The following is a 144,179-nucleotide window of genomic DNA, read 5'->3' on the forward strand; positions in this document are numbered from 1 at the left end:
GTCACAACCTTACTCCAGTCCAACCCTACTGTATTTTTGAGTACGCCAGTATTAGGTTAATTTTTGCGACTTTTGGAATCAAAAGTTACAAAACACAGTTCAAGACAAAGAGAAAGCTTGTATTTGACTTAACCCCTTACCGGCATCGGACGTACTATGCCGTCCGATGCCGGCTCCCCTGCTTTGATGCAGGGCTCCGCGGTGAGCCCGCATCAAAGCCGGGACATGTCAGCTGTTTTGAACAGCTGACATGTGCCCGTAATAGGCGCGGGCAGAATCGCGATCTGCCCGCACCTATTAACTAGTTAAATGCTGCTGTCAAACGCAGACAGCGGCATTTAACTACCGCTTCCGGCCGGGCAGCCGGAAATGACGTCATCGCCGACCCCCGTCACATGATCGGGGGTCGGCGATGCTTGTATATTGTAACCATAGAGGTCCTTGAGACCTCTATGGTTACTGATGACCGGTGGCTGTGAGCGCCACCCTGTGGTCGGCGCTCACAGCACACCTCCATTTCTGCTACATAGCAGCGATCAGCAGATCGCTGCTATGTAGCAGAGCCGATCGCGTTGTGCCTGCTTCTAGCCTCTCATGGAGGCTATTGAAGCATGGCAAAAGTTAAAAAAAAAAGTTTAAAAAAATGTGAAAAAAATAAAAAAAACATAAAAGTTTAAATCACCCCCCTTTCGCCCCAATCAAAATAAATCAATAAAAAAAATATCAAATCTACGCATATTTGGTATCGCCGCGCTCAGAATCGTCCGATCTATCAATTAAAAAAAAGTATTAACCTGATCGCTAAACAGCGTAGCGGGAAAAAAATTCGAAACGCCAGAATTACGTTTTTTGGTCGCCGCGACATTGCATTAAAATGCAATAACGGGCGATCAAAAGAACGTATCTGCACCGAAATGCTATCATTAAAAACGTCATCTCGGCACGCAAAAAATAAGCCCTCAACCAACCCCAGATCATGAAAAATGGAGACGCTACGAGTATCGGAAAATGGCGCAATTTTTTTTTTTTTTTTAGCAAAGTTTGGAATTTTTTTTCACCACTTAGATAAAAAATAACCTAGTCATGTTAGGTGTCTATGAACTCGTACTGACCTGGAGAATCATAATGGCAGGTCATTTTTAGCATTTAGTGAACCTAGCAAAAAAGCCAAACAAAAAACCAATGTGGGATTGCACTTTTTTTGCAATTTCACCGCACTTGGAATTTTTTTCCCGTTTTCTAGTACACGACATGCTAATACCAATGATGTCGTTCAAAAGTACAACTCGTCCCGCAAAAAATAAGCCCTCACATGGCCAAATTGACGGAAAAATAAAAAAGTTATGGCTCTGGGAAGGAGGGGAGTGAAAAACGAACACGGAAAAATGAAAAATCCCCTGGTCATGAAGGAGTTAATGCCAAATTCATAAATCTCGTGCACCATTTTGATGAATTTGGTACCAAAAAAAGCCACTAATACCATAAGACAAAAAAGGAAAGTGACATAACAAAAATGTACATGATGAATCGGGGCCACGATATTTAGTTTTACTTCATTATGCCTATAGGAACCAGAGACAGAGCAGATTCCAGAAGAAGAAATCACTGCTACAGTGGAGGAAGAGCCCGTCTCAGGAGAAGGCAGCGCAAGTACAGAGGAGGAGGAGGAAACCACCTAAAACACGCCTGGCCCCGCATTCACGCCAGGATCACCTCCTTCATAAATACTCTGTTTAGATAAGTATAGTTAAGTAAGTAGTATATAGTATAGAGTATAAGTGTATTTAAAAAAAAAAGTATTAGTATAGGTAAGAAACGATAAATATATTTAAGAAGAGATAACTGTAGGTATATATAGGCAAGAAAAGATAAGTGGCTAAGTAAGTATAGGTAAAGCATATGTTTAAAATTTTTAAAAAAATAGTATAGGTAAGTAAAGATAAACATATTTAAGAAAAGATAAGTGTAGCTAAATATAGGTAAAAAAAGATAAGTATAGATAAGAAAGTATAAGTATAGGTATTAAAATAAAAAAAAATAAAAAAGGCACGAAAGGATAAGTATAGGAAAAAAAATGATCAACATGGGTAAGGATTCAGGAGGTAATAGAAAAAAAGTCTACTGCTGCATGTCACAATATCTCAAAAGGCCATATGCCAATTCAATAGACCCATATAAATTACTCTGGACACTCCAGGAAATCATAACTCCTACAAAAGAACAAAGGAGTCCAACCCAAAAATAAATAAAATTAATATTTTATTAACAAATAAATAGTAATAGCCCATACAAGGGCAGACAAGAAAAGGAAACAAACACAAACTCATGTGTGGATGCACATGCGCAGTTACGCGCACCCTGTCCACCCTTGTATGGGCAGTGTCTGCATCAATCTTCTGCGCAGGCGCCGGCGAGGAAGATCAATGCAGACACTGCTCATACAAGGGCGGACAGATTTCGTGTAACTGTGCATGTGTGGGATTACAGCGCCGAACAGGTCAGTGTGACGCTGATGGGAGGGGGTACCATTATAATGAAATCAGGAGGCAGGGATTTCTTCCACGCACCGCAAGCCACGGAGTCTGGAAGAAATCATTCATATAAAAGATTATAAATTAATATATTCATATCTACACCGCAGCTATGAAGCATATAGGTAAGACTGGTTAAACCATTCTATTACCTCTATGCCCATAGTAATAGATCAAAATCGTCCAGGGGGTGACAGATTCCCTTTATGCATAGGTAAATATAGGTAAGTAAGGATAAGTGTATAGGTAAGAAAAGATAAGTATAGGTAAGTAAGGATAAGTATAGATAGAAAAGATAAATATATTTAAAATTCTGTAAAAATAAGAAAATAAAGTATAGATAAGTATATTTTAAAATTCAATTAAAAAATCTTACATAGTGTAGATATAAATATAAGATAGAAATATGCTTTAGATAGGTATAAATATCCCCTATAAGGGATTAGCCGATCGCCAGCACTTGGGGTCAGGAAGGAATTTTTCCCCACATCCTTTTTTATGCAGTAAACCCTATAAATGGCGCTGGATGATTAAATTAAACTAAATTTGATGATAAGAATAAAAATGAATAAACTCTATTCATTGTGTGTCTTCTTTATATTCTGCTGAGATTATTGTTATAATTTTGGGCTGCTGTAGTGAATGTTACAAATGGGAAGGAATTAAGGCTGAATGCCATTTTTTTGGGGGGAGTTGGGTCATGTGATCTCAGTGCCGATTCTTTCCCACCGTGACAGTGATATTAGGGCCGTGTGTCATGTGGCTTTCCCAGACTAATGTCACTGCCCCAATGTGCACCGGGGCATCAATCACAAGTAGTACATGGGATGGGGCGAACATCATCAGCGACTGCTCATTACCCCAAATGTTTTCCCGGCAGATCACAGATCATGTAGAGGACGTTGTAAGAAAGAGAAGAAAAGCACTACCGTAATGCCTGCACACCACGCAAGCATAATATGAAAAAAATAACAAGTTTTTTTGGTACACAATAACAAAAGAAAACAAAAACCATAAGTAAAATCATGCAGTGCGCCGGGCCTCTCTGACCTTTCCCGGCGCACTGCAGTACTTTTCTCTGCCCTCAACAGGACAAAGTACGCCTGCGCCGGAGCCACAGCGTGAATACAAGAAGAGGACGTCATCGTAAGAAGATGGGAGGCCCCGGACCAGACCGCGACACCCATCGGACCCGGACCGCAGCGGGACCGCCCCTGGGTGAGTATAATCTAACCTTTTTTTCTAGTCTTTCAGGTTACATCGGGGGCTTATCTACAGTATTACAGAATGCTGTAAATAAGCCTCTGATGCTGGTGGGCTTAGCTCACCTTCGATTTTGGGGGTGACAGGTTCCCTTTAAGAAGGGGTTTGTTCTAGTAGTGGACATCCCATTTAAGTTTGTCATGTAACAACTCTCACCATTATATCACAATTTGTTCAGTTCTGTTTTTGCCAAAGGCCTGTAGCTAAACCTAATGCAGCTGAAGGTTTGTGCACACGTCTTTTTCAGGAAGATTTTACCCGTAACCTGCCTGAAAAAGCAAGCACTCAAATATTAAAAAAAAAAAATAGTAAACCAATTTGGAACTTCTTTTAGCTGCCACTAATATGTAAAAAAAAAAATGGACGCCGGCGGCAAAAAAAAGAAAAGATGGTTCTAGCAAAACACCGCCGGTGTTTTCCTGAAGCATCTTCTGCCTTAAAAATAATGCTGCTGCCCCACCATCAGAAAGACTCCAAGGAGACACCGGCGGCTTTTTCGTGTATGTTCTATTAAGAGAGCGGGAAGCAGTGTCTGAACCCCAGATGTAGTTAAGGCTACGTTCACATTTGCGGCTTTGGACGCAGCGGCGTCGCCGCAAAACAACGCACGCGTCATGTTTCCCTATCTTTAACATTGGGGACGCATGTGCGTTCGTTTTCATGCGTTTCGGTGCGTTTTGCGACGCATGCGTCCTTTTGACGCACCTGGCAGTGCGTTGCAAACGCAACATGTTGCATTTTTTCTGCGTCCAAAATTTTTAAAAAAAACGCTTGCGTCGCACTTGCGTTGTATTTGCGTTGTTGAAACTTCAAATCCTCCATTGAAGTGTATTGGCAACGCAGAAGACGCAAGTACTTGCGTTGTTGTGCGTTGTAGGACGCATGCGTTCTTTACTTTAAAAATAGAGAAACTGAAAAGACCCTATATATTAAAAAAGGGTTGAACGCATGCGTTAAAAATGCAAGCGTTCTACTTGCGTCTTTCGTGCGTTGCGTCCACGACGCTGCGTCCAAAGCCGCAAATGTGAACGTAGCCTAATAGATGGAAAACCGCACAGCAAGGCGCTTCTTCATAGCTATTCTCTGAAAGGTTTTCTAGTCAGAAACTGCCTGAAAATGACTTTGCACATGCCTAACTAGAGGGGAAACTCCGGGTTTTTGAGGAGAGTTTCTGCTCAGTTCTAGCTTCAAAACCTTCTTTAAAAAAACCGTGGGCTATGTGCACACGAGTCCGGGAGTTTTTGTAGTAGAAACTTAAGAGGAAACTCTGCAAATCCTCCCCCAAATTGCCAAACTCCTCAGTTTCTGCTCCAAGAGTGCAGCAAAAAAAGACTCCAGTCCCGTCACCGTGTGCGCAAAGCTGAAGGCGGGAACCATTCCCGGACACACTGCGCAGCCGCAGACGCTCCTGCACGGCACTTCACTCCTCGCTCTTTCTTCTCCACCAACGCTATGGCCTCTCCCATACCAGGGACAGGGACGTAGCACGTGATCTGCACCACTATTGGCTACGACGCTAGCCAATGGGGCGTAAGAAAAGTGCCGGAGCCTGACGTATTAACGCTGGTGATTGGCAGACACAGCAGCCAATGGTATTGCTCGCTCAGTAAAGGACCACAGACTAGTCCTACAGCAACAAGCTGTGTGCGCTGCTCCGGAGACTTCTCCCGGGACCGGGGACAGCGCGGGACGGGGCCGCCCACACCGGAGACTGACGTCACGTTAAGTCCTGAGAAGTCCGTGTTTCTTCCCGCTGCTGAGTGGAGAGGATGGAGGAGATGCGGCCTAGCGGCGGCCCCGCGTCCCAGCCCTTCCCGACTCTCTTCCCTCCGGGACTGCACGCTATCTACGGAGAGTGCCGGAGGCTGTACCCGGAGCAGCTCAACCCCCTGCAGGTCACCGCCATCGTCAAGTACTGGTGAGTAGTGTGCGGCTCTGAGGCTGCTGGTACCTGTAGTGCGCAGGGAGCCCTGGAGACTGGTCACGTGATCCCCGGGCCTCACTCTGGGCTTGTGTCATTGGTGCCGCTGACCCTAGAAGTCTATGGAGGTGGGATTGTGGCGGTGCTGCCGGAGCCCCTCTATGCATTGACCAGGGTGTAAGCAGGCCCTGCTCCATTATCTGCAGTGGGTGCTCCACTCTCCCCAGCCGGCCAGTACTTTGTCTTGTTCGGACCCCGCTATTGCAGATTGGGGGTATTCTGTCTCCACCAACTGATAATTCGCCCCTCACCATTAGTCTCCAACCACCCGTTCATTTAGAGCTTGCAGCAGGGTGTCCTGATCGTGTGTATTGCACCCAGAGACCATCACTCAGTCCAGTAAGCCGCTGTTCTCTTGGAGAATCTCCATCCCACTCAATAGGACCACGGTCGCGGATGGGTAAATCCATCATGTTATTTCTGCGTATCCCATAGTATTAGACGCCACAAGCTGTCACATTTTCTGGGTCCTACAGATCAACTACAACTGGGCCAATCTCTGGAAACATAAGTCCGTTATTATGACGGAATGGTGAAGACTGCAGCCAATCAGTGGCTGCTGACTGACTGCAGTGGTCACATGATATAATTTTAATGTGAGCTTTGGGAAGACACAGCACAGATCTGGTGAATGAAACCAGGTGAGGAAGAAAGTGTGTGTTGGGGAAGGTGGCGGTGGTAAACAACCCCTTTAAATTGGCAGATTTGGGTCCTTTACCTCTATGTAGTGGAATTAGTGTAAGAAATGACTGCGGTGGATCTAGCATTCATCTGTAGGTCTCCTCGCTGTACACCTTTATACCCTCACTGTATATACCAAACACATTAGTGAACACTTCATTCATTACTCACGACCTGTAGGTTGTCCTCTTGGTATCTGAGAATTTTGCCCCAGGATACCTCTCTTTATTCAGATCTGTGAGCCCATCAGGTGAAATCCGAGCTTTTCCTCATTGATATTATTGGGACAAACTGCCCCCCTGGCCACTTATTTTGTGCCACTAACATCTACAGATGTCTCTAGAAATGTACTAAGAGGCTCTGTGCACTGGGGATGTGCTGGATAAAGTAATGATAATTGGGGCAGGGGGTTTTCATGACCAACACTATATCCAAAAGCTACACCCTGTAATGGCTGATAATAGGGAACAACAGTTTACTCAGCAGTAAGAAAAATAAAATCGAAGATATCACTTTCCACTATAAAGATGTTTTCAGGTACAGTGACTTGTTTTGATTGCCTTAGGTAATTATTATAGGACCTTTGGTGGCTGGAGTGGAGGAACTTTCTCTAAATATGCTTTTCTGAAATTCAGTATTTGTCCATATAAAGTGTATGGAAACCTTAGGTCAAGTACCAGCACCAACGGTTATTAAAATCACATCAAAGACCCCCATTTGACTGACTGTATACTGCACAATAACAGCACCACATGAGGACAGACTGTACTCCCTGGGGTGCAGGTACCACCTGTTGGGTTTTTCATTTCAAACACTGTTATGCTGCCTTCACTTTTTTTTGCCCTTAAGAACGCCATCGTTTTTAAAATCTGCGGCATTTGAAAGGGGAACCTGTTAAGTAAAATAATGTTATTAATCTGCAACCATGGAGTTAATCTGCAGTTTTAATAGCGTTCTGACACCGTGCAACATCATCATTAAGAGCACCGCTGCCTGGAGGAAATTAACGTTATTTCTCCCTTCTCCAGTTTCAGTCACCACTCTGTGTATAGAGAGAGCAGTGACTAACTGCGTTTCCTGCACTGACTAATGTCAGCATTAGGGCCAGCTTTCGGTCAGGGCCAGCAGCGTGGTTACAGAAACTGCTCTCTATACACAGAGCGGTGATGGAAATTGTGCCGCCACCATCGCTATGACTAAAAAAAAGTCAGCCTTGGCGAAGGAATAAAGGTGGTTTCCTTTCTGCAGCGGTGCTTTCAGTGCCGGCGCCGCACGGTGTCAGAACTCTTTATCAATTTGAAGGTTAATAGCATTATTTTACATGACAGGTTTCCTTTAATTTTCACACCCATAGAAAGTACAAAAACAACGCAAACGGGTAAACACATCACTCATGTAAACCGCAATTTAAAAAAAAGCCTTTCCTGGACGGCAGAGAAAAATGTATTTGTGAAAGACTGCAACGCAGGATAGTCCGGATCTTGAATAAGCAGCGACAATGAAGTTATAAAGAAATTCAAGCAGTCCTGCAGGCTCAGTTTGCCTGACTGAGACACCCTATTGACATTTGAATGAAATGAAACGCTATGGCAGGAGACCCAGGAGGACCCCACTGCTGAAAAACACAAAAATATCAAAAGTGCAGTTTGCTAAAATGTACATGAATAAGCCAAAATCCTTCTGGAAAAGCATCTAATGGACAGTTGAGACCAGGATAGATGTTTTTGGTAAAGCACATCATTATACTGTTTACCGAAAACTGAATGAGGCCTACAAAGAATATAAAACAGTACCTACAGTCAAATATGGTGGAGGTTCAGAGATGTTTTAGGGTTGATTTGCTGCCTTTGGCACTGGGTGGCTTGATTGTGTGCAAGAAATCATGACACTTGAAGATTACCAACAGATTTTGGGTCGCAATGTAGTGGCCAGTGTCATAAAGCTGGGTTTGTGTCCTAGTTCATGGGTCTTCCAGTGAGGACAATGCCCCCAGAAATGAATGGGTAAAAAAGTGCCAAGATATTCGGACATGACTGGAGCTGCATTTTAGTGACTGTTTGGGTATGTGCACATGATGCAGAAACGCTGCAGATCCGCACTGTGATGTACAGTACAGTTAATGGGGGGGGGGGAAGCTAGGCACATGGTGTGGAAAAATCAGTGTGGAATTGCTGCGGATTTCAAAGAAGTGCATGTCACTTCTTTTATGCGGATCTGCAGCGTTTCTGCACCCCTCCATGTTAGAATTCCGCCGTGGCAAAAACCGCAGAAAATCCGCAGCAATTCCACATAAAAACCGCAGTAAATCCGCGGTTGCGGATTCTGCCAGGAGCTGCGGATTTTGTGCAGAAAATTCTGCGCCTCTTTTCTTACGTGTGCACATAGCCTTTTTGTGGCAGCCCGTTGAAACCTGATCTTGTGATTGTATTGTGCTGTTAGTACATTTCAGTAGATGTCTGCTGTGCCAGTGATCAGAAACCAGGATCAGTCAATAACTTTCAGTTGCTGTGATCAATTATTTCACTTGCATAGCGCCATCATATTCTGCAGTGCCTTACAGACATTATCATCACTTTCCCCATTGGGGCTCACTATCCAAATTCTTTACCAGGTGTATCCACACAAGCTGGGAGAACATACAAACTCCTTGTATGAGACTAGAACTCGGTACTCCAGTGCTGCATTGGTAACCACTGAGCCTCCATGCATATTTAACAGTAACCGGTCAGAATGGTTTTAATGCTGAAACTAGTAGTATGACTATAAACCAGACCTGGGAAAAGTGCGGCCCGTGGGCCACATCCGGCCCTTTGGCTGTTTCAGTCCAGTTTGCGGAACAAGACAGTCAAGGGGCTAGAATACAGGCCCACGGGGTGCACCATGCCCAGACGCTCGCTGTCTACACTGGTGGAGGAGGAGGAGGAGGCCCCCGGCCACTTCCTCCACCAATCGGTGTGTGAAATAGCAGATGTAATGATGTCATTTCATCGCGTCAGCTGTGTACTACGGAATGTCAGCGCATCGGAGACACAGACGGGATCATAAGGAGAGCGCCGGGGGAACGGGACCTAAGTGACTATGTGGTGGTCCCTTTTATTTACCGTATTATTTATTTATTTTGACAGGCTCTCGCAAATCTTTCAAAAATCTTTGCATCCAGGCAAAAAAGCATCTATATTGCTCTGTTCATTCAGATGCGGCCAGTCTGAAAGCTCTTCGTCTGGCGCAATCAACAGTTTGTTTTGTGTGTGACAACTGTCGTTAAGGCTTATTGTGTAGCTCCTTTCTTGCGTATTATTGCAATAGATTAATGTGATATATTTGCTTTGCTGCGTAAAGTGTAATTAAACTTGATCGGCTCAAGTGTTTGAGAACCTGCAGTCTCCATAATGAATGTTGTTGTCAAGCATGGAGCTTACACAGCTACGTAGCAACAGGCTCTGTAAGATCAGACCACAATGCGTGGACTGATGGCGGCTCTTCCGATCCGAGCGCGACCGCTTCATAGAGATGTATGAAACAATCGTGCTCAGGTCAGGAGAGCCACCGCCAATCCACACATTGATCTTGGACCAATTTGCACCGGCATCTGAATGAGCCCTGAAAGTGACTAATTTGGTGCTATGATCTTATGGAGACAAACATGATTACTTATCTACTTTTCCTGTCTAGTTTTTTGTATAATTGGCTTTTCCACTCCCAGAATTTTGCACACATCAGACTTTCCAACGTGTGTAAAGGTACCTTCACACTGAACAACATTATAACGATAGCGATCCGTGACGTTGCAGCGTCCTGGATAGCGATATCGCTGTGTTTGACACGCAGCAGCGATCAGGATCCTGCTGTGACATCGCTGGCCGGAGCAGAAAGGCCAGAACTTTATTTCGTCGCTGGATCGCCCGCTGAATCGGCGTGTGTGACGCCGATCCAGCGATGTGTTCACTGGTAACCAGGGTAAATATCGGGTTACTAAGCGCAGGGCCGCGCTTAGTAACCCGATGTTTACCCTGGTTACCATTGTAAATGTAAAAAAAAAACCAAAACACTACATACTTACACTCCGGTGTCTGTCGCGTCCCCCGGCGTCCGCTTCCCTGCACTCCTCCTGCATCCTGTGTCAGCGCCGGCTGGCCGTAAAGCAGAGCACAGAGGTGACGTCACCGCTCTGCTCTACGGCCGGCGCTTACACAGGATGCAGGAGGAGTGCAGGGAAGTGGACGCCGGGGACGTGACAGGCACCGGAATGTATATGTTTTTTTGTTTGTTTTTTTTTACATTTACAATGGTAACCAGGGTAAACATCGGGTTACTAAGCGCGGCCCTGCGCTTAGTAACCCGATGTTTACCCTGGTTACCGGGGACCTCGGCATCGTTGGTCGCTGGAGAGCCGTCTGTGTGACAGCTCTCCAGCGACCACACAAGGACTTTCCAACGATCACGGCCAGGTCGTATCGCTGGTCGCGATTGTTGGAAAGTTGCTGAGTGTGACGGTACCTTTAGACTGTGCACCACCTTGACGAGGTGGGATGGCTTTTGTGCTATTTTTTGATAAAAAAACAGTATTACTAAAAAATTAAAATTTAAATGCGCTTTTGCTTTTTTACTTTGCTCACTTTTTCTCTTGTAGGTTTTAGGTGCTTTATGCTGTAGCATGATACAGTGGATAATATGCCTATATGCATGTGTTATTTAGTCATAGTGTTGGGAGAAAAATAAAATTATTTTCATCCAAATGGCCCCGACGGTGCCATTTTGATGAAAATTGCCCTTTTTTTTTTATTTATTTCTTCTCACAATATTATATGACAATAAATGAATATAGGCATATTATCCATTGTATCATGCTACAGCGCTGGCTGCATGATGAATGTTTAGTTTTATTCCCCCACCACACACACACACACACACACACACACACACACACACACACACACACACACACACACACACACACACACACACACACACACACACACACACACACACACTATTCAGTATGTAAAATAGGGTGCAGGTCAATGACCTGTCACACACACACACACACACACACACACACACACACACACACACACACACACACACACACACACTATTCAGTATGTAAAATAGGGTGCAGGTCAATGACCTGTCACACACACACACACACACACACACACACACACACACACACACACACACACACACACACACACACACACACACACACACACACACACACTATTCAGTATGTAAAATAGGGTGCAGGTCAATGACCTGTCTGAAGCCCACACACATTGAATACCTAATAAGAGCACCACATGATGACCCTCTCCCCCCCACAGGCCGCCCCAGAGTATGAGAATCTCTAACTGAAAAAATAAAAAATAAAGATTAAACAACAATAAGGCAGATTTCATCAACCAATTCTGAACACAATTCTGCTGACAGGTTCCCTTTAAGGACTATTTCCTACCAGCAAATAAGTTTTGTGTACATGTGCTAGCATGAAATACAGCTCATACCTTACTAGAAACTATGGGGAGGATTCATCAAGCCTTTTTCGCCAGAAAACTGGCTAATAAGTCGCACAATTATTACGCAGCAAACCATTCTCCCTGTGCAATTTTTTTTTTTTTTTTTTTTAATAAATTTAGAAAAAACAAATGCAAATCTTGTTTGAAATGTCACAACTAAAAAGTAGTTCTTTTGATCCTGGCGGCCTCATTTCTTAAAGATGGAGCCTAAAATTGTAAGATCAGAACATTGAGCTACCACATCGCTTAACCTGAGCTATCTGCCTCATGGCGTATAAAGCCGTCCGGTCAGGAGACCCTGTGGTCAGGCCTGGTGTTGAGATCTAAGCATGGGCCGTGTTTCACAGATATATGAAACCAGACTAACTTTTAAAAACTTCTGCTATTGTGTCTACAACTAAGATTATTAAAGTGACTTTTTTTCTTCTTCATACTTTTTGCAGGTTGGGTGGACCTGATCCATTGGACTATGTCAGCATGTATCGTAATCTGGGCAATCCCACCCTTAATGTTCCTGAGCACTGGCATTATGTCAGTTTTGGACTAAGCGATTTGTATGGAGATAACAGAGTACACGAGTAAGTGACTAGTGTTACTAATGGATTTTCTTCTTGCATTTCTAGAGAAGTACTAAAAAAAAAAAAAAAAAAAAAAAAAAAAAAAAAAGAAGAATTAAAAAATTTGTATATTACAATTTCGGAGCAGATAACTTTTCCCAAAATGGCAGGCTCAGGGCAGGGGCGCAAGAAGAGCAGATCAGACTGTCCTTGTATTACATGAATGGGTTATGTTTGCAAGGAAAATGTATGGCTAACCGCAGCTAATCAGTGTTTTTTTTTTGTTTTTTTAAACAAACTTCTGACAATCACTGGGGTGGCTTCTGTTTTAGGGTATGTGCACACGTTGCAGATTTGCCTGTGGCATTTTCTGCGCAGATTCTGCATCTCTTGGCAGAAAACGCAGGTAAAAATTTGTGCGTTTTTGATGCGAATTTTCATAAATGTTTTTTTTTTAATTTATTTTATTTTTTTTTACCCCTTCCCGACCCATGACGCCACGTAGGCGTCATGAAAGTCGGTGCCAATCCGACCCATGACGCCTATGTGGCGTCATGGAAAGATCGCGTCCCTGCAGATCCGGTGAAAGGGTTAACTCCCATTTCACCCGATCTGCAGGGACAGGGGGAGTGGTAGTTTAGCCCAGGGGGGGTGGCTTCATCCCCTCGTGGCTACGATCGCTCTGATTGGCTGTTGAAAGTGAAACTGCCAATCAGAGCGATTTGTAATATTTCACCTATTATAACGGGTGAAATATTACAATCCAGCCATGGCCGATGCTGAAATATCATCGGCCATGGCTGGAAATACTAATGTGCTCCCCCCCCCCCCCCCCGTGCTCTTGTCCGCTCCCCCCCGTGCTCCAATCACCCCCCCCCCCGTGCTCCAATCACCCCCCCCCCCCGTGCTCCAATCACCCCCCCTGCACTCCGATCCACCAAAGTGGATCCACCAAAGTTCCAAAGTGCATTTTGATCACTGAGATAGATTATATCTCAGTGATCAAAATAAAAAAAATAATAAATGACCCCCCCCTTTGTCACCCCCATAGGTAGGGACAATAAAGAAATTTTTTTTTTCCACTAATGTTAGAATAGGGGTAGGGTTAGGGCTAGGGTTAGGGCTAGGGCTAGGGTTAGGGGTAGGGTTAGGGCTAGGGTTAGGGTTTCGGTATGTGCACACGTATTCTGGTCCTCTGCGGATTTTTCCGCTGCGGATTTGATAAATCCGCAGTGCTAAACCGCTGCGGATTTATGGCGGATTTACCGCGTTTTTTTCTGCGCATTTCACTGCGGTTTTACAACTGCGATTTTCTATTGGAGCAGTTGTAAAACCGCTGCGGAATCCGCAGAAAGAAGTGACATGCTGCGGAATGTAAACCGCTGCGTTTCCGTGCAGTTTTTCCGCAGCATGTGTACAGCGATTTTTGTTTCCCGTAGGTTTACATTGAACTGTAAATTCATGGAAAACTGCTGCGGATCTGCAGCGTTTTCCGCAGCGTGTGCACATACCTTTAGAATTAGGCTATGTGTACACGGTGCGGATTTGGCTGCGGATTCGCAGCAGTGTTCCATCAGGTTTACAGTACCATGTAAACATATGAAAAACCAAATCCGCTGTGCCCATGGTGCGGAAAATACAGCGCGGAAACGCTGCGTTGTATTTTCCGCAGCATGTCAATTCTTTGTGCGGATTCCGCAGCGTTTTACACCTGTTCCTCAATAGGAATCCGCAGGTGAAATCCGCACAAAAAACACTGGAAATCCGCGGAAAATCCGCAGGTAAAACGCAGTGCCTTTTACCCGCGGATTTTTCAAAAATGGTGCGGAAATATCTCACACGAATCCGCAACGTGGGCACATAGCCTTAGGGTTAGGGTTGGAATTAGGGTTGTGATTAGGGTTATGGCTACAGTTGGGATTAGGGTTAGGGGTGTGTTGGGGTTAGTGTTGGAGTTAGAATTGAGGGGTTACCACTGTTTAGGCACATCAGGGGTCTCCAAACGCAACATGGCGCCACCATTGATTCCAGCCAATCTCGTATTCAAAAAGTCAAATGGTGCTCCCTCACTTCCGAGCCCTGACGTGTGCCCAAACAGTGGTTTACCCCCACATATGGGGTACCAGCATACTCAGGATAAACTGCGCAACAATTACTGGGGTCCAATTTCTCCTGTTACCCTTGTGAATCTAAAAAAATGCTTGCTAAAACATAATTTTTGAGGAAAGAAAAATGATTTTTTATTTTCACGGCTCTGCGTTGTAAACGTCTGTGAAGCACTTGGGGGTTCAAAGTGCTCACCACATATCTAGATAAGTTCCTTGGGGGGTCTAGTTTCTAAAATGGGGTCACTTGTGGGGGTTTCTACTGTTTAGGCACACCAGGGGCTCTGCAAACGCAACGTGACACCCGCAGACCATTCCATCAAAGTCTGCATTTCAAAACGTCACTTCTTCAATTCCAAGCCCCGGCATGTGCCCAAACAGTAGTTTACCCCCACATATGGGGTATCACCGTACTCAGGAGAAACTGGACAACAAATATTGGGGTCAAATTTCTCCTGTTACCCTTGGGAAAATTAAAAAATTCTGGGCTAAATAATTATTTTTGAGGAAAGAAAACGTATTTATTATTTTCACGGCTCTGCATTATAAACTTCTATAAGGCACTTGGGGGTTCAAAGTGCTCACCACACATCTAGATAAGTTCCTTTCGGGGTCTAGTTTCCAAAATGGGGTCACTTGTGGGGGGTTTCTACTGTTAAGCCACATCAGGGGCTCTGCAAACGCAACGTGACGCCCACAGAGCATTCCATCAAAGTCTGCATTTCAAAACGTCACTACTTCACTTCCGAGCCTCGGCATGTGCCCAAACAGTGGTTTACCCCCACATATGGGGTATCAACGTACTCAGGAGAAACTGGACAACAACTTTTGGGGTCCAATTTCTTCTGTAACCCTTGGGAAAATAAAAAATTGCAGGCTAAAAGATCATTTTTGAGAAAATAATTTTTTTTTTTCATTTTCATGGCTCTGCGTTATAAACTTCTGTGAAGCACTTGGGGGTTCAAAGTCCTCACCACACATCTAGATTAGTTCCTTTGGGGGTCTAGTTTCCAAAATGGTGTCATTTCTGGGGGATCTCCAATGTTTAGGCACACAGGGGCTCTCCAAACGTGACATGGTGTCCGCTAATGATTGGAGCTAATTTTCCATTTAAAAAGCCAAATGGCGTGCCATCCCTTCCGAGCCCTGCCGTGCGCCCAAACAGTGGTTTACCCCCACATATGGGGTATCGGCGTACTCAGGACAAACTGGACAACAATATTTGGGGTCCAATTTCTCCTATTATCCTTGCCAAAATAGGAAATTCCAGGCTAAAAAATCATTTTTGAGGAAAGAAAAATTATTTTTTATTTTCATGGCTCTGCGTTATAAACTTCTGTGAAGCACCTGGGGGTTTAAAGTGCTCAGTATGTATCTAGATAAGTTCCTTGGGGGGTCTAGTTTCCAAAATGGGGTCACTTGTGGGGGAGCTCCAATGAATAGGCACATAGGGGCTCTCCAAACGCGACATGGTGTCCGCTAACAATTGGAGCTAATTTTCCATTCAAAAAGTCAAATGGCGCTCCTTCCCTTCCGAGCCTTACCATGTGCCCAAACAGTGGTTTACCCCCACATGTGAGGTATTGGTGTACTCAGGAGAAATTGCCCAACACATTTTAGGATCCATTTTATCCTATTGCCCATGTGAAAATGAAAAAATTGAGGCTAAAAGAATTTTTTTGTGAAAAAAAAGTACTTTTTCATTTTTACGGATCAATTTGTGAAGCACCTGGGGGTTCAAAGTGCTCACTATGCATCTAGATAAGTTCCTTGGGGCGTCTAGTTTCCAAAATGGGGTCACTTGTGGGGGAGCTCCAATTTTTAGGCACACGGGGGCTCTCCAAATGTGACATGGTGTCCGCTAAAGAGTGGAGCCAATTTTTGATTCAAAAAGTCAAATGGCGCTCCTTCCCTTCCAAGCCCTGCCGTGCGCCCAAACAGTGGTTTACCCCCACATATGAGGTATCGGCGTACTCAGGACAAATTGGACAACAACTTTCGTGGTTCAGTTTCTCCTTTTACCATTGGGAAAATAAAAAAATTGTTGCTAAAAGATAATTTTTGTGACTAAAAAGTTAAATGTTCATTTTTTTCCTTCCATGTTGCTTCTGCTGCTGTGAAGCACCTGAAGGGTTAATAAACTTCTTGAATGTGGTTTTGAGTACCTTGAGGGGTGCAGTTTTTAGAATGGTGTCACTTTTGGGTATTTTCCGCCATATAGACCCCTCAAACTGACTTCAAATGTGAGGTGGTCCCTAAAAAAAATGGTTTTGTAAATTTCGTTGTAAAAATGACAAATCGCTGGTCAAATTTTAACCCTTATAACTTCCTAACAAAAAAAAATTTTGTTTCCAAAATTGTGCTGATGTAAAGTAAACATGTGGGAAATGTTATTTATTAACTATTTTGTGTCACATATCTCTCTGGTTTAACAGAATAAAAATTCAAAATGTGAAAATTGCGAAATTTTCAAAATTTTCGCCAAATTTCCGTTTTTATCACAAATAAACGCAGAATTTATTGACCTAAATTTACCACTAACATGAAGCCCAATATGTCACGAAAAAACAATCTCAGAACCGCTAGGATCCGTTTAAGCGTTCCTGAGTTATTACCTCATAAAGGGACACTGGTCAGAATTGCAAAAAACGGCAAGGTCTTTAAGGTCAAAATATGCTGGGTCATGAAGGGGTTAAAACCCCTTTACTCCCAAGGGTGGTTTGCACGTCGCTGACCGGGCCAATTTTTACAATTCTGACCACTGTCCCTTTATGAGGTTATAACTCTGGAACGCTTCAACGGATCCCGGTGATTCTGACATTGTTTTCTCGTGACATATTGTACTTTATGATAGTGGTAAAATTTCTCTGATATTACCTGCGTTTATTTGTGGAAAAAATGGAAATTTGTCGAAAATTTCGCAATTTTCCAACTTTGAATTTTTATGCAATTAAATCACAGAGATATGTCACACAAAATACTTAATAAGTAACATTTTCCCACATGTCTACTTTACATGAGCACAATTTTGGAACCAAATTTTTTTTTTTTTGTTAGGGAGTTATAAGGGTTAAAAGTTGACCAGCAATTTCTCATTTTTACAACACCACCATTTTTTTTTTTTTTTTTTTTTTTTAGGGACTACATCTCATTTGAAGTCATTTTGAGGGGTTTATATAATAGAAAATACCCAAGTGTGACACCATTCTAAAAACTGCACCCCTCAAGGTGCTCAAAACAACATTCAAGAAGTTTATTAACCCTTCAGGTGTTTCACAGGAATTTTTTGAATGTTTAAATAAAAATGAACATTTAACTTTTTTTCACAAAAAATTTACTTCAGCTCCAATTTGTTTTATTTTACCAAGGGTAACAGGAGAAAATGGACCCCAAACATTGTTGTCCAATTTGTCCTGAATACGCTGATACCCATATGTTGGGGTAAACTCCTATTTGGGCACATGGGAGAGCTCGGAAGGGAAGGAGCACTGTTTTACTTTTTCAACGCAGAATTGGCTGGAATTGAGATCGGACGCCATGTCGCGTTTGGAGACCCCTGATGTGCCTAAACAGTGGAAACCCCCAATTATAACTGAAACCCTAATCCAAAGACACCCCTAACCCTAATCCCAACGGTAACCCTAACCACACCTCTAAGCCTGACACACCCCTAACCCTAATCCCAACCCTATTCCCAACTGTAATTGTAATCCTAACTTTAGCCCTAGCCCTAACCGGAAAATAGAAATAAATACATTTTTTACATTTTTCCCTAACTAGGGGGTGTTGAAGGGAGGTTTTGATTTACTTTTATAGCGGGTTTTTTAGCGGATTTTTATGATTGGCAGCCGTCACACACTGAAAGACGCTTTTTATTGCAAAAAATATTTTTTTGTGTTGCCACATTTTGAGAGCTATAATTTTTCCTTATTTGAGTCCAGAGTCATGTGAGGTCTTGTTTTTTGCGGGACAAGTTGACGTTTTTATTGGTAACATTTTCGGGCACGTGACATTTTTTGATCGCTTTTTATTTCGATTTTTTTTTTTTTTTTTTTTTGAGGCAGAATGACCAAAAACCAGCTATTCATGAACTTCTTTTGGGGGAGGCGTTTATACCGTTCCGCTTTTGGTAAAATTGATAAAGCAGTTTTATTCTTCAGGTCAGTACGATTACAGCGATACCTCATTTATATCATTTTTTTTTTATGTTTTGGCGCTTTTATATGATAAACTATTTTATAGAAAAAATAATTATTTTTGCATCGCTTTATTCTCAGGACTATAACTCTTTAATTTTTTTGCTGATGATGCTGTATGGCGGCTCGTTTTTTGCGGGACAAGATGACGCTTTCAGCGGTACCATGGTTATTTATATCTTGTCTTTTTGATCACATGTTGTTCCACTTTTTGTTCGGCGGTATGATAATAAAGCGTTGTTTTTTGCCTCGTTTTTTTTTTCTTTTCTTACGGTGTTTACTGAAGGGGTTAACTAGTGGGCCAGTTTTATAGGTTGGGTCGTTACGGACGTGGCGATACTAAATATGTGTACTTATTGTTTTGTTTAGATAAAGAAATGTATTTATGGGAATAATATATATATTTTTTTCTTTATTTAGGAATTTATTTATTTTTTTACACATTTGGAATTTTTTTTTTTTTTACTTTGTCCCAGGGGGGGACATCACAGATCGCAGATATGACAGTTTGCACAGCATTCTGTCAGATCACCGATCTGTCTGAGAGCACTGCAGGCTTACCAAGCGCCTGCTCTGAGCAGGCACTTGGTAAGCCACCTCCCTCCCTGCAGGACCCGGATGCCGCAGCCATCTTGGATCCGGGCCTGCTACAGGGAGGGAGGTAATTAATACCACAATATCCAGATTTATGGTGTGACCCTAACTAAATGTCTAGTCACTGCGTACACCTCCATAAACATCTACATGAATACATGAGAAACAAAAGGAGTTTATTTTAAAAAGTACAAAAGTCTTTATTAAATAACAATACAAACAATAAACATGTCCCAAGACATAAAAACATACAGACAATATAGACGAATGTGAAAAATAGACACCAAAAATATGGCAAGTGCTGCAGGACTACAATTATAACATCATATCCCTGCCGTATGGGTAACTAGTGGTGATGAAATACCTAGCTCCCTCCAAAAATAGCCAGAACCTCCCTCTAGCTATACCATAGATCCCATAAAGTCAGTATGACATTGCCCTCTAAAGACACTGTGAATCCCTATGTGCAAATGCACTGTTAACCCATGAGGCTGTGTCCGGTGGGCAATGCTAAGGGAGGAAAGGGAGATGAGACAAAGGTAGAAATGAAAATAATCCTCAACGCAAGCAGCACCACACTCTGTACGTCCCCGACGCGCATTTCGCCGCCTCCCAGCTTGACTTTATCAAGGGGCTATTTTTATAGGCCTCCAGTGACACACTGACAGGAGACAATGGCTCCTGCAGTGTTATCACTGAGGGTTCAATGGGCCCTCACTATACGGCACTGCTGCGTGAGACTTTTTCCCACGCAGCGGTACCGTTAGTGACAGTATGAACTCTGCACTCACAGCGGCGGAGGGATACCGTGCAGAGGATTACCTCCTGTCACTGTATCATCGGTGCCCCAGGAGAGCAGTCGCATCTGCCGATGTCATAGCTCTCCACGGGAGATCGTCGTGGGATACTCATTATTAAATGGACTACATGGGAACAGGGAGTATACTGTTGGTTTACTTTATTTTATTTTTTTTTATACTTGAACACAGTAGCTGGATGATGGGACTACAGTCCTATCATCCGGCTAGCTGTCACTGTAGCCAACTCCGCAGCAAATCCGCAGATCTTTTTTTAAACCTGCGGATATCCCTGACACGATGGAAGTCAATAGGTGCAGAAACGCTGCAGATCCGCAAAATGAATTTACATGGTGCGGAAAATAAAACGCTGCAAATCCGTGTTTTTTTTGTTTTTTTTTCCCCTGCGGCATGTGCACAACAATTCTTAATTTCCCATTGACTAACGTTGCTTGTGCACGACACTGCAGATTTGATGCAATTCCACGCGTCTCAAAATGCTGTGGAAACGCATCAAAATCCGCAACCTGTGCACATAGCCTTACTAACTGTATAAACCCCATAGGGGCTTTTAATTCAAAACAGCCGTGCACCGGCACAAAAATTAGTGTGAAAATACAGTACATACGTCTGATCGGCATCCAATACTCCGGCATCTTACATGTAGCCTCAACATGATATCTCAGTCCTGGTACATCAGATTTGTACACATCGGGTATCTTTTTTATTTCTTGCACTTGGACCTCTGCAGCCATCCCACTAGCTTCAGCAGTAAAATCCTCCGGACAGATGACCCCCTTCATCCTGCTAGTCTATTGTATCATTGATGCTGATTATCAATGCCTTAAGGTACCGTCACACTTAGCGACGCTGCAGCGATACCGACAACGATCCGGATCGCTGCAGCGTCGCTGTTTGGTCGCTGGAGAGCTGTCACACAGACCGCTCTCCAGCGACCAACGATGCCGGTAGCCAGGGTAAACATCGGGTAACTAAGCGCAGGGCCGCGCTTAGTAATTCGATGTTTACCCTGGTTACCATCCTAAAAGTAAAAAAAAACCAAACACCACATACTTACCTACAGCTGTCTGTCCTCCAGCGCTGTGCTCTGCACTCCTCCTGTACTGGCTGTGAGCACAGCGGCCGGAAAGCAGAGCGGTGACGTCACCGCTCTTCTTTCCGGCTGACCGACGCTCACATCCCGTGCAGGAGGAGTGCAGAGCACAGCGCTGGAGGACAGACAGCGGTAGGTAAGTATGTAGTGTTTGTTTTTTTTTTTACTTTTAGGATGGTAACCAGGGTAAACATCGGGTTACTAAGCGCGGCCCTGCGCTTAGTTACCCGATGTTTACCCTGGTTACCAGTGAAGACATCGCTGAATCGGTGTCACACACGCCGATTCAGCGATGTCTGCGGGGAGTCCAGCGACCAAATAAAGTTCTGGACTTTCTTCCCCGACCAGCGACAGCACAGCAGGGGCCTGATCGCTGCTGCCTGTCACACTGGACGATATCGCTAGCGAGGACGCTGCAACGTCACGGATCGCTAGCGATATCGTCTAGTGTGACGGTACCTTTAGTTTTGTGTATTTTCCCTGTTTGTTCTCTATATGTGACATGTCCTCCAGGTTCCCTGCAGATGTGGTTTTAGCATTCAGCCTTCCCAGAAGCTGCAACTGAGGCTCTGCCAGGATGTGTATATTGTGTGAAGCTCGGGAGGGAGCTGTATGTGGGGGGCTGCTGTCTTCTCCGGGGTCTTTGTGAACAGCTTGAGGTCATATAAATGGTAGGCTCTCCAGGAAACCTGGCACTTCTCTGCTGTCAGCTGCCACACAAAGCTTCAGTGTCTCCTCCACGCGAATGTGATAAAAGATACAGGAAACTTTACTTGCTGCCAATAGTCAAAATGCAAAACAAGTAAAATGAGAGAATTATTTGGCTTCTCGTTAGTTCCTCATACACAGTCCTATCTGGGACTAAATGATTAGTGATTGTCGTCATTTAGCATAATGGACTTTTATGTGATTTTTATGCCTTTCCTTCACATAAATCATTGGCAGTCCTTTTCTCTTGCTTCTGATTTATGGTCGGTATAATTAACCCATTTTAAGACCATATTCCATTGTGCAAATTTTTGCCGAGTTCACTGCATACTTCACATATAAAAAAAAAAAAAAAAAAAAGTCCTGATAAAACCTGCATGCTTGTTCTACTGGATCTCAAATTTTATCAGGATGCTGTAGAAATAAGGGGCTATGGTGCTTCTGTGCTGCAACTACTTCGCTATTTTTATTTTATTTATTTTTAGTCCTATGGAAAGAAGGATTGGACTCGTTCAATTTTAACAAGGACCAACTTTTGTTCTGCAGGACGATGAGTTGCCTTCAGAAATGTCTGGCTGTGATGTGGGCTCCTCTCCAGTTTTTAAAAAAATGCATGCGCCCTCAAACCCAGGGATGTCGGCTAAGCTTTATACCTATAAAGACTGTGAGAGATCCTAAATTACGAGGATGGGATGTGTAAAAGGGGCCATCTGTGTTGTAGGAGGCTTGTCTTGTATTCAGTTATCTATTTGTCAGATCCCAGATTTTTATGTACTGGATACAAATACCCGACCTCATATATATTTTTTTTTTTTGGATTCCCCCAATGTCCAATGAAATGACTTTGTCGAATAAATCCGTTTGCCTGTATAAGAGCTGGTCTGTGTGGGGCTTCCTTTCTATGACCTCCTCGATCACGTTTTGTAGGTAAATATTTAGACGTTCTGTTAAGGGTGTCAGGAGGTGCAGGTCGCCCGCCGTGTCGGCTATTACATCAATGAGCCCTCCCTGGTAAATGAAGGCTTTATCTGAGTGCGGGAGGTCGACCTCCCCTGGAGAAATGCCTGGCATATGGAAACCTTTTCCTACAGTGTATTTGGTTTCAGATTGAGATTTGTTTGCGCTGGTTAACACCATCAATAATCAGCAGCGCCGGGGCCACCAACAGAGCGGGGATGGCTTTTATTCCACAGCACGCTCTAATCTCACAGGAGAAGACCTCGCTCTACCTCTCCCCCTGACAAAACCTTAATCTTAGCACATGTCACTAATGATTATATTATTATGTGTCGTAGCATGTTATACCATTCTGTGACACTGGTCTAGGACTGGAGAGGATTCGGCTGGCTGCAGAACTGCAGACTGCTTGTGGCCTCCGCGCCTTAGTAGATTAGGATTGACCGCAGTTACTTAGTTATTGTAGTATATGGTGGCCTGTACAAGTGATTGGGGTTTAGCTGATGTATCAGGATACTAGTGATACGGTTTCTGAAGGGGGTTTGCAGATGCCACCCCTCCCCCCTCAATTTGCAGATGATATAACTGCAGCACGTCTCGTGTCCTGTACATTTCACAGACGGCGAGTGCGGAGCCCCCATATACAGACTTGTGCAGCATTTTAATATATACATGCTGCTGTAGAGGATTGGAATGCAAGCGTTAATTATTCCTTAGGAATTAAGGAAGGTATATTAAAAAAAAAAATTAAATGTCTGAACTCCTTTTTTAAAGAATCTCTTTTGATCGTAATATTTGTTTTTTATATTCTAGATACACAGGACCTGATGGATCGAGTGGATTTGGCTTTGAACTTTCCTTTAGGCTAAAAAGAGAACAGGAGGAATCTGCGCCTCCAACGTGGCCAGCAGAGTTGATGCAGGGCCTAGCAAGATACGTCTTTCAGTCTGGTAAATATCAATTGTCCTCTGAGGTTTGAATCAATTGAGAAAAGTGCAATACAAATGCTAGTGGTTGTCACTGTCTAATACATGTGCGCTGGGGGTACCCAGAGGTTTGTGGAGGTCAGAACTGTTTTTGGGTCACTTTTAGGCTATGTGCACACATTCAGGAATTCATGCAGAAAATTCCTGAGAATTCCAGACATTTTCTGCATGAAATCCGCAAGAAAACCGCATGCGTTTTTGCCGCGGTTTTGATGCGTTTTTTCCGCGTTTTTTTCCGGACACTTCCCAATGCATTTTGGAGTGGGAAATCCGCAGAAAAACCGCAAAAAGATAGAGCATGTCCGGATTTTGTGCGGTATGCGTTTTTTTTGCGGAAAAAAACGCATCATGTGCACAAAACATCCGGAATTCATTCTAAATGATGGGATGCTTATTGTATGCGTTTTTTTTTTGCGGTTTTATAGCGTTTTTATCGGGAAAAACCGCAAAAAAAACGGAACGTGTGAACACAGCCTAACAGTAACGCATTAATTTTGCCTTTAACCCTCTCACCCTGAAGCTTGTTTCCACCTTCCTGACCAGACCAATTTTTTTTTATTTTATTTTTTTCAATTCTAACCACTGTCTCTTTGAGGTAATAATTCTGGAACGCTGCAGTGGATCCCACTGATTCTGAGATTTTTTCTTTTTTTTTTTTTCTTTCTGTGAGTTATTGTGCTACCAGTGACGGACCCGAAAACACTGCAGCCCGCATCCCAAGGTCCGTCACGCAAAGACGGCACATCGCTAGCGCACGCCCATTGTGGGGGTGCGCTAGCGATGCATCCGACATAGGAAGTAATGGCGGCGTTAACAGACTGCGTTACACCGCGTTATGCCGCAGTGTAACATAGTCCGTCTAACGGACGACCAATACGTAATGTGAACCTGGCCTTACAAAACCATTTTCTTTTACGCCTCATTGGGGGACACAGGACCATGGGTGTTATGCTGCTGCCACTAGGAGGACACTAAGTAATACAGAAAGAATAGCTCCTCCCCTGCAGTATACACCCTCCTGCTGGCTCCAAGTGAACCAGTTCTTGCTTAGTGTCTGTAGGAGGCACTTGTGTCTGCTTTCAGACCCCACCATTTTTATTTTTTTTCTATTTTTTTTCCCTTAACGGAGTGAATGGGGGCGACGGATTCTCTCTAGGTTCCGATCTTCCCTGAGCCATCAACAGGCAAGAAAGCGGAGCGTCCCTCCCCGTACCGTTTCCTGCAACGTTGGATGCCAGCCCTGAGCTCACTTTACGGGCGATGGTTCCTTCGCGTTCCGAATTCCCCCCCCCCCCCCCCTTCTCCATAGCAGGCGACCACATGGCGTAGCCCTCCATTTACCTCTCCTGGAGCCTGATGCATAGCCGGACATGATGTTTATGGAGTCCGTGCAGCCCCCCCACTGCATCACCACTGTTATAGCGGATGATGGAAGGCGGCAAAAGCTCTCCACCCCCTCCCTGACTATGGCCACTGTGGATTGAGCACCGGCCCACCGTATCTACCGTGAGTACACCTGCGGGGCCGCAATATAGAATTCTCCTCTCTTCCACCAAATTGCTTTTTCCTGTCTTCTCCTCCCAGGGCAAAGGCATCACAGTTCTTCCAGGCAATAAGCTCTCTAAAAGAAGATGGGGTTATTATCCCGGTCCCTCAAAGCGAAAGGTTTCAAGGTTTTTATTCAAACCTGTTAATTGTACCAAAGAAGGACGGTACAGTACGGCCCATACTGGACCTAAAACTGCTGAATAAGTTCGTCAGGGTACGATGGTTCCGAATGGAATCGTTTCGTTCTGTCATCGCCTCCATGAAAAAAAGGCGAGTTCCTGGCGTCCATAGACATCCAGGACGCATACCTCCACATTCCAATTTTCCCTTCTCACCAGAGGTTCCTTCGCTTTGCAGTTTAGGAACAACACTTCCAATTTGTTGCTTTGCTCTTCGGCCTCGCCACCGCTCCCAGGGTATTCACCAGGGTCATGGCGGCCGCCGTGGCCATCCTTCACAACCGAGGCGTGGTGGTGCTACCGTATCTAGACGATATCCTCATCAAAGGCCCCTCCTTCCGCGCCTGCGAGGAGGCTGTGAACATCACAATAGAATCTCTTTCTCGCCTGGGTTGGAAGATAAACTTCAAAAAATCTTCCTCAGTACCGGCTCAGCGAATTTCCTTTCTAGGAATGATACTGGATTCGTCCCAGGGGTTGGTGTTTCTTCTCCCGGAAAAGATCTCCGCCTTACAGCGGGAAGCTCAGAAGTTCTCTCAACCTCGTACTCACTCTCTGCGCTTCAGTATGAGAGTCCTCGGTAGGATGGTATTGGCCTTGGAGGTGGTTCCATTTACCCAATTACACCTCCACCCCTTACAGCATGCCCTCCTGGCTGTTTGGGACAGGAACCCGTTCTCCCTCGACCGTCGGTTCTTCCTTCCCCCACCGAGTCAGACAGTCTCTCAGGTGGTGGACATTAAAGTCCTCCCTGAATCGGGGGAAGTTTTTTCTTCCAGTTCATTGGCCAGTTGTGACGACAGATGCCAGTCTTCTAGGCTGGTGAGCGGTGTTCCTGCATCACACTGCTCAGGGTCGCTGGTCACTTCAGGAATCACGCCTTCCGATCAACATCTTAGAAATTCGGGCAATCAGGTTGGCTCTTCTCCAATTCCATCCCTTCCTGGCGGGTTGTCCCATCAGGATTCAGTCCAACAATGCCACTGCAATGGCATACATCAACCGACAAGGGGGAACCCGCAGCATGGCAGCCATGAACGAGGTAGGCTACATTCTCTGTTGGGATGAGGAAAACCGCTCAGTGATATCTGCGGTTCACATCCCTGGAGTGGACAATTGGGAGGCAGATTTGCTCAGTCGTCAAGGCCTCGACTCCGGGGAGTGGTCTCTCCATCCGGAGATCTTTCACCAGATCTGCTGTTGTTGGTGAACTCCAGATGTGGATCTGATGGCCTCACGGCTAAATTCCAAGGTTCCCGACTTCCTAGCTCAGTCCCTCGATCCAGATGCACTCGTACTCCCATGGCATCATTTTCAGCTTCCGTACATATTTCACCCGTTCCCCTTACTGCCGAGAGTCATCAAGAAGATCAGAGTGGAGGGAGTACCGGTAATCCTGATTGCGCCAGATTGGCCGCGCGTGGTACGCAGAACTAGTTCAACTAGTCGCCGATGTTCCCTGCGATTACCGAATCGCGCAGACCTGCTATCACAGGGCCCCATTTACCACCAGAACTCCGAGGCCCTGTGTTTGATGGCATGGCCGTTGAGTCCTGGGTTCTAACCCAGGCAGGTTTGTGTCCTGATGTCATCTCTACCATGATCAGCGCTAGAAAGCCTATGTCTATGCGCATTTATCATCGCACTTGGAAAACTTTATTTTCCTGGTGCAACGACCGGGGACGTTCTCCTCTTGAATTTTCCATTCCTTCCATCCTCAAATTTTTACAAATGGGTTTGGACTTGGGTCTCGCCCTCAGTTCTCTCAAGGGGCAGATTTCAGCCCTGTCCGTTCTGTTCCAACACAGGATTGCCAACAGATTACAAGTGAAGACGTTCATTCAGGGAGTCTCCCGTAGGGTGCTGCCCTATAAGATGCCGTTGGAACCATGGGACCTTAATCTGGTCCTCGGAGTCTTGCAAGAAGCTCCTTTCGAACCTCTACAGGAGGTTTCCCTGTCCTTTCTTTCATGGAAGGTTGCCTTTCTGGTCACGGTCACGTCCATTAGACGAGTCTCAGAGCTGGCGGCTCTGTCTTGTCAAGTTCAGTTCCTGAATTTATCAGGATAATGTGGTTTTCAGAACATCCCCCCGCCCTTTTTGCCCAAATTTGTCTCATCCTTTCATCTCAATCGGGAGATTGTCTTACCGTCTCTCTGTCCGGCACCAGTACATCGCATCGAAGGCCCTCAACACACTGGATTTAGTGAGAGCTCTCAAGAGAGGCATCTCGCGGACGGCGTTCTTCCGCAGGTCGGATGCCGTGTTTGTGCTCCCGGAAGGGCAAAGGAAGGGGTTTCCTGCTTCCAAGGCGACAATAGCCAAATGGATTCGTTCAGCTATTCAGGAGTCCTACCGAGTCAGAGGTCATTCTGTCCCAGCAGGGATTAAGGCTCATTCCCCTCGGTCAGTGGGTGCGTCTTGGGCCATCCGGCAGCACAAGTTTACAGAGCTGCGACCTGGTCCAGTCTGCATACGTTTACAACACATTACCATATTCATTCTCAGGCCTCGGCAGATGCGACCGTCGGCAGATGAATTTTGCAGGCGACTGTGCCGCATCTGTAACCTGTGGGTGCAAGGAGCAATTACAGTTGATTGTTCCCCACCGAGGGACTGCTTTAGGACGTCCCATGGTCCTGTCCCCCCAATGAGGCGTAGGAGAAACAGTGATTTTTGTGAACTCACCGTAAAATCCTTTTCTCCGAGCCAATCATTGGGGGACACAGCACCCATCCTGATAGCCTAACGGCTTTGGTTTTCTGTGGTGGCTTGGTTTTGACATGGTTCATTCTGGTTAAATGTTAACCTCCTACTGCTTTGTTACCGAACTGGTTCACTTTGAGCCAGCAGGAGGGTGTATACTGCAGGGGAGAAGCTATTCTTTCTGTGTTTTCTTAGTGTCCTCCTAGTGGCGGCAGCATAACACCCATGGTCCTGTGTACACACATCCCAGTTTTTTTTTTTTTTTTTTTTTTTTCTTCTTCTTAGGGACCACATAACAGAAAATTTCCAATAAACTGCCCCCCTCAAGGTGCACAAAACCACATTCAAGAAGTTTATCCCTTCAGGTTCTTCACGGGAATTAATGGAATGTGGACGGAAAAAATAAACCTTAACGTTTTCACACAAATTTTCCCTTTGACCCATTTTTCACTTTCAAAAGGGTAACAGAAAATTGACCATACAATTTGTTGTGCAATTTCTCCTGAGACTGCCCATACTCCATATGTGAGGGGAAAACCACTGTTTGGGTCACGGCTTAGGCTGGTTTCACATTTGCGTTTTTTTGCCGCTGTTTGTAACGCATATAAACGCATGCGTTCGATTTTCCTATATTTAACATTAAAAACGCACGTGTGGTTTTTTTTTTTGTACGCGTTTTGCCGCGTTTGACAACGCATGCGTCGTTTCGATGCTTGCGTCTTGGCGCGGAAATGCAACATGTAGTAATTTCTAGAGGCGTTTTTTTGCCGCAAAAAAACCGCATGCGTTCGATTGCGTCACAAAAAAAGTATTGCTGTCTATGTAAACGCATGCGTTTTTAACACATGCGTATGGTTGCGCTTTTGAACGCATGCGTTTCCATAGAGAAAAACAAGTCTAGACACTGATAAGCCACCCCCCACCATCAAGGTGATAAAGGGATCCAAACCCTAACCCTAAGGTACCTTCACACTAAACTATATCGCTAGCGATCCGTGACGTTGCAGCGTCCTGGCTAGCGATATCGTCCAGTGTAACAGGCAGCAGCGATCAGGCCCCTGCTGTGCTGTCGCTGGTCGGGGAAGAAAGTCCAGAACTTTATTTCGTCGCTGGACTTCCTGCTGACATCGCTGAATCGGCGTGTGTGACACCGATTCAGCGATGTCTTCGCTGGTAACCAGGGTAAACATCGGGTTACTAAGCGCAGGGCCGCGCTTAGTAACCCCATGTTTACCCTGGTTACCATCCTAAAAGTAAAAAAACAAACGATTCATACTTACCTACCGCTGTCTGTCCCCGGCGCTGTGCTTCTCTGCTCTGGCTGTGAGCACAGCGGCCGGAAAGCAGAGCGGTGACGTCACCGCTCTGCTTTCCGGCTGCCCAGCGCTCACAGCCAGAGCAGAGAAGCAGAGCGCCGAGGACAGACAGCGGTAGGTAAGTATGTAGCGTTTTTTTTTTTACTTTTAGGATGGTAACCAGGGTAAACATGGGGTTACTAAGCGCGGCCCTGTGCTTAGTAACCCGATGTTTACCCTGGTTACCGGCATCGTTGGTCGCTGGAGAGCTGTCTGTGTGACAGCTCTCCAGCGACCAAACAGCGACGCTGCAGCTATCCGGATCGTTGTCGGTATCGCTGCAGCGTCGCTTAGTGTGACGGTACCTCTAGCCCTAACCCTAAGCCACTATCAAGATGAATAAGGGATCCTAACACTAGCCCTAACCCTAATGGGAAAATGGAAATAAAAACATTTTTTTAATTTTTGCCTAACTAAGGAGTTGATGAAGGGGGTTTTATTTCTATTTATAAGGGGTTTTCTAGTGGATTTTTATGATTAGCAGCCGTCACACACTGAAAGACGCTTTTTATTCCAAAAAATATTTTTTGCGTTACCACATTTTGAGAGCTACAATTTTTCCATATTTTGGTCCACAGAGTCATGTCTTGTTTTTTGCGAGACATTTTTATTGGTAACCTTTTTGGGCACGTGACATTTTTGATTGCTTTATATTCCGATTTTTGTGAAGCAGAATGAACAAAAACCAGCTTGTGAAATTTCTCATCATGCGTACCAAAAGCGCAAACACAGGGAAAAACGCATGTAAACGCGGCGTTTTTTTTAACCGCATGCGAAAACGCATGCATCTAAAAAACGCAGCGTTTGTACGCGTTTACATGCGTTTTTTCCACCACTTGCGGATGCGTTTAAAACGCTGCAGATTTAAACGCAAATGTTAAACCAGCCTTAGAAGGGAAGGAGTGCCGCCGAATGTAAAATTTGCTAGCATAATTATCGGACGCCATGAATCGTTCGGAGAGCCCCTGACTTGTAAACAGTGGAACCCCCCCCCAATAATTTTCACCATTTTGGAAGCTAGACCCCTGAGGGGTCTTATCTAAATGTGTATTGAGCACCTTGATCCCCCAGGTGCTTCCACAGGTGTCGCAGAAATTCATACCATTGGACAGTGAAGAAAAAATAATTTACACCAAGATTGTGTGTTGGCCCCAAATTTTACATTTTCATACTGGGGAATGGGTGTAAAATTTCTGCTGAATGTAGAAATACCGTATCTATGACTGTACAGTACTGCTTAGCCAGATGGCGAGACTCTGGAGGGATGGAGCACTATTTGCCTCCTGGAGAGCAGATTTTCCTAGAGCCCCGAAGTGCTAGAAGAGTAGAATGTTACTTTTTTTTTTTTTTTTTTTCCCCTCAAGTGACCCCCATTTTGAGAATTTATGTACAGGTGTAGTGATGATTTTGACTCCGTGTGTGTTTTCCAGAAACAAGCAGCAGAAAATGTAACTAAGTGAAAATTGCAAACTGCCATTGAAGTGAGCAGGACCTGTATTCTTTGTTTTTAATACAGAAATGTATTTATTGGAATAATTTTCTTTGAAGGGTTTTTTTTTTTTAATTTATTTATTTTTTTAACCTTGTCCCAGGATGGGACATCACTGTATAGTAACAGATCAGGGAAGGAGGCGTGTTAGGCCATCTTGCGGCCCCGGGTTACCATGGAGACCATCAGCACCTCAATGTCACTATTGACAGCGGCATTAGAGGGGTTAAACGCCGACGATCGGTGCTAGCGAGGCGGGTTTGTTTTTTAGTAGTAGAATATATTACATTTCAGTGACAACTGGATACATTGTTTTTTTTTTTTGTTTCTTTAGAAAACACCTTCTGCAGTGGAGATCATGTATCATGGCACAGTCCACTGGACAACAGTGAGTCTCGAATTCAGCACATGCTTCTAACGGAGGACCCTCAGATGCGCCCAGTGCAGACACCATTTGGCTTTGTGTCCTTTCTACAGGTGAGCCATCATAGAAATACTCAGAGTATTGAAGGCGGTGGGATCTTTTCCTGGGGATCTGACTGCTGAAAAGGCTACTAAAGCCTTGAATGATAATTCTTACATAAGAATATATCACTATTATATAGAAGAGATTCCCTCCTTTTTTAATCTTTTTTTTTTTTTTTTTTTTTTTTTTTTTTGTGGGGGGGTGGTAAGGGGAGATGGCAACATAAGCAGTTCCTAGAATTTGCTTATGGCACTGTTCATTTGCATCAGGTATGATAAATCTTCTTTTCAATAGTATATGTAGAGTCTGTTCTGATGCAGTTGAGACATCCATAATATGATGTATGTGACCTATAATAACGTGCTTTGGTTTCTCTGGTAGATAGTTGGTGTTTGCACTGAAGAGCTGCATGCAGCCCAGCAGTGGAATGGACAAGGAATCCTGGAACTTCTCCGCACTCTGCCAATGTGAGTGTTTTGGGTTTTTTTTTTTGTTTTTTTTGTTTTGTTTTTTTTCCAGATGACTATGCAAATATATAACTTATTGTGAAGCTTGTTGAGCTATTCATAGAGAAGAATTAGTTCTTTATTTACTTTATTTTTTGTTAGGATGTTTAATGTTTGTAATATTTCTCTCTTCAGTGCCGGTGGACCATGGTTAATTACTGATATGCGAAGAGGGGAGACTATTTTTGAGATTGATCCTCATTTGCAAGTATGTCTACCTGATGATACCGAAAAAGGACTTTATAAGTATCGAAAGATTGAGAAATGCTGAGCCTAAGAATCTATTAGTTGTAGCAATTAGTCATTTAATTTGTAATTGCTTAGAGCTGTATTTCTGCACTGCATAGATATATAGGCACCGTCCCTGCTGTGCCAAACTGTATAGCTCAGTCCAAAAAGTGACAGTAGGTACTGCAGGTTCATTCACACATTGTAGGTTTGCTGTGATTTTAATTATTTAAAATTTTTTAACTTTAGCTTCATTTGCTTTTAACAACATTGATATGAAAACCAGAACATTCCAATAATCTACTATATAATCGTCTAATTTTGTCTGTAACGGAAATCCCACGTTGCTGATTCAGCGACAGGTGCAGTCTGTCCGTGAATTGGCGCGGAATATGAACATGGAAAAAATGGCGCTATAATAATAATAATTTAGTGCAGATCTGCAGCCTTTTTTTTCTGCAGCAGAAACGCTGCAGAACTGCACTGTGATTTACAGTACAGTGTAAATCAATGTGAAAAAAAAAAAGCTGTGCACATGGTGCAGAAAAATCTGCGCAGAAACGCTGCAGATTTCAAAGAAGTGCATGTCACTTTTTTTGTGCAGTTCTGCAGCGTTTCTGCACCCCTCCATGATAAAAATCTGCAGTGGTAAAATCTGCACAAACCCTCCCCTTCTTGGAGAGGCAGGCCTAGGCAGTCAGGGTCCAGACCGGGCAGGTCTCCCACACAATGACTTCCTGCAGTGTCCGGAGGGCACCCTCAAAGTAGGCGGCCGCCTGCTTTCCTTCTCCGATGCGTGGCTTTTGGTTGTTCACGACGAATGGGTCCGCGACCTAGTGTCCTCTGGATACAAGATAGAATTCTCCTCTTCCACCAAATCGTTTTTTCCTGTACCTCTCCTTCCAGAGCAAAGGCATCAGAGTTCTTCCAAACTATAAGGGTATGTGCACACGTCAGGATTTCTTGCAGAAATTTTCCTGACAAAAACCGGATATTTCTGCCAGAAATCCGCATGCGATTTTTACCGCGTTTTTGGTGCGTTTTTTATGCGTTTTTTTCCCCAAATGCATAGAATAGCGGGAAAAACGCAGAAAATCCGCAAAATGAATGAACATGCTGCTTTTTTTCGCTGAAAAACGCATCGTGCACAAAACATGCAGAATGCATTCTAAATGATAGGATGCATAATGTATGCGGTTTTAATGAGTTTTTATAGCGTTTTTACCACGAAAAAAAAAAACGCGAAAAAACCTGAATGTGTGCACATAGCCTAAGCTCTCTGAGAAAGGACAGAGTTATTATTCCCTGTCCCTCAAAGCGAAAGGTTTCAAGGTTTTTATTCAAACCTCTTCATTGTTCCAAAGCCCATACTGGACCTAAAACTGCTGAACAAGTTCGTCAGGGCGCGACGGTGCCATGGAAATAGGCGAGTTCCTGGCGTCTATAGACATCCAGGACGCGTACCTCCACATTCCTATTTTACCTGATCACCAAAGGTTTCTTCGCTTTACAGTTCAGGAAGATCACTTTCAATTTGTTGCTCTGCCCTTCGGCCTCGCCACCGCTCCCTGGGTATTCACTAAGGTCATGGCGGTCGCTGTGGCCATCTTTCATACCCGAGGCGTGATGGTCCTACAGTATCTAGACGATATCCACATCAAGGGCTCCTCTTTCCGCACCTGCCTTTCCGCAGGTCAGATGCCCTGGAAGGGCCGAGGAAAGGTCTAGCCGCTTCCAAGGCTACGATAGCCAAGTGGATTCGTTCAGCTATCCAGGAGTCGTACCAAGTTAGAGGTCACCCCGTCCCAGCAGAGATTAAAGCTCATTCTACTTGGTCAGTGGGTTCGTCTTGGGCTATCCGGCACCAGGCATCGGCAGCACAAGTCTGCAGAGCTGCGACTTGGTAATGTTTTGTAAACGTATGCAGGCTGGACAGTGTCCATTCTCAGGCCTCGGCAGATGCGTCCGTCGGCAGACAAATTTTGCAGGCGGCAGTGCCGCATCTGTAACTTGTTGATACAAGGAGCAACTCCAGTTGGTTGTTCCCCCACCCAGGGACTGCTTTAGGACGTCCCATGGTCCTGTGTCCCCCAACGAGGCGTAGGAGAAATAGGGATTTGTGTACTCACTGTAAAATCCTTTTTTCCGAGCCAATCATTGGGGGGCACAGCACCCACCCTGTTAGCCTATGGCTTTGGTTTTCTGTGTTGACTTGGTTTTGACATAGTTCATCTTTGTTAAATGTTAAGCTCCTGCTGCTTTGTTACCAAACTGGTTTACTTAGAGCCATCAGGAGGGTGTATACTACAGGGGAGGAGCTATTCTTTGTGTTCACTTGGTGTCCTCCTAGTGGCAGCAGCATAGCACCCATGGTCCTGTGTCCCCCAATGATTAGCTCGGAGAAAAGGATTTTACGGTGAGTACACAAAAATCCCTATTTTCTGGTGGAGGATACAGACAGGCTAGTTAAAGCTGTTAAGTTAACAATGGGAGTAAAATAGGAAAGATGGCTAAATCATTAGGATATGTGATGTTCGGAGAGTTAAAGCAGAGAAAGAGGTGCACCTTTTCCGGTTAATAGTAAGACCAGGCACTCATTGACAGAGTGGAGAAAACTGGTTCCTTGCACTCATCTTCAAAAAGGCGATTATCCTTTTGAGGAAAAGGCACTCTGATTTGGGATATGGTCCCTAGGATTGATGGAGCAGTATTAAAATCCTCAGAAGTTGGCCTTACCCTTTGAAGACTCTGGAGTGTTTTGCTATCCATCCGCTTTTTTTTTTTTTTTTTTTTTTAAATCTAAAGCGCACATGGGAAGCGGCAGCAGGAGGTCTGAAGCCAGCAATTGCCAGAACCTCTACTGCCCATTTCCTTATGATCTGGCTGCAATAAGTAGAGGATCATCTCAGAGATAAAACCCCAAGGGATAAAATTTTGGTCAATCTGCCTCTGTTACAGGGTGCCCCAGCACATCTTCTGCAGACTCGGTGAGGTTAGCGGCTAGGTCTGCAGATATCAGAGACCCCAAAAAACTTTGATTTGAGCATTATTCGGTGATGATTGTTAAATTAAAAAATAACCTTTTTAATAGATTTCAATATAAAATCTCAATAGAGGATCATGTATAATTTCTCGGTCCACACCCCATAAAATGACATGGGTAGCTTTTTTTTATATGAAAAAAAGGGGGAAGAAATACCCTAATCGGTTACTATAATGACCCTTCCTACCATCGGAAGTTGGCACCCTAAAACCTGCGCACTGGCGCCCCCGCTCAACGTAGACTCTCCCTTTCTATCCCTAGAAAACCCTATAAATAGATAAGGTGCACAGAAAATCACAATAGTACCATATGAAATAGAATAGTGCCCAACCTCTGATACACCATATGGTACGTGTAATATATCAGAGAGGGAGTTGGAAATACACCCACATCAAAAATAGATTGTAAAAAACGGATTTTTTTAAAATGGAATATATATCCTAAAAACTATCCGTTTTTTACAATCTATTTTTGATGTGGGTGTTTTGCTAAAAATATTGTTTCCATAAATACATTTCTTTATCTAAAAAACAAAAAGTACACATATTTAGTATCACCGCGTCCGTAACAACCTGACCTATAAAACTGTCCCACTAGTTAACCCCTTCAGTGATCACTGTAAAAAAAAAAAAAAAAAAAAAGCTAAAAACGTTTTATCATAACACGCGATCAAAAAGACGGATATAAATAACCATGGTACCACTGAAAAAGGAGATTTTTGAGTACTCACCGTAAAATCTTTTTCTCTGAGCCAATCATTGGGGACACAGGACCATGGGTCTTATGCTGCTGCCACTAGGAGGACACTAAGTAAACCCAGAAAGAACAGGTCCTTGTTGTGAATTCTGTGGCAGAGCTCCCTCCTGTGGTCACAAGTGGTACTTCGGCTGATTCTCTCTGGGAGCTTCCGTTGGTGGAGGAAAGTGGTACTGCGGCTTCTGAGTTTCCTTCCTCAGGTGATGTGGTGAAGTCGTTAGGTGCTGTTCTATTTAACTCCACCTAGTGCTTTGATCCTGGCCTCCAGTCAATGTTCTAGTATTGGACCTGTTTCCTCCTGGATCGTTCCTGTGGCCTACTGCTCTGCATAGCTAAGTTCCGCTTTGCTATTTTGTTTGCTGTTTTTTTCTGTCCAGCTTGTCTATTTGTTTTTTTCTTGCTTGCTGGAAGCTCTGGGACGCAGAGGGTGTAGCTCCGTGCCATTAGTTCAGTACAGAGGGTCTTTTTTCCCCCTTTGCGTGGTTTTTGTAGGGTTTTGTGTTGACCGCAAAGTTACCTTTCCTATCCTCGCTCTGTTCAGAAAGTCGGGCCTCACTTTGCTAAATCTATTTCATCTCTACGTTTGTCTTTTCATCTTAACTCAGTCATTATATGTGGGGGCTGCCTTTTCCTTTGGGGTATTTCTCTGAGGCAAGGTAGGCTTATTTTCTATCTTCAGGCTAGCTAGTTTCTCAGGCTGTGCCGAGTTGCATAGGGAGCGTTAGGCGCAATCCACGGCTGCCTCTAGTGTGGTTGGAGAGGATTAGGGATTGCGGTCAGCAGAGTTTCCACGTCTCAGAGCTCGTTCTATGTTTTTGGGTTATTGTCAGGTCACTGTGTGTGCTCTGACCTCTATGTCCATTGTGGTACTGAATTACCTTATCATAACAGGTCCTCCCCTGCAGTATACACCCTCCTGCTGGCTTTCAGTGAATCAGTTCAATAACAAAGCAGTAGGAGCTTTGTAGGAGTAAGAGTAGAACTGCAATTGCTACTTGCATCCACAAGTGACAGATGCGGCACAACCGCCTGCAAAATTCGTCTGCCGACGGTCGCACCTGCCGAGGCCTGAGAGTGAATATGGTAATGTTTTGTAAAGGTATGCAGGCTGGACCAAGTCGCAGCCTTACAAACTTGTGGTGCCAAAGCTTGGTGCCGGATGGTCCAAGATGCACCCACTGACCGAGTGGAGTGAGCCTTAATCCCTGCTGGGACAGGAAGACCTCTGACTCGGTAGGACTCCTGAATAGCCGAACGGATCCATTTGGCTATTGTCACCTTGGAAGCGGGAAACCCTTTCCTCGGTCCTTCCGGGAGCACGAATAGGGCATCTGACTTGCGGAAAGACGCTGTCCGCGAGATGAATCTCCTAAGAGCTCTCACTAAATCCAGTGTGTGAAGGGCCTTCTTGATGCGACGGACTGGTGCCGGACAGAGTGAGGGTAAAGACAATCTCCTCATTTAAGATGAAAAGAGGATACAACTTTCGGTAGAAAAGACGGGGATGTCCTCAAAGCCACCTTATCCCGATGAAAATTCAGGAACGGAACTTGAGGACAGCGCTGCCAGCTCGGAGACTCGTCTGATAGAGGTGACCGCAACTAGAAAAGCAACTTTCCATGAAAAGAGAAACAGGGAAACCTCCTGTAGAGGTTCGAAAGGAGCCTGTTGCAAAACTCCAAGGACCAGATTAAGATCCCATGGTTCCAACGGCATCCTATAGGGGGGCGCCCGATGGGAGACTCCCTGAATAAACGTCTTGACCTGTAATCTGTTGGCAATCCTGCGTTGGAAGAGAACAGACAGGGCTGAGATCTGCCCCCTGAGAGAACTAAGGGCGAGACCCAAGTCCAAGCCCGTTTGTAAGAACTAGAGAATGGAGGGGATGGAAAAATGTAGAGGAGAACGTTCTCGGTCACTACACCATGAAAAGAAGGTCTTCCAGGTGCGATGATAGACATGCATAGACGTAGGCTTTCTAGCGTTGATCATGGTAGTTATGACTTTTGGAGAGAAACCTGCCTGGGTTAGTGGTAAAAGGGGCCTTGAGATGGCAGATCTGCGCGATTCGGTAATCGCCAGAGAACGTCGGCAACTAGTTCCGCGTACCACGCCCAGTGCGGCCTATCTGGCACAATCAGGATTACCGGTACCCTCTCCGCTCTGATTTTCTTGATGACTCTCGGTGGGAGAGGAAGCGGGGGAAATATGTACGGAAGCCGAAAATGATGCCACGGGAGTACAAGAGCGTCTGCCCCGATGGCTGCCGGATCGTGGGACCGAGCCATGAAGTCGGGAACCTTGGAATTCAGCCGTGAGGCCATCAGATCCACGTCCGGGGTTCCCCAACAACCGCAGATCTGGTGGAAGATCTCCGGATGGAGAGACCACTCCCCAGAGTCGAGGCATTGCCGACTGAGGAAGTCTGCCTCCCAACTGTCCACTCCCGGGATGTGAACCACAGAGATCATTGAGCGGTTTTCCTCGGCCCATCGGAGGATGTGGCTTACCTCTGTCATGGTCGCCCCCTTGGCGGTTGATGTATGCCACTGCAGTGGCGTTGTCGGACTGAATCCTGATTGGGCGACCTGCTAGGAAGGGATGGAACTGGAGAAATGCCAGCCTGATCGCCCGGATTTCCAAGATGTTGATTGGAAGGCATGATTCCTGGGGGGGGGGGGGGGACCAGCGGCCCTGAGTAGTGTGATGAAGGAACACCGCTCCCCAGCCTAGAAGACTGGCGTCTGTCGTCACAACCAGCCAGTGTACTGGAAGAAAGACTTCCCTTGATTCAGGGAGGATTTCAATGTCCACCACCTGAGACTGTCTGACTCACTGGGGAAGGAGGAACTGACGGTCTAGGGAGAACGGGTTCCTGTCCCAAACAGCCAGGAGGGCATGCTGTAGAGGACTGAGGTGTAGTTGGGCAAATGGAACCGCCTCCATAGCTGCTACCATCCTGTCGAGGACTCTCATACTGAAGTGCAGAGAGTGAGAGCGAGGCTTAGAGAGCTTCTGAGCTTCTTGCTGTAAGACTGAGATCTTTTCCGGGGGGAGAAGAACCAACCCCCGGGACGAGTCAAGTATCATTCCTAGAAAGGAAATTCGCTGAGCCGGTTCTGGGGAAGATTTTTTGAAGTTTATCTTCCAACCCAGGCGAGAGAGGGTATCTATTGTGATGGCCACGGCTTCCTTGCAGGAGCGGAAAGAGGGGCCTTTGATTAGGATATCGTCTAAATATGGGAGCGCCACCACTCCTCGGGTGTGGAGTATGGCCACGGCAGCCGCCATGACCTTGGTGAATACCCTGGGAGCGGTGGGAGGCCGAAGGGCAGAGCAACGAATTGGAAGTGATCTTCCTGAACTGCCAAGCGAAGAAACCTTTCGTGAGAAGGTAAAATAGGAATGTGGAGGTATGCGTCCTGGATGTCTATAGACGCCAGGAACTCGCCTTTTTCCATGGAGGCGATGACAGAACGAAGCAATTCCATCCGGAACCGTCGTACCCTGACGAACCTGTTCAGCAGTTCTAGGTCCAGTATGGGCCGTACTGTACCGTCCTTCTTTGGAACAATGAAGAGGTTTGAATAAAAACCTTGAAACCTTTCGCTTTGAGGGACCGGAATAATGACTCCGTCTTTTTTGAAGAACTCTGATGCTTTTGCCCTGGGAGGAGAAGGCAGGAAAAAAACGATTTGGAGGATGAGATAATAGATCTATCCTGTATCCAGAGGACACTAGATTGCGGACCCACTCGTCGGGAATGACAGAGAGCGGCACTGGAGGAAAGCAGGCGGCTGCCTACTTTGATGGTGTCCCCCGGATACCGCAGGGAGTCATTGTGTGGAAGGTCTGCCTGTTCTGGCACCTCTGGATCCTGGCTGCCTTGGCCTGCCTCTCCATGAAGGGGAAGGCTTAAGAGGCCTGTGAACCTCCTGACCTCTGTCTCCACGTTGTGCCTGGCCGGAACCGAGAGATGTGGAAGTAGAGGACCAGTTTGAGATGTAACGAAAAAAATAGGGAACGAGCCTGTGGTTGCAGGTTCCGAAAGGGCGGAGAGGGTCTCTGTTGTGGAAGAAATTTACTCTTCTCTCCAGTGGCGTCAGAAATTAACTGGTCGAGATTTTCGCCAAAAAGGCGACCGCTCTGATATGGGAGAGAAGTCAATGACTTTTTGGAAGTAGAATCCGCACGCCAGTCCCTGAGCCATAAGGACCTCCAGATGGTGATAGCATTTGCTGCTGCTTGAGAAGCGCAGTCAGCGGCATCCAGGGACACGGTCACTACAAAATCTCCAGCTCTGGCTATCTGAGTAGCGAGGTCTGCTATCTCAGGGGGAAGATTGGTATCCAGTACTGCTGAAGACAAGACCTCAGCCCCGTGGGTCATAGGCTTAGCCACGCACATAGCGGCAAAAGATGGAAAGCGTGCTGCCGCTGAGGCTTCAAATGCTGAACGCGCCATATTGTCGATCTGACGATCAGTTGGATTTTTTTATAGAGGCGCCCTCCGAGGAGGATAAAACAGATTTCGTAGCCAGGCGTGATACCGGGGGAGATTGAGACCAATATTTTCTTAGATCCTGGGCAAAGGAATATTTGGACTCCATGGGCTTTTGCCCTGTGAATCGTTTATCTGGACGGATCCTGTGAGATTCAAAAATTTGCTTAAACTCAGGATGAGTGGCGAACACTCTGTGAGCTCGTTTGGTCCTCTTAAAGGACACGGCATGATCCGTTTTAGATAAGGGTTCCTCCAAGTCTCAAAGCCTTATTCACTGATTCAATTAGAGAGTCGAGAGTCTCCTGATTGTGATGAAGTTCCTGATCTAGGGACGTATCAGAATCGTCCTCAAACAGGTTCTCTACTAGCCCCAATGGAAGGGGAGCGAGAAATGAAGCTCTCAGAACCCGAAAACCGTTGATGGTCTGGGGATATGGCATGAGTCCTTTTCTTGGAAGCGTGTTAACTCCTTGGCAAGGTACGACCCCTAGAGTACGAGGGGTTCTGACCACGGAAGCGTCGTCCGTATTAGTGCCCTGGTTAGAGGAAGGGTCTCGGAACGAGTCTAACTCTTTTGCCAGGGATGCCATAGACTAGGAGGTAGCCCACTCAGGGGAACTAGGCTCACTGGGTTCAGTATCAGCAACAGATGGTTCCTGAGCCGTCACCGGTTCACAAGCTGTGCACAATGCAGTATTGTGACCCCAGTGAAATTATACCTTACAAGAGGTACATGCATTGAAAAATACAGTGTGGGTTTTCCCAGACTTTTTGTGTTGAGACATGGTAAAGCCTGGAGGAAAGCGCTTACAAGCAGGGGAAGGGGTAAGCTTGCCCAGGTCCTGTGTCTTGAGTCCCCAGGGCAGAACCGCAGTGTAGGCAGAGAAAAACGCTAGTCCTGAGGGCTGTGATAGGAAATGCTGGAGCAGTGCTTCAGCATCAGGGCTGTGGGTGTCCCAAGATGGCCGCCGAGACCAGGAAGTGGGAGCTCATCACAGGGAACGAGAAGCGCCAGGAAAAGTGTGTGGGACTAACTGCCGGTGGGCGTGGCCAAAAACTCTGGCCTGTATTGAGGGAATTTTTTTTTTTTTTTTGCAATTGCAGCCTGCAGCGCCGCGACCGCTATTGGCGCCATCATTAGCTGCACTCCTTTGTGGGGTTGCCACAATAAGGACCACCCACGGACACAGGCTTAAGGTGCGGACCTCCCATACCCCGAGGACCAGGACCCCCCAGCTTCGGCCCCCGCAGTGTACCCACGGTAGATGCGGTGGGTCGGTGCTCAATCCACCGTCGCCATAGTCAGGGAGGGGGTGGAGAGCTTCTGCCTCCATGCGGCATCCGCTATATCAGTGGTGATGCAGAGGGGGGCTGCACGGATATATATATCCTCTATATCTATCATGTCCAGCTATGCACCTGGCTCCAGGAGAGGTAGATGGAGGGCTACTCCATGTGGTCGCCTGCTATGGAGGGGGGAGATCGGAACGCAAAGGAACCGTCGCCCGTAATATGAGCTCAGGGCTGGCATCCAACGTTGCAGGAAAGGATACGGGAGAAACGCTCCACATACTAGCCTGTTGATGGTTCGGGGGAGATCGGAGCCTAGAAGGGATCCGTCGCCCCCATTCGCTCCGTTAAAGGGAAAAAATAGAACAAAAAAATATCAAAAATTAAAATAAAAACGATGGGGTCTGAAACAGACCCAAGTGCCTCCTATAGACACTAAGCAAGAACTGGTTCACTGAGAGCCAGCAGGAGGCTGTATACTGCAGGGGAGGAGCTATTATTTCTGTGTTGGTGTCCTCCTAGTGGCAGCAGCATAACACCCATGGTCCTGTGTCCCCCAATGAGGCATAGGAGAAACGTCATCTTGTCCCCCAAAAACGACCCGCCATACAGCATCATCAGCGAAAAAATAAGTTAGTCCTCAGAATAATGCGATGCAAAAATAATTATTTTTTCTCTAAAATAGTTTTTATCGTATAAAAGCGCCAAAACATAAAAAAAATATAAAATGAGGTATCGCTGTAATCATCCTGCCTCCATGAATAAAACTGCTCTATCAATTTTACCAAACGTGGAACGGTATTAACGCACCCCCCAAAAAGAAATTCATGAATAGCTGGTTTTTGGTCATTCTGCCTCACAAAAATCGGAATAAAAAGCGATCAAAAAAGTCACATGCCCGAAAATGGTACCAATAAAAACGTCAACTCGTCCCGCAAAAAACAAGACCTCACATGAATACAAGTTTGGCTGGAATCAATGGTGGCGCCATGTTGCGTTTGGAAACCCCTGATGTGCCTAAACAGTGGAAATCCCTCAATTCTACCTCCAACACTAAACCCAACACACCCCTCACCCTAATCCCAACTGTAGCCATAACCCTAATCACAACCCTAACCACAACCCTAATTCCAACCCTAACCCTAAGGCTATGTGCCCACGTTGCGGATTCGTGTGAGATTTTTCAGCACCATTTTTGAAAAATCCGTGGGTAAAAGGCACTGCGTTTTACATGCGGATTTCCAGTGTTTTTTGTGCGGATTTCACCTGCGGATTCCTATTGAGGAACAGGTGTAAAACACTGCGGAATCTGCACAAAGAATTGACATGCTGCGGAAAATACAACGCAGCGTTTCCGCGTGGTATTTTCCGCACCATGGGCACAGCGGATTTGGTTTTCCATAGGTTTACTTGGTACTATAAACCTGATGGAACACTGCTGCAAATCTACAGCGGCCAATCCGTTGCGGATCCGCAGCCAAATCTGCTGCAGATCTGCAGCCAAATCCGCACTGTGTGCACATAGCCTAATTCTAAAGGTATGTACACACGCTGCGGAAAACGCTGCGGATCTGCAGCAGTTTCCCATGAGTTTACAGTTCAATGTAAACCTATGGGAAACAAAAATCGCTGTACACATGCTGCGGAAAAACTGCACGGAAACGCAGGGGTTTACATTCCGCAGCATGTCACTTCTTTCTGCGGATTCCGCAGCGGTTTTACAACTGCTCCAATAGTAAACTGCAGTTGTAAAACCGCAGCGAAATGCGCAGAAAAACCGCGGTAAATCCACGATAAATCCGCAGCGGTTTAGCACTGCGGATTTATCAAATCCGCTGCGGAAAAATCCGCAGAGGACCAGAATACGTGTGCACATACCGAAACCCTAACCCTAGTTCTTAACCCAACCTTAGTGGAAGAAAAAGGAAATTTCTTTATTTTATTATTGTCCCTACCTATGGGGGAGACAGAGGGGGAGGGGTGTCATTTAGTATTTTTTTTTTTTTTTTTTTTATTTTGATCACTGTGTGGTTTTATCGCAGTGATCAAAATCCACTTGAAATGAATCTGCCGGCTGGCAGATTCGGCGGGCGCACTGCGCATGCCCCCGCCATTTTGGAAGATGGCGGCGCCCATGGAGAAGACGGACGGACCCCGGGAGGCTCGGTAAGTATGATGGGGTGGGGGGAGCACGGGGGGTGGGGGGGGGGTACGCATGTATGGAGGTGGTGTGAGAAGGGAAAATAAACGAACAGTGGGGAGAGAAAAAAAGTCCTGGGGAAAAAAGTGAGCACTGGTGTTAATCAGTGATGTGCGTTACTGATCAGTGCTTGTTGGCTGCAGGATGCACGCATAAGAAAAAAACTATTAAATATCGAGTTATCAAGTGCTGATTAGAGCTCGGTGACAGAAGGGGGCCTCGTGAAGGGGTTAACGAGAGGGAGATTGGGGTGTGTTAGTAAGAAGCAGGGGACCGAAACGGATCTGGAACGTTTTCTTTCAGCAGCAATGATGGCACAGTCTTCAAAAAGTCGGTGGACCACAAGGCTCATAAGATCTGCAGCAGAATGACAGTAACTGCTCTACAACGTTTCCAAGCCACAATGAGGTCACTGTGAGGTCATACCGCGTCTCTGCTCACAGATTTTTGCTATTAGCGTCATTGTTTGATCACGCCAATCAGTGCTGGTGGCTGCGGACTCTGGTCTCCTAGCACCAGCCTATGATCAAGTGCCTGAAACACTAAAGTAGCTGTGATTGGCTGTTCAATTCTGAACAGGTCATCACAGCGACCGTAGTTACGGGGCCAGTTCCCCCGGTGGTGACGAGTCCCGGCTCCCCGCTTTCAATCAGCCGACACCCTTAAGTCACGGTGGTCGCATGAGCAGCATGATGTATATACTTGATTAGTTGTGAACTCCTTCCCTTAGATTTGTCAAATGATTGTAAAGGGATTAAAGTAAACATCTGAAAACTTTTTCATTTAAAGAAGACCACCGTATTTTGACTATCAGATGCACTTCTTTCCTGAAAAATTTGGGGGGAGAGTATTATAGTCTGAATGTAGCTTAGTGGGGTGAGGGGTTGCTATGGTGGAGCGGGATCACAGGAGGCAGGGTCCTTTCCTTTGTAAGCCGGCGGCAGCAGAAGTGGGGTGATGATGCTGGCCCAGTGTCGGCGCTGAGCAGGGCGCATTGCTTTCCTGGTGGCCATTTTCCTGATCCGTGGGCCTACCCAGGCGGTGCTTGCGCAGCCGAGATCGCAATGTGCATATACACCGCCTCTGACAGCTATCTTCCTGAAGCCCTGGAAAGCAATGCACTTCGCTCTGCCTCATTACCGGCCCCGCAGCATCGCACCGCTGGGACGCCCCCTCCCCCACCCAGGGCCCACAGCATTGCCCCACCTCTGCCACTACTGGCCTCTTGCAGCAGGGACCATGCCTCCTGTGACCCCCCGATTCAACGTTACATGCTGAGGTGAGGCCGTAATGGCGCTGGCTGCTGCTTGGGAAAAGGAGCCCTCCAGTAAGAAATGCTGCACATCCGAGGTGGAGGACCTGCCATTAACCTCTTGTCTCATGTCTTTATTTCCCATAATGGAGGACATATGGGATGCAGTAGATTGCTTATAATTCCTCTAGGCCAAATCCAGATTTATACACAGAAATTTTTCAGCAGAGTGGATAATGGTTTATAAAAATCTAATGCACGTTCTGCAGATAGTCTCCATGTTGTAATGCTCCTGTGGTGTAGATCTTTAAATTGACAATGGTTTCTACAATCATTTCATCTTTGGATTTGACTAATATGAAATATCCATCACACAGACTTACTGCTGGTATTAACCCAAAAAATGGAGTGGGCGCCGACTAGTTTTATTTAACCTAGAAAGTTGCTGGCGAAAAAAAAAAATGAAACCAGATACTTAAACGGGTCTGGTTAATGTACTGCTATGGTGACTCCTATAAAACCACCCATAAGATGCACATGACTTCACAGGGGTTTACAGATTCCCAGGGCACAGGTGGGGCCTGGCATGAGCAATAGACGATGGCTGTCACGGTTGGGCTCCATGCATGGGGACTTGGTAGGGGGGCACCAGACATTTGGTAGGAATCTGAAGTATAGAAATGCAACTTACCAGAATAGGGGTTGCCCGGGTAAGTTCAATAAAATCTGGGATGGGTGGAATGCCTCCCATCTCACTTTGTGATCTAACCAATTGATAAGGATACAGTGTATTTGACCTTTTGTTCTGCAGATATTGCGCAATAGAGAGTATAATGTTACTGTAATAAGGCGAAGTAGTAGTAGCTTTGGAGGCTTAGTTTAGTTAGGTGTAGTTCGGTTGTAGTTTAGGAACTTTGTATACTGACAGTTTCATAATTTTATATATATGTCTTCTTTATATACATACAAATGATTGGTATATGTATGCTCTGGTGTCTTTTCCTTTCTTGTGAATGTAACCGTGCAAGTCGATAACAAAGACAAACATTTATACTGTATTTTATTTGTGATTAATAAATAAACGAATTTAAAAAAAAAAAAAGAAATGCAACTTGCCGTGCAAACAGCAAATTACTAACGTGATATGCCTCAGAGGCCAAAAACTGATTAACTAGTGTCAATACAGCCTTAATGTTGGAGCACAATGGACCGGGAAGGGCAGCGGCTGCTGGGGTGGGTGCACTGCTGCTTAGCAGCCACATACTTGTCTCTTTCAGCAGTTGACATAATGTTGGTGCTCAAGTGCAATAGCTTATCTTATGCAAGTGGCCAGGACTATTGAGAAACATATCTATTCATTTCCTAGTTAGATTATTTATTTGCAATGAATGTAATGTTTTACCCTAGTGATTGTCCTTCCCATTGTGTCAGTTGGATTAGAGAACAATATGGGCAATGCATTGGCATGTGTGAGACCTGGTTACAGTTAAAGGAACCTGTCCAGGATTGATTTTTATTTATTTATTTTTTTCTTCCTTAAATGGGCTATGTAAAAAATGGCACTTCAGTCCCCTGCCACGCTGCAGCACCAGTGTTTCCTGACAGTCTTCCAGTGACGACGTAATGTCCATCACTCACTTGGTGACATGTTGATCGCAGTGGTGCTGCATACATGTACTACACGTGACCGCCGAACCATTTCGAATCCTTTTTTTTTTTTTTTTTTTTAAAGAACAGCACCCCCCAAAATATCAATGCTCAATATATATACCGTATTTTTCGGACTATAAGAAGCACCTTGGTTTTAGAGGAGGAAATTTAGGACAAAAATTTGAAGCAAAAAATGTGGTCATTTTTTTGTGCCTAATATCCCCTATCCTGGTATATATGGGCACCCTCATCCCTATTCTGGTATGCATGGCCCACTCATCCCTATTCTGGTGTGCAGGGCCCACTCATCCCCATCCTGGTCTGCAGGACCCCCATCAGAAAACATTTTAAAAAAATAAATAAATTACTTACCTACCCGGCGCTACCTCGCAGTGTCCTTCTCCGGTGCCAGCAACTACTTTATGCTTGTGAGCAGCGCATGGCAGGGTTGTCATATGTCGCTCGCAAGCAGTGCACAGCTGCCAGAATTCTCTCCGGGACTGTGCGCGCAGAGAGCAGTGACTATTCGTTGCTCTTCAGTTGTGCGCAGTGTCAGCCAGAGCCTTTGCCAATACTTAAGAGAAATTTAATACTCAGAATATTAATTTCTCTTAAGTATTGGCACACGTGACCGCCGGCAGCAGCAGGAAGCCACTGGCGACTGACACTGCATGTTACTGAAGAGCAGCGAATAGTCACTGCTCTCTGCGCGCACAGTCCCGTTGAGTATTCTGGCAGCTGTGGTCTGCTTGCGAGCAGCACATGACGTCCCTGACATGTGCTGCTTACAAGCGTAAAGCAGTTGCTGGAACCGGAGCAGGGCGCTGCAAGGGAGTGCGGAGTAGGTAAGTGTAATGATTTTTTTTTTTTATGTTCTCTGATGGGGCCATTCATACCAAGATACTATTATTCCATGGCATGGAATGCAGTGAATATTCATTTCTCTTTAGCAGCGGGTACAGGAGTTGGCAGCAGCTGCCAACTCCTGCCTCTGTGACCCACTGCTCCACCGATGCCGTACCCCCACCTCATCACAGCCAGAGCCTGTACATCCAGACTATAAGACGTGCCCGCCCATTTTCCTCCACGTTTTTGTAGGGAAAAAAGTACGTCTTACAGTCTTAAAAATACGGTATGTGCGCTAAATTCTTTCCAAATTCACCCTCCCCTTATTGCCTCTTGTGCCCCAGGAGATCTCCGTTTGTCATAGTAGAGCATGTGGCCCATCAAGCAGGGGGGACATTGAGGCGATTAGTCCCCCACTACTGCTAACTTCACCTTGCTGTCTTGGTGTGATCGTAGTGCAGGGCTTGGCTGCTTCACATCATAGTACTGAAAAGTGTATATTGGACCCTTAATAATCAATGCAATGTTTGTCACAGTGTGCTTCTTAGGAAGGGCTGCTGTGCTCATGGCGTCTTCTGTAGCGGTGCTTGCATGACTGGATTCTCTTTTAAAGTTGTGCTTGTCACATTCATTTTTAAGCAGGAAAGAGTTGATAAAGGAATTGAGACAGAAGGCTCCAACCTCAGCGGTGTCAGCGCCAAATGTGCTTGGGATGATTTAAGCCGCCCACCAGATGATGAGGACGACAGCAGAAGTATTTGTATAGGAAACCAACCACGCAAGTTGTCCGGAAAAGGTTTGTCTGGATGAGATAAATGATTACCTTGACATATTTGCCCTACTGCTGATTACACTTACTGTTGTCCTGTAAATCTGTGCTCCTGTAAATTTCAGATACAGAACAGATCAGGGAGGCGTTGCGAAGAGGCCTAGAAATTAATAGTAAACCTATCCTACCTCCAATAAGCTCACAGAGACATAATGGCATGAACCACGACCGAGCGCCGTAAGTAGCCCACGGTGAACTGACTGCCTCAATAGCATTATCACCAGTGACCACGTCTGCATGGGGTGCTGCTAGCAAACCCCGCTCTGTGCTACGTATACGTTTCCACATCGCTTATCCGCTGTGGAACTCATGCAGCAAAGATTCCACAGCAGATATTAAGGTGCAGGTGAACTGGTCATTTCACCTTTGCATATTTCACATTCATCCAATGCAAAGACGTACGCATTATAAAAATGGCATGCTGTGGATCTGTGCTCGGCAGCAGTGGGGACGTTATGCCGTGGCTGCAACTTGTGCGTCTCGTGCACAATTCTGATACTTAAAAATGCATTGACTTGTCAAAAAGCAAATACAACATGACAGTGTACCATGAATGGTGTTTTAAACAAGGTATACGTGAAGCCCGGGCCAATAGAGTAGAGCTGTCAATTATTTACAGAATTAAAGGGAACCTGTCACCTGAATTTGGCGGGACAGGTTTGCGGTCATATGGGCGGGGTTTTCGGGTGTTTGATTCACCCTTTCCTTACCCGCTGGCCCAATTGCCTTGCGCAGGCGTGTTCTTCGGAGGACACAGCATGAACTTCAACCCAATATTGCAGCCAGCATGTAGCCAGCGGGTAAGGAAAAGGTCAGTCAAACTCCCGAAAACCCCGCCCATATGACCGTAAACCTGTCCCTCCAAAATCAGGTGACCGGTTCCCTTTAAAAGGGGAAATGGGGATGAGTGAGTGTGCTCGGATAAGGTGTTATCTGAGCATGCTGAAGTGCTAATCAAGTATTACTGCGTCCTCGAAAAATATGCTAGTCGCCGCGGCTGCATGTCCCGCAGCTGTTCGACAGCAGGCAGTCCCTGCATGTGTCGCGGCTGTTTAAGTGTCATTCCATATCAAGTGATCCAAATATGAATATTATTTTTTTTACCTGACGTCTTTAGATTTTTTTATTTCTTGTTTTTATGAAGTACAACTTGAGATAATTACAAATTAAAAGTTTTGAATTTTTTTCTTCATCAGTTAATTTTTTACAGATTTCTAAAGTTTTGAAAAAGCGCGAATTTTGGCCTGTATGGCTTTACATTTTTTTATCATATCTCGGGCTAGAATGAAGATAAAGAGGTGGGAGAGGCATCATTTTTCTCAGAACGGTACCAGCTTTCATTTGATATGTCACAAGACTGTGTTTCTTTATATTTTCTTCTGGAGAAATCAAATTCAGAATTTTGATGCACAGTTGTGAAAAAAAACAAATGTTTTAAAATTGTGAAAACATGCATGTGTGTTACTTGTGTTCTTGATTATATTTGTACAGGGATTCAACTTGGGACCTATCAAGTTTGTATTTTTTTTTTTTTTTTTTTTTTTAAGCCTTGAATCATTTTGATTTTATGTTTGTGTGAATTTCTTACTTTTTTCTTTTCAAATTACAACTTATTGATTTCAACATTTATATGTAACAATAAAGAAACACAAAAAACAAATACCGAAGTGCCAGAATAAATACATCTAAATCATCGTAACACAACTTGCCCAGCATTTTCAACCTGAATGTATTGAACAAGCCAAAAAAAATGTGATCATATCCTCAAGTGTGGTTTTCTAAATAGTCTCATCCTAATTAGATATTAAAAACAAGATTAAAAGAACCAATATTTTTGCCACCTATGTTTTCATGTAACAATTTTTTCTATTATGTCACTAAACATGTCATTTATGAAGTGTTTAAGAATAGTACAGTAGTTAAATCCTCGTTCTATAAAATATGAACTAATCAAACAATTACCGTATATACTCGAGTATAAGCCGAGAATTTCAGCCCATTTTTTTTTTTTAGGCTGAAATTGCCCCTCTTGGCTTATACTCTAGTCATTCCCAGGGGTCTGCAGGGGAGGGGGAGCGGCAGCTGTTTAATAATACTCACCTGCTCCTGGCACGGTGTCCCTGGTTCTCCGGCGTCGGCAGCTTCTTCCTGTATTGAGCGGTCACATGGTACCGCTCATTGCAGTAGTGAATATGGACTCGGCTCCACTCCCAAACAGAGCAAGATGGTGACAGTGGTGAGGATGAAGAAGTTGGATCATATTATATTGGAAAAGATAAAAATACTAAATGGAACAAGAAGCCATTCCAGAAAAATCGTAGGGAACCTTTAAACATTATTACTCACCTTCCTGCAGTAATAGGAACTGCACGTAATGCAAAAACTGCAGTTGAATGCTGGAACAGTATATTTACAGATGACATTCTGGACTCTATTGTCACATATACCAACCAATATATAGACATTATAAAGGACAAGTACATCTGCAACAGAACCATCAAGCCCACAGATGAAATAGAACTGCGTGCTTTTTTTGGATTACTATACCTTGCAGGAGCTTATAGGGCAAATAGACAAAGTTTGGAGGAACTTTGGGGTAAAGATGGGGATGGAGTTGAAAAATTTAGCCTTGTTATGTCCATAAACAGATTCAAGATTCTAATTCGTTGCCTTCGGTTTGACGACAGAACTACCCGAACCGAACGCAAAACACATGACCGACTTGCTCCAATTCGTGATATATTTCAAAGATTTGTTGTAAACAGTAAACAAAGTTATTACCCTGGAGAGAATCTCACTATTGACGAAATGCTCCCTGGTTTTCGTGGTAGATGTGCCTTTCGTCAATATATTCCATCAAAGCCAAACAAATATGGAATAAAAATGTATGCCCTTGTTGATGCCAGTAAGACCTACACTTACAACCTGGAAGTTTATGCAGGAAAACAACCAGAAGGTCCTTACTGTGTGAGCAAAAAACCCATTGATGTTGTAAAAAGACTGGCTGAACCCTTATTTGGATCGGGTCGCAATATTACAGCTGACAATTGGTTTACAAGTTGTGATCTGATTGATTATCTGAAAATTCAGAAGCTGTCATATGTGGGAACTGTAAGAAAAAACAAAAGGGAATTGCCGCCACAGTTTGTAAGTGTGAAAGAGAGACAACAGTACAGCAGTATGTTTGCATTCCATAATGGAAAGGCTTTAGTTTCCTATGTACCACATGCCAAAAAAATCGTACTTCTTCTATCAACACTTCATGATGATGCTGCCATCGATCCTGGGACTGGGGCAGAAAAAAAAACGGAGATAATTACATTTTACAATGCCACCAAAGGGGGTGTGGATACAGCAGATCAGATGTGCTCCACTTTCAACGTCAGCAGAAACATCAAACGCTGGCCAATGGTCATATTTTTTGCTATGTTGAATTTGGGTGGTATAAATTCACAAGTAATTTATCTTGAAAACAAGCTTGAACCACTCCGTAGACGATTGTATCTGAAAAAATTGGCCCATGAACTAGTACTTGGAGAGCTACGTAGGAGAAGCGTGAAAACAATTGGTATCCCCTCTCGCCTTCAAGTTCAGCTCAAAAGGTTCCGCCCAGAAGATGATGGTGAAAAGTCACCATCTGCACCACCTCACAAAAGAAGGAGATGCACCACCTGCCAAACGGAAAGCGGAACCAGAAGGCTTTCAAATTATGAATGTCTCAAATGTCATAAAGCAATTTGCCTGACACATGCAAAAATGGTGTGTAATTCTTGCTATTTGCTCTGCAAGTGTGACTTTTCTGGGGAAACCTCAGCATCTACTTCTGATTGAATATGTTTTTAATAGTACTTAAGGTACCTTAAAATTAAGTTTGTGTTCAAAAATTTTCTTTGTACATTTTTTTGAGAGAGTCGAACTGGGGACTATTTGGCGGGAGTTTTGAAAAGTTTGTATTTCATAGTTATTAGTTTTATGTTAAGTAAATGTTTTTTTTTTGCAACTGATTATGTGTAGTCTCTTTTATTACATCCCTATGAAGGTCACTGATCACTTTTAGAGCACTGAAATTGCAAACATTAGATATTATAGGTATTTTTCCAGCAGGCGCCTGACAGGCACATTGTATGTGAACTCGTTAGTCCGAATATTGTATGTGACGGAGGGTTAATATCTGATTTTTGAAACTTTTACAATGTCTGGTTTTCTTTGATACACAAAGGACGACGCTGGACCAGAAGGTGCAGAAAAGTCACTTCTACTTCTTCATTTTCACAATCTTTGGAGAGTACAGTAGCCGCCACCAGCGCCGATCATATTCACAGGTCACATAACCGGTTATGTTATCCATTGACGATCTTGTGCCGCCTTCTACCACTTCATGGACTTCACTGTCTTTATTTCCACTACATGGGATGACAGTCCGGTATTGCTGAGTCCCTGTGATGGGTTCTGCTTCCTGTAACCGAGGTTTTCACAGACTCTCCTCCTCTTCGTAGTCCTGGTTTGTACAATACATGAACTGGATGTTGAGAATATTTTTCCCCCTCCATTTGAGGAGTTGCCTGGGTGTTAGGCTATGTGCACACGTAGAATGGTCCTCGGCGGATTTTTCCGCAGCGGATTTGATTAATCCGCAGGGCAAAAACACTTCGTTTTTCCTGCGCATTTACCACGTTTTTTTGTGCGGATTCCACTGCGGTTTTTTATTATGGAGCAGGTGTAAAACCGCTGCGGAATCCGCACAAAGAAGTGACATGGTGCGGAATGTAAACAGCTGCGTTTCTGCGCGTTTTTTTTCCTGCAACATGGGCACAGCGTTTTCGGTTTCCCATAGGTTTACATTGTACTGTAAACTCATGGGAAACTGCTGTGGAACAGCAGCAAAATCTGCATCGTGTGCACAGAGCCTTAAGATTTGGTGTGAATATGGCCTCTGGAGGCTGGAGCTGCCGACCCGTCATCTGCTCTGTATTCACTGTCTACCCATGTTCATTCTTAGGCCATGTTCACACTATGCGGTTTTTACTGCGGAACTGCGGCGATTTTGCCGCTGCGGGTCCGCAGCTGTTTTCCATGCAGGGTACAGTACAATGTTACCCTATGGAAAACAGAAACCGCAGTGCACATGATGCGGAAAAACCCGAAAAAAACCCGCGCAGAATTGCTGCGGAAAAAAAGGACCATGTCACTTCTTTGTGCAGAATCGCAGCGATTCTGCACCCATAGAAGTGCATTGATCCGCTTACTTCCCGCATGGGGCTGTGCACACCATGCGGGAAGTAAGCGGATAATGTGCGGGTTATACCCGGGGTGGAGGAGAGGAGACTCTCCTCCAGGCCCCGGGAACCATATTTGTATTAAAAAAAAAAAAAAGAATTAAAATAAAAAATCATGTATACTCACCCTCGGAAGTCTCAGCGCTGCACGCGGCCGTCCGGTCTCAGGTTTGCTATGCGACCAGGACCTTCGGTGACGTCGCGGTCACATGACCGTGACGTCACCGAAGGTCCTGGTCGCACAGCATCTTTGGAACCGGACCGCCGCCTGCAGCGCCCAGGAGATCGGGACGTCGGAGGGTGAGTATATCATCATGATTTTATTATTTTTAACACTACTATTGATGCTGCATATTGCTGCATATGCAGCATCAATAGTAGGGGTAAAATCCCGCAGCGGAACCCGCAGGACAAACCGCGATAAATCTGCAGGGATAACCGCAGCGGGTTTGCCCTGTAGATTTATCAAATCCGCTGCGGGAGAACCCGCAGAATAAAGAGCAACGTGTGAATGTGGCCTTAGGCTGAGCCCTAACAAAGCTTCTCCTCTGTCCTCTCCTGCTTCTAAGCTGTAACAATACAGTAATATCTAAAAATCATGGATTATTTGGTAAATATAGACCAACACTGTTAGACCACAGGCTGAACAGATCTGAATTTGAGATTTTCGAATTGACACTGTAATAGTTTTATTTTTTAAAATATGATCCCATCACGATCCCAGCTTGTATTTTGGTACAGATGTGGCTAGGAGCATAGCAGGCACATGTGCAGTTTTTTTAAATTTTGAAATTAAACGTTTTTTTCGGAAATGCGTTTTAAAATTTTGCGTTCGCATGGGTAAAATATTATCAAGGATACCCTTGTGACGTATCTGGTGAAAGCCTGTACAGTTCTGAGTAGAATGGTGCTTATTTTGTTTCTCTATCTTTTTTTCTAGCCTGAGTTATGAGGAGAAATGTAAAGGCAGGTACAGTAACACCGAAATTCCCACTTTTTCCGAACTTTGAAAATCAATTTTAAAAAAATCTAGAATTTTTTCTTCACATTTTGCATTCTCTAACACACTATTACCAAATTACAAAATCTCAAAAGAATTAAAAAATAGAGGTAAAAATCATTGGTTCCCTTGACATGGAATGACCCTAACAGCCGAGAGACATTAAACTGCGGCGACTCTAGCATATTTTTCGAGCTCGCCGAAAATACTCGATTAAGATCCGAGCATGCTCAGATAACACCTTATCCGAGCACGCTCCATCATCTCAAGAAATATTAACTCTCTTCTATACTGGGCTCCTAATTGTTGTTGGTGGAGCCGAGTGAATATTATGGACCACATTCGCATGTGTTGTGCTTTGTTTCTGGGCTACTTACCACCACTGGTTATCGAGCTTAATCATGTGACAACTTGTATGGTTTAAGGGGGTGCAGTCAACTAATGCATGCTTTCAGATGTGTAGGTCATACAGATCCCCAGGGATAAAGAACAGCCGTGCTAGACAAGACGATCACATCAGTTTCTTCGTATGTATCACCCCTACAAGACACATGGAAAATAGTTGAATGATCCTCCTGAAAAGATGACCAAAGTTTAGGATCCTACCCTCTAACTCTCCCAATGTTTCCTGCCAACATGGGATTCACCTGAGGATCTCTAATTGTATTGAAGCCACTGTGTGTGCCTGCCATGACCTATGTTGTGTCCACTTGTCTATGGAAAACCTGAAAAAACAACAACAATGTAGCACAGTGTTATTTTTATCTCCAAATAGTCCTTCCTAATAAGACCTTAACAAATGGGGAGATCTGTGCACTGCTATTTATTTATTTCTGTTTTCCAAGGAGCCGGAAAGATAGCCTGGAAAGCGAAAGTTCCTCAGCCATAATCCCTCATGAATTGATTCGCACACGTCAACTGGAAAGCGTCCATCTCAAATTTAATCAAGAGTCCGGCGCTCTTATTCCTCTTTGTCTAAGGTGACCATTCATTTTCTGCGTATGTATTTTATATTTTAGTTTCAAAGGAAAAAACGTCAGTTGAAATTAATAGCATGTAATAAAGTTGCAGGAAACGGATCCTAAAAAAAAGTTTGATGGGTGCGTCTTCAAGAGGTGGATCCTGATTTCCATAACTGGGTTTCCTTGATCCCCATCCTTCTTGGTAAGGTTGTTGCAGGCAGGTGGAAGGTCAGGGCTGTGGAGTCGGAGCCCATTTTGGTGGAGTCAGTGTCATGGAAATAGAGGAGTCGGAGGTTTGGCTTACTGACTCCACAGCCCTGTGGAAGGTGAATGTAGAGATGGCTGCTCCTTGTTTGCTGCTGTTCTTATTGATAGCAATGTAAATGCTCAGCCGCCTCTCTATACAACCTCACCAGGTGGGCTGAGAATCGGGAGACCCCACTACTTTGATTAGATGTATAGAGACCTGTTCCTTTCTGACACCTATGGCATAAAGTGTGAATACAAGAAATGTTTGCACTGAAAATACGTCTATTTATACCACTGTTTAGCTCGTCATTGATCCCCATTGTCTTCCCCTTCTTCTAGGGGCAGATTGTTACATGGACGACACTTTACATATAAAAGTATTTCTGGAGACACAGCCATCACGTTTGTGTCCACAGGCGTAGAAGGAGCCTTTGCTACAGAGGAGCATCCCTACGCAGCACATGGTCCTTGGTTACAGGTAAGTCGACTTCTGTGTGTGTGTAGATATAGCCACTACAAATTTGTAAAGTGTATTTTATTTTTATTTATTAAAAAAAAAGGACAAAAACTCCAGCTAGGATGAAATGGTGAGAAAAACGAATAAACAAATACAATTTCACCATTATTTTTTGGGGGTTTCTTCTGTAAAAACTACATTGAAATATGAGCTAAACTTGCTTAGTAAAACTGCAACGTGTTTAAAAATGGAGAAGAAAAAATTCAAATCGCTTCACTTTTCCCATTAAATGGCAAAAATCTCCTTTTAAAAAGGTCTAGATGTCTTCACACATAACATTGCAGGTCATGGATAATTTAGTGACAAAATGTACAATACCTAGGTCCATCAAGTGCAACCTATAACTGTATAACCATAAATCGAGAAAAAAAAGCAATAGAATAGATCAAAATGTCAGATGTATGGTATTAATAGCAAAAAAAAAAAAAAGTTGCGGTTGGCGGGCACGTCAAGACGCCGCATTCGTATACAACGCATGTCCCTGCATACCCAATGTTAAAGATGGGTACGCAGGATGCATGCGGAAGTAGGCGGAGCTTAAGGGAGGATGTATGCTGCCATACGCAGACCAGCCAAATGCAAGTGTGAAACCAGCCTAAAGCTGGTCCAGCCTCAGCGGTTAGAGATGCAGTTAATGTGGAATGAGCTTCTGAACCCCCGCCATGTATTCAGACCCCTTTCCAGGTTGTTAAATGGTGAAGGGGAGTGAGAAGTTTTTGGATTTGTCAGTTTTTTTTAGGCTACTTTCACACTTCCATCTTTCTGCTACCGTCGCAGTACGTCGATTTTTGAAAATGCAAATTTTTCCCATAGACTTGTATTGCCGACGGATTGCAATGTATGGCCACACGTTGCGTCCGTCGTGCAGTGGTTGCGTCAGGTTTTGGCGGACCGTCGTCACAGAAAAACGTTCAAGGGAACATCTTTCTGTACGTCGCATCCAGTGTTTCACACTGCGCATGCCCAGCAGGAAATATCGCTCTCACGATCTTTCCTCACCCTGCAGTCTGACGGAAATATGAATGCACACACTTCTGTCGGTACGTCGCGCTGACGCTTCGTGACGGCCCCGTACCGACGGAAATGTGAAAGAAGCCTTACCCGCAAAGTTTTCATTTTGCCATCAATAGTGTGTGTGTGTGTGTGTGTGTGTTTGCTGTGACTGACAAACTGCAACTCTGTCGTTTTGTGCGGTTTTAATGCTTGTGCGGATACCAAATGTTTTAATTTTTATATTTTGACCCCTTTCCGACGTAATAGTGCGCCGATGTCGGACACCCTCCCTTTGATGTGGGCTCCGGCAGTGCCCACATCAAAGGGAAATCGCCTAATGAAGGGCGATCAAAAGCTCGTAATAACGGGCGATCAAAAGATCATATCTGTACCAAAATGGTATCATTAAAAACGTCAGCTCAGCACGCAAAAAATAAGCCCTCACCCGACCCGAGATTGCGAAAAATAGCGCAAATTTATTTATTTTTTTTTCAGTTTGGAATTTTTTTTTCACCACTTAGATAAAAAAGAACCTAGACATACTTGGTGTCTAAACTTGTAAGGACTTGGAGAGTCCTTGGCATGTCAGTTTTAGCATTTAGTGAACCTAGTAAAAAAAAACTGTGGAATTGCACTTTTTTTTTGCAATTTCACCGCACTTGGAATTTTTTTCCCTTTTTCCAGTACACGATATGTTAAAACCATGGTGTAGTTGAAAAGTACAACTCGTCCCGCAAAAAAAACAGGCCTCACATGGCCATATTGACGGAAAAATAAAAAAGTTATGGCTCTGGGAAGAAGGGGAGCGAAAATCAAAACCAAAAATACCTCTGGTCATGATGGAATTATTTTTTTTTTTTTTAGTGTATATTTATTATAGTTCGATTTAGTGCAATACAGTAGTATTGTGATGTATAGAAAAAAATCGGTCTCCTTTAAAACCCAGCCTTCAGCAGGCCACTGACTTGCATGACAGCCCATTAGTAACCTGCGATCACATTGCGGAGGGGCTGAATGGCGCCTAGAACAGCACTCTCCTCTGTAGGCAATGCCTTTAAATTCCGCTATGAGAGATTAACAGCAGCATGTGAAAGCTGTTATCTCTGCTGGTTATGATGCAGGCTCAACTCCTGAGCCTGCTCCATACACGGGAGGCTCTGACATTGAATGAATGTTCCACCAGTGCATCCAGCGTCGGTGACTGCTTGGAAAGGTCTATGCACTTCCATCATTACCACGGTGTTTCTGTAGCATCAGACCACCAGTTTTTTATTTTACTTGTGACCAACAATTTTCGCTTTGGGCTAGTGGTCTGATTGTGGATAAACTATACATCGTATTTGTCCACTTTCCTCCCAGTGAAAAGTGCCAACAGTAACTACAAGAACAAAATTGCCACTGGCATAAAAATAAAAAAAAAACTTACTGGGACACTCCCGCTAAAGTCATGTTTTGCTTCAGAAAGCAAGATCAAATGCTTTTCCAATTACATAGAAAGGCAGAATAAAAGGCTCAAACCGTTTTATCTTCTTAGATTTTGTTGACAGAGGAGTTGGTGGAAAGGATGCTGGAAGACCTAGAAGACTTAAGCTCTCCAGAGGAAGTAAGTTCTCTTTTTAGCTGCTGGAGGAGGGGAGTGAAGGCTCCTGTAAATTGCCAGACTTCGTTCTGCAGCCCTAGATTTCGACTTCAAACATGGGAACTGTCTGGAGTGTGCGGCGTCCTGCGGCTTCCTGCGTTCTGCGGCTTGCTGCGTTCTGCGGCTTCCTGCGTTCTGTGGCTTCCTGCGTTCTGTGGCTTCCTGCGTTCTGTGGCTTCCTGCGTTCTGCGGCTTCCTGCGTTCTGCGGCTTCCTGCGTTCTGCGGCTTCCTGCGTTCTGCGGCTTCCTGCGTTCTGTGGCTTCCTGCGTTCTGCGGCTTCCTGCGTTCTGCGGCGTTCTGCGGCTTCCTGCGTTCTGCGGCTTGCTGCGTTCTGCGGCTTCCTGCGTTCTGCAGCTTGCTGCGTTCTGCGGCTTCCTGCGTTCTGCGGCTTGCTGCGTTCTGCGGCTTGCTGCGTTCTGCGGCCGGGCCGCGCATTCACACGGATTCATTTATTAACTCCCGGGTGGTAATCTAGCATCAGACTGCAGCACACATGGAAAACTCAGCGACTTATAGGATTGCACTCTTCTTCATCTCACAGAATTAATGTTGCTTTTGTGAATCTATGTGAAGGAATTTGTTTAGGATTTCTGCATAATAAACCGAAGCTAAATGGGCCAGGACAGTTTTAAGGGGAACCACCCAGCAGTTTTATGGTGGCCGATCCACGGGCAGCATGAATGAGACTATGTTTAATGTATTTGTCTATATTTGCCCCGTATTCACATGTAAAGCGCCATGGAATAAATGGCGCTATAAAAATGTATAATAATAAAATAATAATAAATAAATGTAGTAATACTGCAGCCTTGTAGTCCCCACCTGGCTATTAAAAGTGTGTTTTCTCTGAAACGACATGCAAAACGCACAACTGCAAAGTGTGATTTCTGCTGCCCTATGCCTTGGCATCATGAATCTGCTGTCAGGTTCACTTTAAGGGAATGTTCACACTGACTTGGTTCTAATGAGCGCTCCCACATCTGAAATCCATGCTTCGATCTTGACAATTTTTTTTTTTTCCCTCTGTATCCAGATGAAGTTGCCCAAGGAATATAGCTGGCCAGAAAAGAAGCTAAAGATCTCCATCCTCCCAGACACAGTGTTTGATAATCCACTACCTTGAGAAAGAGTCAAGGTTACAATGTACTCTCCAACGTTCAGCACAGTCTATTGCTGTAAACCAAAGGAAAGCAATTACTGCACACCCGTGGTATAAGACGACCGACACAGATGCTTGTGGGAATTTTTTTATTTTATTTTTTTTAATTTCTCACCTCTCTCCTCTTTTAAATCCATAAGGAACGTGCCAATGCATTACACCAGATATGTCATCCTACCAGCAGGCACTCAACTGCTCTGATCAAAGATGTCGTCACACTGGGGTTCCTGTTAGTTTCCATCTCATTATGGGCTTAGACGTGGCACCGTAGCAAAATTAGGAGTGCAGTAAATACAAGCAATAGCGCAAAAATCCTCAGGTTAAAACAATAGGTCCCTTTTGACTTTTCTGTAAGGACTAATGTACTATTGAGAATGGGTCTAATTTGTCTATTAAATATGTGACAAAAAAAGGATTAACATGTCATAGTGGCTCGGGGCTTCCTAAACATGGCATTTAGCCCAAACACCATAATTTTCAATGTGTTTATGCCAGAAGACTGAATTGAAGGCTACATTTACATATCACTTTTAATTTTTACTTCCTTAGTTCTCTTCAGTGATGAGCGAACATTCTCCAATAAGGTGTTATCTGAGCATGCTCGGGTGCTAACCGAGTGTCTTCATCGTGCTCAGAGTCCCCACAGCTGCATGTATCGTGGCTGTTCGACAGCTGCAACACAGGCTGGGATTGCCGATTTGTTCGACAGCCTCAACACGTGCAGAGATTACCTGTGTCTCAGCTTCTCGCAATTATCTACGGCATCTAATAAAGACAGGAGAATCTGTCGTATTCTTTCAATAATGACGTCTAGTTTCCGGACTTCTGTCTCTGAATTTGAGAGATTGGCTTCCAGTTGGCATGCGTTGTGGCTGTCGAACAGTCGCGGGGACTCCAACATTTTTTTTTTTTTTTTTTAGCACACTGAAGCCCTGTCCGAGCACTTTCACTCATCACTAGTTCTCTTGTGTTATCCATTTTTGCCTATGTTGCCTTAATGTAATTCAAAATTGAAGCAGGTCGACTTTCAGAACTTCAGCTATTGACTCATTAAAAATGGATGAAACACAGATGGATTGCTGAAGTAATACGTGTCTTCCATTTTTAATCTCCATATACAGGTGCTTCTCACAAAATTAGAATATCATCAAAAAGTTAATTTTTCAGTTCTTCAATACAAAAGTGAAACTCATATTATATAGTCATCACAGTGATGTATTTCAAGTGTTTATTTCTGTTAATGTTGATGATTATGGCTTACAGCCACTGAAAACCCAAAAGTCATTATCTCAGTAAATTAGAATACTTTATAACACCAGCTTGAAAAATTATTTTAAAATCTGACATGTTGGCCTACTGAAATGTATGTTCAGTAAATGCACTGAATACTTGGTGGTGGCTCCTTTTGCATCAATGCAGCATGGCATGGAGGCGATCAGCCTGTGGCACTGCTGAGGTGTTATGGAAGCCCAGGTTGCTTTGATATTAGCCTTCAGCTCGTCTGCATTGTTGGGTCTGGTGTCTCATCTTCCTCTGGACAATACCCCATAGATTATCTATGGGGTTAAGGTCAGGCGAGTTTGCTGCCAATCAAGCACAGTGATACTGTTGTTTGTAAACCAGGTATTGGTACTTTTGGCAGTGTGGACAGGTGCCAAGTCCTGCTGGAGAATGAAATTCCCATCTCCAAAAAGCTTGTCTGCAGAGGGAAGCATGAAGTGCTCTAAAATTTCCTGGTAAATGGCTGCGCTGATTTTGGTCTTGATAAAACACAGTGGAACTACACCAGCAGATGACATGGCTCCCCAAACCATCACTGATTGTGGAAACTTCACACTAGACCTCCAGCAGCTTGGATTGTGGCCTCCACTCTTCCTCCAGACTCTGGGACCTTGATTTCCATATGAAATGCAAAATTTACTTTCATCTGAAAACAACACCTTGGACCACTGAGCAACAGTCCAGATCTTTTTCTCCTTGGCCCCGGTAAGACGCTTCTGGCGTTGTCTATTGGTCATGAGTGGCTGACACAAGGAATGCAACACTTGTAGCCCATGTCCTGGATACGTCTGTGTGTGGTGGCTCTCAAAGCAATGACTCCAGCAGCAGTCCACTCCTTGTGAATCTCCCCCAAATTTTTGAATGTCCTTTTCTTAACAATCCATTCAAGGTTGTGGTTATCCTGGTTGCTTGTTCACCTTTTTCTACTACACTTTTTCCTTCCACTCAACTTTCCATTAATATGCTTAGAGCACTCTGTGAACAGCCAGCTTCTTTAGCAATGATCTTTTGTGGCTTACCCTCCTTGTGGAGAGTGTCAATGACTGCCTTCTGGACATCTGTTAAGTCAGCAGTCTTCCCCATGATTGTGGAGCAACTGAAACAGACTAAGGGACCTTTATAAACACTTAGAATAATTAACAAAAAACACCTGCAAAAAATTCCTAATTTACTGAGATAATGACTTTTGGGTTTTCATTGACTGTAAGCCATAATCAACATTACAGAAATAATCACTTGAAATAGATCACTCTGTTTGTAATGAGTCTATATATGCGATTTTTGTATTGGAGAACTAAAATTAACTTTTTGATGATATTGTAATTTTGTGAGAAGCACCTGTACTTAATTGGCCAAACCTGATCTGAAAAACACAGATGAGATTAAGACATGCTCTGATTCTGGCGGATCAGACAGTGATCTGTTTTTAAAACTGATGCAACTCTTGCATGTGCTGTCAATACAATACTCGGATGTATTGGTGCTTCTCGTACTGATAAATCTTCCCCCGTGACCTCCATCATCCTTGTTTCTCTTCACATAGTAGAGGAGGATCTGTCTGTAGCAGCCACTAGATGGAGCTCTGTGATATGGTGGGACAGCAAATGTTAAAAATCTCTATACTGTGAGCGCCATCTAGTGGCAGCTGCAGCAAAACTTTACTGTCAGAGAGCAGCATCCTTGCTGCTCTGGGCCTTATGGCATTTGCGGGGTCGGAGTTCCTACAACCGACGCTACATTCTTTCTGATTTATATTGAGGACACCAGGTAACACATTAGTAATGACACTGGAACTCGCTGGTAGTTAAACTATTAACTACATTAATGTTCCTTCGCCCACAAGTGCAGTACTAAATTAACAATGGTAGAGTTGCGATGTCACTTAAAGGAGTAGTGGAGGAGACTTACGGTATGTAGTATTCCTCCATTGATTTCCTTTATTTTTGCATTAATCCCTTTTATTCAGGATAAATTTTATATCATACGAGTCAACTTTTTATTTAACTCCTGACACATTGTATAATTAGTATCACTCTATGCAGATTCCAGGCTATTTTTATTTATAAAACTGCACTTTACTTATTGTCTGGATGGCCATAACTTAACTGTATAGCTTCTTGTAGAAGACTGTCAATGACAACGACCTCAAATTAAGGATTCTCCCTTCAATTTCATGGAGCTCATGAAAGCCTTACTGGTAACATGAAGTTAAACTTCGACCCATGAGACTCGTATAGTATTCCGATGTTCTTCAATGAGGTAGTGTACACGTCCGAAAGCAATCTCCACATGCACAATTTGCCTCTGTGAATCGGATGGGACTCGGCCATTCAAGTCTGAGTCCATGAAATAAGCTCTGACCGCACCCGGATTTTCTTTAAAGGGAACCTGTCACCCCCCTCAGGCGTTTGTAACTAAAAGAGCCACGTTGTGCAGCACTAATTCTGCATTCTGACAAGGTGGATCTTATAGTTATGGTGAAAGTAAGAAAAGAATCCAGCTCAGGAAAATGTCTAAAATCGAAAATTCTTTAATTTTCGATTTTATACATTTTCCTGAGCTGGATTCTTTTCTTACTTTCACCGTTCCCAGAGAGCTTTGGCAGAAGCCCTTTCCGTGCTCGGACTGATTAAAACTCATGGAGATCATTCAAGAAGGGTGAGCTGAAATTTTGTGTGTGTTTTTCTAGTATTTCGGCTCTTATAGTTATGCTCCCTGCACACGCTGAAATAAACGCTTATAAAATGTGCCTCCTCATACCGTGAAATCGTCCCGGGGCGGGTTTTTCCTTCCTAAGACAGACGCCTCCCAGCCGTCACTCCGGGCCTGTGCACGCCGCCTCCTCTTGCTTCATTAGTGTCCCTGGCGCCTGCACTGTAAGTTCGAAGGGCAGCGTAATTGCGCATGCCCGGAAAAAAATACAGCGCAGGCGCCGGGAACGCTAATGAAGGAAGAGGAGGCGGCGCCCGGCACGCTCAGGCCCGGAGTGACGGCTGTGCTGCGTCTGATTAGGAAGGAAAGACCCGCCCCTGGGACAATTTCACAGTATGGGGGGGCACATTTTATAAGCGTTTATTTCGGCGTGTGCAGGGAGCATAACTAAAAGAGCCACCTTGTCAGAATGCAGCATTAGTGCTGCACAAGATGGCTCTTTTGGTTACAAACTCCTGAGGGGGGTGACAGGTTCCCTTTAATTCTCTACATCTGAGAACAACTGATCCCATTCTGATTTTCTCTGATGGACAAAATACGGTTGTCTGAACCCAGCCATAGTGTTAGGGTATGTGCACACATTGTGGATTTTGATGCGTTTCTGCAGCGTTTTTGGACTTGCCTCAAATCCGCAGTGCGTTGTGCACACAATGTTAATCAATGGGAAATACCAAAATGCTGTGCATATGTTGTGGGAAAAAAACACCCGGAATTGCAGCATTTTATTTTCAGAAACATGTCAATTCTTTTTACAGATCTGCAGCGTTTCTGCTTCCATTGAGTCTGGCAAATTCACCACAAAACTGCAGATGTAAAAAAGATCTTCAGTTTTGCTGCGGATTAGGGTGTCAAACGCTGCAGAGGGAAGTGATGTCAAGTGTGTGTACAGGAAGAGAAGGCAGTCACCATCTTGGAGCCGAAACAGAGGGCTATCATTGCATGGGGATGGAGGTCGGGCGTCTGACCTTGTGTGTGTGTGTGTGTGTGTGTGTGTGTCTGTGTGCGTCTCTGTCCCCAGGCGACGATAGTGCGACATAATTGTACTCAGTCGTTGTATGGGCTGCTGCTGCCATCCGGTTATTATGATGGGAGAGTAGTCCCATTGTCCGGCGACTGAGTACAATTGTGCGTTAAACAAAAAACACATAATGACATACAATACACATACAGTACATAAAACATACTTTACAAATGGTACATACTCACCATACATGCCTTAATCACCGCACCAGCGGTGTCTGTATCCAACACTAGTCATGATTCTGAAGATGCATTCCACAGATCTGCGTGCATGACTCAGCCGATAACTAAAAATCCTCCGCCGGGCATCCAGCCCCCTTCGTGGTCATTAAGGGAAATGCCTCATCCGATACCATCACAAAGGGAACTGGATGTGTGGAGCCTGGTAACGGTCATGGGGCTGGAAGTGTTCCGCAATCTCGAAGAATTTGCAGACCAGTCTGTGATGTTCGCAATGCCCGAGAATCCCCAGTACTGCCATAGGCACCAACATCAATGGCAACAAATTTGTGATGTGCATCAGCCACCGCCATCCGGACCACAGAAAAATACTTATTATAATTAAAGAAGCGTGATCCTGATCGTGGTGGCTGCTGAACACTTACATGTTTTCCATCAATGGCACCTACGCAGTTTGGGAAATTGGCCACAGACTGAAAGCCGGCTGCAACCTGCGGCCAAGTCTCCTCGGTATGGGAAGGCATCACGATGGGCTGCAACTTCTGCCAGAGCGCGATACAAGTGCACCACAGTTTTAGACATGGTAGATTTACCAACTCTAAATTGGATGTATAGCTCTCTCCTGTGGCCAGAAATCTGCAAAGGAAAAGAAAAGAATATTAGAAATGTCACACACACCTGTAAGGGAACCTGTCCACAGTTATTGCCGCTATAAGATGCGGCCACCGCCTTTCAGGGCTTATCTGACGCATTCTATAATGCTGTCGATAATTCCGTGGTCTGACACGAAAGATAAAAATAACACAAAATAAAATATTATACACATCTGCGTGGGGCGGTCACGTCAGATGGGAGTCGCAGGTCGGTGTCCGGCCATTCCAATCTTTTCGCACGGCCCTCCTGCTCAGCCGTACTTATCTGGCTTATAGGTGAACTTTGGGGTGACATTCTCTTTAACGGTCCATTCAGCAGTGTTGACTTGGGCCCACTTTTGACCTGACTGAGTACATGTCCATCAGACACTCATTCGTCGATTATCAGCACATCTAAATGCACCTTTTTAGTCTGTTATTCACAAAATGCAAATAATATATTGGTATCTACTTCTATGATTTAGAAGAAGACAGTGACGCAGCAATATGTTTACGATAGAAGTGGCAACATGTAGAAACACAAGGTGAGGTGCTGATTTACCATTCCATCTCAGGGTATAGCACCTTATGCTGGATAGATGATGTGGCTTAGTCATCTGGCTCCTTCTAGATGATCTGTAATTAATATTGCAAGAAAGGATGGCATTTAATTCACCAATTAAAAATGACAAAGTTCCCTGCAGCTGTTTAGTGTGGACCAGGGAACCGAGGAAAAGGTTGGGACTTTCAATACTGTATGCCAAGAATGTTACTGTTTCTGAATCATTGTTTATTCCTGATGGCCTCTAATGCTTTGCTCTTTGAGAAAGGGGAGGATGCACGTGCCCCTGACGTGCCTGACCTAGGAAGTGCCACCCTCTTTCTTTGCTCGAAGGCAGAGGTCACATTTAGAACAGAATTGACAATATCCAAGTACTGATAATTAGATCCATTGGTTTCCATCAGTGTAATAGAAACTACTGCTCTATTTGATCCCGTCCAACATGACGAGCTCCGTTCACATTGGCATCGGAGGTTTTGCAGGTTTTAAGCTTGAAGGAGGATTTGATTAAACCGTGCCGGCTGCCTGCCGCTACTAGGCAGAACTTGCCCCATTGCAAAAGCAGAAAATTAAAATTTGTTTTGCTAATTGGGAAAACCACTAGATGTGGTGACAGAAGAAGCCTCTATCTAACCCATTAGATTCTGCATATAAAGGGTTAAATTTCTGGGGACAGAGCGTCAAAATTATTTTCAACCTGGTGCCAGCTGTACAAATACAGCTGCCACTCCTGACGGTATGAGCACTCCGTCCTCACCATCACTGCGACCCCTGGGAGACGGCTCTCATGATCAATTTTGCGGCTATTTGGATGCAGCAAGCTCTCCCCCGTAGTCGCTGCAGGCAGCCGCTTTTTTGTCACCTCTGTGCTGGGAATTTGGAGCTCTCTGAGGCTAATCAGGAGTAATAGCCTCTTACTATATGAGACTTCCTGTCGGTAAGCATCGTGGCCAAAAACTCCATCCCGTTTTTTTGATTTTTATTTGACTTAATGGATACTTTTCTAACATTACTGATTCACATTTATAAAGTGTCTTCTGAACGCGCTGTACACAATGAATATTGGGATATTGCATGACGTGCAACTAATGCATTACCCTGGTATTCTCACACGACGATGGACAACAAGTGGATGTGCTGTAACAATCTCTGAATTGTTTTCCGTATAACGTAATTTTGTAACTTATCTTTGTGTTTGTATCTTTATTACTATAGTTTTGTATTGTAAATTCTCACCGGTTTAGACTGCAGGTAGATTGAGCTTATAAATTACTTTTTGTAATTTGCGGATCACCAAATTTATTATCCGGGTTTCTAAACTAAATGCATTAAAATGTATTTGTACGAAAGACTCCGTGTTATGGATGCATATTTATTTATAAAATGGCCGGACTGCTGTCACCGTCCCATGCATGTGATGGCTAAGATCCTGTGTACATTAACTGACATTACCTGTCATCTGCATGTATAAGATATTATGGAGATTATTAATGCTGCACCAGATGACTAAAGCCAGAAGTAATAACGGACATGCAGGATGAATATATTAATCCTAGAATTGGATAGCTTGTAAATACTGTCATCATGCTTGCGTGAGTGCTCCTTTGCACATCTTTACTCTTCTGAGTATTCTAGTTTGATTACCATTCTTTTTTTGTTTTTTTGCTGCTTGTCCAAAGTCTTAAAACAATATTTTTTTGAATGGCTTTACATCTGAAGACGATGACATGGTTTTTGAATATCATCCTAACATCAAGCCTTATTAAAGTCAATTTTCATTTTTCACAGTTGAAGCAGTAATGTGGTGGCTACGGAACAAAATTACACTGTCATGAAATATCAACGTATGATTTAACCAATAAGTATAATGTTACCACCATGTGTGGAACCTGTAGCTTTAAAGCGTTTCTCCAAGAATCTAATAAAATGGCTTCTTGTCCCGTAATTCAAATGGCAGCCCATGCTAGTCACTTGTTAGGACTGGCTGCAGTCTGTAGAAACCTGCTCCCAAGACCTGTGCCTCAACTGACAGAGGAGCTATATTGTAAACACGCATAACTCCTTGAAATGACTGAGCATAGAGGACTTGGGCTAGAGTAAAATGTCTTTTCCTGTCACAGCCCTTCTCTTGCAGCTCACTGGTGTGTGGGCTTATGATACAGCTTAATTTATGAAATCGGAGTTGTATTCTAGTCCTTGAAATCCCCATTCTCAGCTCAATGGGGCCAAATATTTTCCCTCCAAATTATATATCAATCTGTTTGGCTTTCTTGCTTTATAACCTGATCCTGGCAAATCAAAGCTGTTCAGTGTGTGTGTTGTTGTTTTTTTATCTGAACAAACAAGGAGAAATTACCTGGTTTGCACTCGTTTGGCACATGGTTAGTTAACAAAGCATGTTACATCAATTACATGACCGTTGTGGTATTCAGGCACACAAGATACTAAAGTAATATCTTACCCTGAAAGAAGGAGGAAGAAAAAACCCTGACCAGCACCTCCAAACGGAATAAAGCAATGTGACCAGGTGCAAGCTGCTATGACTGCATAATATAAAAACAAAAGAATACAGCAGCCTCTGCAAGCGCAGAGATGTATGCAAACATTGAATATATGAAACTTGAACTGCATTACTGCTATTTAGAATATTCTTGGCACATGGATTGGCCAAATTGTGAGAGCACATAAAGCCATGACAAGGCGACCTTTCTTTGATGGTACCCTAAACCTAATATTTATCAAACATGTCTCTCTCGAGCTAAAAGTCTACAAATTTAAAGTAATATGTTGCCTTGCGATAAAAGCTACTAACTTTTGCCTATGAATAATAGGTATGATATATTTTGTGATGCTCCTTTTTCTTCCAAATGATGCCTGGTAATCTGCATCTGTCAATCAAATGACTGCATCCTGTCTCTGTAACCCTGGAGTCTCCTCTAACAGACATTAGTGTCCATACATCTAACGTAGCTGTCATGCTGGTTCTTCCAATGGCTCTCACCTGACTTCCCCATAAATGTGAATGCTCAAATTAGTCAAGTGTTGTGTTTATGAGCCTTAAAGGGAAGTCCACTTTGATATACAGTTGATACGGAAAGTATTCAGACCCCTTTAAATTTTTCACTCTGTCATTGCAGCCATTTGGTAAATTCAAAAAAGGTCATTTTTTTCACATTAATGTACACTCTGCACCCCATCTTGACTGAAAAAAACTGAAATATCACATGGTCATAAGTATTCAGACCCTTTGCTCATTATTGAGTAGAAGCACCTTTTGAGCTAGTACAGCCACGAGTCTTCTTGGGAATGATGCATCAAGTCTTTCACCCCTGGATTTGGGGATCCTCTGCCATTCTGCCTTGCAGATCCTCTCCAGTTCCGTCGGGTTGGATGGTGAACTTTGGTGGACAGCCATTTTCAGGTGTCTCAATTGGGTTTAGGCCAGGGCTCTGGCTGGGCCAGTCGAGAATGGTCACAGTGCTTAGGGTCATTGTCTGGCTGGAAGGTGAACCTTCAGCAAATCTGAGGTCCAGAGCCCTCTGGAAGAGGTTTTCATCCTGGATATCTGTACTTCTCCGCATTCATGTTTCCTCCAATGGCAACCAGTCGACCTGTCTCTGCAGCTGAAAAACACCCCCATAGCAGGATGCTGCCACCACCATGTTTCACTGTTGGGATTGTATTGGGCAGGTGATGAGCAGAGTCTGGTTTTCTCCACACATCCCACTTAGAATTATCACCAAAAAGGTCTATCGTCATCTCCTCAGACCAGAGAATCTTATTTCTCATAGTCTGGGAGTCCTTCATGTGTTTTTTAGCAAACTATGTGGGCTTTCATATGTCTTGCACTGAGGAGAGGCTTCCATCGGGCCACTCTGCCATAAAGGCCCTACTGGTGGAGGGCTGCAGTGATAGTTGACTTTGTGGAACTTTCTCCCATCTCCCTACTGCATCTCTGGAGATCAGCCACAGTGATCTTGGGGTTCTTCTTTACCTCTCTCACCAAGGCTCTTCTCCCACGATTGCTCAGTTTGGCTGAACGGCCAGGTCCCGGAAGACTTCTGGTGTTCCCAAACTTCTTCCATTTAAAGATTATGGAGGCCCCTGTGCTCTTAGGAAAGTTGAGTACTACAGAAATTCTTTTGTAACCTCGTCCAGATGTGTTCCTTGCCACAATTCTGTTTCTGAGCTCCTTGGCCAGTTCCTTTGACCTCATGATTCTCATTTGGTCTGGCATGCACTGTGAGCTGTGAGGTCTTAGGCTGGGTTCCCATTGCGTTAAACGGACAGCGTTGCACGGCGAAATTAACGCCGTGCAACGCGGCCGTTAACGCGCCCATTCACGCTAATGGGAACGCACTACACTAGCGCGTGCCATGTTCGGCACGCGCTAGCGACGCGCCGGAGATTCCTGGCGCGCCGCGGACGCTGCTTGCAGCGTCTGAGGCGCGCCCGCGGTCCGTTCCCCGCTCTCGCAGATCGGGGATCTACGAGAGCGGGGACGTTACCGCGACCCCGAACGCGGCCCCATAAAAAACATTGCGTTAGCGCAATCCGCTAGCGCTAAACGGATTGCACTAACGCAATGTGACCCTAGCCTTATATAGACAGGTGTGCGCCTTTCCAAATCAAGTTCTATCAGTTTAATTAAACACAGCTGGACCCCAATGAAGGAGTAGAACCATCTCAAGGAGGGTCTCACACAAGGAAATGGACAGCATGTGACTTAAATACAAGTGTCTGAGCAAACGGTCTGAATACTTATGACCATGTGATATTTCAGTTTTTCTTTTTTAATAAAGTTGCAAAAATTTCTACATTTCTGGTTTTTTTTTTTTTTCAGTCAAAATGGGGTGCAGAGTGTACATTAATGAGATAAAGATGATCTTTTTTGAATTTATATATCTATACCCTGTGCTGACTCTTTGCTGTTGTCACCTGGTGTTTTGTTGACTGGGTGGCAGTAGTGAAGTGGTGTTGACCGCATGTGACGGCTGCAGAAAATCACTGGGCTCATAGATCATACCAAGGAAGGTGGTACAAGACTGAAATTAGTGATTAGCTACACGTGTTTTAGTCTTACCAACAAGGACCAACGTGCAGCAGCAGTGGGTGTGTAATGATTGTTACTTTTGTACAGGTCATGTTATTGTTCAACTGAAGTTTGAAAGTGTAGTGCCCCAATAAGTACGGTGGACACAGACTCTTGGCAGAGAAGGAAGTAGAGAGGTTTCAGAAGTGGGAATGAAATATGAGTGCTGGAATATGATATGAGGACCTGTGTCTCACCTAGGGGATGAAAATATGCAAATTGCCTCTTCTGAGAAAAAGAGGACTTAAACTCTATAGCGCCACCTGTTGGAAGTAGCGATCCTACAACATACATAGTAACATAGTAAGGCCGAAAAAAGACATTTGTCCATCCAGTTCAGCCTATATTCCATCATAATAAATCCCCAGATCTACGTCCTTCTACAGAACCTAATAATTGTATGATACAATATTGTTCTGCTCCAGGAAGACATCCAGGCCTCTCTTGAACCCCTCGACTGAGTTCGCCATCACCACCTCCTCAGGCAAGCAATTCCAGATTCTCACCGCCCTAACAGTAAAGAATCCTCTTCTATGTTGGTGGAAAAACCTTCTCTCCTCCAGACGCAAAGAATGCCCCCTTGTGCCCGTCACCTTCCTTGGTATAAACAGATCCTCAGCGAGATATTTGTATTGTCCCCTTATATACAGGTCCTTCTCAAAAAATTAGCATATAGTGTTAAATTTCATTATTTACCATAATGTAATGATTACAATTAAACTTTCATATATTATAGATTCATTATCCACCAACTGAAATTTGTCAGGTCTTTTATTGTTTTAATACTGATGATTTTTGGCATACAACTCCTGATAACCCAGAAAACCTGTCTCAATAAATTAGCATATTTCACCCATCCAATCAAATAAAAGTGTTTTTTAATAACAAACAAAAAAACCAACAAATAATAATGTTCAGTTATGCACTCAATACTTGGTCGGGAATCCTTTGGCAGAAATGACTGCTTCAATGCGGCGTGGCATGGAGGCAATCAGCCTGTGACACTGCTGAGATGTTATGGAGGCCCAGGATGCTTCAATAGCGGCCTTAAGCTCATCCAGAGTGTTGGGTCTTGCGTCTCTCAACTTTCTCTTCACAATATCCCACAGATTCTCTATGGGGTTCAGGTCAGGAGAGTTGGCAGGCCAATTGAGCACAGTAATACCATGGTCAGTAAACCATTTACCAGTGGTTTTGGCACTGTGAGCAGGTGCCAGGTCGTGCTGAAAAATGAAATCTTCATCTCCATAAAGCATTTCAGCCGATGGAAGCATGAAGTGCTCCAAAATCTCCTGATAGCTAGCTGCATTGACCCTGCCCTTGATGAAACACAGTGGACTAACACCAGCAGCTGACATGGCACCCCACACCATCACTGACTGTGGGTACTTGACACTGGACTTCAGGCATTTTGGCATTTCCTTCTCCCCAGTCTTCCTCCAAACTCTGGCACCTTGATTTCCGAATGACATGCAAAATTTGCTTTCATCAGAAAAAAGTACTTGGGACCACTTAGCAACAGTCCAGTGCTGCTTCTCTGTAGCCCAGGTCAGGCGCCTCTGCCGCTGTTTATGGTTCAAAAGTGGCTTTACCTGGGGAATGCGGCACCTGTAGCCCATTTCCTGCACACGCCTGTGCACGGTGGCTCTGGATGTTTCCACACCAGACTCAGTCCACTGCTTCCTCAGGTTCCCCAAGGTCTGGAATCGGTCCTTCTCCACAATCTTCCTCAGGGTCCGGTCTCCTCTTCTCGTTGTACAGCGTTTTCTGCCACATTGTTTCCTTCCAACAGACTTACCATTGAGGTGCCTTTATACAGCACTCTGGGAACAGCCTATTTGTTGAGAAATTTCTTTCTGGGTCTTACCCTCTTGCTTGAGGGTGTCAATGATGGCCTTCTTGACATCTGTCAGGTCGCTAGTCTTAAGGTACCGTCACACTATACGATTTACCTACGATCACGGCCAGCGATATGACCTGGCCGTGATCGTAGGTAAATCGTAGTGTGGTCGCTGGGGAGCTGTCACACAGACAGCTCTCCAGCGACCAACGATGCCGAGGTCCCTGGGTAACCAGGGTAAACATCGGGTAACTAAGCGCAGGGCCGTGCTTAGTAACCCGATGTTTACCCTGGTTACAAGCGTAAAACTGAAAAAAAAAAAACAGCACATACTTACATTCTGGTGTCCGTCAGGTCCCTTGCCGTCTGCTTCCCGCACTCACTGACTGCCGGCCGTAAAGTGAAAGTGAAAGCACAGCCGCTGTGCTCTGCTTTCACTTTACGGCCGGCAGTCACAGTGCGGGAAGCAGATGGCAAGGGACCTGACGGACACCAGAATGTAAGTATGTGCTGTTTGTTTTTTTTTAGTTTTACGCTTGTAACCAGGGTAAACATCAGGTTACTAAGCGCGGTCCTGCGCTTAGTTACCCGATGTTTACCCTGGTTACAAGCGAACGCATCGCTGGATCGCATCGCTAGATCGGTGTCACACACACCGATCTAGCGATGACAGCGGGAGATCCAGCGATGAAAGAAAGTTCTAAACGATCTGCTGCGACGTACGATTCTCAGCAGGATCCCTGATCGCTGCTGCGTGTCAGACACAGCGATATCGTAACGATATCGCTGGAACGTCACGAATCGTACTGTCGTAGCGATCGAAATGGTATAGTGTGACGGTACCCTTACCCATGATGGGGGTTTTGAGTAATGAACCAGGCAGGGAGTTTATAAAAGCCTCAGGTATCTTTTGCATGTGTTTAGAGTTAATTAGTTGATTCAGAAGATTAGGGTAATAGGTCGTTTAGAGAACCTTTTCTTGATATGCTAATTTATTGAGACAGGTTTTTTGGGTTATCAGGAGTTGTATGCCAAAATCATCAGTATTAAAACAATAAAAGACCTGACAAATTTCAGTTGGTGCATAATGAATCTATAATATATGAAAGTTTAATTGTAATCATTACATTATGGTAAATAATGAAATTTAACACTATATGCTAATTTTTTGAGAAGGACCTGTACTTATACATGGTTATTAGATCGCCCCTCAGTCGTCTTTTTTCTAGACTAAATAATCCTAATTTCGCTAATCTATCTGGGTATTGTAGTTCTCCCATCCCCTTTATTAATTTTGTTGCCCTCCTTTGTACTCTCTCTAGTTCCATTATATCCTTCCTGAGCACCGGTGCCCAAAACTGGACACAGTACTCCATGTGCGGTCTAACTAGGGATTTGTACAGAGGCAGTATAATGCTCTCATCATGTGTATCCAGACCTCTTTTAATGCACCCCATCATCCTGTTTGCCTTGGCAGCTGCTGCCTGGCACTGGCTGCTCCAGGTAAGTTTATCATTAACTAGGATCCCCAAGTCCTTCTCCCTGTCAGATTTACCCAGTGGTTTCCCATTCAGTGTGTAATGGTGACATTGATTCCTTCTTCCCATGTGTATAACCTTACATTTATCATTGTTAAACCTCATCTGCCACCTTTCAGCCCAAGTTTCCAACTTATCCAGATCCATCTGTAGCAGAATACTATCTTCTCTTGTATTAACTGCTTTACATAGTTTTGTATCATCTGCAAATCGATATTTTACTGTGTAAACCTTCTACCAGATCATTAATGAATATGTTGAAGAGAACAGGTCCCAATACTGACCCCTGCGGTACCCCACTGGTCACAGCGACCCAGTTAGAGACTATACCATTTATAACCACCCTCTGCTTTCTATCACTAAGCCAGTTACTAACCCATTTACACACATTTTCCCCCAGACCAAGCATTCTCATTTTGTGTACCAACCTCTTGTGCGGCACGGTATCAAACGCTTTGGAAAAATCGAGATATACCACGTCCAATGACTCACCGTGGTCCAGCCTATAGCTTACCTCTTCATAAAAACTGATTAGATTGGTTTGACAGGAGCGATTTCTCATAAACCCATGCTGATATGGAGTTAAACAGTTATTCTCATTGAGATAATCCAGAATAACATCCCTCAGAAACCCTTCAAATATTTTACCAACAATAGAGGTTAGACTTACTGGCCTATAATTTCCAGGTTCACTTTTAGAGCCCTTTTTGAATATTGGCACCACATTTGCTATGCGCCAATCCTGCGGAACAGACCCTGTCGCTATAGAGTCCCTAAAAATAAGAAATAATGGTTTATCTATTACATTACTTAGTTCTCTTAGTACTCGTGGGTGTATGCCATCCGGACCCGGAGATTTATCTATTTTAATCTTATTTAGCCGGTTTCGCACCTCTTCTTGGGTTAGATTGGTGACCCTTAATATAGGGTTTTCATTGTTTCTTGGGATTTCACCTAGCATTTCATTTTCCACCGTGAATACCGTGGAGAAGAAGGTGTTTAATATGTTAGCTTTTTCCTCGTCATCTACAACCATTCTTCCCTCACTATTTTTTAAGGGGCCTACATTTTCAGTTTTTATTCTTTTACTATTGATATAGTTGGAGAACAGTTTGGGATTAGTTTTACTCTCCTTAGCAATGTGCTTCTCTGTTTCCTTTTTGGCAGCTTTAATTAGTTTTTTAGATAAAGTATTTTTCTCCCTATAGTTTTTTAGAGCTTCAATGGTGCCATCCTGCTTTAGTAGTGCAAATGCTTTCTTTTTACTGTTAATTGCCTGTCTTACTTCTTTGTTTAGCCACATTGGGTTTTTTCCTATTTCTAGTCCTTTTATTCCCACAAGGTATAAACCGCTTATACTGCCTATTTAGGATGTTCTTAAACATTTCCCATTTATTATCTGTATTCTTATTTCTGAGGATATTGTCCCAGTCTACCAGATTAAGGGCATCTCTAAGCTGGTCAAACTTTGCCTTCCTAAAGTTCAGTGTTTTTGTGACTCCCTGACAAGTCCCCCTAGTGAAAGACAGGTGAAACTGTACAATATTGTGGTCGCTATTTCCTAGATGCCCGACCACATGCAGATTTGTTATTCTGTCAGGTCTATTAGATAGTATTAGGTCTAAAAGTGCTGCTCCTCTGGTTGGATTCTGCACCAATTGTGAAAGATAATTTTTCTTGGTTATTAGCAGAAACCTGTTGCCTTTATGGGTTTCACAGGTTTCTGTTTCCCAGTTAATATCCGGGTAGTTAAAGTCCCCCATAACCAGGACCTCATTATGGGTTGCAGCTTCATCTATCTGCTTTAGAAGTAGACTTTCCATGGTTTCTGTTATATTTGGGGGTTTGTAACAGACCCCAATGAGAATTTTGTTACCATTTTTCCCTCCATGAATTTCGACCCATATGGACTCGACATCCTCATTTCCTTCGCTAATATCCTCCCTTAAAGTGGACTTTAGACAAGACTTTACATAGAGACAAACCCCTCCTCCTCTCCGATTTTTGCGATCCTTTCTAAACAGACTGTAACCCTGTAAGTTAACTGCCCAGTCATAGCTTTCATCTAACCATGTCTCGGTTATTCCCACTATGTCAAAGTTACCTGTAGATATTTCTGCTTCTAGTTCTTCCATCTTGTTTGTCAGGCTTCTGGCGTTTGCGAGCATGCAAGTCACAATCAACCCTTTAACGAGTCGTGCAATATGACATAGGATAAAAGCCAAATCAATATCTCAATTCGTAGACACGGTGTTTCGGGCTGTTGGCCCTCGTCAGTGCGAAGCATGAGAACTAATTTGGCTAGGTGAGAGGCTCTGGACTGGGGTCTAAGGGGTATCGTTTCTCCTTATGGAGAGTGACATACCAGCTCTGGCTTGTCAAGGTAAGGAGGCTTATTCGCCGTGCAATGCTCCTCTGGGAAATATAATATGCAAATTGCCTCTTCTGAGAAAGAGGACTTAAACTCTATAGCGCCACTTGTTGGAAGTAGCGATCCTACAAGTCACAATCAACCCTTTAACGAGTCGTGCAATATGACTTGGGATAAAAGCCAAATCAGTATCTCAATTCGCAGACACGGTGTTTCGGGCTGTTGGCCCTCGTCAGTGCGAAGTATGAGAACTAGGGGATGAAAGGCAGATAACAAGTAAAATAGTCATGTGCATAGGGAAGTGTTATGGAATAATATGGTTGTTGCATGAATACAAAATACCTTTATCAGCAAATTAACTGATTTATTGGCTACCCGTATATAAGCGGAGGGTCACCCAAGAGTCATAATGTAATCTGTGTCGTTTAACATTTTCTTGGTGGTTATTGCCAATTTAATAAACTTTTTTACTGACTTTTTGATAGTGGGTTAAAAGGCATGTGGCGGGTAATACATGCTGATTACAGTCACAGCCCTTCATTACCTGTGTTGGAATTTGCATTCCTTTTCCGAACCTGCATACTGATGACACACCACACGGCTTATTTCCCTTTAGATTTTGCCAAAAAAGAGGGGGTAAAAGAAAAGGTCCCCTCCAGTGCCTGGCTGCAATGTGAACCTCTAATGATGATCTCACTTATGGTAAATTTTATGAAAATGTATCCTGAAAAAATAACTGACATTCCATTAATGAATCGTGAGACGCAGCAGATGGCTGGTTCTCCTGTGATTATATTATAGAGGCCTGGTACATAAACAGTCTGCAAATTCCTCTGTAGGTCAAGGAGGGCCTTTCATTAACACAACCCTATCCAGTGCTTGGCACGTGGCCACTGCTGCCAGGGGCTCGGTACATAACAGCCTGCATTCTGCTCATGGACTCACCGGACAGTGGCCTAGATTGGGTTTAATGCTATTACTCCGAGTTGATTGATCGGTGGTTTTAAGAAGGACTCCGATGAAGATGTTACATTATTGTTTCATTGCTGTGTCACATTGGTCCATTGTAAATCATGAGGTAGGATCGGTGGTGAACACTGACTGTGAAAAAGACCTGGTGATACAACTTTTATATGGGCCCCTTATAAAAAAAAAAAGCACCAATCATTTTCCATAAATATGTGGTACCTGGTATATATGTCGCTGTCCTGAAAGATCCTGCACATCTCCATTCCTGATATATGGCCCTCTCTTCCCTTTTAAGCCATATTTTTTTTTGTCCAAGTGGTAATAGTCCTCAACTCTTCTCCATGGGAGACTTCTTTTAGGATCATGCCCAGTTACGGAACAAGATTAGGTGGCTGATAAATCAAGATTGACATAGCGCACACTCGAGCTACACCAATCTTGATGGAGTACAGGATGGGCTGAATTTATCAAGAGGTGCACGAAAGTTAATGAATTTCGCTCCCCTCCTGAGAGACTTGTGCCATGCCAGTGTGGAATTTCTATTGTACAAAATGCTGGCATTTTTCTTTTTAGAATTGAGAGTCCTCAATGGTTGAACACGGTACCAAGATATATATCTTTCTGGCATTTTTCTTGAAGGGAGGAGGACATCTAGTCTGGTGGAGCTGATTAAAAAAAAAAAGACACCAAATGTTTTGCACAACTCCGCATTGCACAAAACTTTTGCAAATTTTGAAAGCTTTTACAGCACTTTTGATAAGTGTAGCCGTGGTCCTTTTGTGGAGGCCTGACTTCCTAGGTCTCAGGTATATGAGTTATATCTAGTAAAAAATGACTCCAGCCTGAGACTTTGAGCTCAGCCTAGAGGGTAGTAATCGACTGCTAGAACGTTATACAGTCATGGCCAAAAGTATTGACACCCCTGCAATTCTGTCAGATAATACTCATTTTCTTCCTGAAAATGATTGCAAACACAAAATATTTGGTATTCTTATCTTCATTTAATTTGTCTTAAATGAAAAAAACACAAAAAGAATTGTCCTAAAGCCAAATTTGATATAATTCCACACCAAACATAAAAAAGGGGGTGGACAAAAGTATTGGCACTGTTTGAAAAATCATGTGATGCTTCTCTAATTTGTGTAATTAACAGCACCTGTAACTTACCTGTGACACCTAACAGGTGTTGGCAATAACTAAATCACACTTGCAGCCAGTTGACATGGATTAAAGCTGAATCAACCTGAATCAACCCGTACTATCCGTCGGCGTCTGAATGAAAAGGGACTGTATGGTAGGAAACCCAGGAAGACCCCACTTCTTACCCCGAGACAAAAAAGCCAGGCTGGAGTTTGCCAAAACTTACCTGAAAAAGCCTAAAACGTTTTGGAAGAATGTTCTCTGGTCAGATGAGACAAAAGTAGAGCTTTTTGGGCAAAGGCATCAACATAGAGTTTACAGGAGAAAAAAAATAGGCATTCAAAGAAAAGAACATGGTCCCTACAGTGAAACATGGCGGAGGTTCCCTGATGTTTTGGGGTTGCTTTGCTGCCTCTGGCACTGGACTGCTTGACAGTGTGCATGGCATTATGAAGTCTGAAGACTACCAACAAATTTTGCAGCATAATGTAGGGCCCAGTGTGAGAAAGCTGGGTCTCCCTCAGAGGTCATGGGTCTTTCTGCAGGACAATGACCCAAAACACACTTCAAAAAGCATTAGAAAATGGTTTGAGAGAAAGCACTGGAGACTTCTAAGGTGGCCAGCAATGAGTCCAGACCTGAATCCCATAGAACACCTGTGGAGAGATCTAAAAATGGCAGTTTGGAGAAGGCACCCTTCAAATATCAGGGACCTGGAGCAGTTTTCCAAAGAAAAATGGTCTAAAATTCCAGCAGAGCATTGTAAGAAACTCATTGATGGTTACCGGAAGCGGTTGGTCGCAGTTATTTTGGCTAAAGGTTGTGCAACCAAGTATTAGGCTGAGGGTGCCAATACTTTTGTCTGGCCCATTTTTGGAGCGTTGTGTGAAATGATCAATGTTTTGCTTCATTCTCTTTTGTTTTTTCATTTAAGACAAATTAAATGAAGATAATAATACCAAATAATTTGTGTTTGCAATCATTTTCAGGAAGAAAATGAGTATTATCTGACAGAATTGCAGGGGTGTCAATACTTTTGGCATTGACTGTATGGCCATCCAGGATTTGGTATGGGACTCTGCCCTACTGAAGGTATCATGATGGCCCCTTCAAACCCAGGAAAAGGGACTCAACCCTCTGCTGGGTTCAGTGAGAAATGGCAGGAGACCAATTTCCACTAAACTGGTCTCGTGGACTAGCGGTATCACCTCTATCAGGTGTTGGCGGTGCCAAGGGCTGGGACATGTGGCTGCCAATTGACCCCTGCCTGTTGAACCCATGAACTGCGGGTTTACACGCTGGGTATTGATGTATGCCAATACCGTCTACACTGCAGACTCCATTGCCCCGCTGGGGAACTCCATCTGTGTCAGGAGGTTAAACATGTGGTCGGAGTAGTAAAACCCCTTCCTTACGGGACTGTTTTGGGTAGTGACTTGCCCCTGTTCTCGTCCCTACGGGAGAGTAAAATTAAACCTCCCAGGATAAAGATCCCTCCGGGTATGGATCCCGAAGATCCCAAATCAGGATTACCTGCCATAGGGGTCACCCTCATCGGCAAAGAATGTAAACCCGATAGTTTTCCCTAGAGGTGTTGGCAGGAGAGGTTGATGAGACCACATCAACACTGAAGCTGGAAGTATCCCGGGGGAATGTAGGGACCACTCAGCTCCAGGGTCCCACACAGGCATGGCAAAAGGTGTTAGAGATAAGTGGGGTGGCTCAGCAACCTTGGGCAAAAGTGTTTTTCCGTATATCCGTGTATGGCAGTCAACCAGCAGTTGCTATAACGGGTTAACAAAATCCTTGATGAAGTAGTGGAACAGCTGTTAGCGACAATTGTACCACTGGGCAGGGCTCAAGATGGCCAACAAAAGTGCTGGGCGGAAGAGCATATTCTATAATGGTTCTTTTTACCTGGGATTTATGCCGAGGTTCAGAGGTTTAGTGAGTCTTGTCAGTGTCAGCTAACGACACCCACTGCAAATTTCCATAGTCCATTGTTTCCTCTGCTTATAAAGAGGTACTTTTTTGAGCAGATTGCTTTGGATCTGGTAGGACCAATCTTAAAGTCAGCCCGTGGCCACCAACACATATTAGTGGTAGTAGACTATGCTACTTGTTACCTGGAGGCAAGTCCGCTTCATCACACCTTGGCTAAATTTATTGCCTGGGAGTTGTTTGCCATGTTCTGTCGCCATGGGCTACCAAAGGAGATCCTTACGGTTCAGGGGACTACTTTTATGTGCAATGTGAGAAAGGAATTGTGTAAACTGCACCCGATAAAACCATTGTGCACATCTGTATACCACCCACAAACAGCTGGTCTAGTGGAAAGACTTATTAAATCTATGCTAAAAAAAAGTGATCTCCAAAGATGTGAAGGATTGGTATACGTTACTGTACCATTTAATGTTTCCCATCCAAGAGGCACCACAGTCCTCAATGAAGTTCTCTCCTTTCGAGCTATTTTATTGTAGACATCCCAGAGGCCTGCTGGACATATTCAAAGAGACGTGGGAACAGGAGCCTACTCCCATAAAGGCGCATAATAGAGCACATTGTGAGTATGCAGGACCGCTGTTATGACCTGGTGGTTAGGAGCACCCGGAACGACCTGATGGTTAAACTCACACAGGACAAGCTCTGGGAAGTGGGAGCTCTGCCGACCGCAACCCCCAATCCTATCACACAACTAGAAATAGCCGTGGAGCGTACCTAACACGACCTAGACGCCTCTTCACAGCCTAAGAGCTAACTAGCCCTAAAGATAGAAAATAAAGCCTACCTTGCCTTAGAGAAACTCCCCAAAGGAAAAGGCAGCCCCCCACATATATTGACTGAGATAAGATGAAAGTCACAAACACAGAAATGAAACCGGTTTTAGCAAAGGGAGGCCAGACTTCCTAAACAGACTGAGGATAGGAAAGGTATCTTTGCGGTCAGCACAAAACCCTACAAAAGACCACGCAGAGTGTGCAAAAAGACCTCCGCACCGACTCATGTTGCGGAGGTGCCACTCTGCATCCCAGAGCTTCCAGCTAGCAGGGCAAGATCATGATAGCCAGCTGGACAAGGAAACAATGAACAAATAAATAACTCGCAGGGACTTAGCTACTGCTGGAGTAGACAGGTCACCAGAAAGATCCAAGAGCGAACTGAACCAGTACAAGAACATTGACAGCTGGCAAGGAGTAACGATCTGAGTGGAGTTAAATAGAACAGCCAGCCAAAGAATAAACTACGTCACCTGTGGAAGGAATCTCAGAAGCAGCAGCTCCACTCACAGCCACCAGAGGGAGTCCATGGACAGAACTCGCCGAAGTACCATTCATGACCACAGGAGGGAGTTCGATAACAGAATTCACAACAGACCGCATTGCGGCTTTGATGCCAATTTTGTAAAGGAACATCTTGTGGATGCCCAGGCAGAGCTGAGCCAGCGTACAATAGAAAGTGCTCATGGAAAGAAAAATCCAGCTCCAGGAAGAAAAAGTATCAAAAATTTAATTTTGCTGAAGTCTAAGAGCGCCGTTTGTGCTTGAAACGCGTTGAGCGACTACATGGTAGCTTCCATCCAAATGATGTAATTTTTCGCTTGTCAGCAGTTTTCCAAATTTTAATATGTTTAAATAAATTTTTGATACTTTTTATTCCTGGAGCTGGATTTTTCTTTCCATGTGCACAAGTTTCAACATCAGACAGATGTTTTTTTCTTTGCTCGGACATTATGTGGACTACAGACGAATGTTTCTATTGGGTGAGCTGAAAAGTTTTTCTGTTTTTGTACAATACAAAGGACACAGGTCATTTTTTATTTTTTTTAAAAAGGGGATTGAGTATTGGTTTTGATACCCACCGCAGATATTAAGCTCATGGCCAAGTGGCAAGGGCCATATGAAATCCAGGGTAAGGTTGGGGAGATGAGTTACAGGGTATATCATAGTTGGTTAGGTTTCCTCTTCCCATGCTATCATGTAAATCTGTTAATGGTGTGGAAAGACCAGGAATGTATGGTCAGACGTGACCATGATTGTATCGACACTGGACCCTCCGACACCTGCCCGGGAGGAGGCCAGGAGAGGTAAAGATAATTGATTCTCTCTCTAAACAGCTGCAACAGGAGGCTTGGAAATGGGCAGAGCAGAATATGGATTTATACTCAGAACTACCCAACCGTACCTCTGCGATCCACCATGACATTGTCACCGAGCCTCCGTTAATTGTACGAATGAAAACATTCCATGTGCTGGAGGCAAGCCATCGTGCCTGAGATGAAACATGCTCCAGTTAGGAGTTATTGAGTCCATGAATGAATGTGCTAGTCCCACTGTACTGTTTCCAAAGCCAGACAAATCTTTACGATTTTGTAACTATTTCCAGAAATTGAATGAAGTGTCAAAATTTGACATTTATCCAATGCCCTGGATAGATCAACTGATTGACTGACAGACTCAAGCATGCCCAGTACTTCATGATGCTCGATCTAACGAAGGGTTACTGGTAGGTGCTTCTGACAGAGTTGGCGAAAGAAAAGACTGCCTTCATTACTCTGGAGGATCTCTATCAGTGTTGTCTTGCCTTTTGGGTTACATTGAGGCCCGGCCATGTTTCAGAGTCTGATGGACATAGTTTTAGAGCCAGATCAGGAGTATGCGTTGGCGTACTTAAATATTATAATTTTTAGTACCAACTGGCATACCCACTTGTCCCATGTGCAAGCGGAAATAGATTCACTCAGAGCCGCTGGCTTGATGGCAAACCCCAAAAATGTGCAATAGGTCTCGTGGAAGCCTGTAACTTGGGGTATGTGATTGGCAGTGGGGTTATCAAGCCCTAAATAAACAAAATATGAGGTGTGGTATTTCCTGAAGAAGTCATATACAGACTTCGAAATGCGTTGAATAAAACCACCATTCCATTTCATCAATACGTCCGGATTTCCATTTGCTCAGCAGCGCGGACAATATCCACAAAAATCCTTTATATGGTTCCTGCTATGGTCAATCCTTGACCTGTGGATCTGCGGCAGCTGACGTTTATATCCTCTATCAAAGGGACACCAGGTGAGCAGTTTTCTGAATAACAGATTCTGAAATTGTCAGATAAGACCCTATGTGCGCATCCTATAGTTTTTTTTTGTTTGATACAAAACAGGTAAGAACATTTTGCGGCATTATCAGGTATGACAGACGATTCATACTTAATTCTGCTGACAGATCGGGATCTTTGAGCTCTTCAAAAGGGATGAAAATGTCATGATTTGGTGGAACTTTCAGGTGTAGAAATCATTCCAGTTGGCATTTTGCGGACAGCCCGTCCTCATCAGACCCATTTTTAGGAAGTTTTATTGTCAAGGTAATGCCTCTGAAGTAGGGTTATGGGCGGTTCTGTCACAGGAGGTGCATGGATAGGAACATCCAGTCTCCTACTTGAGTAGGAAACTTACCCCAGCAAAGAAAAATTATAACGTAATGGAGTACTTTGCCAATAAGTGGGCCTTGGAGTCCCTACGCTATTACTTACTCAGGCAGCAGTTCTGCTTGGTAACGAACCATGCACTCTTGGTCTGAATGAGAAATGCCAAGGAAAGGAATGCTCGGGTCACCAGATCATTTTTTTTTTTTTTTATGAAACTAGTTTTTTGGTGGAATATCGAGCTGGGAAGTTGCAAGAAAATGCGGATGCCCTGTCACGGGAACCCTGTATAGTAACGGGTGTTCAACCTCAAAAGTTTGAACAGAGGGGGGAATGTGAGGGGAGTCATATATGAGAGTAGTCGTGTCCCTTAGGGATGTGCATAGAAACATTCTGAAGCGGCTGGGGAGCATTGTAATTACAGCCACAGCTGTGGTTACAGTGCAGAGCAAAAGAGTGTGGAATTGGGCAAGCTATTTGACCAGGTCCGATTTAGGAAAACCTGAGCAGAGCTCTTATTTTTGGAGAGACCTGTAGGAAGATAGGGGGACGGATCTTTCCCACCAGTCTGGGTCTTGGAAGTGGCCAATGTTCACGATTCACATTTAAACTTTCAGGCAAGGGTTGGGTGTGTCAATTGTTGGTTTGCAAGTAGCAGAGCAGGAGGTTTCTGGTTATGCTTGTATTTTGTCTGTGTGAGAGTAACCCCTTAATGACCGCTGATTCGCCTTTTAATGGCGGCATTTAAGGGTACTTATTCCTCAGTGTCACTTTTTAACGGCGCTGAGCAATAAGGTTAGCGCCCTCCAGTGTCAGAAAATATCTGGGGCCTCGGCTATCGGGGATAGCGGAGACCCTGGAGAACATGATTCAGGTTTTTTACTGTCCCCTGTCACATGATCGCCGTTATTCACTGAATAACGTCGATCACAAAAAGTCAGATTTTCCATTCATTTCTCTCTCCTCTGATATGATCTAGCACATCAGAGGAGAGAGAAATTGGGTCCCCCAACCCTCCCCCGGTATCTTTGCCATCCCCGGATCCTCCTGCTCTGTCCCCCGGCCCACAACATCATCTTCCTGGAAGAAAATAGCGGGCGCATGCGCAGTGCACCCGCTGAAATCTGCTGGCTGGTAGCTGGCAACAATAGGAAATTTTTCCTATTGGTTCATTTTGATCACTGTGATAAACCCTATCACAGTAAAAAAAAAAAATAGTAAATCACCCCTCCCTCCTTTTCACCCCCTTACTAAGATAAATTGGGATTAGGGCTGTGTTAGAGTTGGAGTTAGAATTGGGGGGTTTCCACTGTATAGTACATCAGGGCGTCTCCAAACTTAACATGGTGCCCGCCATCAATTCCAGCCAATTTCCCGTTTATAAAAGTCAAACGGTGCTTCCTCCCTTCTGAGCCCTGCCATGCGCCCAAACAGTGGCTTTCCACCACATACGGGGTATCCGCGTACTCAGGAGAAAATGGACCACAAAATTTGTTGTGTAATTTTTCCTGAGACCCTTGAGAAAATAAAAAAGTTTGGGTCTAAAGTACATTTTTTGGGAAAAAAAAGTTAAATGTTCATTTTTTTTCCCTTCCACATTGCTTTAGTTCTCGTGAAGCACCCGAGGAGTTAATAAACATCTTGATTGTGGTATTGAGCACCTTAAGGGGTGCAGTTTTTAGAATGGTGTCACTTTGGGGTATTTTCTGTTATATTGACCCCTCAAAGTCACTTCAAATGTGAGGTGGTCCCTAAAAATAATGGTTTTGTAAATTTTGTTGGAAAAATGAGAAATCGCTGGTCAATTTTAACCCTTATAACTTCCTATATATAAAAAAAAAGTTTTGTTTCCAAAATTGCACTAATGTAAAGTAGAAAAGAGGGAAATGTTATTTATTGACTATTTTGTGAGACACAAATGGAAATAGAATATTGGATATAAAAGTACGCATACCCACTATACCATCAAGGACTAATACCATATGTCGGGAAATCAACTTTTAATCATTCTTCATTTTTTACAAATGTTATAATGAGAAACAAAACATTTCCATGTTAAATATTAAGTTGCATACAGTAAAATTATTCTGGCATGGTTGGTACTTTGCATGGTTTCAGATTATTAAATATTCTGGATTTAGATGCTCTTAGAAAAGGATAAAAGTTTTTCGTGACACCTACAAGAAGCAGAAACAGAATTCTAATACAAAAATCTACTACAGAGAAAACCCCTCACTGATTTGGCATAGTTATGCTGTTCAAGTGCTGGATTATCAGATTTTCTAGATTATTTAGTAGAAATTAAAGCCATTTTACTGTGCTTTTAAGTAACCAGAAATCTGAGTCGATAATGGAGAGAATGCAAATGTGTTGTAACATACGAGCTAAAAATAAAGTCACTTTTGACCTGAATTGTCCTCTTGCTGTGCTCCTGCTTCCTACAGATAACTATAGTGAATTAATAACATATGATGCCGTACTGTACTACCACTCCCATTGTGGCCCATTACAGAAGATAGAACTTCCTGGGAGTAACTTCCTGTCCTTTGTCTGATCTGGCTGACACATCCATACCAATGACCTAATTCTGCATTTGAAATTGAGGCTGAAAAGATAAAAGAAAAACATCTTGGGTGGAGCAATTAGCCATAATGTATGGAGTGTGGTATAATGGGAGGAAACAGATGGTGGCTTATCTATCTATCTATCTATCTATCTATCTATCTATCTATCTATCTATCTATCTATCTATCTATCTATCTCCTATCTTCCGCAGTATCGCTTTTGGCCACTGGATGGCAGTGTCCATCTAACTACTAATTCTGGGTTGTTCCTTCCTTGTGGCCTTTTTATATATATATATATATATATATATATATATATATATATTTATTTAGATTCTTTTCTAAACTTCTAAGATATATGGTATACCATATTGGACACATTATTGTTGAAGCCAGTTTTCGGGATTTATTTTTGTCTTGTAGACAATGGATTAGAAACCCGTTGCAAAATAATAAGTGTATGGATGGATACGCTAAGAAACTAGACTTATTATTTATTTATGCAGGAATGACTTCCAAACAACTATCCAGTTGTTTTTAATATACAAAATATTAAGAGTAAAGCAACGCTCCACAATAAATGCAAAACAGTGTGGACTTTATTAAGCCCAAATGGCAATGTTTTGGTTTGCACAGGCACACACCCTTATTCTAGATGAAACTGAGCTGCAATACTAGTCTGTGTCCATGCACAACAGTGGCGCTGTTTCTTTGGGGGTGGAGGGGGGGAATAGCTTCTCTTTTTTTTTTCAGTTTATATTCAACCCCTTTTTTGTATTTCTATTTCTGCAACATGCCTTAAGTCCAAGGGTCAGTGGTTGTCCCCTCGTAAACCCGGGTCTCAGTCTGCCCTACTTGGTGACATTCGCCATACACGTAGATCAGATGTGCGCACTGCATGTATGTATGTAGGAGGTGTTCCTCCTGCTTACCATCCTCCCCTTTACCCAAAACAGTGCGATTATGGGGTGTCCATAGCATTGTCATGGCTACCAGTGATTGTTTCAGCCATGTTTGTACACCTTCATAGGAGGTCAGTGATATTACAATTTTACAGTAAAAAAATTAAATTTAAAAATAAAAAATGTTTACTCCCCTTTTCCTGGAACTTTAAAAACTTTTTTTTACATATTTCATATGCCATGTACATAACTGTCTGAACTAATAAAATAATAATTCCAGATGTTGAACGCGGCATTGAAAAACAATTTCTAAAAATGACGGATTTGCTGTTTTGTTTGGTCATTTTGCCATCCAAGAAAATGGATTCAAAAGAGATCAGAAAGTCATGTGAACTCCAAAAGGGTGCCAACAAAAACGACATCTTGTACTGCAAGTCCTTATTTAACTCATCGTCAAAAAAAGGAAAAGTTATTGCTCTTAGAATATGGAGAGGAAAATTCAAAAGCAAAGTGGGGCTCATTGGGACTATGTCGCTCAAGGGTCCACATAGACCTATAGATTTTTAGAAATTAAAAAAAAAATTGTTATCTCAATATCTCAATTTTACTGCGCTGTTGTTGCGGGTCCTGAATATGCCATGTAATCCGGCAGCCTTTCTGAAATGATGTCTGAAAATAAAGAATACAGAAAGTCCATAGATTATTGAAATGTAAATTCAAATGAGATATCAAGGAATTGCTCTTTTAGGAGTTTCCTAAAAATCTGTTAATGACCAACTACCTTGCACTGTAAATGGCAGTGAATACAGCGCCGTGCCGGCATTTGTGGATCTTTCACAGTCACTGCAGCAGAGCCTACTAGTGAGTTGCAGACTGCGGATACTTTCTGCCTCCCCAGCCCGGTGCCCAATGTGCTTCCCGACTGGCAGCTACGAATACACAGATAACACCCGAGACGTCAGAGCATTTACTGCAGCTTGGCACCAGCATGAGAACCAAATCACTAGCGCCGGGTCAGGATCATATAACTCGTCCATGGCACTACAGTCAGAGCTGTATTAACGGACTGTGAACGGCACAATATCACCGCAGCGTGGCCTTTTTGTCTATTGGATTTTTATCTGATCATCGTACATTGATTATTTAGCTTAGATTGTATAATGTAACTACAATAATAAAGATCTTTACATAACACCGACATATTTTACGCACTTTACAAGTCGATCTGGGTCTAAGACTTTCATCTCGAGCTCCAAAAAGACGTGCACCGTACAGAGCCGATTTGGCCATCAGAGACCAGAACATGAATCTTTGGATCATGTTTGGCCTTTATTTCTCCCATCGTTTTAGCTTTTTTTTTTTTTTAATCAAATATTTTTATTAAACAGTAAGAAAAATATAAGTAGATTACGTTGCTGTAAACAGTACATACATATGTTCTGCATTTTCAATAAACTTTTTAATCCCAAACCAGCTTCCCTCCCCTCCCCTCCCCCCCCACCCCCGGAGACCCAAGAAGAACCACTCCGATCCTCCCAAACGTCTATCCTTAACCAAGAACAAGAAGGTGTCATGTCAATACTGCTCCCACGGGGGCAGAGTACCCAAAAAACTAGAAAACAATCTCCAGATCACGCCGACTTGAGCCAAGGATTCCACAACTTGTTGAAAAGGTCCATCTTGTTTCTTTTAGAATAAATGCTCTTCTCCAATGCCACGATATAGTCCACTTGTGTCATGAAATCTCTTCTCGTTGGTGGCTCTACCCTTATCCAAAACTTAGCGATCAACTTTCGAGCAATAAACAGCAATCTTGCAATGACTGTTTTGTACGAGTTATCAGTTACAATCTCCTCTACGTAACCCAATATGCATACCAAAGGATCCCGTGGTATCGAACATTTGTATGTTAGTCCCACTTTATTTAGCACCACGATCCAAAACGAGGATAACCTGGGGCACTGCCACATCATATGGAGGATACCCGCCTCGGACTGCGAGCACCTAGGGCATTCGGAGTTAGGTCTTAGACCAGCTTTATACAACATGTCCGGAGTTCTATAAGCCCTATGAATGACCAACAGCTGTGACAGCCTCCAAGGCTCACTCATCGAGATCCTGGGCACGTATTCCAATATTGAGTCCCACTGATCGCCGTCAATCACCCCCAGGTCTGCCTCCCACTTTGCTCTAGCTCTGATAGGGTGCCCCTCTAAAAAGGAAAATAGAAGAAATTCATATACTCCTGAGATCACCCCCTTCGTGCCTTCCCCTATGAGGATAAAATCTAGCATTAGATCCACCTGGATCTCCATAGGCCCCTTCTTACGTTGTGCCCGATATGCATGAGAGATGCGGTTGTATTGGTACAATTCAGAGCTTGGCAGCTGAAATTCCTCCTGTAGTGTTTCAAAATTCTTAATTCTACCTTGGTGCAAAACTTGGCTTATCCGAGAGATTCCCGCTCCCTTCCAAACATGGAATCCCTCCATCTGTCTAAACTCCTGCAAGAGACAATTATTCCATATGGGCGAAAACCTAGTAAGTGCCCTCACACCCCTAATTCCTTTAACTTTGTCCCAAACCTTATGGATGAGCCTAACAGTGCAAAATTTAGTCCCCTTCTCTCGGAAATGTCCACCCTCCAAACCCTCAACTAGTACCCTTGACCCAATCAGTTTCCTCAGACTGCAGGGTGTCCGCTCCCAACCCGATTCCACACCCCATCCCCTAAAATGCTGACATTGTGAAGCCAAAAAATATAACCATGGGTTGGGCAGTGCCACTCCCCCCTCCGTCTTTGGTCTTTGTAGGATTTCCTGTTTAAATCTAGGACTTTTCCCTCCCCAAATCAGCTCGCCAAATAGAGATCTAATCCTCCGAAATCTATTCTGCGATATCCATATAGGGGAGTTGTGCAGCACGTAGAGAAGTTGCGGCATCACAATCATCTTTATTAGATTTATTCTACCAATGACCGATAAGTGTAACTTTTTCCACGCCTGAACCTTAATACGTATCTTCCGCAATAGTGGCGCCAAATTTAGTTCCTCAAAACTCGTCAGAGGCAACGCAATCTGAATCCCCAAATATTTAAATTTATCCACCAACCTCAACTTTGCATGAGATTCCCTCATAGCACTATTCTCATAATCCCCATCTACTAACATCATATTGGACTTTTCCCAATTGATTCTCAGGCCAGAGTAGCTCCCAAATTCTTCAATAATGGCCTCCGCCCCTGTCAGGGACTCCCCCGAATCCTCCAAGAAGAGCAAAATATCATCTGCGTATAACGCTACCTTCTCTTCCGAATCCCCGTACATAAATCCCCTCACCTCCCGGGAGCCTCTAATTTTGGCAGCAAGGGGTTCCACCGCCAGGGCAAAAAGCAGTGGGGACAAAGGACAGCCCTGTCTAGTCCCCCTAGACAAAGAGAAAGTCTCAGAGAGGACGCCATTCACCCTTACCTTTGCCACCGGGGAAGAATACAGCAGCCGCACCCATGAGATGAACCTAGGTCCAAACCCCAAACGTTCCAACACTGTCCACAGATAACTCCACTCCACACAGTCAAAGGCTTTGTGGGCGTCCAAAGATGCCACAACCCGTTTGCCAGCATTATCTGAAGGGATTTGTAAATTTAAGAACAACCTTCTCAGGTTGATTGCCGTTGACTTGTTAGGCATGAAGCCTGACTGGTCAGGGTGCACCAATTTGTCTATCACCCTACTCAACCTATTTGCCAAGGCTTTTGCCAAAATCTTAATATCGGCAGTCAATAGTGAAATTGGTCTATAGGATTCTGGCATCAGTGGATCTTTATCAGCCTTAGGGATAACCACCACTATAGCCTCTCTCATCGACAAAGGCAACTCCCCTCTTTCCAGCGAGCTATTGTACACCCCCACCAGCCTGGCCAACAGAGTTTCTTTCAAGGTCTTATAAACCTCAGCTGGAATGCCGTCCGCTCCCGGGGCCTTACCCCCCGCAACACCTGCCAAAGCCACCCCCAATTCCTCCTCCCCAATCGGTTCCTCCAATAATTCACACTCCTCTCTACTCAACCGGGGCATATCAATTTCTTCCAAGTACCTCTCCATATCCTCGGATCCCTTCTCCACACTGGACGTATATAATTTTCCATAAAATTTCCTGAACACTTCCAGGATCTGCTCCCCCTGAGTAACCAACGTTCCCTCCTCCGTCTTAATAGAGTAAACATGTGAAGAGTCTCTTTGCGCGGATGCCACTACCGAGAGCAAGTGCCCCACTTTCTCCCCCTCCGAGTAGAAAGTTTCTCTCTGGAAAGCCCTCAACCTCTCCGCCTTTTTCAAAAATAACTGATCGACCTCCCGCTGAGCTGCCCTCATACGACTCTGAGATTCCCCGGTACGATGTTCCCCCAATGCCGCCTCTGCTGCTTTCAACTCCTCTAGAACGCCCTGATCCCGCTCTTTGGTCCTTGTCTTATGTCTTGAGATATCCCTAAACAAAATTCCCCTTAAATAAGCTTTCATGGTGTCCCACACTACATGGCATTCCGCGCTCCCTTCATTAATTTTGAAAAATTCCTCTATCTCTACTCCCACCTTTGCCATGTCCAAAATTTGTAGCCAGACTGGGTGAATTTTCCAACCCGCCCTCCTCAAACCAACCTGACCTGACAACTTTAGAGAGACCCGAACTGGGCTATGGTCTGATAAAATCCTGGGATTATATTCCACCCCGTTTAACAGTTCGTTCATCCTATCGTTACCCAAGGCAACATCAATTCTTGACATCGAGCCGTATGTAGTCGAGTAACAGGAATAGGAATATGTATTGGCATTGCGGACCCTCCATAAATCAATCCAACCAATTTCTCTGAGATAGTTACCAAAGGGAGTGTCATTACCGTCCCTGCGCTGTGATGCGTGGTTACTCTTGTCCCAGTGGTCATTTGCTATATTATTTACATCACCCACCACCAGAAGGGGGATCCCATCTCAACCTCTTATAGCCTCCAATATGTCCTGGATCTTCCTTCCAGAGTATGGCGGAGGTATATACAATGATACTATGCACATTAAACAGTCAAAGATTTTACACACTAGCAAAACGTATTGACCATCCGTATCAATTTTAACCTCAACTTCCTCAAATGGGGTATTAGTGTGAATTAAGACTGACACTCCCCTCGCGTAACTAGAGAACGTCGAATGATACGCCTTGCGCACCCACCGTTTCTGTAATATATCAACTTTTTCCTCCACTAGGTGGGTTTCTTGCAGGCAGATCACCGAGGGCCTCTGTTTCAGAAGATACTGAAATATTGCCGCGCGCTTAGTGGCGTCCGCTAACCCCCTAACATTCCAGCTTATAATATTAACGTCCCCTCCCATTTTCTAGAGAAAAAACAATGAGTTAGAGCAGTCTCCTTCAGGTCTCCCCCGACACCCCCCCACCCCCTCCCATCCCCCTTTCCCAACTTCCCCATCTAAAACTCAATAGAATTCAACTAGTACAAACTTTCTTTCTCTGTATGAGAACTGAGAGCTCTTGATACAACCTAGAACTGAGCCCCTTGCAGTCCATCTCTCCCCCTCCCACCGCTATCAACATGAAATATTCTTTGCGCCGCCGAGCACACTATTTCAAACTTTTGGGTGCATTCTGTAAGACAAGTTCAAAAATCACCATCAGGGGGTATAAACAAATGAGTGACGAAGTCTCAGCGTCAGTCTCATCGGCTCCGATCCACGCCAATTTTCTTAGTATTGGTATCTAGCCAGTGCATAGCCTCCTCCGGGTTCTGGAAAAAATGAACACGGTCCAGCGCCACCACCCTGAGCTTAGCCGGGTATAACATCGAATATTTTAGGTCCAGGTCTCGGAGCCGCCTCTTGACCTCGCCGAACCTCATTCTCAGTTTCTGCACCGATGCCGAGTAATCCGGATAAATGGAGATCCGATTTCCGTCTATGCTTAGTCCGTCACTGATCCTGGCCTTCCTTAGTAGGGTTTCCCGGTCCCGATAGTCCAAAATTTTTGCCAGCAGAGCTCGAGGGGGGGATCCAGGCGGCAGGGACCGGGTGGGGACTCTATGGGCCCTTTCCACGGAAAAGTGGTTGGTAAGGTCTGCTCCTCCCACCGAGTTTTTGAGCCATGCCTCAATGTATTCCGTAGGATTATTCCCCTCCACCTTCTCCGGCACCCCGATTATTCTTAGATTGTTCCTACGGGAACGATTTTCCAGGTCATCTGTTTTAAATTCCAGTTCTGCAATGCGCTGAATGTATCTCTTTTCTCTTTTCAACAGTTCATTTGTCTGATCTTCCACACTGCCCACGCGCTCCTCCACCACCTCCACTCTTTTCTCCACTTTACGCATAGCAGAGTTAAGGGACTTCATTTCAACTGTTAAATCGTCTACCCTTAGGTTCAGCGCAGCCAGGGCAGATTTGCAGTGTATAACGACTGAGAAAATGTCCTGCAGTGTAGGTTCCCCCACGTTTGATTGCTGCGCACCCTCAGAGTCCTTAGCCTGCATTGGACTGGCGGTGGGTGACATGTTAGTTGTCTCTTGCATCTCCTGCCTCTTCCCTGGAGAAAGCCGCTCCTCCACCACACTGAGGGTGTCATCCCCTCCTCTCTCCTGTCTCTGCGGGACTTCCTCCTCATCTGGCCCCTCAGGGCCCAGCAGCAGGGCACCCCCCTCCTCTGTCCGAGCAAACCGCTCCAGCCGGGCGATTACCTCAAGCCTCCGGCGGTATGCGGTGCTGGCTCTGGCCGCCTCCTCCTCTGCCACGGCGCCATCTTGGATTTTCGCGCCAGCCGCAGGCGCTGACTGTCTTTTGCGTGGCATTACCGCTCTTCTCCTTTCGCTGCCTCCGGCACTCTCCTCCGTGCCCAGGGGTCCTGCGGAGCAACTTCGCCCGGTTTTCGGCGCTCGGCGGCGCCTTCAAGGGTGAGGATTTAGGAGCGGTGCGGGGAGAGAGATCCGTCGCACGTCCGCTCACATCGCTCGCTAGGTCACGCCCCATCGTTTTAGCTTTAGTAGCGGAGTTGACTATTAGTGTGATACGCTTCTGTGTCTCCGGCTAAATATATGGACACTGACATAATGGAAAATATAAAATAATTTACCCTGAAAGGTCCCACAAGTTACAGTGGAGAAAAAAAGTATTTAGTCAGCCACCAATTGTACAAGTTCTCCCACTTATAAAGATGAGAGAGGCCTGTAATTGACATCATAGGTAGACCACAACTATGATAGTCAAAATGAGAAAACAAATCCAGAAAATCACCTTGTTTGATTTGGCAAGATTTATTTTGCAAATTATGGTGGAAAATAAGTATTTGGTCACCTAAAAACAAGATTCCTGGCTCTCACAGACCCGTAACTTCTTCTTTAAGAGGCTCCTCTGTCCTCCACTCATTACCTGTAGTAATGTCACCTGTTTGAATTTGCTATCAGTATAAAAGACACCTGTCCACAACCTCAAACAGTCACACTCCAAACTCCACTATGGTGAAGACCAAAGAGCAGTCAAAGGACACCAGAATTCAAAACTAGCCCTGCACCAGGATGGGAAGACTGAATCTGCAATAGGCAAGCAGCTTGGTATGATGAAATCAACTGTGAGAGCAATAATAAGAAAATGGAAGACATTCAAGACCACTGATAATCTCCCTCGATCTGGGGCTCCATGCAAGATCTCATCCCGTGGGGTTAAAATGATCACAAGAACGGTGAGCAAAAATCCCAGAACCACAAGAAGGGAACTAGTGAATGACCTGCATAGAGCTAGGACCACCGTAACAAAGGCTACAATCAGTAACACACTATGCTGCCAGAGACTCAGATCCTGCAGTCCCAGATCTGTCCCCCTGCTTAAGCCAGTACATGGCTGGTCTGAAGTTTGCTAGAGAGCATTTAGATTATCCAGAAGAGTATTGGGAGAATGTCACATGGTCTGATGAAACCAAAGTAGAACTGTTTTGTAGAAAAAAACTTGTCATGTTTGGAGGAGACAGAATGCTAAGTTGCATCCAAAGAACACCATACCTACTGTGAAACATGGGGGTGGCAGCATTAAGCTTTGGGGCCGTTTCTCTGCAGAGAGACTAGGACAACTGATCTGTGTACATGAAAGGATGAATGGGGCCATATATCGTGAGATTTTGAGTGCAAACTTCCTTCCATCAGCAAGGGCATTGAAGGTGAAACGTGGATGGGTCTTTCAGCATGATAATGATCTCAAGCATACCGCCAGGGCAAGGAAGGAGTGGCTTCGTAAGAAGCATATAAAGGTTCTGGAGTGGCCCAGCCAGTCTTCGGATCTCAACCCCATAGAAGACCTTTGGAGGGAGTTGAAAGTCTGTGTTGCCCAGTGAGAGGCCCAAAACATCACTGCTCTAGAGGAGATCTGCATGGAGGAATGGGCCAACATACCACCAACAGTGTGTGCCAACCTTGTGAAGATTTACAGAAAACTTTTTACCTCTGTCATTGCCAACAAAGGATATATAACAAAATATTGAGATGAACACCTGTAAGGGTGTTGCCTGTATTGCCTTGTTCCATACAACAATCACATAATAACTAAATATATATATATCTGTATCTATAGAATATATATACTGCTCTTAAAAGTAAAGGGAACACTTAAACAGCAGAATATAACTCAAGTAAATCAAACTTCTGTGAAATCAAACTGTCCACTTAGGAAGCAACACTGATTGACAATCAATTTTACATGCTGTTGTGCAAATGTAATAGACAACAGATGGAAATTATTGGCAATTATCAAGACACTCAATAAAGGAGTTGTTCTGCAGGTGAGGACCACAGACCACATCTCAGTACCAATGCTTTCTGGCTGATGTTTTGGTCACTTTTGAATGTTGGTTGTGCTCTCACACGCATAGCATGAGACGGCCTCTACAACCCACACAAGTGGCTCAGGTAGTGCAGCTCATCCAGGATGGCACATCAATGCGAGCTGTGGTGAGAAGGTTTACTGTGTCTGTCAGCATAGTGGCCAGAGGCTGGAGGTGCTAGCAGGAGACAGGCCAGTACACCAGGAGATGTGGAGGGGGGCATAGAAGGGCAACATCCCAGCAGCAGGACCGCTACCTCAGCCTTTGTGCAAGGAGGAACAGAAGGAATTTTGCCAGAGCCATGCAAATGACCTCCAGCAGGCCACAAATGTGCATGTGTCTGCACAAATGTTTAGAAACCGATTTCATGAGGATGGTCAGAGTGCCCGCTATCCACAGATGGGGGTTGTGCTCACAGCCCATCACTGTGCAGGAGGCTTGGCATTTGCCACAGAACACCAGGATTGGCAAATTATCCACTGGCACCCTGTGCTCTTCACAGATGAAAGCAGGTTCACACTGAGCACATGTGACAGACGTGACAGAGTCTGGAGATGCAGTGGAGAGCGATCTGCCTGCAACATCCTTCAGCATGACAGGTTTGGCAGTAGGTCAGTAATGGTGTGGGGTGGCATTTCTTTGGAGGGCCGCACAGCCCTCCATGTGCTCACCAGAGGTAGCCTGACTGCCATTAGGTACCGAGATGAGATCCTCAGACCCCTTGTGAGACCATATGCTGGTGCGGTTGGCCCTGGGTTCCTCCTAATGCGAGACAATGCCAGACCTCATGTGGCTGGAGTGTGTCAGCAGTCCCTGCAAAATTGAGAAGGAATTGAAGCTATGGACTGGCCCCAGACCTGATTCCGATTGAAAACATCTGGGACATCATGTCTCGCACCATCCACCAAGGTCACGTTGCACCACAGACTGTCCAGGAGTTGGCGGATGCTTTAGTCCAGGTCTGGGAGGAGATCCCTCAGGAAACCATCTGCCGCCTCATCAGGAGCATGCCCAGGCTTTGTAGTGAGATCGCACAGGCACGTGGAGGCCACACACACACTACTGAGCATCATTTCCTTGTCTTGAGGCATTTTCATTGAAGTTGGATAAGCCTGTAACTTCATTTTCAACTTTTGATGTTGAGCATCATTCCAACTCCAGACCTCCGTGTGATATAAGTTGTGACTTATGTTGATAATTTTTAGGTTTTATTGTTCTCAACACATTCCACTTTGTAATGAATAAAGATTTACAACTGGAACATTTCATTCCGTGATATCTAGGATGTGGGATTTTAGTGCTCCCTTTATTTTTTGGAGCAGAGCGTATGCATATGTATATACATACATACATACAGGGCCGGCTCCAGGTTTTTGAGGGCCCCGGGCGAAAGAGTCTCAGTGGGCCCCCCCTTTAACACATACCCCGATTCATGATTGCATATAAACACAGCCATGTAGTATATAACACTGCCCACGTAGTATATAGCAGCCCATGTAGTATATAGCAGCCCACGTAGCATATAGCAGCCCATGTAGTATATAGCAGCGCAGCCCACGTAGTGTATAGCAGCCCACATAGTATATAGCAGCCCACGTAGTATATAGCAGCGCAGCCCACGTAGTATATAGCAGCGCAGCCCACGTAGTATATAGCAGCGCAGCCGAGCCCACGTAGTATATAGCAGCGCAGCCTAGGTAGTATATAGCAGCGCAGCCCACGTAGCATAGCAGCGCCACTCACTCAGGCACTGGTAGGACTAGGAGCTCCTCCTGAATCTGCCTCATAACTTCAGCAGCACGGCAGCCAGCCAGGGGCGGAGAGCAGAGCAGAGAACGTGCTCTCTCCGCCCACAAACAATGTCACACTGGCTGCCTTCTCTTAACCCCTATGTGTGCCTGCCTGGCTGCACTGACTGAGTGAGAAGATGCTTGTGTCAGAGCTGGCACATAGGGGTTAAGAGAACGCAGCCAGCAGTGACTTTGTGGGCGGAGAGAGCATGTTAACTCCTGCTTTGCTCTCCCAGCTGTATCTATGACAGCGTGAGTGGGCCCCCCTTTCTCCCCAGGGCCCCGGCATTTGCCCGGTGTGCCGGGTGCTGACGCCGGCCCTGCATACATACATACATACATACATACATACATACATACATACAGTGGGTATGGAAAGTATTAACACCCCTTTACATTTTTCACTCTTTGTTTCATTGCAGCCATTTGGTAAATTCAAAAAAATTCATTTTTTTCTCATTAATGTACACTCTGCACCCCATCTTGACTGAAAAAAGCAAATGTAGAAATTTTTGCACATTTATTATAAAAGAAGAACTGAAATATCACATGGTCATAAGTATTCAGACCCTTTGCTCAGTATTGAGTAGATGCCCCCTTTTGAGTAAAAGCCATGAGTCTTCTTGGGAAGACAAGTTTTTCACACCTGGATTTAGGGATCCTCTGCCATTCTTCATTGAAGATCCTCTCCAGTTGCCTCAGGTTGGATGGTGAACGTTGGTGGACAGTCATTATCAGGTAAATGACAGCGCTCCAGCCAGGTGTAGTCCAAACAGGTAAATTTATTCAAGCCATAAAACAGCAAACAGCAACGTTTCGACCCTGAGGGTCTTTATCAAACGTTGCTGTTTGCTGTTTTATGGCTTGAATAAATTTACCTGTATGGACTACACCTGGATGGAGCGCTGTCATTTTCCTGTCTTAAATCTCTGATGGTCCTAGTAGGTTCCCTGGACCTAGACGGGTGCTCCGGCTTGTGAAGTGCTGTTAGCCATCTTGTTTTCTTTAGTCATTATCAGGTATCTCCAGAGATGTTCAATTGGGTTTAGGTCAGGGTTCTGGCTGGGCCCGTCAAGAATGGTCACAGAGTTGTTCTGAAGGCACTCCTTTGTTATTTTAGCTGTGTGCTTAGGGTCATTGTCTTGTTGGAAGATGAACCTTCGGCCAACTCTTTGGAAAAGGTTTTCATCCAGGATACATCTGTACTTGGCTGCATTCATGTTGCCTTCAATGGCAACCAGTCATCCTGTCCCTGCAGATGAAAAACACCCCCATAGCATGATGTTGCCACCATGTATCACTGTTGGGATTGTATTGGGCAGGTGATGAGCAGTGCCTGGTTTTCTCCACACATACAGCTTAGCATTATCACCAAAAAGGTCTATCGTCATCTCCTCAGACCAGATAATCTTATTTCTCATAGTCTGGGAGTCCTTCGTGTGTTTTTTAGCAAACTCTATGTGGGCTTTCATATGTCTTGCACTGAGGAGAGGCTTCCATCGGGCCACTCTGCCATAAAGGCCCTACTGGTGGAGGGCTGCAGTTATAGTTGACTTTGTGTAAGTTTCTCCCATCTCCCTACTGCATCTCTGGAGCTCAGCCACAGTGATCTTGGGGTTCTTCTTCACCTCTCTCACCAAGGCTCTTCTCCCACGATTGCTCAGTTTGGCTGGACGGCCAGGTCTAGGAAGACTTCTGGTGGTCCCAAGCCTCTTCCATTTAAGTATTATGGGATCCACTGTGATCTTAGAAACCTTGAGTATTGCATAAATTCTGTTGTAACCTTGGCCAGATCTGTGCCTTGTCACAATTCTGTCTCTGAGCTCCTTGGCCAATTCCTTTGACCTCATGACATGATTCTCAATTGGTCTGACATGCGCTGTGAGGTCTTTCCAAATCAAGTCCTATCAGTTTAATTAACCACAGCTGGCTTCCAATAAAGGAGTAGAATCATCCCAAGGAGGATCACAAGGAAATGGACAGCATGTGACTTAAATATGAGTGTCTGAACAAAGGGTCTGAATACTTATGACCATGTGATATTTCAGTTTTTCTTTTTTATTAAATTTGCAAAAATGTCTAAATTTCTGTTTTTTCAGTCAAGATGGGGTGCAGAGTGTACATTAATGAGAAAAAATGAACTTTTTTTTTAATTTACCAAATGGCTGCAATGAAACAGAGTGAAAAATTTAAAGGGATCTGAATACTTTCCATACCCACTGTGTATATATCTGTCACATATGTATGTGTCATATATGTTTGTGTCATATAAAATGTGAACTATGTACTGTGGCATGGAGTAGTATATAAATATTGTAATGATATGATATGCATAGTTCGTGGCAGTGGTATAGGACAGGGTGATAGTACACAGTATAAGTATAGGACATAAGGCAAGAATAGATTTAGTACATACTGTTGTAGGATAGCGACTGAAGTAGGCTTAACGTCCAGGTATAGGATGCAGTTAGTGTTTGGGAATAGCCCACACTGGGAGGTTGTTAGTATGGTTAGAAAAGGGACTCACTTCCTGATGGGTGTCAGATAGGCAAGTGTAGTTATAAGGTCAAGTTCAAGTGCAGTGGGCTGCTAGGGTCAGCATGTACCTATTCTTCAAGGCAGTAGGATGCGATACCCAAATTTCGTATGGACATTACGACAACATCAGGAGCTCAAGGCCCTGGATGGGGGTTAAAGGGCACATTGTGTCCTCTGGTGCACTGTGTATAGGGAAGGTAGCGGATCCCAGGTGCACTGCGGAACTGTACAGGAAATCCCTAGGGCTGACAGAGCCTGTGAGCAAAGGGATAATCCAGGAGGAACGAATGTTAGCGCTGAAGGTGTGTGGTGCTAAGTAAGTAAGGAACAAGAACTGATGTGCCCTATCCCACATGTTACTATCCAATGAACTTGAACTGTTCAATAAACTTCTGTTGGTTGAAATTAACTTGATGTCCCCTGAGTTGTGTGTGGCAGCTCCTCAAGATGAAGGCCTGGAGACAGCAGAGGCCTATGGCCTACAAGTGAGTGTGATGCACTCCACACCTAACAGCAGATTGGAACTGGGACACGGTTTACCTGTATAGTGCAAAAGCATAATGGCAGGGCAGTTCTGTCATGACTACTGCTTTCCACCACTTTACATTCCTTCCAACATGTTTCAACCAATCATCGATGTCATCAGGGAATAGGACATTTGTTTATTTCCTTTTATGTCATTCACACGGAGTCCAATCTTTCACATTTTGAACTCGGTTTGACTCATTGAAATCTATGGTATTGCTAGGTACAAGTCTGAATCCCATTTTTCAGGGATTCATATGGAAGTTAATGATTGACGTATCAACAGGAAGAGAAACACGATGTGAACTTGGCCGCAAAGTTCAATTACTGACAAAATCTAACATTGCAGTGCAAGAAATTGGTAAAGAAGTCGATGAACAGCGTAGTGAAGGCCCTGCTGGCAAGAGCTTAAACCCTTCGTGACAGAGCAAATTTTGTACTTAATGACCGGGCCAATTTTTACAATTCTGACCATTGTCCCTTTATGAAGTTATAGCTCTGGAATTTTTCAACGTATCCCACTGATTCTGAGAATTTTTTTGTGACATATTGTACTTCACGTTTCTTCGATATGACTTGCATTTATTTATGAAAAACACAGAAATTTGGCAAAAAATTTGAAAATCTAGCAATTTTCAAACTTTTAATTTTTGTGCCCTTAAATCAGAGAGTCATATCACACAAAATTGTTAATAAATAAAAATTCCCACATGTCTACTTTATATCAGAACAATTTTGGAAACATATTTTTTTTTGTTAGAACGTTATAAGGGTTAAAAGTTGACCAGAGATTTCTCATTTTTCCCCCAAAATTTCCAAAACCATTTTTTTTTAGGGACCACCTCACATTTGAAGTGAGTTTGGGGGTCAATATGACAGAAAATACCCAAAAGTGACACCATTCTAAAAACCCTTCAGGTGCTTCACAAGAACTAAAAATGTGAAGGAAAACAATGAACATTTTCACAAAAAATTTACTTTAGACCCAAACTTTTTTATTTTTCACAAGGGTAACAAGAGAAAATAGACCACAAAATATGTTGTGCAATATCTCCTGAATACACCGATACCCCGTATGTGAGGGAAAGCCACTCTTTGGCACTTGGCAGGGCTGAGAAGGGAGGGAGCACTGTTTGACTTTTTGAACCAAATATTTGCTGGAATCAATGACAGGTGCCATGTCTAATTTGGAGACCCCCTGATGTGCCTAAACAATGGAAACTCTCCAATTCTAACTCTAACCCTATCACAGCCCTACCCTTGACCCTAATCCCAACCACATCCCTAACCCCAAGTTTAACACCACCCTAACCTCAACACCCCAATGGTAACCCCAACACCACAATCGTAACCGCCACACCACAACCGTAAGTCCCACTCCACAACCCACGGTAGCCGAGACCCCGGAGATTTTCCGATGCTGGGTGGGCTCTATAATCTTATTTCTCAGCGCCGTTAAAAAATGGCGCTGAGGAATAAGTACCCTTAACTGCCGCCATTAAAAGGCGTATCGGCGGTCCTTAAGGGGTTAAAATCTAGTCAGCGAAGCAGTATCTGTGTATGCAAACAGATACCACGTGCAGCACGGTGGCTCAGTGGTTAGCACTATAGTCTTGCAGCCCTGGGTTCAAATTCCACCAAGGACATCATTTGTATGTTTTATCTGTGCACTCCGGTTTCCTCTCACACTCCAAAGACATACTGATATGGAATTTAAATTGTGAACCCCAATGGGGACAGTGATGATGATATCTGTAACACACTGTAAATTAAGGCCACTATATAAACGAGTAAAATAAAAATAAATAAGCATGGCATATTGCTGAATAGAAGGATGAGGCTCTGAAAAATTGTGTAGAAGTTAACGTGGAGCTAAAAGAGGAGTCTGAATACAGTATGTGATTGTCTTGTCTTATGAAAAGGACCATGGGTCACCTCTAAAACTGTAGTTGTTGTCAGATAGCGCATTCCAGAGAACTGGTAAAGCCTGAGAAATGTCCTTGGCATTAGAGTGGGAGGTTACATAGACAGCTTTGTGGGCAACACTAGAAAACAAAAGTAGACAAAGGCGGTCTTTCTCTTTGGTAAAGTAAAATTCTTTTTTGACTTGACTGAGAATCTCTTTAAGCGAGGTTGTTTTTATTTAAAAAAAAAAAAAAGCAAAAATAACCTGTAGCTTCACATACAGCTATCATGCATGATGCTGTTATAAGCAGCACTTGATTCCCCAATCATTTAGGTTGTCCTAGATTTGCTGATCATCCCCGGACCTCTTCACATCATATGAGAATAATATTTCTAATGTGAATAACACCTAAATATTCACACAGGTTGGATGCAGCAATTTTCCATATGGATATGCACGTATTTTCCAGATGTAATATCCACTGTGTTGTACAGTATCGGCGCTGTGTAAAGGCCCCGTCACACTTAGCGACGCTAAAGCGATCCCGACAACGATACGACCTGTTAGGGATCGTTGCTGCGTCTCTATGTGGTCGCTGGTGAGATGTCAAACAGTGAGATCTTCCCAACGACGCAGCAGCGATGCGGCGACCTGTAGCGACCTGTACAACGATGTCGTTGGTCGTTGTGACACTGTCACATGGCAGCTATTATGACGATTCAGACCTCGATGCGGGACGTCCTGTGTGACGTTGTAGTCACACAGGCGTGCATTTGCGTTGCCTTTTCCGCGCCCATTCAGTTCCGATTGGTGGTCGCTACTGCGTTCTGATTGGTGGCGGCCTTGCCTTATGAGGCGACACAATAGCCCTTCGGTGAGAACGCATTTGAGACCCCAAACGATACCTACCGTGCACAAAAGGTGTCAGAAGAACCGTTGAAGAATAGATAAATCGAAGAGGTGTCGCAGGCCGGAGAACTCTACAACGATCTGCAAACCACCACGCGGTCAGGAACAAAGGATGGAAGCGCTACTATGTTGCCTTCTGTTGAAGGCATGACCGCCAATCAGAATGCAGTAGCGACCACCAATCGGAGCGGAGGGGTGCGGAAAAGGCAACGCAAATGCACGCCTATGTGTCGGTGTCTGAGTCGTCAACGAGGTCGTTGGTAAGGTGTCAAACACAGCGATGTGTGCTACCCAGCGGGACCTCAACGATCAAAAAAAGGTCCAGGCCATTCCGACACGACCAGCGATCTCACAGCAGGGGCCTGGTCGCTGCTACGTGTCAAACATAGCGAGATCGCTACTGAGGTCGCTGTTGCGTCACAAAACTTGTGACTCAGCAGCGATCTCGCTAGCGACCTCGCTTAGTGTGAAGGTACCTTTAGAGATTTTGCATCTTATCCACTCTAAAAATTAAGATTTTACTCTCCAGACTGTAGATTTTATATCCGTTGTCTTCCACATCCTGTCAATTATTTTGCAATTCTTCACCACTCATTTGGTATATCTGCAGCCGTTGGTGCCGATTTTGCGTATATATATCTATAGTGTAAATGTCACATGGCAACTAACGGAAGAGTCAGATGGCAAAATAACTCGGACGAGGATAACAACACAGTGCTCAGACTGGCCGATGGCTCTCCCGACCTGAGCGTAACATCATATATTACTATGCAGCTGTCACATTCGGGTCAGGAGAGCCGAAGGCCAGTCCGAACACTGCGTTGCGATCCTCGCCTGAATTATATGGCCATCTGACTCTTCCCTATCCCTTACATGCTTCGCAAGTATGAAAAACAATGCCTAGATTTTATTCTGAGATACCTATGTTGCTTATGTAAATGTAACTGAAGCATGACCACGATTGTAATGAATAGATATGACATGCCCGAATAGCTTTATGTTCTCTGATATGTTCAGCCAAAGTTAAGAGCATTCGCAAATGATTTATGTATTATGTTTAGTATGACTTCTCATGGTAAGCACAGTTTGTATTTCCTCGGAAGCAGGTGGTCATGCGTCACGTTCCAAACAAAATGCAAATAGCCTCTTCAGAGAGAAGGACAGGAAGCCTATTGACACACATTGGATGAGGGAATCCTAAAAGTCAGTATCAATTCTTTTAATGGACCTTGCCACATGACTCAGGGTAAGAAGTCAAAGCCGACAGTACATTTTCAGACACGTGTTTTTGTGTGTTTGCCCCTCATCAGTGCAAAGCACAACTGATTTGGCTGAATGAAAGACCGTCGTTTCTCTTACACGACAGAATCAGATCTATTATGATAAGGACACTTGGCTCAAACTCTGTCAGTTGTGCCGCTTCTAATCGCATCACGTAGAAGATGGAGAACTTAATTTCACCATCTTCTTCATTGTCTCTGTGCACATACATCAGACTGCACTCTGGAGACATCCAAGCGCAGTCCGATGTTTCACACCCAGGCAGACTTGTATGGGTGCATGTGAACCGATTATTGGATAGACTTGCAGCATGCTGCAATTGTTTTCTCATGTCAAATTTGGCATGAGAAAATGATTTCAGATTTGCACTGCCCCATAGTGTAACACTGGACCGAGTTCTATGCGATAAAACATCACTCGGTAGTGTTATACGGTCGTGTGAGTGTAACGGTACCTAACCAACTCCGCTGGGCAGGACTCAAACATGGTACAGTAGAGGAGGCAGAACCAAACACTAACTTCACTAGAGTCACTGTCTGGGAAAGCCAGCCTTGATGAAGGAACAGGAGCTGTAGCTCTCGGGACAGGCGTGGGATATTCAGACTCGTATGGTCGTAACATATTCCTGTGTAAAGTTCTCAGATCACATTCCTCATTTTCAGGTTGTACTTCATACACCGGACCGTTGGGGTACACTCTCTTGATCACTTTGTCTGGTTGCACCTCCCAATGTTCACTCAGCTTGCCTTTGGGATGCTTTTACTGCACCTGCACCCGGTCTCGAGGCTGGTTTGGAACTTCCTGAATTGGAGGTCTTCTCTTGTAATCACTGGCTTGCTAGCTGGCAGATGGTCTGAAGTCGTTGACAATGGTCTTTCATCAATGAAGTGGTAGATGGTTCAAATAGATCCTCTGGCTGTTTCAGATTTAGTTTGATAATTTCTCAGACAGCTCTACCAAACAGTAACATGTATAGGGTATAACCTGTGGTGGTGTGGACCTGATTGTTAGACGTCCAGACCAATTCAGGCACGTAGTCAGGCCAATGTGCTTTCTTGTCTTCCTCTAATGTTCTCAACATTTGAAGCAGAGTCCGGCTAAAGTGCTCACAGGCCCTATTCCCTTGGCGATGATATGGGGTTGTCGTGGACCTTTCGATGCTGGTCCCCATCCTCTTTTCCATTTGAGTACATTTTTCTTGCATAATATTCAGGAAACTCTGCAGATGTTGTACTACTCTGATCAGAGCCTCTTCATTGCTTCCGCCCCCAACGGTGCCTGCACCACTCCAGAACCACAGCAATCTTCCTTGCTTTGGGTCACCACCTCTGCTAATATTTGACAGAAACTTAAGGCAGGATCCACTCTAACTCGCTCATGCAGGATCTACCTCAGGGAAGTACTATAGAGTCCCAGGACAAATTGTTCTCGTAGTCTCCGATCCACAGATACTATGCCGACCACTCCATCTGCCTCTTTCTTTTGTACTTCTGCTAATACTTCCTGTAACACCATGTCATATTGGGAGACCCCTTCCTGATGCAGTTGGTAGAATAACTTTGCCGGAGGTCTACAGCGCAATCTGTTTCACCGTATATCTCCTCCAGAAAGGTCACCATCTTTTTTAAGGTGTTACGTGTGGGTTCCGGTTGTAGGAAGACATTTCTGCGGGCCTCACCCTCCAGGGTGGCCAAAAAGATCTCCACTTGTAGCTCTCAACTGACATAAGTCTTGGCAGTGCTCTGCAATCTGGTCACTCAGTTGGACAGTGGCACCGCAGGGCTTGACTCAAATACTGGGCAGGACCCAGGAAGACAATGAGGAAGTTCTATTTAGTACGCTGGGAATTGTGGTCCTGGAAGGAAACTTATGGGTTAATTCCACAATGTTGTTGTCTTGTTAACTCCCTGCTCTGAGCATTGGGTGGGCGAGGCTACACACAATTTAAACCCCTAGTTCTCTACTTGCAGTTGCCATTTAAAGGAATTACTTACCCTGGTTCAGTTTTGTTGACTTATCTGAATTAGTCTGCTATTCCCATCCTTGACCTAGGCTTGTGTTTAGACTATACTACCGTTTACGATCCTGACCTCTTGGTAGTAACCTAGAATTTTGACTATCCTCTGCAAGCCCACTCCACCAGTCAGCAGCCGTGGACTCAACCAAGTGGTCCCTCCTTAAGTCCAGATGCCTGTATAGTGGATAAAGGATTAAGACTAGGTTTCCCCTGTGACCTGGTGAATGGAATGGCTTGGGCAAAGTCTGTCCATGGAAGCCCTTTTCAAAGCTACCAGACTTCCATTGACAGTGCTCCCTTGCACTACCACTCCAGAAACAGCAAACACCACAACTTAGAAAAAATATGTATCAAATTTTGTTCCCCACTTCTTGAGAACTACCTAAAAGTTGATGACCACCATGCCAGGACTGTAAATGTCATGCTACCAGTTGCAACTTATGATAGTGAATGTGGTCACATAGAAATCCAGCAAGGTTGAATTTCTGCCAATTGTTGGGCCATATACTAAGCAATGTATGGTTCACATTCTCTGTCACTAGTTACGATTTAGTAATGTGACACACAACTACAAGTCGCTGTGTAGGCCTAAGTGTCGCACTTCTTTTGAATAATAGCTGACCGATATCCCAGGAGCAAAGAGATCTGTGGCTGTCACCCATGCACTCCAGCATCTTTGCTTAAAACATACAACTCTGCCCTACACCTCTCCAAACAAACCTATTTTAACACCCTCATCACCTCACTGTCCAATAACCCTAAACGTCTCTTTGACACTTTTCATTCCCTACTCAACCCAAGAGTGCAGGCCCCAACCACGGATCTCTGCGCTGACGATCTGGCCAATTACTTCAAAGAAAAAATTTACCACATCCGACAGGAAATTATCTCCCAATCCCTTCATACCATGCACTGTCCTCCCTCCCCCACTGCATCTAGCTCACTCTCTGACTTTGAGCCAGTTACAGAAGAAGAAGTAATCAGACTCCTTGCATCTTCTCGCCCGACCACTTGCACCAGTGACCCCATTCCGTCACATCTCCTCCAGTCCCTTTCCCCTGCTGTCACCTCTCTCCTAACAAAAATATTCAACCTCTCTCTCTCTTCCGGTATTTTTCCATCCTCATTTAAGCATGCCATCATACATCCATTACTTAAAAAACTATCCCTCGATCAAAACTGTGCCGCTAATTATAGACCGGTCTCTAATCTTCCTTTCATCTCTAAACTCAAACGCCTGGTCCACTCCCGTCTCATCCGCTATCTCTCAGATAACGCTCTTCTCGACCCTCTTCAATCTTGTTTCCACTCTTTACACTCTACTGAAACTGCCCTCACTAAAGTCTCTAATGATCTACTAACAGCTAAATCTACTACTCCATGCTAATTCTCTTGGAACTCTCCGCAGCATTCGATACTGTGGATCATCAGCTCCTCCTCACTATGCTCCACTCCATCGGCCTCAAGGACACCGTTCTCTCCTGGTTCTCCTCCTATCTCTCTGACCGCTCCTTCACTGTATCTTTTGCTGGATCCTCCTCCTCTCACCTTCCCCTTACTGTTGGGGTTCCTCAAAGATCAGTCCTAGGCCCCCTCCTCTTCTCTTTGTATACCGCCCCTATTGGACAAACAATCAGTAGATTTGGTTTCCAGTACCATCTCTATGCTGATGACACCCAATTATACACTTCTCCTGATATCACGCCTGACTTTTTAGAAAACACCAGTGATTGTCTTACCGCTGTCTCTAACATCATGTCCTCCCTCTATCTGAAACTGAACCTGTCAAAAACTGACCTCCTCGTGTTCTCTCCCTCTTCTAACCTACCTTTGCCTGACATTGCCATCTCCGTGTGTGGTTCCACCATTACTCCCAAGCAACATGCCCGCTGCCTTGGGGTCATACTTGATTCCGAGCTTTCATTCACCCCCCACATCTGATCACTGGCTCGCTCTTCTTATCTGCATCTCAAAAATATTTCTAGAATTCGCCCTTTTCTTACTTTCGACTCTGCAAAAACTCACTGGTTCACTCATTCATTCTCGTCTGGACTATTGTAACTCTCTGAATCGGCCTCCCTCTTATCAAAAACTCTCCCCACTCCAATCTGTCCTGAATGCTGCTGCCAGGATTATATTCCTCGCCAACCGTTACACCGATGCCTCTACCCTGTGCCAGTCATTACACTGGTGACCCATCCACTCCTGAATCCAGTAAAAAACTACTACCCTCATCCACAAAGCACTCCATGGCTCAGCACCATCCTACATCTCCTCCCTGGTCTCAGTCTACCACCCTACCCGTGCTCTCCATTCTGCTAATGACCTGAGGTTAGCATCCTCAATTATCAGAACCTCCCATTTCCGTCTCCAAGACTTTTCACGTGCTTCGCCAGTTCTGTGGAATGCACTACCCAGTTAATATGATTAAACCCCAATCCCCACAGTTTTCAGCGTGCACCACCGCCTCAACGCATTAACCTAACTATCCCTGTGTGGCCCATTCAAAAAACGTAAACCATAATCAGGTTCCTTGCATCATGTTCTCATACACTTTATGCAGTTATTAGCCCTCTGTGTCTGTATTGTTACATACTTAGGCTATTAACCAGCTCATGCAGCTTTACATGATACCCGATCCTAACACTATGGCTGGTCCGAACAACGAAAGCAATTCTTACCATCCACCTCTCGTATCTCCCCTTTTTCCTCATAGTTTGTAAGCTTGCGAGCAGGGCCCTCATTCCTCTTGGTATCTATTTTGAACTGATTTTTGTTATGCTGTAATGTCTATTGTCTGTACAAATCCCCTTTATAATTTGTAAAGCGCTGCGGAATATGTTGGCGCTATATAAATAAAATTATTATTATTATGATCATTAGTGTCTTCCTTTGGTCCCAGAAAGTAGATGTCCTTGTGAGACTTATGTGGGGCACAATCTACTTCAGCAGCCGTCTAGTTTACCTGATACTAGGCAATTTTAGAGACTTGTTAATTAAAGATGTATCCCCATGTATAATGGATCAACTGCTGAAAAGCTACACCCCCGCTAAAACACAGTGCAGGTTATTGAATGCACCAATAAGACATACAGTGCAACCAATCAGTACATGCATTTTCTACCATTACTTTCAATGCAGCAACATCATGACATTGTTTGGAGGGAGTGGCAGCTTTTTTTTTTAATGTGGTTATTAATCCGTCCTTATTTTAAAAAAAGAGCAAACACTATAAAGATTTTGTTAACTAATGTCAAAGGAATATTATAGTGTAGTGTATTATAATGTAAATGTAAGGAAGTGGAGGTGTTGCCCACACTTCCCCTTGAATACATGTGATGTGATGTTGTACATTATGATGTTTATATGTCAGATGCATCATTCATACTTTAAGAAGAACATATGTAATAAATAACATGTTTCTCCACCGGATGATGGTTTCTCAGGAGATCTATGGCTAAGGGATCCATAAGTGAATATTCTGCAGATCTAGCCAGATCTCCCGAGGAACCATCATCCGGTGGGGAAATGCGTTCAGCTAGAAGTCTTGAAGACTGACATGTGGATCGATAAGTTATCTTGGCACATGTCATTTATTATATGTGTTCTTCTTAAATTATGAATGACGCATCTGACATTTTTTTTGAACACATGAAAACAAAGTCCTTTCTTTATTGCTTTGTACATACCAATATTCAGACTATCCTGCAAGCCCATTGTGGTGAGTGTGGTTATTTATCTGAATTCTTGACCACTTATCTTATGAATAAAATTATTAACCCATTATCTACCAATGTCCTTTTTTTGGGACGCCTAATCTTTAGCTTCTAGCAACTAAGATTTTACAATTTTTATTATTAGGTCCAATTTTTTGTGTTGGGTTTGTAAAATGAATGTTTTCAAAATAGGAAATCATGTCATTGTCATTTTTAATTGAATATTGGGACGCCCTTTTCTGAAAAATCCGTACTTGTAAAAATGTTAATTTGGCAAGTAATGGGTTAAGTAGACACGTATATCCCATTGTGTATAATTATTATACTTTCTATCCATTAATTTACAAACCATTTTGATTTGTAGTATGAAGAATTTATTCTGACGACGGTCATTATGTTTATCAACAACAAGGACTTGTCATATAAGCCATATCGTCAGGACTGATAAATATACTGAATATCTGGTTCAAAATTCTTCTATTTTTGACATAGCAGTGGTATACGGACAAACAGTTCATATATACATGTTTGTTTTTATTGATTCACATTTTCAAAGATGTTTTTGTTATGATTTTTTTGACATTTTATATATTCTAATAAAAGTATATATTTTAAGGGGGGGCCTATGTTGGACAAGTTTTGCACTATCCTCTTGTGAGCAACATATTTTGTTCATTGGTTTTCATTTTTCCCGATCTTTTGTTTCTCTAAGACATGGGTCTCCAACCTATGGCTCGAGAGCAATGCGCGACTCACGGGCCTGTGTGACTTTCTGCTGTCTGCAAGCCTGGTGAATTAACACCAGGTCTCGCAATCATCAACGAGAAGAAGGTCTCCAGATTGTGACTTTTTCAGTAATCCTGCACAGATAGTCTGATACCGCTAGTTAGTGGGCCGCTTGATGCCAGATGCAACAGTGTGGTACGTGTGCTTGACGCGAGAATACCAAATATAGGCTAAAGTGGGAATTCATAGATAATTAGGTTTCGTATAAGGGAGCAGGACACAAGGTTTTGATGTGCCTTCTGTGGGAAAGTTTTGGTTGTCATTTTACTGGTAATGAGAGACTTTGGGTGTCACTACTGGGGAGGGGAAGTCATGGAAGTGGCTTGAGGCATCTCTCATCGTTGAATGTGGCTCTCAAGGTAAGAAAGATTGGGGACTACTGCTCTAAGAGATAATAAGATTCTGCCAGAGGAAGTGTTGGTATATGGTGGGTAAGCTCACAAGGGTCAGTAGGAGATGGGGAAGATCCACAATCATAAATACTCCAGAGTTTTGGTACACACTCAACAAGTAGGTGACATTTCATGGGAAAGAGGTGCGGCTTTTCTGTAAAGTTGGGAAGTTTGAAAACATGACAATCTTAGCAAAATACTGCCATAAACTACCCCAAATTATAGGTGGTTTTATGTGAGCCAAAAGTATCTACAGGTTGGCCAAATATATTATCCACTGTGATAAATCTAATCCATTGTCTGGCTATGTCATCTGTTTACATTGTCTAAATATTAGACTAGATTAATGAATTTATTCCTAAATGGTTATTAGAACAGAACACAATATACGGCAAATTTGTATATTTACAGCTTGAAGGGTAATTATTGTTCTTTATGCGGCTTGTCAAATATGGATAACCCTCTCGTCGCTCAGGGACAGTGATCAACATGCATTTCATCGCCGCCCATCCAATCCTCTGATAAGTGGATCAAAGTAATTTATGTAATGTAATGCATTTTCTAAAGAGTCCTAGGAAAAAAAAAATGTCATCTGAATAAAGACTGTAGGACTGCTGAGTTTATATATTTTAGCTAATTTGGTGGTCCCCGGGGAGCATTTCTAAAAACCTGTTTATATAATGTGATGCAGTAAAGACTTGGACGAGGAGAAAAGAAGATTTCATAGTCCTTCAACACTTTGGAACTCGGCTCGGAGCACTAGCATGGAGAAAAAGAGAAATAAAATTAAGAAATGTCAGGGATTGTTTGAAGACAGATGGGAAAAATGCCAGAGGACAAAGCAGAGTGAAAGGTAGGTGAAAATTGGTATAAAGGCAGCCAAGAGGAATCTAATTAGGTGATAAGGGAAATCAGTATTACCCATTCTTCGTCCTTATATTTTACGTACCTTGAACTCCTGCCACCAAGTATAGCAGAAAATGTGACTGTATTTTCAATTGAACATGACCGGTTCCATCCATGAATCCTGATATTTTTTGGGGGGGTACATTCCGCTGCAAACTGTGCCAGTCCCTTATTTAACATGCCTTTGGCGACTCATAAACTCATGCATATGATAATTAAGCTAGAATCTCCTTAATCAAATTAATGCACAAAACATGACTACATAATTGTAATTTTAATCACATGAAGACTTAAATATGTCAGAGAAATTATGTAAATGATATTAAGATTTATTGTTGCTTATCCTTCCAAAATGATGTTGTTGCAAGATTGTCATGTGGGGCCATTGTGTGCATAGCAGAGAAATTTTTATTAAAACCTGTGTTTCAGATGTGGTTACTTATTGTAAGGCGAACTCCTGCAGCACTTGCCTAGTTCAGGTAGACATTGTATTCTTTAGTGAGGATGCATTAGATAGGGGGTCTGGGTTAGAGAAAAGTAAAGGTAATGTAAAACGAATGCCACTTCTTGGTATACCAGCATGTGAATAATAAACAGAAATTTTAAGATGCCCTTAAAGGACGATTTGCCCATTTACTGGCTGAATAGTTCACTTTATGAGATAGGATGAAAAAAATGGCCACATATGACAGTGCTCCTTCATGTTACATTGGTCTCAGTATACCATATTTTTTATGTAGTGTTGGGCATTTGGCTGGCAACAAAATCTGATCCAAGTTCACCCTTTTTGCTTCAGTGTACATATCTGCAAACTCCATATAAAGGGGTAGTCCAGCAATAAGTGTGTCTATATCTATACATAATATGTACTGTATGTGTATACATTGATCAAAAAAAATAAAGGGAGCACTAGAATACCACATTCTAGATATCACTAAATGAAATATTCCAGTTGCAAATCTTTATACATTACAAAGTGGAATGCGTTGAGAACTATAAAACATAAAAATTCTCAATTTAAATCAAAATTAATATCTTATGGAGGGCTGTATTTGGAATGATACTCAAAATCAAAGTGGAAGATCAAATTACAGGTTGATACAACATCAGTGGAAATGCCTTAAGAAAAGGAAATGATGCTCAGTAGTGTGTGTGGTGTCCACGTACCTGTATGACCTCCCTACAACGCCTGGGCATGCTCCTGATGAGGCGGTAGATGTTCTTCTGAGGGATCTCCTCTCAGACCTGGACTAAAGCATCAGTAAACTTCTAGACAGTCTGTGGTGTAACATGGCGTTGGTGGATCAAAAGAGACATGACGTCCCAGATTTGCTCAATTGGATTCAGGTCTGGGGAATGGGCGGACCAGTCCATAGCATCAATGCCTTCATCATGCAGGAACTGTAGACACATTTCAGCACCAGCTTATGGTCTCAAAATGGGTATGAGGATCTCATCCCGATACCTAATGACAGTCAGGGTATCTCTGGCTAGTTCATGGAGGGCTGTGTGGCCCTCCAAAGAAATGCCTCCCCACACCATTACTGAGCCACTACCAAACTGGTCATGCTGGAAGATGTTGCAGGCAGAAGGATGTTCTCCATGGCGTCTCTGGGCTCTGTCATGTCTGTCAGATGTGCTCATTGTGAACCTGCTCTCATCCATGAAGAGCACAGGGCACCAATGTCGAATCTGTCAATCTTAGTGTTCTCGGGCAAATGCCAATAGCCCTGCACAGTGTTGGGATTAAAGCGCAACACCCTCATACCACCCTCATGGAGTCTGTTTCTGACAGTTTGAGCAGATATATGGATGTTAGGGGCCTGTTGGAGGTCATTTTGCAGGGCTCTGATACTGCTCCTCTTGTTCCTCCTTGCACAAAGGAGGAGGTAGTGGTCTTGCTGCTGGGTTGTTGCCCTCCTACAGCCCCCTCCATGTCTCCTGGTGTACTGGACTATCTCCTAATATCTGCCCCATGTGTTGTGAATTCCGTTCTTGGGCTCCCTCCGGTGGTTGTAAGTGGCACTTTTGTGAGTTCTGCTCTTGGGCTCCCTCTTGTGGTTTCATGTGGTATGGCTGCTCCTTGGAGTTAGCTGTCTTCAGCTGCTTCCACTGATCGCCTTTTCTGCTCGGCTATTTATGCCTGGCTCTTTCCTTTAGCCAGTGCCACTTGTAAATGGTTCCTGGTTGGATTCACATCTCTTTGGAGTTCCCTGTTTTCCTGACCAGTTCAACAAAGCTAAGTTTTTGCTTGCTCTTTTCTGTCCATAGATTGTGGACTTATCCATTCTGTGCTTTCTATGTTTGTCCAGCTTATCAGTGTGAATTGATTCTGTCTTGCTGGAAGCTCTGGGAGGCAGATTTGCCCTCCACACCTTTAGTCAGGTGTGGAGATTTTTTGTAAACTCTGCGTGGATTTTTGTAGTGTTTTATACTGACCGCACAGTATTCCATCCTGTCCTATCTATTTAGCTAGACTGGCCTCCTGTGCTCATCCTGGTTTCATCCTGTGTATGTCTTTTCCCTCTCCACTCACAGTCATTATTTGTGGGGGGCTAATCTATCTTTTGGGGATTTTCTCTGAGGCAAGATAGCTTTCCTGCTTCTTTCTTTAGGGGTAGTTAGCTCTTAGGCTGTGACGAGATGCCTAGGGAGAGTTAGGAGCATTCCACGGCTACTTCTAGTGTTGTATTGAGCTTAGGGACTGCGGTCAGTACAGTTACCACTTCCTTCAGAGCTCGTTCCATGTTGCTCCTAGACCACCATATCATAATAGTACAAGTGGCCCAAAAATGAATTAAATGCATCTCAAAAGAAGGAAAAGAAAGTTCTGAACCATTTTTTTTTCTGTGCTCTGGTTTGTCTTTTTTTTCCTCTTGATATCTGGGTGGTTCAGGATATATGCTTTGGCATGGATGTTCAGGGTTTGTTTTCTCGTGTGGATCAACTTGCTGCAAGAGTACAGAGTATCCAGGACTATGTTGTCCAGACTCCGGCTTTAGAGCCTAGAATTCCTACTCCTGATTTTTTTGGGGGGGACAGATCCAAGTTTTTGAACTTTAAAAATAACTGCAAATTGTTTTTGCTTTGAAACCCCGTTCTTCTGGTGATCCCATTCAGCAAAGTAAAAACCATCATATCCTTGCTGCGTGGTGACCCTCAAGACTTGGCTTTTTCTCTTGAAACAGGGAATCCGGCATTATTGAATGTAGATGCATTTTTTCAAGCGCTCGGATTATAGTATGACGAACCTAATTCTGTGGATCATGCAGAAAAAACCCTGTTGGCCTTGTGTCAAGGTCAGGAAGCGGCAGAGTTATACTGCCAGAAATTTAGAAAATGGTCTGTGCTCACTAAATGGAATGAAGAGGCTCTGGCTGCTATTTTCAGAAAAGGTCTTTCTGAAGCCCTTAAAGATGTTATGGTGGGCTTTCCTACGCCTACCGCTTTGAGCAAATCTATGTCTCTAGCCATTCAGATTGATCGGCGTCTGCGCGAGCGCAAAGCTGTGCACCATATGGCAGTATCCTCTGACCAAAGTCCTGAACCTATGCAATGTGATAGGATTTTGACTAGAATAGAACGGCAGGAATTCAGATGTCAGAATAGGCTGTGTTTTTACTGTGGTGATTCGGCTCATGTTATCTCTGATTGCCCTAAGCATACTAAGAGAGTCGCTAGGTCTGTTACCATTAGTACTATACAGCCTAAATTTCTCTTATCTGTGACCCTGATTTGCTCATTGTCGTCCTTTTCTGTCATGGCATTTGTGGATTCAGGCGCTGCCCTGAACTTAATGGACTTAGAATTCGCCAGGCGCTGTGGTTTTTCCTTGCAGCCTTTGCAGAGCCCTATTCCTTTGAGGGGTATTGATGCTACACCCTTGGCCAAGGATAAACCTCAGTACTGGACACAGATGACTATGTGCTTGGCTCCTGCACATCAGGAAGATTGCCGTTTTCTGGTGTTGCATAACCTGCATGATGTTGTTGTACTGGGATTTCCATGGTTACAGGAACATAATCCGGTGCTGGATTGGAAAACTATGTCGGTGACTAGTTGGGGTTGTCGAGGAGTACATAGTGACGTTCCTTTGATGTCAATTTCCTCTTCCCCCTCTTCTGAGGTCCCTGAGTTTTTGTCGGATTTCCAGGATGTATTTGATGAGCCCAAGTCCAGTTCACTTCCTCCGCACAGGGACTTTGATTGTGCTATTAACTTGATTCCTGGTTGCAAGTTCCCTAAGGGCCGATTTTTCAATCTGTCTGTGCCAGAGCATGCCGCCATGCGGAGTTATGTTAAGGAGTCTTTGGAGAAGGGGCATATTCGGCGCTCTTCGTCACCATTGGGAGCGGGTTTCTTTTTTTGTTGCTAAGAAGGATGGCTCCTTGAGACCCTGTATTGATTATCGTCTTCTTAATAAGATCACGGTCAAATTCCAATACCCCTTGCCTTTGCTTACTGATTTGTTTGCTCAGATTAAGGGGGCTAGTTGGTTTACTAAGATTGACCTCCGAGGGGCATATAATCTTGTTCGTATTAAACAGGGTGACGAATGGAAAACTGCATTTAATACACCCGAAGGCCATTTTGAATACCTTGTGATGCCATTTGGGCTCTCTAATGCTCCATCTGTGTTCCAGTCTTTCATGCACGATATTTTCCGCAATTATCTTGATAAATTCATGGTCGTATATTTGGATGATATTTTGATTTTTTTCGATGATTAGGAGTCTCATGTGAAGCAGGTCAGGATGGTGTTCCAGATCCTTCGTGATAATGCTTTATTTGTGAAGGGGTCTAAGTGCCTATTCGGAGTTCAGAAGGTCTCTTTTTTAGGTTTTATTTTTTCTCCCTCGTCTATAGAAATGGATCCTGTTAAGGTCCAAGCTATTCATGACTGGATCCAACCCACATCTGTGAAGGGTCTTAAAAAAATTTTGGGCTTTGCTAATTTCTATCGCCGTTTCATTGCCAACTTTTCCAGTGTGGTTAAGCCCCTTACTGATTTGACGAAGAAAGGCGCTGATGTGACGAATTGGTCCTCTGAGGCTGTTGAGGCCTTTCGGGAGCTTAAACGCCGATTTACTTCTGCCTCTGTGTTGCGTCAGCCGGATGTTTCTCTTCCATTTCAGGTTGAGGTTGACGCGTCTGAGATTGGGGCAGGGGCCGTTTTGTCTCAGAGGGAGTCTGATGGTTCTTTGATGAAACCATGTGCTTTTTTTTCCAGAAAGTTTTCGCCTGCGGAACGCAATTATGATGTCGGCAATCGGGAGTTGTTGGCTATGAAGTGGGCGTTTGAGGAGTGGTAACATTGGCTTGAGGGAGCTAAACACCGTGTTGTGGTCCTGACCGATCATAAGAATCTGATTTACCTCGAGTCGGCCAAGCGGCTGAATCCTAGACAGGCTCGATGGTCCCTGTTTTTCTCCCGTTTTGATTTTGTGGTCTCGTATCTTCCGGGATCTAAGAATGTTAAGGCTGATGCCCTCTCTAGGAGTTTTTCGCCTGATTCTCCTGGAGTCCTTGAGCCGGTTGGCATTCTTAAGGAGGGTGTGATTCTTTCTGCTATCTCCCCTGATTTGCGGCGGGTACTTCAGGAATTTCAGGCTGATAGGCCTGACCGCTGTCCAGTGGGGAAGCTGTTTGTTCCTGCTAGTTGGACAAGTAAGGTAATTTCTGAGGTTCATTGTTCAGTGTTGGCTGGTCATCCTGGGATTTTTGGTACCAGAGATTTTGTTGCTAGGTCCTTTTGGTGGCCTTCCTTGTCGCGCGATGTGCGTGCTTTTGTGCAGTCCTGTGGAACTTGCGCCCGGGCCAAGCCTTGCTGTTCCCGCGCTAGTGGGTTGCTTTTGCCTTTGCCTGTCCCTGAGAGGCCCTGGACGCATATTTCCATGGATTTTATTTCGGATCTTCCTGTTTCCCAGAAGATGTCTGTTATCTGGGTTGTTTGTGACCGGTTCTCTAAAATGGTCCATCTGGTACCTTTGCCTAAGTTGCCTTCTTCTTCAGATCTGGTTCCATTATTTTTTTAGCATGTGGTTCGTTTGCATGGCATTCCAGAGAATATTGTGTCTGACAGAGGTTCTCAGTTTGTCTCTAGATTTTGGCGGGCCTTTTGTGCTAGGATGGGTATTGATTTGTCTTTTTCTTCGGTGTTTCATCATCAGACTAATGGCCAAACTGAGCGAACTAATCAGACCTTGGAGACCTATTTGAGATGCTTTGTGTCTGCTGATCAGGATGACTGGGTGTCTTTTTTGCCGTTGGCCGAGTTTGCCCTTAATAATCGGGCTAGTTCGGCTACTTTGGTTTCACCTTTCTTTTGTAATTTTGGTTTTCATCCTCGCTTTTCTTCTGGGCAGGTTGAGCCTTCTGATTGTTCTGGTGTTGATTCTGTGGTGGACAGGCTGCAGCAGATTTGGACTCCTGTGGTGGACAATTTGACGTTGTCTCAGGAAAGGGCTCAACGTTTTGCTAACCGCCGTCGGTGTGTTGGTCCCCGGCTTCGTGTGGGGGATTTAGTTTGGTTGTCTTCTCGTCATGTTCCTATGAAGGTTTCGTCCCCTAAGTTTAAGCCTCGGTTTATTGGTCTTTATAAAATTTCTGAAATTATTAATCCGGTGTCTTTTCGTTTGGCTCTTCCAGCCTCTTTTGCCATTCATAATGTTTTCCATAGATCTTTATTGCGGAGATATGTGGTGTCCGTTGTTCCCTCGGTTGACCCTCCTGCCCCAGTGTTGGTTGATGGAGAGTTGGAATATGAGGTTGAGAAGATTTTGGATTCTCGTTTTTCGAGGCGGAGGCTTCAGTATCTTGTCAAGTGGTAGGGTTATGGCCAGGAGGATAATTCTTGGGTTGTTGCCTCTGATGTCCATGCCACCGATTTGGTTCGTGCTTTTCACTTGGCTCGTCCTGATCGGCCTGGGGGCTCTGGTGAGGGTTCGGTGACCCCTCCTCAAGGGGGGGGGGGTACTGTTCTGAATTCCCTTCTTGGGCTCCCTGCGGTGGTTGTAAGTGGCACTTTTGTGAGTTCTGCTCTTGGGCTCCCTCTTGTGGTTTCATGTGGTATGGCTGCTCCTTGGAGTTAGCTGTCTTCAGCTGCTTACACTGATCGCCTTTTCTGCTCGGCTATTTATGCCTAGCTCTTTCCTTTAGCCAGTGCCACTTGTAAATGGTTCCTGGTTGGATTCACATCTCTTTGGAGTTCCCTGTTTTCCTGACCAGTTCAGCAAAGCTAAGTTTTTGCTTGCTCTTTTCTGTCCATAGATTGTGGACTTATCCATTCTGTGCTTTCTATGTTTGTCCAGCTTATCAGTGTGAATTAATTCTGTCTTGCTGGAAGCTCTGGGAGGCAGATTTGCCCTCCACACCTTTAGTCAGGTGTGGAGATTTTTTGTAAACTCTGCGTGGATTTTTGTAGTGTTTTATACTGACCGCACAGTATTCCATCCTGTCCTATCTATTTAGCTAGACTGGCCTCCTGTGCTCATCCTGGTTTCATCCTGTGTATGTCTTTTCCCTCTCCACTCACAGTCATTATTTGTGGGGGGCTAATCTATCCTTTGGGGATTTTCTCTGAGGCAAGATAGCTTTCCTGCTTCTTTCTTTAGGGGTAATTAGCTCTTAGGCTGTGACGAGATGCCTAGGGAGAGTTAGGAGCATTCCACGGCTACTTCTAGTGTTGTGTTGAGTGTTATGAAAGGTAATTCAGTACCACAATGGACATAGAGGTCAGCGCACATACAGTGACCTGGCAAAAACCCAAAAAACAAGAATGAGCTCTGAGATGTGGGAACTCTGTTGACCGCAATTCCTAATCCTCTCCAACACACTAAAGGCAGCCGTGGATTGTGCCTAACGCTCCCTATGCAACTCGGCACGGCCTGAGAAACTAGCTAGCCTGAAGATAGAAAATAAGCCTACCTTGCCTCAGAGAAATACCCCAAAGGAAAAGGCAGCCCCCACATATAATGACTGTGAGTTAAGATGAAAAGACAAACGTAGAGATGAAATAGATTTAGCAAAGTGAGGCCCAACTTTCTGAACAGAGCGAGGATAGGAAAGGTAACTTTGTGGTCAACACAAAACCCTACAAAAACCACGCAAAGGGGGCAAAAAGACCCTCCGTACCGAACTAACGGCTCGGAGGTACACCCTCTGCGTCCCAGAGCTTACAGCAAGCAGAAAAAAACAAATAGACAAGCTGGACAGAAAAAAAACAGCAAACAAATAGCAAAGAGGAACTTAGCTATGCAGAGCAGCAGGCCACAGGAACGATCCAGGAGGAAACAGGTCCAATACTAGAACATTGACTGGAAGCCAGGATCAAAGCACTAGGTGGAGTTAAATAGAACAGCACCTAACAACTTCACCACATCACCTGAGGAAGGAAACTCAGAAGCCGCAGTACTACTTTCCTCCACCAACGGAAGCTCACAGAGAGAACCAGTCGAAGTACCACTTGTGACCACAGGAGGGAGCTCTGCCACAGAATTCACAACAGTACCCCCCCCTTGAGGAGGGGTCACCGAACCCTCACCAGAGCTCCCAGGACGACCAGGATGAGCCATATGAAAGGCACGAACAAGATCGGGAGCATGGGCATCAGAGGCAAAGACCCAGGAATTATCTTCCTGAGCATAACCCTTCCACTTAACCAGATACTGGAGTTTCCGCCTGGAAACACGAGAATCCAAAATCTTCTCCACAATATACTCCAACTCCCCCTCCACCAAAACCGGGGCAGGAGGATCAACAGATGGAACCATAGGTGCCACGTATCTCCGCAACAATGACCTATGGAATACGTTATGTATGGAAAAAGAATCTGGAAGGGTCAGACGAAAAGACACAGGATTAAGAACCTCAGAAATCCTATACGGACCAATAAAACGAGGTTTAAACTTAGGAGAGGAAACCTTCATAGGAATATGACGAGAAGATAACCAAACCAAGTCCCCAACCCGAAGTCGGGGACCCACACAGCGTCTGCGATTAGCGAAACGTTGAGCCTTCTCCTGGGACAAAGTCAAATTGTCCACTACATGAGTCCAAATCTGCTGCAACCTGTCCACCACAGTATCCACACCAGGACAGTCCGAAGACTCAACCTGCCCTGAAGAGAAACGAGGATGGAACCCAGAGTTGCAGAAAAACGGTGAAACCAAGGTAGCCGAGCTGGCCCGATTATTAAGGGCGAACTCAGCCAAAGGCAAAAAGGACACCCAGTCATCCTGATCAGCAGAAACAAAGCATCTCAGATATGTTTCCAAGGTCTGATTGGTTCGTTCGGTCTGGCCATTAGTCTGAGGATGGAAAGCCGAGGAAAAAGACAAGTCAATGCCCATCCTACCACAAAAGGCTCGCCAAAACCTCGAAACAAACTGGGAACCTCTGTCAGAAACGATATTCTCTGGAATGCCATGTAAACGAACCACATGCTGGAAAAACAATGGCACCAAATCAGAGGAGGAAGGCAATTTAGACAAGGGTACCAAATGGACCATCTTAGAGAAGCGATCACAGACCACCCAAATGACTGACATCTTTTGAGAGACGGGAAGATCTGAAATAAAATCCATAGAGATATGTGTCCAAGGCCTCTTCGGGACCGGCAAGGGCAAAAGCAATCCACTGGCACGAGAACAGCAGGGCTTAGCCCGAGCACAAATCCCACAGGACTGCACAAAAGTACGCACATCCCGCGACAGAGATGGCCACCAAAAGGATCTAGCCACTAACTCTCTGGTACCAAAGATTCCAGGATGACCAGCCAACACCGAACAATGAACCTCAGAGATAACTTTATTCGTCCACCTATCAGGGACAAACAGTTTCTCCGCTGGGCAACGATCAGGTATATTAGCCTGAAATTTTTGCAGCACCCGCCGCAAATCAGGGGAGATGGCAGACACAATTACTCCCTCTTTGAGGATACCCGCCGGCTCAGATACACCCGTAGAGTCGGGCACAAAACTCCTAGACAGAGCATCCGCCTTCACATTTTTAGAGCCCGGAAGGTATGAAATCACAAAGTCAAAACGGGCAAAAAACAACGACCAACGAGCTTGTCTAGGATTCAACCGCTTGGCGGACTCGAGATCAGTCAAGTTCTTATGATCAGTCAAGACCACCACGCGATGCTTAGCTCCTTCAAGCCAATGACGCCACTCCTCGAATGCCCACTTCATGGCCAGCAACTCTCGATTGCCCACATCATAATTTCGCTCAGCAGGCGAAAACTTCCTGGAAAAGAAGGCGCATGGTTTCATCACCGAGCAATCAGAACTTCTCTGCGACAAAACAGCCCCTGCTCCAATCTCAGAAGCATCAACCTCGACCTGGAACGGAAGCGAAACATCTGGTTGACACAACACAGGGGCAGAAGAAAAACGACGCTTCAACTCTTGAAAAGCTTCCACCGCAGCAGAAGACCAATTGACCAAATCAGCACCTTTCTTGGTCAAATCGGTCAATGGTTTAGCAATACTAGAAAAATTGCAGATGAAGCGACGATAAAAATTAGCAAAGCCCAGGAACTTTTGCAGACTTTTCAGAGATGTCGGCTGAGTCCAATTATGGATGGCTTGGACCTTAACAGGGTCCATCTCGATAGTAGAAGGGGAAAAGATGAACCCCAAAAATGAAACCTTCTGAACACCAAAGAGACACGTAGATCCCTTCACAAACAAAGAATTAGCACGCAGGACCTGAAACACCGTTCTGACCTGCTTCACATGAGACTCCCAATCATCCGAGAAGATCAAAATGTCATCTAAGTACACAATCAGGAATTTATCCAGGTACTCTCGGAAGATGTCATGCATAAAGGACTGAAACACTGATGGAGCATTGGCAAGTCCGAATGGCATTACTAGATACTCAAAATGGCCCTCGGGCATATTAAATGCAGTTTTCCACTCATCGCCTCGCTTAATACGCACAAGATTATACGCACCACGAAGATCTATCTTGGTGAACCAACTAGCCCCCTTAATCCGAGCAAACAAATCATATAACAATGGCAAGGGGTACTGAAATTTAACCGTGATCTTATTTAGAAGGCGGTAATCTATACAAGGTCTCAGTGAACCATCCTTCTTGGCTACAAAAAAGAACCCTGCTCCTAATGGCGATGATGACGGGCGAATATGCCCCTTCTCCAAAGACTCCTTCACATAACTCCGCATAGCGGCGTGCTCAGGTACAGATAAATTAAACAGTCGACCTTTTGGGAATTTACTACCAGGAATCAAATCGATAGCACAATCACAATCCCTATGCGGAGGTAGGGTATCGGACTTGGGCTCATCAAATAAATCCCGGTAATCAGACAAGAACTCAGGAACCTCAGAAGGGGTGGATGACGAAATAGTCAGAAATGGGACATCACCATGTACCCCCTGACAACCCCAGCTGGACACAGACATGGATTTCCAATCTAATACTGGATTATGGACTTGTAGCCATGGCAACCCCAACACGACCACATCATGCATATTATGCAACACCAGAAAGCGAATAACCTCCTGATGTGCAGGAGCCATGCACATGGTCAGCTGGGTCCAGTACTGAGGCTTATTCTTGGCCAAAGGCGTAGCATCAATTCCTCTCAATGGAATAGGACACTGCAAGGGCTCCAAGAAAAACCCACAACACCTAGCATACTCCAAGTCCATCAAATTCAGAGCAGCGCCTGAGTCCACAAATGCCATGACAGAATACGATGACAAAGAGCAGATCAAGGTAACAGACAGAAGAAATTTTGACTGTACCGTACCAATGGTGGCAGACCTAGCGAACCGCTTAGTGCGCTTAGGACAATCAGAGATAGCATGAGTGGAATCACCACAGTAGAAACACAGCCCATTCAGACGTCTGTGTTCTTGCCGTTCAACTCTGGTCAAAGTCCTATCGCACTGCATAGGCTCAGGTTTAAGCTCAGGTAATACCGCCAAATGGTGCACAGATTTACGCTCGCGCAAGCGTCGACCGATCTGAGTGGCCAAAGACATAGACTCATTCAGACCAGCAGGCATAGGAAATCCCACCATGACATCCTTAAGGGCTTCAGAGATACCTTTTCTGAAAATAGCTGCGAGCACACCTTCATTCCACTGAGTGAGTACGGACCACTTTCTAAATTTCTGACAATATACCTCTATTTCATCCTGACCCTGACACAGAGCCAGCAAATTCTTCTCTGCCTGATCCACAGAATTAGGCTCATCGTACAGCAATCCGAGCGCCAGGAAAAATGCATCGATATTACTTAATACAGGATCTCCTGACGCAAGAGAAAATGCCCAGTCCTGAGGGTCGCCACGCAAAAAAAGAAATAACGATCCTAACTTGTTGAACTGGGTCACCAGAGGAGCGAGGTTTCAAAGCCAGAAATAGTTTACAATTATTTTTGAAACTCAGAAATTTAGTTCTATCTCCAAAAAACAAATCAGGAATAGGAATTCTCGGTTCTAACATAGAATTCTGAACCACAAAGTCTTGAATACTTTGTACTCTTGCCGTGAGCTGATCCACACATGAAGACAGACCTTTAATGTCCATTGCTACACCTGTGTCCTGAACCACCAAAATGTCTAGGGGAAAAAAAAGGCAAAACAGTGCAAAGAAAAAAAAAATGGTCTCAGAACTTCTTTTTTCCCTCTATTGGGAATCATTAGTACTTTGGGCTTCCAGTACTGTTATGAAAGGTAATTCAGTACCACAATGGACATAGAGGTCAGCGCACATACAGTGACCTGGCAATAACCCAAAAAACAAGAACGAGCTCTGAGACGTGGGAACTCTGTTGACCGCAATTCCTAATCCTCTCCAACACACTAAAGGCAGCCGTGGATTGCGCCTAACGCTCCCTATGCAACTCGGCACGGCCTGAGAAACTAGCTAGCCTGAAGATAGAAAATAAGCCTACCTTGCCTCAGAGAAATACCCCAAAGGAAAAGGCAGCCCCCACATATAATGACTGTGAGTTAAGATGAAAAGACAAACGTAGAGGTGAAATAGATTTAGCAAAGTGAGGCCCAACTTTCTGAACAGAGCGAGGATAGGAAAGGTAACTTTGCGGTCAACACAAAACCCTACAAAAACCACGCAAAGGGGGCAAAAAGACCCTCCGTACCGAACTAACGGCACGGAGGTACACCCTCTGCGTCCCAGAGCTTACAGCAAGCAGAAAAAAACAAATAGACAAGCTGGACAGAAAAAAAACAGCAAACAAATAGCAAAGAGGAACTTAGCTATGCAGAGCAGCAGGCCACAGGAACGATCCAGGAGGAAACAGGTCCAATACTAGAACATTGACTGGAAGCCAGGATCAAAGCACTAGGTGGAGTTAAATAGAACAGCACCTAACGACTTCACCACATCACCTGAGGAAGGAAACTCAGAAGCCACAGTACCACTTTCCTCCACCAACGGAAGCTCACAGAGAGAACCAGTCGAAGTACCACTTGTGACCACAGGAGGGAGCTCTGCCACAGAATTCACAACAGTTGAGCTTAGGGACTGCGGTCAGTACAGTTACCACTTCCTTCAGAGCTCGTTCCATGTTGCTCCTAGACCACCGTATCATAACACCCATGCTCTGGACACTGTGTTGACAGATACAGCCATGCTTCTTTCCACAGCTCGCATTGAAGTGCCATCTTGAATTAGCTGTACTATCTGAGAAACTTCTGTGGGTTGAGAGCAATGACAAAATGCAAAATTGACCAACACAACAGCCAAAAAGGATGAGAACAGAGAAATGGTATGTGGTCAACCCCTGCCAATCCATTCCTTTTATAGGGGTTGTCTTGCTAATTGCCTATAATTTGTACCTGTTCGCTGTCCCAATTGCACAACAGCAGGAGACATTGATTCATAATCGGTGTGGCTTCATAACTTTACAGGTCGACTTCTACAGAAGTGTGATTGACTTGAAGTTACATTGTGTTGTTTTAGTGTTCACCTTTTTTTGAGTAGTGTATATATGTGTGCATATATATATTTATATACTGTATATATGTATATATTGTAGGATAGTGCTTACTGCTTGTGTTAGGGGACACTCGCTTAGCAACGGTATTCAGTCACACAGGCACGATTTTCTCCATTAATCAGTCCTATTTCGGTTTATTCAGGCATCATAAACCGCATAACACAAAGTCCAGTACATTACATCCACGGAACATCATAAGCACCAACAGTCTGTTCCAATAGCAGATACTTCATAGCACACGGCTTCAATCACTTTTCAGACACAACACCCGCCAGTCCTCTGACTAGTTCTCGGGGGTGTCCATGTGTCGTATCAATGTCTCTACTCACATAGCACGACATTAAGTTGCAGTCTCTAATCATATCAGACCTCACTTTGTCCAGTTACCGTGGGAGACCACACAGTTCTTTAACTGATCCTCGTCAGTGCACACAGTCCCCCATACTCTGGGTTACCTTCCAGGAGCTCCTGCTCCACACCCTGACTCCTCATCAGTCCTCACTCCCGTGGAAACTGCCTTACTGGGATCACCGTCCCGGACCATGCCTTGCTCACCAGGCCACCCAACAGTTTCAGACCCACAGAAGGACGGTAGCTTCCCCAGCACAGTAGCCATCACAGGCTCTGCAGGACCATGGCCTCACCCCATGCTCTTCAGGTATAAAGTCCTACTCCCAGGACCTTCCAACACAGAGGCCATGCAGGTCAATGGCCTCTCCGTGTGCTATACAGGACGTCTGTCCACTCTTAGGACAATCCAACACACAGGCCTTCAGGTCCATGGCCTCTCCATGTGCTCTTCAGGAATCCAGTCCTACTCCCAGGACCTTCCAACACACAGGTCATCCAGGACCTTACACACCGACCATGTGACTGCTACATGTGTACTGCTACATACTTAGGCAGTTAACTGGTTCATGCAGCTTTACATGAACACCCGAGCCTTACACTATGGCTGGTCCGAATAACTAAAGCATTTGTTACCATCCACCTCTCGTGTCTCCCCTTTTCCTCATAGTTTGTAAGCTTGCGAGCAGGGCCCTCATTCCTCCTGGTATCTGTTTTGAACTGTATTTCTGTTATGCTGTAATGTCTATTGTCTGTACAAGTCCCCTCTATAATTTGTAAAGCGCTGCGGAATATGTTGGCGCTATATAAATAAAAATTATTATTATTATTATTATTATGGGACCAGACCTCAGTCACATTATATCACTCTAAGCCACCCTCACAGGTGGGAGGTGTGTGTGGTTAGCCAGTCCAGCCCAGCTCTCCGACTAACCCTGTAAGCCTCCCTTGTTATAAACTACACAAACACTTGTGGGACTACAGGTCCCAGAGCAACATTACTGGCTTACAGCACAGAGGATCTCCTCTGCGACACATACCAGCGATTCCCAATGACGCCCACTATCACCACATCTCACTATCACGATTACGCCTCCATGCATATCCTGAGGAGCACATACAGTGTCCCCTTGCTGTAACAGGGGTCACTGCATCACAATATATATATATATATATATATATATATATATATATATATATATATATGTCCAAAAATAGGTGGACAGTATGTGTAATAGGGTTATAAAGGGGGAAATTTATCAAACATGTTTTTTTGGGTTCCAAGTTCTCACCTCACATCTAGATAAGTTCCTTGGGGGGTCTAGTTTCCAAAATGGGGTCACTTGTGGGGGGTTCTACTGTTTAGGTACATCAGGGGCTTTGCAAACGCAACATGACGTCCGCAGACCATTCCATCAAAGTCTGCATTCCAAAACGTCACTACTTCTCTTCCAAGCTCCGACGTCTACCCAAACTGTGGTTTACCCCCATATATGGGGTATCGGAGTACTCAGGACAAACTGGACAACAACATTTGAGGTCCACTTGCAAATTTTACCCTTGGGAAAATAAAAAAATTGTTGCTAAAAGATCATTTTTGTGACTAAAAAGTTAAATGTTCATTTTTTTCTTCCATGTTGCTTCTGCTCCTGTGAAAAACCTGAAGGGTTAATAAAATTCTTGAATGTGGTTTTGAGCACCTTAAGGGGTGCAGTTTTTAGAATGGTGTCACTTTTGGGTATTTTCAGCCATATAGAACCCTGAAGCTGACTTCAAATCTGAGGTGGTCCCTAAAAAAATGGTTTTGTAAATTTTGTTGTAAAAATGAGAAATCGCTGGTCAACTTTTAACCCTTATAACTTCGCAACAAAAAAAAATTTGTTTCCAAAATTGTACCAATGTGTTGTGAATTCTGTTGTCGGGCTCCCTCCTGTGGTCATGAATGGTACTTCGGCTGGTTCTATCCATGGAATTCCTCTGGTGGCTGTGGGTGTTTCTGAGTTTCCTTCCACAGGTGACGAGGTTAATTCGTTAGCTGGCTGCTCTATTTAACTCCACTTAGATCTTTGCTCCAGGCCACCTGTTAATGTTCCAGTATTGGTCTTGTTCACTCCTGGATCGTTCTTGTGACCTGTCTTCACTATAGAAGCTAAGTGCCTGCCTGTTTTTCTCTGGTTTGCTATTTTTCTGTCCAGCTTGCTATTTTGTTGTTATCTTGCTTGCTGGAAGCTCTGGGACACAGAGGGAGCGCCTCCGCACCGTGAGTCGGTGCGGAGGGTCTTTTTGCGCCCTCTGCGTGGTCTTTTTGTAGGTTTTTGTGCTGACCGCAAAGCTACCTTTCCTATCCTCGATGTGTTCAGTAAGTCGGGCCTCACTTTGCTAAATCTATTTCATCTCTGTGTTTGTATTTTCATCTTTACTCACAGTCATTATATGTGGGGGGCTGCCTTTTCCTTTGGGGAATTTCTCTGAGGCAAGGTAGGCTTTATTTTTCTATCTTCAGGGCTAGCTAGTTTCTTAGGCTGTGCCGAGTTGCATAGGGAGCGTTAGGAGCAATCCACGGCTATTTCTAGTGTGTGTGATAGGATTAGGGATTGCGGTCAGCAGAGTTCCCACGTCCCAGAGCTCGTCCTTTATTATCAGTAACTACCAGGTCATTCTGTGTGCTCTTAACCACCAGGTCCATTATTGTCCTGACCACCAGGTCATAACACCGATGTAAAGCTGACATGTGGGAAATGTTACTTATGAACTATTTTGTGTCACATACAATGCCTACAAGTAGTATTCAACCCCCTGCAGATTTAGCAGGTTTAATAAGATGCAAATAAGTTAGAGCCTTCAAACTTCAAACAAGAGCAGGATTTATTAACAGATGCATAAATCTTACAAACCAAAAAGTTTTGTTGCTCAGTTAAATTTTTATAAATTTTAAACATAAAAGTGTGGGTCAATTATTACTCAACCCCCTAGGTTTAATATTTTGTGGAATAACCTTTGTTTGCAATTACAGCTAATAATCGTCTTTTATAAGACCTGATCAGGCTGGCACAGGTCTCTGGAGTTATCTTGGCCCACTCCTTCATGCAGATCTTCTCCAAGTTATCTAGGTTATTTGGGTGTCTCATGTGGACTTTAATCTTGAGCTCCTTCCACAAGTTTTCAATTGGGTTAAGGTCAGGAGACTGACTAGGCTACTGCAACACCTTGATTTTTTGCCTCTTGAACCAGGCCTTGGTTTTCTTGGCTGTGTGCTTTGGGTCGTTGTCTTGTTGGAAGATGAAATGACGACCCATCTTAAGATCCTTGATGGAGGAGCAGGGGTTCTTGGCCAAAATCTCCAGGTAGGCCGTGCTATCCATCTTCCCATGGATGCGGACCAGATGGCCAGGCCCCTTGGCTGAGAAACAGCCCCACAGCATGATGCTGCCACCACCATGCTTGACTGTAGGGATGGTATTCTTGGGGTCGTATGCAGTGCCATCCAGTCTCCAAACGTCACGTGTGTGGTTAGCACCAAAGATCTCGATCTTGGTCTCATCAGACCAGAGAACCTTGAACCAGTCAGTCTCAGAGTCCTCCAAGTGATCATGGGCAAACTGTAGACGAGCCTTGACATGACGCTTTGAAAGTAAAGGTACCTTACGGGCTCGTCTGGAACGGAGACCATTGTGGTGGAGTACGTTACTTATGGTATTGACTGAAACCAATGTCCCCACTGCCATGAGATCTTCCCGGAGCTCCTTCCTTATTGTCCTTGGGTTAGCCTTGACTCTTCGGACAAGCCTGGCCTCGGCACGGGAGGAAACTTTCAAAGGCTGTCCAGGCCGTGGAAGGCTAACAGTAGTTCCATAAGCCTTCCACTTCCGGATGATGCTCCCAACAGTGGAGACAGGTAGGCCCAACTCCTTGAAAAGGGTTTTGTACCCCTTGCCAGCCTTGTGACCCTCCACGATCTTGTCTCTGATGGCCTTGGAATGCTCCTTTGTCTTTCCCATGTTGACCATGTATGAGTGCTGTTCACAAGTTTGGGGAGGGTCTTAAATAGTCAGAAAAGGCTGGAAAAAGAGATAATTAATCCAAACATGTGAAGCTCATTGTTCTTTGTGCCTGAACTACTTCTTAATACTTTAGGGGAACCAAACAGAATTCTAGTGGGTTGAGGGGTTGAATAATAAATGACCCTCTGAAAAGACTTTTCACAATTTAAAAAAAAAATAAACAAAGAAATAACATTCTTTTTTTGCTGCAGTGCATTTCACACTTCCAGGCTGGTCTACAGTCCAAATGTCACAATGCCAAGTTAATTCCAAATGTGTAAACCTGCTAAATCTGCAGGGGGTTGAATACTACTTGTAGGCACTGTAACTCTCTGGTTTAACAGAATAAAAATTCAAAATAAATAATAATAAATCAAAATAAATGTTATTATTTTCTGTCTACCTACTTTTGGACCAAATGGACAAATGTGAAGTTGAACAAAATTTATTGGTTATTTTAAATATTTTTGGAAATTCAGAATCTGAAATGTGGGGCGTGCAATATTATTTGACCCCTTTACTTTCAGTGCAGCAAACTCACTCCAGAAGTTCATTGTGGATCTCTGAATGATCCAATGTTGTCCTAAAGGCCTAATGATGATAAATATAATCCAGCTGTGTGTAATCAAGTCTCCATATAAATGCACCTGCTCTGTGATAGCCTCAGGGTTCTCTTTGAAGCACAGAGAGCATCATGAAGACCAAGGAACACAACAGGCAGGTCCGTGATACTGTTGTGAAGAAGTTTAAAGCCGGATTTGGATACAAAATGATTTCCAAAACTTTAAACATACCAAGGAGCACTGTGCAAGCGATCATATTGAAATGGAAGGAGTATCATACCGCTGCAAATCTACCAAGACCCGGCCGTCCCTCTAAACTTTCATCTCACACAAGGAGAACACTGATCAGAGATGCAGCCAAGAGGCCCATGATCACTCTGGATGAACTGCAGAGATCTACAGCTGAGGTGGGACAGTGTGTTGAGATAAACACTCGCTAGAAAGTTGCAGCAGTATCTGTAGCTCTCTGCCGCTCTCACTCTGCTTTCCTTGCAACAACTATAATCTGATCTCTCAGTGAGCTGGAAATCCTTTTTGTTTGACCAATGCAGATTTGAGCTGTTTTTCAGAGTGATTGATCAGCCCTGGAGGTGAGGAAGGTGAGTAGAATATCTCCCTTCATAAGACGTATTAACGTTCGGTTGGAAGGTTGATCTTGTGTAGGTTTAGATGGGTTGCCCAGGTTCTTTGTCATTTTCTTGATAGTATCAAGCCACCGTGTTGCTGGTCTTCCTCTTTGCCTTGTTCCTTCTATTCTTCTGACCATGATGTTCTTCTTCAGTGATTACTTTCTTCATATGATGTGTCCAAAGTAAGAAAGTTGTAGCTTGGCGATTCTTGCTTCGAGTGTCTGGCTTGATTTGCTGCAAAATTGATTTATTTGTTCTTCTTGCCATCCATGGTAATGATAACATCCTTCTGCAGCACCACATTTCAAAGGCGTAGATTCTTCTTCTGTCTTGTTTCTTTATTGTCCAGTTTTCACATCCTTATGTTACCACTGAAACTACCAAACTATGTATGAGTCGTGTCTTCTTCGCCAATGAAATGTTCCTCGATTTGAAGACCTTATCCAGTGACTTCATTGATGATTTGCCCATAGCTATTCTCCTATTGACTTCTGGTGTCTTTGCTGAATCTTGAGTGATCATTGATCCAAGTGGATGAGGTCCTTTACAACTTCCAGTTCATCGCCGTCCATCTCAAATGTGTCCCGGTCATACCTGGCAGTAGTCAATGTCTTTGTCTTCTTTATGTTGTAAAAAACCTAAAGAAATTAACTGGGATACAAGCTGGTGTGCATGCAGCATGTCAGCGCTCTTTTACACTGGCCACTGAACAGAGAAAAACAAAGACAGAAACATATTAAGTAAATAGCCTGCAGTAAATAAACAGCAATAGTGCATTAAAATAATATACGGCACTTAGTTAACATAATTTCGATTAAAATAAATGCAAAAGCCATCCCACTACTTCACAGTGACCCTAATTGGAACAGTCCTACTCTAATATTAAAACCTTACTGTTTGTCAAGTGACATGCATGTGGATGAGGCCTGAGAAGGAATGAGCCCAGCTAGTAGACACACAGCCATGAGGAACCACGTAAATATTTTATGTCCATTGAAAAGAAAAGGCAGGCCACACCTTTATATGCACATGATGCAAACAGACTGAAAAAAACTAAAGAAATAATATAGGAGCACGTTCACACTGGCCACTGAACAGAGAAAACCTTTGTGTTGTGTAGCAATCCCATGTTCAAGCTTCCCATGTTCAAGTCAAACATACATGAATGAAATCATGCTGCCCATGGATGTATCATCTGTCAGGTTGCCTATAAAATATTGTCTGTTTTTTAATGCTGTGGTGCAAAATGTTCAATTGATACTTTGAGTCTAGTTATAGAATGCAATAGGTCATGATTCCAAGTGTATTCAGTCTCTGCCCATCCAGTCTGAATGCCACTGCAGCTTATACTGAGCAGAGTAAGATCTCAGCAGCTGCAGGGAGGAGGGACACTGAGGAGATGGTCAATCAGGCTACCTGGGTGGATATTGCGTTAAACGTTCATAAAGTATTATACAACCAGACTTAGATTCTCAAAGTTAATACTGCTTCCTTGTCATGTCTCAGGCTACTTTCACCCTAGCGTCGTACTTGACCCGTCGCAGTGTGTCGGGCCGACGTACCGACGCATACTGTGGAAGCGCCGCACAATGGGGCAGCAGATGCCTTTTTCCAACGCATTCACTGCCCCATTCTGAGCTGCGGGGAGGAGGGGGCGGAGTTCCGGCCGCGCATGCGCTGTCGGAAATGGCGGACAACGCACCAAAAAACGTTACATGCAACGTTTTTTGGTGCAGACGGTTCGCCACAACACGATGCAACCGTCGCACGACGGTTGCGGCGTGTGGCAAAGTGTCGCAATGCATCGCTAATGTTAGTCAATGGAGAAAAGACGCATCCTGCAAGCAATTTTGCAGGATGCGTTTTTTCTCTAAAACGACGCATTGTGACGTGCGTCGTACGACGCTAGTATGAAAGTAGCCTTAGAGATCAATTAAATAATAGTCTGTATTGTGAAATCTGGTGACGGATTTCATTTAAAGGGAGTAGCTTAATCACATACATATTGATTTTTTTTAATAAGAGATAACTTTACATTTTTAATCATAGAAAAAAGAGGTCACTATCCCCTGAAATCACCAATGTGCACAGAAATATATCTATAATGCTTTGTCTAGGTAATGATTCACTTTAGTGAATACAGTTTTTTTAAAATGCGGTTTCCTTAATAGGAGACTCGGCGGTGTCTTAGTTTCTCAATTCTGTCCTCACTAATTAATACAATCAATAAAAGTGCGGCAATGAAGGAATATTGATGTATCACTGTTGGGCTTCTTCCTAAGCCTGTGCTCATTAGCATAGTTAATTATCAATATTTAATATAATATACGAGTTGCACATCTTTTCCAAGTCATTATTCTGTGACATTTAAAGCAAATCAATAATATTATCATGCCAACCTTCTAAGATTCCTCTATCCCTTTGGGCAATAAGCAGAGATCAGCTGAACATATACCTTACAGTCCAAATAATCTAACGTTTGCTTTTAATTATCCTCTGAACATCTCCAGACGTCGCCTACAAATGAAAATTTGTTCTGTCTTGGAAACAAAGTTGTGGATGAAAGACTGTACAAACAACGAGTTCATGGTACAAGGGAACATTGCCAAAACGAAAGTCTTATTAAAGTAGGGAGTATATAAAGGATAATTAGAAATGAGTGCACCCCCCCGCCACATGGACCAAACTGCAATACCAGGATCAGCCACTAGTAGGTGTACAGAGTTGTGTCTACTAGACAATAAATGGGATGTGGCGCTTCTTGAACACCTTGGTGCCACCAATCAGCTGACTAGTAGGGTGCTAGCGGGGTTAGACATCTACTAACATAGTATTGAAACCCCCCCACAGTGACCTAAGGCAATAGTACCTCAGTTAGTCATCAGTGCTGCTTTATTTAATCTACATAATAAAAAGGATAGAGAACAGTAAAGATGTATAATTTGTATGTAAACACTACATGTTAACCCCAATACAATGAATTCACAGACACAGATTCTTTACTGTAAGGGCAGTGTGCAGGACCGCCATCAGGGCATTACTGCCCTTACTGCTGTATGGGGCCTGATGAGCAGCAGGAAAGGGGTGGGCGCGGATATTTTCATTAATTTCTCCATCTTCTCCATTGCCTCTGTCCACAGATGTCGGATGGCACTAGGATGACATTTAAGTGCTGTCCGATATTTCACATGCACACAGACTTGTTTGGGTGCTCGTGATATGATTATTGGAGGCACCCTTATACGGAGATAGACATACTGCCTATGTTCCCCCTCAAAGGCAGGCATATTTTTGTAATGTATATTGTGACGTGTATTATAAGTGACAGCATTGTAGTTTGAATGACAGTATGAAGTGTACGGGTTAATGTTTGGGACTAGCCCAGAATAGGAGAGGTCAATGTGAAGGGACAGAGACACAACGTTAGATAAGGCCCAGCCTGCAGTGGAAATAGACCTAAGGTCTGACCAGCTAGCATAGCTGAGTGACATGGGTGTCCCTGATGTGAGTGGAAACCAAGGCAGTGAATAACGAGATCCAGAGTAGAGATAAGGAAGAGTGACAGTGTGGTGTACAGGAGATGGATCCTGGAACAGGACACCTAGCAGTATGACCCCAAGTACTTAAGTCAGAGTGGCAACGGGCCAGGATGGAACAGTGAATGTGAGACAAAGAGAGTGAGAGTACTTCCAAGGCATCAGCAAGCAAACAAGTTAAGTAATGGCCATAGTGACCAAATAGCTCCCTTAAGGGGAAAAGGACACGGAACCGGAGGTCAAAGTACAGAACTCTCCCTTACTAGACAGTAATACCGTTATTGGACACCGGAGAGACTCCCGAGGTACTGTGCTGGGTGGTGGTGAAGGTAGAGATGCTAGCTGAGACAGAGGGAAGTGAGCCTAGAGAAGAAAAAGCAGAAAATGTGTGTGAAGATGCTCCATGTTCTAAAACAGAGGTGGGGCACCTCAGGCCCCAGGGCCATTTATGGCCCTCGATGACCTTTCATCAGGCTCCCGAGCAGTATCTCAGGGACCGCATTCTTGGGCAAGGAGGTGTATTTTGATTGCCACAAGCTCATTAATTTCTTCTTGTTCTGTTAGCACACACACATGCAGTGTTCACTACTGAACGTTGAAGGGCATGCAATGAATGATTAAGTCCGGAAACCAGTGCCAGAGTCAGGATGTACTTTGTGGGCAGAGTTTGTAAGGATGGTATAAATATCCAAATGGCCCTTGGCAGAAAAAAAGATTCCCCACCCCTGTTCTAAAAGAACTGTTTGAAGTTATGCACCTGCTATCTATTGTACATAGTTCCCGCCAAGTTACTGTTTAGTAAAAACTGTTTATGGTTGGCTGATGGCCTCCCTCGTTGAATCTTTCGACACCTGGTCCTGGCCAGCTGAAGTAACTGGCATCATTTGGTCTGCAATGGTGTGGCGCCTCATAGACGAAGCCCCAGGACCCCCATCTTCATGTAGAGGTCCGGTGTGAGAAAAATGAGTACCTCGCCCATGGCTACCACTCCGCACCATGTTGCACCCGCAGCACGGTGCAATTGTTTTTTCATGCCGAGTCGGCATTAGAAAAAAAATTGCAGATCTGCATTGCCCCATAGTATAACCTTGGGCCATGTGCTAAACCATCAGACAGTACTCGGCCGTGTTATACCCTAGTGTGAGCGGACCCTAATAGTGCTCATGACATCTTCTCTTGGCACCACTTATATCTGTAGTAATTTCCAGGATACTTGACTGCTTGGCCAGGGCATTAAAGCCCATCATACTAAATTTGATTTTGAAGAAATTTCCTCTTCTCTAGACTACATTTTGGCATTTTTCTCAAATGCTATTATACAATATTTGATTTTTTTATATTTAATACAAGTCTTCAGTTATTAACTCCCCACAGGACATGCACAGATGGCTAAAAAATGTGTCTTTCTTTAAGAAAAGGGGAGACACAAGAATATTTCCAGGGACAGATGTTAAAGCCCTGGAACAATTCCTGGAAATTATGGACACTGGCAACTATGTCCTTCGCTGGCAAGATGATCGGAACTGCCAATATGTTTTTCACGTGTATGAAAGCATAGTGATGTCTTCAGGGGCCAATTAGGCTATTAAAGAGAATATCAACTTAAAAAAAACAACATGAAAGCATCGGCAAAATAGTCTTTAATGGGAGACAGGAAAAAAGAAAACTAGTAAATAGCTGAATCCAACATACAATCTGTATGTCTTCTCCAATCCCTTTGGTGACATCTGTGCCTCCAAGATCCCTGTGACATCTGTGTCTCCACGACCCCTGTCCATAGCAGATAAGCCACCCTCAGAGAAGTCGGGACTCAGAGTCAAGCCTCTTAGCAAATTTGTCTCATCTATGTGTCCTAGATAACTGTGTGCATACCAGCTATGAGTGCTATAATTTTGTTAACTTCTGTCAAAATTTATAGCAAATCTGTCAGAATGTAGAGTAACCAATCTTTGGGGATGAAGAGGTCCCATCCCGCCCTCTAAACTCCACTTACTTCTCTAGTTAACTTTGAAAGCAGTATGAAATAGAAAAAGCTAATTTTGGGACAAAATATACTGTGCATCAAAATTTGTAACTTTTTTTTTAATGACAAAATCGGAGTTATGGGTCTTTAAAAGAATTCCCAACAGAGTGTTCCACACTGAACAAAGATATAAACGCAACATTTATTTTTGCTCCCATCTGAACTCAAAGATCTAAGATTTTTTTCTATGTTCACAAAAGGCTTTTTCCCCCTCAAATATTGTTGACAAAATTGTCTAAATCTGTGTTGGTGCCTTCTTCTTTGCCGAGATAATCCATCCACCTCAGAGGTGTGCCATACCAAGATGCTGATAAGACAGCATGATTATTGCACAGGTGTGCCTTAGGGTGGCCACAATAAAAGTCTTAAACATTTGATTTCAGCTCATGAAAAATGGGAGCGAAAAGAAAAATGTTGGGTTTTTATATTTTTGTTCAATGTATTTAAATGGGCTCTCCAGGATCAGAAAAAAAGGCGTTTGCTATTTGAAAAATCTTGGCATGTCCATAGGTTGCGTCTGGTATAGTGACTAAAGCCCCATGCACACGTCAGGGTCTCCAGTACATTTGATGACAGTTTTCACATGTGCTGGAGACACTTACACACACCCATTATAATCTGTGGGGTCGTGCATATTGTGTTCACATGGGCCGTGTTTCCGTGTGACCTACATGTGGACATATCCATTTTTTTCCGGCAGAATAGATGTCGATGCGTCCTGCATATGTGCACACGAATGATATATAAAGAGTGTCATCTGTGTGTCATCCGTGTGACACGTACCAGAATAGAATGCAGAATAGAAATGACGGATGTTTAGGTGTTAGATGTGCAAAGATACAGGATAGATAGATAGATAGATAGATAGATAGATAGATAGATAGATAGATAGATAGATAGATAGATAGATAGATATCCGTGAGATATACAACACAGGTCAACAAAAAAAATTTTTTTTTCTGGTGTCCAAAATATTTTAATGAATTTGGGGTATTTTTGGGGTGCTGATTCTGAATATGCTATCAGTTTTGCCAGATTGGCTCAAGTTTTTGAGATTTTTGGTATCTTATTTATAGCACTTGTTGGTAAATGCGACGCATCATCTCATTAATTTCTTTGGATTAGTACTTGAACTGAGCAGTTCTCAATATAGTTTTGTGTTAATTAGTGTTCTAAAAGTTTGTTCATAGCTTGATTTTTGCACTAACTTTATGTTGTTGTCTGTTTTCCAGTGAAAAGCATGAACTCATCAAGAAGAAGTTGTCTTAACGATCCAGACTGATTCTGTTACATTTGTGGTGAATACACACTGCCAAAACATAGAAGAAACATAACAGACTTCGTAAAAAAAGTGTATTTTGCCCATTTTGGGGTTATGCTTGGGGACCAAGACAAGTTTTGGGCACCACACATAGTGTGCAAAGCATGTATCGAATTATTACGAAAATGGAGCAAAGGACAAAGAAAAAGCTTCAAATTTGGTGTTCCAATGGTGTGGAGAGAGCAAAAAAATCATCATGATGACTGTTATTTCTGTGCAGTGCAAGTGCAAGGATTCAATAAGCATAAGAAACGAAAATGGGAGTAACCTAACATGGAATCTGCAAGAAGGCCTGTCCCTCATTGTGAAGATGTGCCTGTACCTGTGTTTACCATGTTACCTGACCTTCCCCCACCTGATGATGATGAAATGCAGGGTATGGAGCTAAACATCAGTTCTGGAAGTGAACTAGAATATGAAGGAAGTTTCAGAACACCTACGCAGTTTACCCAAGGAGAGCTCAACGATCTAATAAGAGACCTCAACCTCTCAAAAAGTGCATCCGAACTTTTAGCTTCAAGGCTAAGTGAAAAAAATTGTCTGACGCCTGGAACTAAAATTACATCTTACAGGACCAGAGAAGAAGCACTTCTTCAATTTTTCTGTGAAGATGACCTACTTGTATATTGTAAGGATATTCCTGGCCTGATGCTGCAAATGGGTTTACAAGTATATCGTCCTGAAGACTGGAGGCTTTTCATAGATAGTTCTAAAAGGAGTTTGAAATGTGTTTTGTTGAACAATGGCAATCAGTGTGCATCTCTTCCAGTAGCTCACTCAACTAAACTTGCAGAACAATACAAAAATGTCAAAATGGTCTTGGAGAAACTGTGCTACCATGAACATTCGTGGCTGATATGTGTTGATTTAAAAATGGTCAACTTTTTACTTGGACAGCAAAGTGGATACACAAAGTATCCTTGCTTCATCTGCATGTGGGATAGTAGAGCAAAACATCAGCACTGGGAGAAACTGAATTGGCCTCCAAGGGACACCTTGACAGTAGGAGCATCAAACATAGTGAACGAACCTTTGGTGGACAGGGAAAAAATCATTCTACCACCACTTCACATAAAGTTAGGATTAATGAAGCAGTTCGTCAAGGCACTAGACAAAGATGGTAATTGCTTCATGTACATCTGCAGATCTTTCCCTGGTCTTAGTAGCGAAAAACTGAAGGCAGGAATCTTTGATGGTCCTCAAATTCGGAAACTCATTAAAGATTCAAATTTTCCTAAGGAAATGAATGACATTGAAGCTGCTGCATGGTGTAGTTTTGTGTTGGTAGTGAAGAACTTCTTGGGAAATCAAAAGGCAGACAATTATGAAGAACTGGTACAAAACATGCTATTGAGATTTAGAAATCTGGGTGTACACATGAGCATTAAATTGCATTATCTTCAAAGTCACTTGGACAGATTTCCAGAAAACCTTGGAGATTTTAGCGAAGAACAAGGGGAGAGATTTCATCAGGATATTATGGTGATGGAGGAAAGGTACCAAGGCAGATGGGACAGACATATGATGGCTGATTACTGCTGGAATCTACAGCGTGACTGCCCGAATAGCTCACATAGAAGAAAATCATATAAAAAGCGCTTTTCCAGCGATTGAATGTCTCCTATCTTTCATGTCTTGTTCATTTTTGAAGATTACTTTCTAAAACTAATTAAAATAAACTAAAATCAACATTTACTTTGTTAAATTTATTGTATTCATGACAATATCAATAAAGTTAATGCGCGTGTAGCAAATTACGTCTTTTTTTTACACATTTTACGAAAAATCTCAAAAACTTGAGCCAATCTGGCAAAACTGATGACATATTCAGAATCAGCACCCCAAAGTTACCTTAAATTCGATGAAATATCTTTGGCACCAAAAATGCTGTTGACCAGTGTAATTAGTGCGGTGCGTGTCTAGTTTCAGTGAAGCTAAGGTAAAGCAGACAGCTGTGAGCTGATACTAATAGGCTAGGGAGCTCCATGGTTATTGGGTCCTTCCCAGCGTTATAAGATGAGCTCACAGCTGTCTGTTTTCCCTTAGCTGGTTATTAAAAATAGGGAGGAACCCACGCCATTTAATTCATTCATTTATTTATTTATTTGCTAAATACATGTATAGTAAACTACACACACACAACACAAATTATATGTTTCACGGACATCTATCTACTGTATTTATCTCTATCTTTGCACATCTAACACCTAAACATTTGTCATTTCTATTCTGCATTCTATTCCAGTACATGTCACACTGATGGTGCACACGGATGACACACACGCACGGATGTGGATAGCACTTGTCATTAGATTCCTGCTGCCCAAACCTCAGCTAAAATAAATTAGAGCCTGGCTACACACTTGCAGCCAAGTGTAATTTTTTGCTAAAATGCTTCACCCCCTAAAAAAATCTGCAGCTGTCTAAAGATAGCCAAGCATGAGCCAACATTTTACAGTATATTGGTCAACCATTCATGTTTATTTCATTTGGAAAGGAAATTAAGCTGTTACGAGAATCCTCTGGCAGGGGAACAAAGATCGCGTATGCCCAATTCTTCATCTCTACTATCAAATTACCCCTTTGCACAATAACCAATGACTGTGCACACACCATAACAGGTCGGTTCACTCAAAAAATTTTCTAACATGTATGGCTTTTTTTCATTGCTTAAATATTTTGTGTAAAAAAAAAACTGGTTCAGAGGAAAGGAAGACCTTTCTTGATTCTGAACATCTAACGTTGTCCATACACATTTGACGTTGTCTCCCTCCAAGAAATTCTTTCAAGGCCGAGAAGTATCTTGCGGTTGGAATTCAAACTCCCGATCTTTTTGCTTTCAGGGGTGAAAAGCTGTCCCTCGTTCCATGTTGAAAACACATGAACACTCGACGGTACCTGCCAAGTACTCGTGTATGGGGAAATCAGGAGAAACGGCTGTCTGCTGAATGAACCTTGGGTTCAGAGCTGTCTCACGTGTATGGCCACCTTAAGTGCGGGATCACATCAAGTCTATGTCCCAATTTATGACCTCTTCTTGGGCCTCCATCTGAAATTCTCGAAGAACAGGATTAAGATGTTCCCCTGATGAAGCCATTGTTCTCAAAGAGGCAGATCGACATTGCTGGAGGAGAAGTCGAACAGAGTCCAAATTTTTATATTTTCGACTTTTTGCATCATTGAATTCAAAGGATAATATGAGGACACGTCTCAATCTTGATTTTTGGAGAACCAGAC

At 44.0% G+C, this 144,179-nt stretch overlaps 1 protein-coding gene across 2 annotated transcripts; it reads left to right on the forward strand.

The window, feature by feature from the left end:
* The first annotated feature begins 5,378 nt into the window (after positions 1-5,378).
* Positions 5,379-61,694, forward strand: SUFU (SUFU negative regulator of hedgehog signaling). Of its 2 annotated transcripts, none has more exons than XM_069753710.1 (12): positions 5,379-5,712; positions 12,416-12,550; positions 23,814-23,950; positions 31,598-31,740; positions 32,111-32,196; positions 32,371-32,443; positions 48,643-48,799; positions 48,898-49,009; positions 55,954-56,088; positions 56,659-56,797; positions 59,364-59,432; positions 60,503-61,694. In XM_069753710.1, the coding sequence occupies exons 1-12, from the start codon at positions 5,564-5,566 to the stop codon at positions 60,590-60,592; spliced, it is 1,425 nt and encodes a 474-aa protein (XP_069609811.1). In that variant the 5' UTR covers positions 5,379-5,563; the 3' UTR covers positions 60,593-61,694. The 2 variants fall into 2 exon arrangements, with proteins under 2 accessions (XP_069609811.1, XP_069609812.1); XM_069753711.1 differs by having other exon boundaries at positions 48,646-48,799.
* The last annotated feature ends 82,485 nt before the right edge of the window (positions 61,695-144,179 follow it).

Source organism: Ranitomeya imitator, chromosome 2 (assembly GCF_032444005.1).
Source record: "Ranitomeya imitator isolate aRanImi1 chromosome 2, aRanImi1.pri, whole genome shotgun sequence".
Lineage (NCBI taxonomy): Eukaryota > Metazoa > Chordata > Amphibia > Anura > Dendrobatidae > Ranitomeya > Ranitomeya imitator.

Coding starts and splice junctions, on each gene's coding strand:
- SUFU (XM_069753710.1), top strand. CDS start 5,564: ATGGAGGAGATGCGGCCTAGCGGCGGCCCCGCGTCCCAGCCCTTCCCG. Junction 32,197..32,370: donor CTTCTCCGCACTCTGCCAAT/GTGAGTGTTTTG, acceptor TTCTCTCTTCAG/TGCCGGTGGACCATGGTTAA. Junction 56,798..59,363: donor CACATGGTCCTTGGTTACAG/GTAAGTCGACTT, acceptor TTATCTTCTTAG/ATTTTGTTGACAGAGGAGTT.